General features: G+C 43.4%; 1 protein-coding gene and 1 pseudogene across 3 annotated transcripts; one reads left to right on the plus strand and one right to left on the minus strand.

Moving 5' to 3' along the window:
• Positions 1-21,479: 21,479 nt before the first annotated feature.
• Positions 21,480-21,604, plus strand: LOC136327474 (small nucleolar RNA SNORA36 family; annotated as a pseudogene).
• Positions 21,605-38,253: 16,649 nt separating this feature from the next.
• TRAF5 (TNF receptor associated factor 5) lies at positions 38,254-89,031 on the minus strand. Of its 3 annotated transcripts, none has more exons than XM_066261427.1 (11): positions 88,927-89,031; positions 63,206-63,424; positions 62,166-62,223; positions 59,791-59,892; positions 51,121-51,285; positions 50,386-50,463; positions 49,996-50,070; positions 48,745-48,837; positions 44,813-44,953; positions 42,462-42,630; positions 38,254-41,288 (listed from the first exon to the last, which is right to left on the minus strand). In XM_066261427.1, exons 2-11 carry the CDS (start codon positions 63,421-63,423, stop codon positions 40,711-40,713), a joined length of 1,677 nt encoding a protein of 558 aa, XP_066117524.1. In that variant the 5' UTR covers position 63,424; positions 88,927-89,031; the 3' UTR covers positions 38,254-40,710. The 3 variants fall into 3 exon arrangements, with proteins under 3 accessions (XP_066117524.1, XP_066117525.1, XP_066117526.1); XM_066261428.1 differs by lacking the exon at positions 88,927-89,031 and adding an exon at positions 67,395-67,417; XM_066261429.1 differs by lacking the exons at positions 62,166-62,223; positions 88,927-89,031.
• Between the last annotated feature and the right edge of the window lie 19,815 nt (positions 89,032-108,846).

The raw sequence follows: 108,846 nt of genomic DNA on the forward strand, positions 1-108,846 counted from the left end.
CTTCTCTGAATTACTCTGGAAAGCTTCCTGGAGAAGGTGGGATTTCCCAGTGGCACTTTTGGTCAAAATGACCCCAGTGTATGTGATCACAAAATGAGTCCAGATTGCTATAATCCAGCGGTTCTCAACCTGTGGGTCGCGACCCCTGTGTTTTGGTCGAACGACCCCCGCCGAGGTTGCAACCCACAGGTTGAGAACTGCTGCTATAATCCCTTATTTGGCCATGTTGGGTTTTATTTTTTGGCTCATTGTGGGCCTAGAGCAAGACACTTCTCCCTTAGCATTTTGACCTTCCTAGAAACAGGTTCTCTGTGGAGAGTGGGGTGATGAGACCCTAGAATTACTATACTTTTCCCTATGTTCAGACCTAGACCTACTCTAGTAAGGACAGGTAGTCATAAATGCTTACACTAATTCTTTTTGGGATTCAGAATGTGACACAGAAACCAAAGACCAGGAACATTTCCCCAAGGGAAGCCACAGAATGTTACAGAATCCAGTCAATTCCAAATTCCATTAGGGTCCAGAGATAAGGGTGGGTGTGTGGTTCACCCTTTTTGGTGAAATGCTAATTTTGTCTGGACATAAGGGCTGGGTGGTGTGCGGAGGCCATGGTGCAGGGGCTCAGGCCCTTAACAATTTCTGCTCTTTGAAGCAGGCTTTATCAGGGAACCCAGAGCAGGGGATTAGGTGACAGCTTGCATGTGTCTCATTTAAGCAAATGATTTTGAAGACTCTGTACTTTTGAAAGGAATAGTTCTTGGCCTGACAAAATGATTCCCCATGAAGTTCTTAAAGGGTAAGTATTGAAAATATTATTTAGTTTACAAAGAACTAAAGTATACATAAGCTTTTGGGGGACATATTTCTTGCCTGATGACATGTACACTTCCAAGCAGATTCCTAGAATTATTCTAGAACTAGAACAAACCTCCAAAGCTCAGCCTGGCCCTGACTCCTGCCTCCAGGCAAAACTGACCTAAATTTTATTGTCATCCACTGTGTATAGAGCTACATGTCAGGACTCATAAGCATACTGAAGATTTATTATAATTTGCAAAACTGAAAGGCTTACCCATTGGGGGTAAGAATTTAGAGCAATGGCATTAGAATAATGCATGATAAGCACCAAAAGGCACTAGTGACCCCCAGGGCCAGCTTCATGGATGTGACCTGTGTGGTCACACAGGGTCCCACACTCAGAAAGGTCCGGACCTTGATTTAATGCTATGCAGTTACCATCTTGAAATTCTCAACTGTTTAACAAAGAGCTCCAAATTTAATTTGCAGCTATGTAGCTGGTTATGATGGCACCCATAATTGGGAAGTCCAGGGTTGTTACTGACCAAAGAAGTTTGTTCATACGATGAAGTGTGCTTTCTCCCCCCACCCTCCCCTGTCCTCTTCCTTCTCCTCTCCTTTCCTCTTCTTTTCCTCCCCATTTCCCCTTCTCTTTCTTCTTTTCTCTCTCCTTTTCATTCCCTCCACACCCCTCTCCTCCCCTCCCTGTCTCTCCATCTCTTAGCTCTGTCTCCCTCTGTCTTCTGTGTTGCATCCACCGGGTACGAGAACAAATGTCAGAGACTTTCAGGAATTTAGATGTTACTTTATTGGCCAGTTTAACCTGCGCAAGGGCGAACTCCCAAGATGTCCGGAGACACCGTACTCACAAGGAGCTGCAAACGAGAGTCACGCCTGGCACTTACAGCTAGGTCCTTATATATCCTAAGTGAGCAAGCATTATACAGAAGCAGATGTGGCAGTTAGCTATTCACTAGGGAGGTCGCACGCAGCATAGCAACAGCGGCCGGCATAGCAACAGGGGCCGGCATAGCAACAGGGGCCAGGTTTAGTTTAGTGGCAAATTTCAAACATAAACTTCTTTGTTCTCAGCCTCACAGGGGCCCTATCAGTACTCCCTATTCTTGCTCCTTCAATAGTTACACTCTGGCAGCCACAGCAGGGCCCTATCAGCACCTCCCTATTCCTGCTTCAAAATGTTACACTCTGGCAGCCATAGCACACCTCCCCGAATCTAACATCCCCCCATCTCTTTTGGGCATAAATCAAACCCTTGATTCTTTATTAGTGGGGAGAATGGTATAAGGTTGGGACAGAACTATTAACTTTACTACATCTACCCTCTCCTTTACGAATGCAAGGAGCTTATTAAGGATTATTGGTCTAAAGGTAAGAGCCAATAATAATAATAAGAGGGGTCCAGCAATTGCGGATATGAGGGTAGTTAACCAAGGAGAAGTCTTGAACATAGAGGCATACCAGCTAGGGCTGTCTTCTTCTAGGTTCCTATTCTTTAATCTGTTTGCAAGTATCTTGATATTCTCTCTAATTACTCTAGAGTGGTTAGCGTAAAAACAACATTCTTCTCTTAAAACAGCACACAGTCCTCCTTGCTCAAGGAGGAGGAGGTCTAGCCCTCTCCTATTCTGAAGGGCTACCTCGGCTTGGTAGTCTATTTGCTTCTCGAGGTATATTACCTGGTTTTGGAGAAGCGCAATATCTTTGGAGAATGTCTTGGATAGCTGTCCGAGAGTAAGTTTCCCTTGAATGAAGGATGCTGTCCCTACTGCTGCTGACCCTACAATTCCTATGGTAGCTATGATAGGGATAAGGAGTGGAGCTCATTTTGCCTGCCTCGGGGGAGCAACAAGGAATTCGGGGTTTCCCCTATACAGATATACCTGTGGAATAATATAAGCACTTACACAAAGTTCAGGATGAGTGGGGACTATACACTTGAAGATACCTTGAGTGCACACAAACCATAGTCCTTCAGGTGCCTTCATTACTTTTGGGCCCTCTAGGGTGGCAGGTAGGGTTTCTTGGTTAAGGCAATAGTCACTGTAATTGGAATTACCTAAGGTGAAATTTGCCAGGAGGTAGCAAGTTCCTTTCCCAGGTGTTATTCTGTGCTATAACTGTGCTATCTGCTGTCCTGATTAAAACCTATTCCTGCAACTCTAGTCCCTTACTGGGTAAACAATAAAAAGTCATCAGTCCTAAGTGGAGGAGAAGGTGAGCTTTAGAGGCTCTCTAGGGGTCTGCTTGACTTGCCATCTCCGAGATCCTTCGTCGGGTGGTTGGGCCGGCTTCACGTGGGAGAGGTGGATCCAGTAGGGCTTTTCAGCTACCTTAATAGCTGTGGGTGTACTCAGGATCACCTGGAACGGTCCATTCCACCGTGGCTCAAGGTTGCCTCGTCGGTGGTTGAGAATCCACACCTACTGTCCAGGCTCTGGTGGCTCCGGTAGTCAGGAGCTGTGTCTCGCATTCGATTGGGCTGATCTCTGGAGGGCCTGCACCTCGCTTCTGATGTGCTGAAGGGCCTGCAAGGACTTGAGGAAATTATGATTAGAAATCTCTAGTTCCCCTCTGGTCAATCGAGGTACAAGGGGCACAGGTTGCCCAAATAAGATTTCACAAGGGGTCCATTTATTGAGATAGGGGGTACATCTGGTTCTAAAAAGGGCGAAAGGGAGGAGCTCAACCTAGTTTTCGCTGGTCTCCCCTCTCAGTTTAATTATAGTCTCCTTTAGAGTCTTGTTCATTTTTTCTACCTGTCCCAAACTTTGGGGCCTATAAATGCAATGCAATTTCCAATTGATACCTAGCTTAGTAGCTAGTTCTTGAGATATCCTAGAGATGAATGCAGGTCCATTATCTGATCCTAGGGCTAGGGGAATGCCATATCTAGGTATGATTTCCCTTAATAAGACTTTGCAAACTATGGAAGCAGCCTCTCCTCGCATGGGGAATGCTTCCACATATCCTGAGAGGGTGTCTACTAATACTAATAGATACTTATAACCTGACTTCCTAGGGGTTATCTCTGTGAAATCTACTTCCTACAGTTCTCCCGGAGCTTTCCCTCAATACCTCACAAAGGGGGGTAGCTTCTTATTCTGCGCATTTACTCTGGCACAGATGCTGCACCTCGAGACAATGGAGTGGACAATATCCCTGATGTGGGGCCCTACATAATACTTCCTGATAAGTTGTTCTAGCTTGTTTTGTCCTAGATGAGTACTAGTATGAATATCTCCTACTATTTCTCTTACTATTCCCTGGGGTAAATAGAGCCGGGAGTCAGGAAGCTCTATCTATCCCTGATGATTTTTCTTCCCTTTCAACTGCGTTCCTTCCGGCTTTTCTTCTGGGGAATATCTAGGATCCAGAGGTAGCGTTGGCTTAGGCAGCAATGGCAGAAGGCTTTCCTATGGTCCAGTGACTGCTTCTTTTGCAGCTGAGTCTGTTAGGTTGTTACCTTTTATAATAGGAGAATTCCCCTTCTGGTGTCCTTTGCAGTGGATAATGGTAACTTTGGTAGGTAGCCAAATGGCGTCTAGGAGGGCAAGAATTTCACTGCGGTTCCTAATGTCCTTCCCCCCTGCTGTCAGGAGGCCTCTCTCCTTATATATGATTCTGTGAACATGGGCGGTGGCAAATGCATAACGGCTGTCAGTATAGATGTTGGCAACTTTTCCCTCCGCTATCTGTAAGGCCCTGGTTAGTCCTATTAGCTCTGCCCTCTGTGCAGATGTCCCTGCGGGCAAGGTTTTCTGCCATAGGACCTTATCTCCCGTAGTCACGGCTGTCCCTGCATACTGTTGTCCATCCTTGACAAAACTACTCCCATCAGTAACGAGAGTCAGGTCTGCCTTTTTGTAGGCCTGATCCCTTAAGTCTGGGCAGGAGCCAGTCACCGTGTCAAAGATTTGCTTGCAACTGTGGACCAAAGTGGAGTCCGGTATTGGCAACAGGGTCGCTGGGTTCAGGGCGGTTGTTTTGAGGAACTGAACAGACGGAGGGTTCAACAACTGAGCCTGATATTGTGTCAGCCTCGCATTGGATAGCCACCTGTCAGGAGGTGCTCGTAGCACTTGCTCTACATAATGTTCTCCAATTACTTGGATGTCCTGTCCCAAAGTTAACTTACTAGCCTCCTTGACTAGTATTGAGGTGGAAGCAAGTGCCCTCAGACATGTTGGCCATCCCGAGGCTTCAGGGTCAAGTTTCTTGGACAGATAGGCAATGGACCTCTTCCACGGCCCGAGCTCCTGACTCAGTACCCCCCAGAGCTACCCCTCCCTTTTCTGCTATAAATAGCTGAAAGGGTTTGGCCATATCCGGCAGGGCCAACGCTGGGGCAGTCACTAGGTCCTCCTTAAGCACTTGGAATGCTTGCTTTTCCTTATCTGTCCATGTGAATTGCTCTTCCTTTCCCCTGGTTAGTTCATGTAGGAGTCTAGCTAGTTCTGCAAAGCCCAATATCCACAGTCGGCAGTATTCTACTGCACCCAGGAATTCTCGTACCTGCCTCTTGCTGGTAGGTTTGGGGATCTGCAAGACCATCTGGATTCGCTGGCTGGACAATGTCCTTTGCCTTCCCTGCAAGTTATACCCCAAATAACTTACAGTTTGCGTCACAATCTGGGCCTTCTTGGCGGAGACTCAATACCCCATTCGTCCGAGATCTTGTAGCAGGTCCGAGGTAGTTTCCTCACACTCTCCTTCGTCCTTGGCAGCTATGAGGATGTCATCCACATACTGGAGCAGTACAATTGATGGATGGGAGGAGCGGAAAGCCTGCAGATCTTTGCTGAGGGCCTCCTTGGATAGTGGCAAGTAAGTTTTCTTCCGCCTCCTTGTCCCTCATAGGACTCTCCTCCCGTCGGAAGGTAATGGTGGCCTGAAGTTTCTGCAATAAATCGTTTCCAAGTAGTGGGTAAGGGCAGTCTGGAATGACTAGGAAGGAGTGGGTAATGGTGCCTCAGCCTAAGTTAGTAATTCTTGCGGTAGCCCATGGATAGGCTTTTGCTTTGCCCATTGCCCCTACTATTTTGGTAGTTGCCTTCTGAATTTGCCCCTGTGGTTGCTTTAGGACTGAGTAGGTGGCTCCCGTGTCAACTAGGAAGTCTATTGGCTTTCCTTCGACTGTTAAGGTGACCATGGGCTCCTGGGAGCTGACGGGAATGGAGCCCTGGCCCCGTCAGTCTAAGGTTTGGAGCAAGACCTCTGGGCCCTGTCTTGGCCCTTGGCTGTCGGCCTTCAACCTTGGACACTCTCTTTTCCAGTGCCCTTTCTCCTTACAATAGGCATGTTGATCTTTGGCTATTCGCCATCCCTGGCCCTATTGCTGTCCCCCTTTCCCTTTGGGAGGAGGAGGTTTCTGGGCAGCAATTAGGATTTTGGCAACTTCCTTTGCCCTGCCAACCTCCAGATTATCCCTATTAACATACACCTTCTGGGCTATCTCTAATAGCTTCTTCTATTTTCTCCTTCAAATTCCTCTATTTTCTGAAGCTTTTTCCTAATATCTGAAGCGGCCTGAGTCACAAAGGCTATATTTACTAGTCTCCTGTTTTCTTCTGCCGCAGGATCTAGAAGGGTATATACTCTATAAGCCTCCATGAGTCTTTCTAGAAAGGCTGCTGGGGATTCCTCTCTTCCCTGGATGACTTCACTTACCTTGCTAAAGTTGGTTGGCTTTCTAGCTGCTGCCTTGAGCCCCCTCAGCAGAGCCCGGCGATAATGGAGGAGCGCGTCCCTTCCCCCAGTGGTATTAGGGTCCCAGGTAGGAGGTTGAGAGGGGAGAACATCTTCTATTTCCCTTCTTCCCTCCCGAGTTTCCCTTTCTTCTCCTAATACCGCCTTAGCAGCTTCTCTCATTATTCTATTCCTTTCTTCAGAAGTGAAGAGGGTTTGTAAAATCTGCTGACAATCATCCCATGTGGGCTGATGGATCCTAAAAATGGTCTCAAGGAGAGATATTAGTCCCTGAGGTTTCTCGAAAAATGGGGGATTCTGATGTTTCCAATTGTATAAATCACTAGTGGAAAAAGGCACATAGATGAGGCGAGGAGGTGCCCGTGGGCCAGCATCTGGTGCCGGTGGCGCCTCCTGGAGGAGGAGGCAAAATGGCTGCACCTCCCGGGGAAGGAGGCAAAATGGCTGCGCCTCCCGGGGAAGGAGGCAAAATGGCTGCGCCTCCCGGGGAAGGAGGCAAAATGGCTGCGCCTCCCGGGGAAGGAGGCAAAATGGCTGCACCTCCCGGAGGAGGAGACAAAATGGCTGTATCTACCCACACATCCATATACAGGTATTGGTCTGGGTGGGGAGCCCTATAGACCATGGCTCTGACAGCAAACAAAGTTGGAAGGTCAAAAGTGCCCTCTGTGGACCATCCCACGTTAAATGTAGGCCATTCCAGCAGGCTCAAGGTCCGGAGGAAACCTGGACTCGGCTGCGGACCTCCGTACCCCTGAGCCCTCTTCTGGAAATCATAAAACTTCTTCAACAGGCACTCGAGCAGGGATCCCAGCACAGACTCCTGTTGTCCCATCCTAGATGACTCAGGAATAATGAGAAAGGGTAGGATACAGGCAACACACACTATTAACACAGGGAACACACTTGTCTCTCTCACAAGCAACTCAGTCATTTGAGTTCAGACAAAACACAGCATAGCACAGCGCAAAAAAAATTCCTAATGTGACTGGTCACTCCTAAAGTTAACAAATCCAAATAGCCAAATTTCAGAGAGTGGTGTCCCGCTTCTGAAAGCCCTGGGTAGGTTACCAGCAGCGTCCCACCTACTACCTCAGGATTATGTGCTCCGGAGCCCAAAAACCAAACCAAATGAGGATCCTCAGTGAATACTTACTCAGCTCAAGCTGTCCTTCCGGTCTCCAACCCAAAACTCCACCAAGGGAGAATCCCGGGCAAGCCCCCCAAAATGTTGCATCCACCGGGTATGAGAACAAACGTCGGAGACTTTCAGGAGTTTAGATGTTACTTTATTGGCCAGTTTAACCTGCGCAAGGGCGAACTCCCAAGATGTCCGGAGACACCGTACTCACAAGGAGCTGCAAACGAGAGTCACGCCTGGCACTTACAGCTAGGTCCTTATATATCCTAAGTGAGCAAGCATTATACAGAAGCAGATGTGGCAGTTAGCTATTCACTAGGGAGGTCACACGCAGCATAGCAACAGGGGCTGGCATAGCAACAGGGGCCGGGTTTAGCTTAGTGGCAAATTTCAAACATAAACTTCTTTGTTCTCAGCCTCACAGGGGCCCATCGGTACTCCCTATTCCTGCTCCTTCAATAGTTACACTCTGGCAGCCACAGCAGGGCCCTATCAGCACCTCCCTGTTCTTGCTCCAAAATGTTACACTCTGGCAGCCATAGCACGCCTCCCTGAATCTAACATTCTGGTACCATCACACTCGCTCTCTGTAAACAAGAAAGATGGTTGCTGGTGCTCCAGGCTGACAGGTCCCCGTTTAGGATTCCCAATATCCACATAGCAAGGCCTTGGGGCAGAGCCTGGCTGTCTGTTCACCAAACCAGCTTGCTCCTTCTCCTCGGATCAGATGGAATTCTAAGCCTCCCTGCTTCAGGAGGGGTCATGTGAGTGAGTTTGGCCAATGGAATGTGTGAAAGGCTCCACTTTGGGCTTGGCCCATAAAAACTTCTCAAAATCAATCTAATGTAACCCCTCCATTGTGCAATAAGCAGGGCTAGAGCTAGGTTTTATGGGACTTAAATATATGCAATACGGAGGGCCCGCTAAGCAAAAGAATACAAAATTAGGTACTACATATATGAATATTTACTTAGAATAATAACAGAAATCACAAATTACAAATTTTATAATTTGACAAATAGCACAAATACTACAAAATTCAGAAAAATAACATTCTAGTTTTATTAACTGCTTCACATATCTCTACATTATTACTATTATTATTATTACTTCCTTTAGGGGAGGGGAGTATAATTTCATTGTCACTTCATGGGATAACTTGGTAATATCTTTTGTGTATGCAGAGACTTTAAAGATTATTCAGTCTTTTCTTTTTCATGGTTGATCTTGTTTTTTGGGTTTTTTTAAATGAAAGAATGTAAATAAACAAATGTGTTTATGCCCTACATAAAAAAGGGATTCAGATAAATTGTATTTCATATGATTCCCATAAACAAGCAAACAAGCATGGTGCCTTTATACCTGTGCCTGCCACATTATCAAGCATATCAAGTTAGTGGACAGAGTCCTTGGTAGATACTAATGAAAACAAATCCTCTGCAAATAATTTTACCTATCTAATGATTGGACATTTCCCATGATCTACTCTCTAGCTTCATCTATTTCAAACCTTGTTTCTCTTCTAATACTCAACTTCCAGTACAGGACACATTCATATTGTAGGAAGCCCTCAGGCCCTGCACCTTGGTGGTACAAAGGTGTAAGACCATGTAAGCACAGTCCTAAGGGCCTGCCTGGGCCTTGGCCAGGCCCCGAAGCTTAAGCATATCAGCTTCCTGGTACCTCAGTCTTTGCTGATGAGGAAACAGAGAAAAAAGTTTGGTAGGGACAAATCAGCATGGGGACTCAGGTCTCTGGATCACAGCCCACAGCTTTTTCTACTAGAACATATTTTAAAAGTCTCTTTTTAGATTTTCTTCACTAAAACTATCTCTTGCTAATCATATGGAAACTAGACTCATTGGGGTGATCATTTTGTAAGTTATACAAATGTCAAATCATTATGTTGTACACCTGAAACTAATATAATATTGTATGTCAAATGTAATTAGAAAAGAAAAATACTATATCGTGGTTTTCTGAAATTTTTTACATGATTCAGTAAATTTAACTTTTATCCTGGAAAACATGCTATTTTAACCTACACATTAAAAAAAAGGTTTGAAATAACTTTAATGTCTTATGCCTACATTTTATTTTGCTCTTTTGAAGAAGTTGTGGTTATCCCATAATTATGAATATTTGTTTTTCTGGAAAAAAAGAAAATAGCCTATTCATAAATTAAAATGTCTTTATTTCTTTAGTAAAACGCACACACCCCAACACACACCTGAGTCGTCTGCTAGGACATTTCAGAAAGAAAGTCACTATTTCAAAGAACTTTCTTGATACATAAATATAAGGTCTACCGGAAAGTTCTGTTCGTTTTTGGAATAAAACAAAAAATACAAATTTTTATTACCGTCAATAAACTTTATTAAATAATATAATTGCCATTATTATTAATGATTTCTTGCCAGCATGAGGGCAATTTGTATATCCCATTTTTGAAAAATGTTTTATCTTTTGATGCGAAAAATTGAACCAGTGCTTGTTTGATATCTTCTTCATTTTGGAATTATTTGCCCTTCAAAACATTTTGTAAGGACAAAAACAAGTGATAGTCCGAGGGTGCTAAGTCCAGGGAATATGGTGGATGCGACACACATGCTTCTGTGGCATTTCTTCCTTGTTGAAATTCGTAAAAATTACAGTGGCGTAAATGAACTTTATCAGTAGCCATGGGTACACTATCGCTTCACACATAAGACTAACATGAATCAACTTTGTTTTAGTTAATTTGCTACGTCAGTATGTATACATTAAGTGATAAAAATAGAGAGGCACACATGCGCCAAATAAACGTGCTTACGTGTCGAAACTTGACAGAACTTTCCAGTAGACCTTTATACTAAAATCCCAAGACAATATAGGTGAGGAAATGACATATAGTTATCTGCTAATCTCTCTATAATAAAAGATAAAGACTTAATTTAAGTACAATCCTATTATAAGTTTGTTTTGAGTTAATATTGCTGGGAAAGAATCCTTTAAGGAATGGCATTCAGTAACAACACTACATAATGGCAATACAGATAAAATCTTAAACTCTGCACAGAATGGTATACGAGATTATTTTAAGGTGTTTTGCCTGAATAACCTAACAACACCTCTACTTCCAAGTTGAAAAAATAAACCTAGTCTTGCCTTCCCTCATTTACTTCTAATCAGACCTTCTCTTGAAGACATCAATTACATGGTTAGATTACATACACATTCACCCATAAAGCCAGATGAGCAAAAAGTCCGCAATGAGGCAACATTTAAGGCTGACCTGGGGAACTGCTTCCTCCTTCCTTATTTTATATAACAATGTGATCATCTCTGGCGATGAGAACTTTTGGTTGGAAACTTATAACCAGGACACCTAGATTAACAAGAGTAAAAGAACACTACATCATGCTCCAAAACAAATATTGAGATTATGAAAACTGATCATTCTTTTTTTTAAAAAAATAAATTTTTATTAATGTTAATGGGATGACATTAATAAATCAGGGTACATATATTCAAAGAAAACATGTCTAGGTTATCTTGTCATTAAATTATGTTGCATACCCCTCGCCCAGAGTCAGATTGTCCTCCGTCACCCTCTATCTAGTTTTCTCTGTGCCCCTCCACCTCCCTCTAACTCTCTCCCTCCCTCCCTCCTGCGTCCTCCCTCCCCCCACCCCTGGTAACCACCACACTCTTGTCCATGTCTCTTAGTCTCGTTTTTATGTTCCACCAATGTATGGAATCATGTAGTTCTTGTTTTTTCTGATTTACTTATTTCACTCCTTATAATGTTATCAAGATCCCACCATTTTGCTGTAAATGATCTGATGTCATCATTTCTTATGGCTGAGTAGTATTCCATAGTGTATATGTGCCACATCTTCTTTATCCAGTTTTCTATTGAAGGGCTTTTTGGTTGTTTCCATGTCTTGGCCACTGTGAACAGTGCTGCAATGAACATGGGGCTACATGTGTCTTTACGTATCAATGTTTCTGAGGTTTTGGGGTATATACCCAGTAGAGGGATTGCTGGGTCATAAGGTAGTTCTATTTGCAGTTTTTTGAGGAACCACCATACTTTCCTCCATAATGGTTGTACTACTTTACAGTCCCACCAACAGTGGATGAGAGTTCCCTTTTCTCCGCAGCCTCTCCAACATTTGCTATTACCCGTCTTGTTGATAATAGCTAATCTAACAGGGGTGAGGTGGTATCTCATTGTAGTTTTGATTTGCATTTCTCTTATAACTAATGAAGCTGAGCATCTTTTCATATATCTGTTGGCCATTTGTATTTCTTCCTGGGAGAAGTGTCTGTTCATGTCCTCTTCCCATTTTTTTATTGGATTGTTTGTTTATTTGTTGTTGAGTTTTATGAGTTCTTTGTAAATTTTGGATATTAGGCCTTTATCTGAGCTGTTGTTTGAAAATATCATTTCCCATTTAGTTGGCTGTCTGTTTATTTTGATATCAGTTTCTCTTGCTGAGCAAAAACTTTTTATTCTGATATAGTCCCATTCATTTATCTTTGCTTTCACTTCTCTTGCCATTGGAGTCAGGTTCATAAAATGTTCTTTAAAACCCAGGTCCATGAGTTTAGTACCTATGTCTTCTTCTATGTACTTTATTGTTTCAGGTCTTATATTTAGGTCTTTGATCCATTTTGAATTAATTTTAGTACACGGGGACAGGCTGTAGTCGAGTTTCATTCTTTTGCATGTGGCTTTCCAGTTTTCCCAACACCATTTGTTGAAGAGGCTTTCTTTTCTCCATTGTGTGTTGTTGGCCCCTTTATCAAAGATTATTTGACCATATATATGTGGTTTTATTTCTGGGCTTTCTATTCTGTTCCATTGGTCTGAGTGTCTATTTTTCTGTCAATACCATGCTGTTTTGATTATCGTGGCCCTATAATATAGTTTAAAGTCAGGTATTGTAATGCCCCCAGCTTCATTCTTTTTCCTTAGGATTGCTTTGGCTATTCGGGGTTTTTTATAGAAAACTGATCATTCTTGTTGAAAGAAGGGGACATTACTAAACATAGAAACAAAACTTGGAGGCCCTGGCCAGTTGGCTCAGTGGTAAACATCGGCCCGGCGTTCGATTCCTGGCCAGGGCACACAGGAGAAGCACCCATCTGCTTCTCCACCCTTCCCTCTCTCCTTCCTCTCTCTCTCTTCCCCTCCCGCAGCCAAGGCTCCATTGGAGCAAAGTTGGCCAGGCACTGAGGATGACTCCATGGCTTCTGCCTCAGGTGCTAGAATGGCTCCAGTTGCAATGGAGCAATGCCCCAGATGGGCAGAGCATCACCCCCTGGTGGGCATGCAGGGTGGATCCCGGTCGGGCACATGTGGGAGTCTCTCTGCCTCCCCGCTTCTCACTTCAGAAAAAAGACCAAAAAAAAACAAACAAACCCCCAAAACAACCAAAAAACCTTGAGAAAAATACCAAAATAAGTACATGGTTATCCATGTACCTTTTTCTCACCATCTGTAAGTCTTCTGCTTTGTAAAGGACTTTGGTATAAGTATTTTAGCTGCAGTTATTAGTCATAACATTCATGAGAGCAGACTCTGTCTCCTCCTTTCCTACCAAACATGTTAATAAGGATAAGCATCTTAACATGGCCACAACTGGCCTGTACTCTCAGGTGTTGGATGTAGACCTTCATAAATAAAATCTGATTTCCTGACTCTTTATTGTGTGTACAGAGGATGCGAAGATCATTCCCAGGAGTCTCATGTGTGAAAGATATCCCATTCCCCGAGCTTTTTGAAGTTTCTGTAGGCTTCACTGTGCTGGGCTCTGCATCTTCATTTGGCCACCTTAAACCAAAGGTTGAGTTTTGGAAATCAAGAAGTTTAGCCTGGGTTTAGACCCTCTGCAGACAAAAAATAAAATTGATTAGAATTCACAACTTGCTATCTTCTATACTTAAAAATTTCTTGATATTTAAAGTATAAGACAGAAACTTTGGATAACATTGTGTTAAAATGAGAGCACATTAAACTTTGAAAAATAAGTTAAATTAACACAAATTTTACTTCCAACTCACCACATACAGACATTAAAATTTTAATAATACTATTAATCATTAAAGTTTATCAGCAGATTAAATAAATTTTTTATATACAGTGGTTTTACTTCAGCAGCTCCATTTCCCAAGGCCTTAAAAATGGGAGTAAAATAAAGTATGCCTACGAAAACCTCAATTTCAAATGATAACAATTAGGTTACTCTGTAGGGGGAAAACCACAAAGAGGGACTTAAAAAGAATGAGTAGAAATTGATGGCAATGGAAATAACAGTAAATTTCCTGGATTTGTAAATCTCGGATATTTATTTTGAACGTTAGGATGCTCAGCAACTTTCCACCTTAAATTATTTCAAGTCAATCAACTTAATATCAGTTTTGCATCAATTTTGAGAGGAGTGAAGCTTATTAGTGAGTTTCTAATTCCACAACAGTAAAATGCAGTGCCAACGACCCTGTGAAATTTTAGAGTTTCTGCCTAATAAAACTTACTCATCCTTCAAGGTTCCAGTGAAATCCCACTATCTCCTTTGGGGAGGTCTGCATCATCTACTAATCTGAAAGATTAATCATTGTGCTGGGAACCCACATGGTTTGGACCCTTATGGCAGTATTTCTTTTCTAGAAGTCTCTTCTTTCTTAAAGCCCATAAAAAATGTGGACAAATACCAAAAGAAAATTAATCACCAATACTGATATAAAATATTCATCATGTTTGAATATCATGTTTAGCAACTGAAAATAATTTCTAAGCACCTGATTTACAAGAGCTGCTAGTACCCTAACTCAGTGTATTGTAACTGCTGCCAGAAATTTCGAGCTGGTCTACAAATGAATTAACCTAACCACCCTTATGTTGTATGAAGATTATAGTCAAATTTGCTTATGCTCAGGGTAAGTTCTGCCTTAGCAGGCCCCAAAATAATTTTCCTATTTTCACCAGTCTGCAAGGGTAAAAAGGTTGAAAACCACTGATGACTATTCCAACACAAGACAGAAGACAAGATAAAAAGCAACTTGATTACTTTGATATTTATTTTAAGAATCACTGGATATTTTTTATATTTAACAGATTCTTTTTTAAGGACTTGCAACTTTGTACTTTAATTATAATAAATAACTAATAATATTACATGAAATATGTTAATATGTATCTTTTAAATAAAATTTGAAAGTAGACAATTTACTGTGTGTCATTTCTCCCAGGATACAGCATGAATACCATTTTTTTGATGTTTTGAAGCATGTGAGTCTGCTCTACCAATATTGATAGATATTTAAGAGATGACAAAAATTAATCTAAATTTTAAGGAATATTTACATTGTATGTAACCAACAAACACAATTATATTTTTTTTTCTTTAACATATTGGACATTGTAACTGTTGTGATCTTGATAAACCAGTAAAAACTTAACCAAAACTAAAAGTATCATAAAATAAACTTCTTAAACAGGAAGTTCATGATACCTTAGAATGGTGATAGCATGTGGTTGTTTCCTCTTTTTTTTCTTCTCTTGCTTTTTCTTGATGTTTCTTTTTTTGTCCTAAAAACAAACAAACAAACAAATAAAAGCCCTAACATATAAATGATTGCTTCAATATGATGGAGATACACAGACTTTCTTTATTTAATTTTTTTAAATTTTTAAGTAGTGATTATATCCACGTGGTTTGAAATTTAAAAGATAAAAAGTTCCCTTTTCCACTCTGGTCAATCAGCCACTTAATTCTTCCCAAAGGCACCAAAGGCAACAAATATTACAGATTTCTTATGTATCTTTCCAAAAATATTTATATGCATTTACAGGCCAATAAGTATACAGTATATGTCCTTTCCTCCATCACCAGAATTTCCATAAATAATAACATATTTTACACACCATTTTGTGTGCATACAACACAGAAGCCATTCCTAATCAGTAAGCAAAGGATTCTTAATGTTTTTTACAACTGCAATGTATTCCATTATAAGGATATTCCAGGGTTCCGAAGACTACTCACTTCTGACATCGATTGCAAATTCAGGGGTTCCCAGAAATAATGTGTGACAATATACATATTGTCAAGCAGGGAAGCTCACCCAAGCCTTGGTATCATCAGCATTTTTATTAGGGCTCCGTCACATAAGCATGACTGACTGTTCATATGGCTGATCTCAATCTCCACCCACCCTGAGGTCCAGCTGATAATGACTGATCCCAAAGTCCCCATGCTAAATCACATTGTTAGATTATCCAGTATGACCAGACTTCTCCTCAATCACATGAGCCAAGGCCTCCAAGAAAACAAAGACATTATTTAGGTATAGAGAGTCTAAGGATTTAGAGATTATTTCCCAGACGTCAAGGGCAAGAGCTAGACTTCTCTTTTGGGCAAAGTTAAATTCTTTACTATAATGTATTTATATATTTTATTGTTGCTTGATATTGGGGTTCTTTCCATTTTTTTATTGTTCTGACCAACACTGCCATGAACGTTCTTGTACAGGTATACTGATGTGAAAGTGCATGAGTTTCTCCAGAGAATATATCTAGGACTGGGACTGCTAGCTTTTGGGGATCGTGCTAACATACGTATTTGATATGATTTTATAGAACATCAGTCACTGGATTTAGAACACCTCACTTCCCCATTCCAGTATGATGTTATATTAACTAATTATATCTGCAAGGATTCTATTTCCAAATAAGGTTACATTCTGAGGTTCTGGGTGAACATGAATTTGGAGGAGAATATTATTCAACTCACAGCAGCATGAATACATTTATAATTCTTATATCTTCCTGATTTATAACGACCTTTTTATCATAATAAAATTTCTTCATTGTCATTAGTAATATTTCTCAAAATTTAATTTTCTTGTTTTATTAGCTTCATAAAATTAAAAGGCATTATTCTATATCCTTTCATATTCTGGCAGAGAATATTATATATAATATGGGACTTACTTATTTCCTGAAAAACCTTAGAAGACCTAAGTGGAAAATCTGCCTATTAATTTACTTTTGAATAACATTTGCAATGTTTTCCAAAGAGTAGTCTATTTAAGTTAAAACAAACAAACAAAAAACAGAACTAAGGGGAATACGGGGGAGGGAGTGCATTCAGGGCAACACTAGAATCTATGTAAACACAATAAATTAAAATCAATAAAAATAACAACAACAACAACAACAAACAGAACAAAGACGTTTTGAGTCAGTCTTGGCAGTTTAGAGCCAGTCTAGCATAATGTACTGTTTCCCAACAGGAGTTCTATTTAGGTTTCGGGTGGATCAATTCTTTATTGTTCAGGACCATCCCTCACACTTTAGGACATTTAACATTCTGGGTCCCTATCCACTAAATGCCAGTATTTATGAAAACCGGATACACACCCTCTATGCATTTCCAAATGCCCCTTGGAGGGGAGGGGGGGGTTATTTGAAGACTAATAACATAGTAATTGGGAAGGTAAACTACAGAGCAAAACATCTGGGGTTTGAATACAAGCTCTGAGACTACTAAAAAAACAAACAAAAACGCAGTTAAATTACTTGACTCCTCTGTATCTCAGTTGCCTGGTCTGTAAAATCAGAATAGCAATGGTATGGGACCCGACCTACTGAATAGAGCGCCATCCTTTCCCAGTGTCCTGAGGTCACTGGCCCAACCCCTGGTCAGGGTACAGACAAAAAGCAACCACTAAATGCACGACTAAATGGAACAATTAAGTAGAACAATAAGTTCATGCTTCTCTTTCTCCTATTCTGCCCCCAAATCAATGGAAAAATAAATAAACAAACAAACAAACAAATACATTGAGAGACATATTTCATTGTTGTAATTAGATTAGTTGATGCATGTAAAGTTCTTAGAACATGTCTGGTGCATAGTAAGTTTTGATAAATACCAGCAAATATTATTCCATAAATTTGTCATTTCAACAAGCTTTTCTAAGACAGGATAATGGTTTTGTAATACTAACATTTTCCCTCTATTTGTCCATCTTTTCCTTATCTGTCCTCACATACTCCTTTTAAGCAGCTATGAATTCACTGCTTTAGAAAGAGACAAACCAGGGTAGTAAACAGAAAAAAAGAAATCTTCTTGAACTTGATTTCTAAAAATATAAGCCATTAGAGCACTAGAAGTCTTCTCTGTGTAGGTAAAGCATTTGGGAGAAAGCCGGAAAGAACAGGAATGGGTCTCTTCACCACCCCACAACCTGACCCCAAGTTGCAATAAGAATAGAAATTTCCTCAACTGAGGAGGAGGAGGATATAGTGAGGAAGTAAAAAGAGTAGAGGCACTAACAAATCCTAAAAAGAAGGGCCCTGTATTCTGATATATAGAACACCACAGAAGCAGTAGAATCCCACAGAAACATATAGACTCTAAGGTGGGGAACAGCGTCTATACTCAGCCTTGGGATGGTACCAATGACTGGCCGAGGAGGGGGTGCTGGCCAGGCCTTAAATAGCCTTGCTCTTATGCCATGCCCTTACATGTGACATGGAAGTGATGGAGAGAGATCCACTATATCTGAAGGGACAGGAATAAAGATATCTCAGTGGCAAATTGTGTGGATCAATGACTGAGAACCAGACAGAATGATGGACATCTCAGAATATACCTGCATGAACAGGTAACACTGAGAACTAGCTGAGTATCTTCCCCTCACCCAGGCCTTGGAAACATGAAGACCACCCCCTCCTCCTCACCCCTCTACCACTTCATCCCTGAAACTGGACTCAGAATTGGGAAGTAAGTTTGTATCTGTCTGCACAGTTTTCTTAGTATTTCTTAAAAGAAAAAGGACACTATTACGTTAGCTCCATGCTAACCCCCTCTCTTATATATATTTTATCAGAATTCCCTGTATGTTTTGTCTTCCTTAATAAGGAACAGAATCCTATAGTAACCAAATCTTATATTATTCACAATTACCTACCTTTTTTTCTTTTCTCTTTTTATTCTTTTTCTGTCCTCTCTTTCTCTTATTTTTTCCCTTGGTAAAATCTGAAAGAATTAGATTTTAAAAGAATTAGCAGTGGTTTAGTTTATAGCAGGCAGGCAAGAACATGCCCAGAGAAAAGAAACTCCACGATCGAAAGGGTGGGAAATCTTTTTTATGATGAAGTTACATTAACTTTCTGTCAACAACAAAAACAAAGGTCAGAGCTAGAAACTCTAAGGAAAAAACTGTACAAGAAAGTCATGGTTCAAATAGAATACAATACTAAGTGAGACTTGGCAAGGTTTTTTTTTTTTTTTTTTTTTTTTTACAGAGGCAGAGATAGACAGGGACAGACAGACAGGAATGGAGAGAGATGAGAAGCATCAATCATCAGTTTCTCGTTGCGCGTTGCGACTTCTTAGTTGTTCATTGATTGCTTTCTCACATGTGCCTTGACCGTGGGCCTTCAGCAGACCGAGTAACCCCCTGCTGGAGCCAGCGACCTTGGGTCCAAGCTGGTGAGCTCTTTGCTCAAGCCAGATGAGTCTGCGCTCAAGCTGGCGACCTCGGGGTCTCGAACCTGGGTCCTTCCGCATCCCAGTCCGACGCTCTATTCACTGCGCCACCACCTGGTCAGGCGAGACTTGGCAAGGTTTTAAGCAACTGAAAGAATATAAATGATGTGACTAGAAACATTCTCCTTTGAGAGTCCCAGTAACCATGATATTAGATCCATGAAAGGGAAATATAATCCTAGCACATTACTTGGCACTGCAATCACAACATTTATACAGTGATAATAATTTAAATGCTGGTTATTTGTTTTGAACCTTTACAGTGAATCTATGAGAAAAAATTGAGTGAGGTAGTTTTGGTTGTAGATCAGACTGTAAATGTGAACTACTGAAAACATTAAAAAATACAGTGAGGAGAAAAGATGGAGGAAAGGGTACGGGTGCCTATATAAAGGAGAATAAAATAACTGGCTAAAGTTGATGGAACAAAAAGTAGAATGATAAGTATAGTATTTATTGATGCCAAATTAACTAATGGAAAAACTAATTATAATACAACTAGCATACACTGAGAGGAAAGGGTAGGTAAGACAAAGGAGTAGTTTAAAGTGAACTAATCAGTAAACATTCCCTGGAGTTGAATGTGGAGAACATTTGCTATAATCTGACTGCCCAGGATCTGGTCCTCTGTCCTGTGTCTGGTGAATCTTCTTCTGCATGCCTCCCACCATCAGTTCTGAAAAGGCCAATACTTGCTTTCCCAGCTTCCTATGCAGCTGGGACATGGACATGCGATCTGGGCTGTCAATCACTGCCTAGGAGTTCATGACACAAAGAAGCAGAGATAATGAAGAACCCATTTTGTGTCAGTGGCAGAAACACCCAGTGTCTAGTGGCTGCAGTGGCAGTGATGACAATGGTGGCAGGTGGTGTCCATGGCAATGCAAGCCGAGGCATCCAAGTTTAATAGTGCCCTCACCTGACTGAGCTCTGTGGCAGGACTTTGCCTGTGGTTCTAGCTGCAAAATTTGACTTTGTTCCGATCCATATTCAGAGTTTAGATCCCTGCACTTCTTGGCAATTCTGTGGGTTATTCAATATCCTTTCAAAATATTCTTTCCCCTTTTAAAATTTTATTTATTGATTTGAGAGTGAGAGAGAAAGGACATAGATCTGTTTCTGTATGTGCCCTGACAGGGATCGAACCAGCAACCTCTGTGTTTCCAGATGACAGTCTAACCAACCAAGCCATCTGGCCAGGGCATCCCTCTTCATTTAAATCATCCAGAGTCAGTTACCTTTGCTTACAACCAAGACTCTTATTAGCTCACTGATAAATCAAGAAATAGAAGTGTAACCATACTACTTGAGAAAGAATCAGAAACCCAAATGTCAACAGTGGTTAGTGAGGATCTGTAATTGCTTCAGTTTGTAATAAACCTTACTGAATGTCACTCCCCTGGTGCTCTCCTTAACACATGCATACCAAATCATGGCACTGATTTGCCTTGTAATGGACTATTTATTTGTCTTTATTGATCAATATAATAAAAGTTCCTTGGCTGATGGGATCATGGCATGTTTGCCATTATGACTGGCGAAGAGTGAATATTTTCTTTTTTTTCCTTTTATTTTATTTTATTTTTTTATAAATTTTTATTAATTTTAATGGGGTGACATCAATAAATCAGGGTACATATGTTCAAAGAAACATGTCAGGTATCTTGTCATTCAATTATGTTGCTTACCCATCACCCTAAGTCAGATTGTCCTCCATCACCTTCTATCTAGTTTCTTTGTGCCCCCACCCCCACCCCGTAACCTCCACACTCTTGTCCATGTTTCTCAGTCTCGTTTTTGTGTCCCACCAATGTATGGAATCATGCAGTTCTTGTTTTTTTCTGATTTACTTATTTCACTCCGTATAATGTTATCAAGGTCCAACCATTTTGTTGTAAATGATCCAATGTCATCATTTCTTATGGCTGAGTAGTATTCCATAGTGTATATGTGCCACATCTTCTTTATCCAGTCATCTATGAAGGGCTTTTTGGTTGTTTCCATGTCTTGGCCACTGTGAACAATGCTGCAATGAACATGGGGCTGCATGTGTCTTTACGTATCAATGTTTCTGAGTTTTTAGGGTATATACCCAGTAGAGGGATTGCTGGGTCATAAGGTAGTTCTATTTGCAGTTTTTTGAGGAACCACCATACTTTCTTCCATATGGTTGTACTACTTTACATTCCCACCAACAGTGAATGAGGGTTCCTTTTTCTCCACAGCCTCTCCAACATTTGCTATTACCTGTCTTGTTAATAATAGCTAATCTCAGTTCAGGGCAGCTTCCCTGTTCTGTTAATTAAACTTTGGGACATTGATACACAGGCTTGGGGAGATGATTGGATAGAAAGCATTGCTTTATTCATTTACTTCCCAGCCTACAAAAAAAAAACAAAAAAAGCAAAAGCTAATCTAACAGGTGTGAGGTGGTATCTCATTGCAGTTTTGATTTGCATTTCTCTAATAACTAATGAAGATGAGCATCTTTTCATATCTCTGTTGGCCATTTGTATTTCTTTCTGGGAGAAGTGTCTGTTCATGTCCTCTTCCCATTTTTTTATTGGATTATTTATTTGTTTGTTTGTTGTTAAGTTCTATGAGTTCTTTGTATATTTTGGACATTAGGCTCTTATCTGAGCTGTTGTTTGAAAATATCATTTCCCATTTAGTTGGCTGTCTTTTTATTTTGTTGTCAGTTTCTCTTGCTGAGCAAAAACTTCTTAGTCTGATGTAGTCCCATTCATTTATCTTTGCCTTCACTTCTCTTGCCTTTGGAGTCAAATTCATAAAATGCTCTTTAAAACCAAGATCCATGAGTTTAGTACCTATGTCTTCTTCTATGTACTTTATTGTTTCAGCTCTTATATTTAGGTCTTTGATCCCTTTTGAATTAATTTTAGTACAAGGGGACAAACTGTAGTCCAGTTTCATTCTTTTGCATGTGGCTTTCCAGTTTTCCCAGGACCATAGAGTGAATATTTTCAACAAACATTTGTTGAATAAACAGAAATTATGAAAGAATTGTAACAACTTTTTTCTAAATATTTTAACTTATAAACAAAAGAAACTTAGCAGGGTGATGAACGTACCCTCAGTACTTGAATTCGTCTGGCTTCCAGAAGATGACGATGATGAAGAGGGAAACACACGATCGTCTGAAGAATGAGATGCTGCTGACCTACGCTGGGATCGGTGGTGTTTTTGGTTTTGCTCTTTTTTTTTCCTTTTGTTTGTGTTTACCTTGGATTGATACAAAATATGACACAATTATTCTCTCAAATACTAGCAACAAATGAGAGAGGAACAAAATAATTGATAAACTTTGAGTATTTGAAATTACTCAGAGGTTTTTAAAGCAAGAAAAAACTCCTACCTTTGTTTCTTCTGATCCCGGCATCTTCAGGGCTTGTGTGTGTGGACTTCTTACCCATGTCTATAAAACCTGCCTGCCATGTCTGGGAAATCAAAATATAGATGGATAATTAGATAATTTAAAAAGCAAAATGATGTATTTTAGAACAACAAAGATGAAAGGCACATATTAAATTCTGAATGGAATGAGGGTCAGGTATTAGTTATTCACAAAACAGTTGTGTGTTTCTATTAAATGATAACCATTCATACATCTAATTTGAGTGTCTGTCATCAAAACAAAAATCAGCCTGACCTGTGGTGGCGCAGTGGATAAAGCGTCGACCTGGAATGCTGAGGTTGCCAGTTCAAAACCCTGGGCTTGCCCGGTCAAGGCACATATGGGAGTTGAAGCTTCCTGCTCCTCCCCCCCTTCTCTCTCTCTCTCTCAATCTCTCTCTCTCTCTCCTCTAAAATGAATAAATAAATAAATAAATAATTTTTTAAAAACCCCAAAAATCAGATCTGTATTTCCATAACTTTGATAAAAATCTCATACAGATTTGATCAAAATAAGAACGCTGTTTTAGTTAAAGTTGGCTTTATAGCCTAAAAGAACAAGAATTTAGTGTAGATGTGGTGATGCTCTTGGATTACATACATCAAACTGGTTTCCTTCATTGATGGAGGGAAACACCAATTGCTATAGAATGAACTGTATCCCTGCAAAATTCATTTGCTATTGAGGCTGTAAGCTCCAATATGACTGTCTTTACAGACATTGTCTTTAGCAGGTAATTTAAGTTAAATAAAGTCATAAGGGTGCAGCCTTAATCTCATAGAACTGGTGGCCTTCTAAGAAGAAAGAGATATCCCTCCACCACACACACACACACACACACACACACACACACACACACACACACATGCATGCACCACACACTGGAAAGGCCATGTGAGAATGCACCAAGAAGGCGGCTACCTACAAACCAGGAAGAGTTCTCACCAGAAACCAAACACTGCTGGAACCTTGGTCTTGGGACTTTCCAGCCTCCACGCTATGAGAAAATAAATTCCTGTTGTTTAAAAGTCATGCAGTCTATGGCATTGTGGCATTATGGCTGCCCAAGCAGACTAATAGACCAGTCAAGAACAGCTGTGATTGTAGCTCCTCTTCAGAGCTGACATCATTCCCATCTCCTTCTTGGGCTCCATTTCTTTTCTCCCACCTTTAAAGCTAGGCCATATTAGGGCTCAGTCCTGAATCTTTTGCTTGTTCCTATCTATCCCTAATCCATTGGTTCCTAAACTTTAGTACATGTAAGAAACTCAAAGCTTTTAAAAGCCTATGCTCCTCATCCAGAGATCTTCATTAGAAGAACTGGAGGGAAGACCTTTAGCAATTCAAGAAGTCTTGTCACCACACTTTGAGAAACACTGGTCTCTTAGCAAGCTCATGTAGCCATACAATGTTAATGAACATTTACTCCTCAATCCCTTTTATTTATCCAGATCTCTAATCCCTCATCTCTAATAAGCCTTTTCCTTGAGACATCTATTATCACCCTGTACTTTAAAACCAAGCTCTTTTTGAAGACTCAGCCATTTCTGTAGGTAAAACCAGTTTTCTCCTAGTACAAGCATTCTTACACCTAATTTATTTACTAAAGACCCCCATCCAGTACCGGAAATGTAGTGGTAAACAAAACAGACAAAATTTCTGCATTCACAGAGCTTACATTCTAGTTTTGGGAGAAGAAAAGAAACAAAATAATTTCTAAGGATAATTGTTATGAAGAAAACAAACAAGGGACATAACTGATAATGCCCTGGTGGATAGGAATGTCTGCTTCTAGTAAGGTGGCCCTTGACCTGAGACTTGAAAGGTGAGGAGCATCCAGTCATGTGAAAGAAAATAACTTGTAGAAAAGAACTTTTGATCAGATGGAAGATAAGTTCAAAGGCCCTGAAGCAGGAACAAGTTTAGCATTTTTTAATATTCAGAACGATGGTAGGAAAAATCTCAAGCATAATAGTCAAAGCGGAGTGCTATGAAATGAGATAACAGGTAAGGAAGGACCAGGTGATGTAAAAGTACAAAACCAGCTTTATGTTAAGGAGTTGGGATTTCATCCTAAGTACAATGAAAAGCAAGGGAAAGGTTTTAAGCAGGGAGTGTCAAGATCTGACTTGTGATAAAGCACTATCATAGGACCTTTTAAAAACAGAAATCAAAACAAAAAATCATTACCAAAACTGATGTCAAGGAGCTTATCCCCTGCTCTCCTAAAGGAGTTTCACAGTTGCAGGTCTTACATTCAAGCCTATAATCCATTTTGAGTTCACTTTTGTGAGTAGTGTTAAGATAGTGGTCCAGTTTCACTCTGCATGTGTCTGTCCAGTTTTCCCAATACCATTTACTGAAGAAGTGATTCTTTCCCCACTGTGTTCTTGATACCTTTGTCAAGGATTAGTTGACCATGTATGCATGAGTTTATTTCTGGGCACTTTATTCTGTTTCATTGACCTATGTGTCTTTTTTTTTTTAATGTCTAGAGCAACTTTTAATCACAATTTGTCTTGTCACAATTTGGTTACTACTTGAAATCTAGCAGGCAGAGGCCAGAGATGTAGCTAAATATCCTAAAAATCACAGGAAAGGTCTTCACAACAAAGAATAATCTAGCTCCAAATGACAAGTGATGAGACTGAGAAACTCAGTCCCAGTCCAAACCACCCAAATCTCTTAGCTGAAATACTATAACAGCCAACTAACTGGGTTTTCTTCTCTTACTTTTTTTTTTTTTGTATTTTTCTGAAGCTGGAAACGGGGAGAGACAGTCAGACAGACTCCCACATGCGCCTGACCGGGATCCACCCGGCACGCCCACCAGGGGCGATGCTCTGCCCCTCCGGGGCATCGCTCTGCCGCGACCAGAGCCACTCTAGCGCCTGGGTCAGAGGCCAAGAGCCATCCCCAGCGCCTGGGCCATCTTTGCTCCAATGGAGCCTTGGCTGTGGGAGGGGAAGAGAGAGACAGAGAGGAAGGGGGGAGGGAAGCAAATGGGCACTTCTCCTATGTGCCCTGGCCGGGAATCGAACCTGGGTCCCCCGCATGCCAGGCCAACGCTCTACCGCTGAGCCAACCAGCCAGGGCCCCTTCTCTTACTTTTAACCTTTATACAATCTCTTCCCCACAAAACACAGCTATATGATCTTTTCAAACACAAATTTTAATTGAATTATATACTTGACATACAATATTATATTGAGGGTGGGGGACATTCAGCATACAGTCTTTCGCCATTAAGTATGATGTTAGCTCTAGGTTTTATAGATGCCTTTTATCAGAGTCCTTTCTATCTTAGTTTATTGGGTTATTCATTTGTTTATTTTTGGAAAACCGATATGAAGATAGCTACATACTTTATGTAATTTATGTACACATTCTATCTGTTTATGCCCTATAAATATGCAAAAAATTTTAGAAAAGCACAGAGAGGTAGTGAATGCCATCTCTTGTGGAGACTACCAAGATCGTGCCAAATGCTACCACTCCTTATTCTTACCATCTCTCAGCCATTTCAGCAATGTAGTCTCTTGGTGAGGATGAGGACGGGGTGCCAAATAGCAGGAGTAAACAGTCTTGCTCAGGAAGCCCAAGTCAGGCCAAGTCAGCTGATCAGGAGCTCCAGCCACTGAGTCCTCTCATGAAGCAAGTCACACCACCAGGGCTCTGGATCACAGATAGTGGTCATTTCTACCGCTATTAAAGAACCAGTGGCTTCTAGATGGATGAGACTGTTTGGGGCTCAAAATATATTCTTTTATATTGGTTGATTTTTTTCCTCTTTTTAAGAACACAGATGAACCTGTTGGGTTCATGATGCTGAGTTAATAAAATCATAGATGTTGCATTTTGCCAGAGGCTTTTTTGTTTCGTTTTGCACCTGTTGATAGGGACATGTAGTTTTTATTGTGTAGTCTGTTAACATGGTGAGTTATACTAATTGATTTTCAAATGTTGAACCAGCTTTGAATTCCTGGCATAAATGACACTCAGTCACAAAGTTTTTTTTTTTACACATTGTTGGAGTCAATTTGCTAATTTTTTTTTTTGAGGATTTTTTGCATCTTTGTTCATGAGGGACATTGATTTGCTTTGCTTTTTCGTATTTTTTAAATCTGATTTTGGTATCAGGTAACGTTGGCTTCATAAAATGAGTTGGGAGGTTTTCCTTCCTCCTCTATTTTCTGGAAGAGCTTGTGTAGAATGACTATTATTTTGTCCTCAATTGTTTGATAAATTCACCAATGAAACTACATGGCACTGGAGAGTTTTCCTTTTTTTTGTTATGAAACTATTCTACTTATCTGAATCTTCTTGCGTGAATTTTGGTCTTTTTGAAAGTGGTCCACTTCATTTGAGATATTAAATTTACAAAGTATAGAGTTATTTGTAGAATTCCCTTATTATGCTTTTTAATGTGCATCATCATTGGTGAAGCTATCTCCTCTTACAGCATGTATGTTACAGAAATGACCTAGTACAATTAAACATAGGATAAAGTAGAGAAAGGATGTAACTGCAGTTGTACAAACCTCAAACCTTGTTATCACTGACTCCCTCGTCTTTCAATTCCATATCCAGTCATATACCAATTCCTTTTGATTTATCCTTGCCAATATTTCTTACAATTTGCCATTCCCAATACTGCTTGGCACAGCCCTTTAATATCTCCTAAACTATCTACCTAAACAATTCCACCTATCACCTAATGAGTCCTATCGCTCTTCTCCAGATCCTTCACATTGCTGCCAGCTTTACTTTCTTAAACTTCCAGTGATTCCACACTGACCACAAATAAAGGCTACCTCCGGCTTAGTTGTGCCTTTTGAATTACAGTTCATTTTGCTTCTCTCAATCTAAATCAGGAGTTTTTAACATGTAGGCTTTGGAGGGGAAGGGTGAGTCATCAACTTCCTAAAAATTGAGTATAAAATGCTGTATAAACGTAAGTTTTATTTCCATAACAAGGTCTATAGCCATTATCAGATGTTCAAACTGCTAAGAGAGGCCTTAAACTTAATCTGGTCTCAATAATGTATCAAGAACATACTATAAGATCTCTCCAATAGTCCCCACTTCAGTACAGAGTAATCGCTTCTTTCTTTGAACATAGATTCACAAAATTTTAATGATCTCACCTAACCGTAACATTTTACAGATGAGGAAACAAGTCTAGCACTTAACTATTTTGTCCAGTCACTCCTGCAGAATTTATTTTTTGTGCAATGGAGTTAGTGCTTATCTGCTATTTTCTTGGTCATATATATATATATATATATATATATATATATATGTCATATTTCTCCTTGAGGTCAGGAATTAAACCTCAAAATTCTTTGAAACTTCAATTATCTTTACTGTCTTACACAAACTGCTCAAAGTTTGTCGAGAACAGTGATAATGTCAGTCATAGTGATGCAGGGAAAAAGGCTGATTACTGAGTATTGGATTAGAAGCACATTTTTTTTCTCTCTTTTTTAAGAAGGAGTAAATTCATTGTGGGGATGCAAAATATTACTAAACTAAGAGTTCAAATATCTAATAAAATGGAGCACTCAAGGGACTATGTGGAGCTCTGGGAAAGTTCTTAGACAAAGGCCAGATTTCCAGAAACAGAGGAGTTCTAGACAGCATCCAGAAAAAATTCCCAATTCCTCAAAAGAAGCACTAAAAGGGGGAAGCCCAGGTGTGTCAGGAAGAGAAAGGGGGAAACAGCACCACCTTTAGAATAAATTCCACAGTGGATTAAAATCTCAACTCCATCACACCCAAGCTGGAACCTCACACAAATTCTCTAAGTTTTCTGTGCCTCAGTGTTCTCGCTGGTGTCTACCTACAGAGTGATGATCCGATGATCACATAAAACAACGCGTGTAACACGCTTAGGTCAGTGTCTCACTCTTAGGTATTCTTTCCTAATTGTTTCTATTATTTAATAAGAAGAGGGGTTTCGGGGGAAGGGGCATTGCCCCGAGATGAGTGGTCCTTGGGAGAGATTTTCATTAAAAGAGGGGACATTCTGATGCAGCCACCAGAGGTTGCTCCCAAAAGGAGATGGGGGGAGAAGTGGCAGTGGGAACATTTCCACGGGGCGTGTATGCAGAAGAGCCGGGGGGTTGGGGGGTCAGTCCAGAAATGCACCTTCTCGAGTACAGCGGGACCTTAAATAACGTGGTTTTGTTCAGCCTGCTTTGGTTGATGAGATGCCCTAGGAACTCTGTTTATTATATCAATTACCCAATGACACTAGTTTTGCTTCAAGTCGCAGAAACTATTAATATATAGTCAGGACATTGAGGCTTTACTGTATATATGAGGAGCCAGTGATCACTAATAGTTAAGAAACGTTTATCAGAAAGGGCTCGTCTTCTGGGGAGACCCCGAGCGCTGAGCGCCGCCGGATTTGGGAATTCGTAGCCGAGTGTCCTGGAGAGACCCAGAGGCCAGGAGGGACTTGGGAGAAGAGGAGAAAGAAAATGCCGGCGCGGCTACTTTCTAACCACAGCTCCGATTGAGACCGTCACTTACTGGAAACTGCAGAGGAAACCTTACTGGGAAGGTTCGAGTTCCCGCCCGGAGGGTGCTGAGGGACCAGGAGGGGGGCGGACCTCCCAGGAGCCCGACCGCCCCCACGTGAGATACTGCGCCCGGCGGAGGGTAGGGGCCTCCGGGCATGCACTCGCGTCATTGGCCGGAAATGCTCCGCCCACGACACAGATGGGGGCGGGGCCCACGTGGCCTTTCTGGCCCTGCGGCCTCAGCTTAAGGATGTGGGCGCGGTTTTATGTCTGGGGTTTGACTCTTCGTAGACAGTTTCCACCTGCAACGTGTAGAACTCAAGTCGGGAGGTCAAGTTCTGGAGCCGGTTGTCAGCAAATGGCAGCGTTTTCTCGGAATTTGGGAATCCATTCAAATTTTGTAATAGGTTGTCGGCATATGGGAAAGGATTCTGGGATCTTTTTTTTTGGTAGATTAATTTGCCCAGGTTGATATTGGTAGGTGCAATGTTGACTTCACACCCAGTAATGTGGTTATTTCTCCATGAATTCATCTTCTCTTGTTACTCATGTGAATTCTTGCAGATTTTATTGTTGTGCACATTTCTTGTTTTAGTTTACTCTTTGTAATGGACCCTAGGATAATTTGGTTTTTGGTATGTTTGTAACCAGGAATAGATACCTGATATTAGTCTGACTAGCCATAAAATAGAGTTAAATAAGAATGTACTAACAAAGTAGATTTATAAAAAGGATGCCTGTAAAATGTTAAATCCAGTTGGTTGCTCTTAAAATCATAACTCAATATTACTGGTTTAGTAATCAAAGTTATGTATTCTGTAACAAATAAAAGTAATCAATCTTGTACTTTCAGCTCTGGCCACGCTTCATTACAGTTAAAAGGCCTGCTCCCCTCTAACAAGGGTTAAGTTAACATCCCAGCAGGAAAATACTGCTTTGCCATTCTGATTCTTGCTCAAGGCCAAAAAGACTACCTTACTATGGGACTGGCTTGTACTGGGGCAGCACCTGTGTGTGTGTGTGTGGGGGGGGGGTGTCTATGGAAAGCTGCAGGTGCTTTCCCACAGGGTGGCAGATTGCAAATTGCAACTGCCTACTGGGGAGGGGCCAGTTTGCTATTCTTTGCTGGAGAAGGTGTCCCCCCCCCCCCCCAGCCTGGCCTGTTTTGCTGGAGAATGCAGAGAGGAGATGGATGGAGAGAGGGAGGGAGGCAGGGAGGGAGAGAGAGACAGACAGACAGACAGACACACCCCGGGGAGGGTGAGTCTGGAGAATGAGTCTGGTTCCATTGTGGAACCTGAGACCTAGTAAGGGCTTGGAAGCCCTGATTTGGGCCCAGCCTGTTTGGGGAGTGTTGTTTTACTTGTGGGGACCTCTGAGTCCAGGTGAGTCAGGAGGGAGAAAAGGAAGCAGTCTTCCCTACCTGCTTGCTCATCCACCGTTACGAAACTTTAATAAACTGAATAGCCCACCATCTTGTGGCTCCAGAGTTCTTTTACTATCTGCCCGAATCCAATGTGAACTTGCACGTGCATAGCCACAGTGGCAGCCACTGGCCTTGTAAGGCCAGTGTACAATAAGTTACTTGCTAGCTTCAACTCTTTCAACAACCGAGGGAAGGAACAGGCTGCAACTTTCAGACATGCCAGCTCAAGAAGACATGTGGCCTTCAATCTGTTGTCTGAACACTCTGAACTAGCTTGCACTAACCCTACTGCCCCCTTCAGCAAAGAACTCTCAACCCCCTTCTTTTGATTCCTTTGTTCTATTTCCCCCCCCTCCTTCTCCCTCCTTATAAAATCCCTGCCTGCACCAGAAGAGGATGATGGGTTTTTGAGGGCAGGAGTGCCCCCATCTTCTCAGGTGGCTGGCCCTTGAATAAAACTCTTTCCTTTGTATGAGCACCTCTGCTGTGTAATTGGTTTTCACTGCAATAGGCAGACAGACCTGAGGGTCATTTTTCTGGTTTCATGTTGATCTATCTTGTTACTCTGCTGAACCTTTGTATTCTTATAATTCTTCCGGGATTTGTAAGTAAGAACTCATCTGTAAATAACAATTTTGGCTTTCCCCAAGAATCCAGTGCAACACTGTATAGTAGCCTCAGGGCTAGTTCTTCCCAGAAGTTATTTGGAGTGTATCTTAGCTTTGGTTCATGATGTTTTCTGGCAGTTTCTGCTGGATAACCTTTTCTAAAAATGAAAGGCAGGCCCTGGCTAGTTTGCTCAGTGGTAGAGCATTGGCCCGGCCTGTGGATGTCCCAGGTTCCATTCCCGGCCAGGGCACACAGGAGAAGTGCCCATCTGCTTCTCCACCCTTTCCTCTCTCTTTCCTCTCTCTCTCTCTCTCTCTCTCCCTCCCGCTCCCTCCCTCCCTCTCTCTTTCTCTTCTTCTCCTGCAGCCAAGGCTCCATTGGAGCAAAGTTGGCCCCAGCACTGAGGATGGCTCCATGGCCTCCACCTTAGGCGCTAGAATGGCTCCCGTTGCAATGGAGCAACACCCTAGATGGGCAGTGCATCGCCCCCTGGTGGGCATCCTGGGTGGATCCAGTCAGGCGCATGCAGAAGTCTGTCTGACTACCTCCCTGCTTCTAACTTCAGAAAAATACCAAAAAAAAAAAAAAAAAAAGAAAGGCATTTTGTTCTTTTCCTAGTTTGACAAGTTGTCTTACAGTTTTTGAAAATCAGAAGAATGTATTGAGTATTACCAAATACATTCAGTATCAGTCTGATAGATTAGAAATGATCATACAGCTTCTCTCCATCACCCCACAATAATAGATTTTCTAATGTTGATTTATCTTTATAATCCTGCTATGTATTCTTCCAATACATTGCTGGATGCAATTTGCTGTGTATTTAAAATAGGATTTTTGTGCCTGTGTTCATAAATGAATTGACTTATGGTTTTCTTTAGCTGTCTAGAGAACTTGTCAAGTTTTGATAATCAGTTTATGCTAGGTCTCAAAATGGATCAGACATATGAACTTCTTTTTATATGATCTGAAATAAACATAGCGTGTGACTAACCCGTTTCTTTGGCTTTGAAGAACTCACCTTTAAAGTCATCTAGGTGTGGTGCCTTTGAATTTCAAGGGATAAATATTTTTTCCTAGAAAAGTACCCATTTCATTTGCATTTTCAAACTGATTGGTATAAAATTGTCCATGGTATTATTGACATTTTTTATCTTATATTGTTCTTATTCATTTTTATGTATTCTTTTTTAAAATTGATTTTTAGAGAGAGGAAAGCCAAAAAGAGGGGGAGAAGTGGAAGCATCATTTTACAGGAGTTGCTTCCTATATGTGCCTTGACCAGGCAAGCCCAGGGTTTTGAACCAGCGACCTCAGCATTCCAGGTCAACCCTTTATCTGCTGTGCCACCTGAGGTCAGACATTTTTATGTCTTCTAATGGAGCAATTTCTTTTTCTTGAACAGATTTATTGAACCAACTTTTGATTCGATTGATAACCTCTACCTTAGAAATTTTTCTTTAATTTATACCTTTATCAATATCTGTTGTTTCTCTGGGTTTATTTGTACTTTTTGTAGATTCTTGAGTTGAAAACTTATTTTCTTTAAAATGTTTAATATATTACAAACATATAAAGTTACAGAGGATAATCTAATGAATACCGACAACCTAACTTCATCACATTTTAACATTTTCCCATACTTGCTTCAGATTTAAATCTTACCTATTCAGTTAGAGCCTCTCATGAATGCTGCTGCCGTCTCTTTCTCCCTTTCTCTTCCCCAAAGTTAATTCCTTCCCTGAACGTAGTTTCTGTCATTCCCATGAAAGCTTTTATATATTCTACATATATATGTAGCTATGTAAGTAACATACAGTATCATTTTGTGTATTTTTATACCTAATGTAAATAATATTATTCTGCAACTTGCGTTTCTCACCCAAAATTATATTTGTGAAAGTTATCTGTTGATTCATGAGTTCTAGATCTTTTTTTTTTTTTGTATTTTTCTGAAGTTGGAAACGGGGAGAGACAGTCAGACAGACTCCTGCATGCGCCCGACCGGGATCCACCCGGCACGCCCACCAGGGGCGACGCTCTGCCCACCAGGGGGCGATGCTCTGCCCCTCCGGGGCGTCGCTCTGCCGCGACCAGAGCCACTCCAGCGCCTGGGGCAGAGGCCAAGGAGCCATCCCCAGCGCCCGGGCCATCTTTGCTCCAATGGAGCCTTGGCTGCGGAAGGGGAAGAGAGAGAGACAGAGAGGAAGGAGGGGGGGTGGAGAAGCAAATGGGCGCTTCTCCTATGTGCCCTGGCTGGGAATCGAACCCGGGTCCCCCGCATGCCAGGCCGACGCTCTACCACTGAGCCAACCGGCCAGGGCCGAGTTCTAGATTTTTTCACTATAATTTCTCTATAGTATTCTAGTGTATGACTATAAAGCTCTTGATCCATTCTCCTGTTGCTAGTAATTTAACAATTTCTGATTGTTAGCATTCCAACATGAGTTAATAGCATTCTTGTACATATCATATTGGGTACAGGCAAGAAATTTTAGGTATATGTCTACAAATGGAATTGCGAGGGTTAAGGTTTTCACAACTCAACATTACTTGATACTGCAAAATTATTCTCTAGTGCTTGTACCAGTTTACCTTCTACCAGCATCCATGCCACACCTTGTTGATTTGTTTGTTTGTTTTTATTATAAACAATGCTGGTAGTAAACTCTCTTCTTTGTGTCTTCTGGTACACATATGTAAGAGTATCTGTCAATATATACCTAGGAATGGAATTGTCAGCTGCTTTATTTTAGGTATGTATTTAAAAAGCATATACATGTACCTTCATACATATTAGATGTATTTTCTCTTTTAATAGTAATTGCATGTTTGGATTTCTAAATTGCTTTTTTTATGTGTATCTCATGCTTCCTGTTGTTTTATTGTCTTTGGTTTGATAGTTTCTTTTTTTGCAGGTTTTTTTTTCTCTAGTGGTTTGAAAGTTATGCATTCAAGTTTTATTCTAGTGGTTACTTATTATATTTTAACTCACTTACATTTATATTTTTATATAAACATGTAGAGTAATTCAGTACCCATATGGGGCCTTCTTATATGGTGGTTAAGCATGGAGCCTCTAAAGCCAGACTGTATGGATTCAAATTCTGGCTTTACCACTTATTAGCTATGTAACCTAGAGCTTATTATATAACTTCATCTGTTAAATGGGGATAAAATAGCATATAACTCATAATATTATTGTGATTATTCATACATTCATATATAATTGGTGTGTAAACTTCTTAGAATCTCTATGTGCCTAGCACATAGCACCTAGATTTCTCTAATGACCAGTGTTTTTTTATCTATGATATAAGCATAAAACCTGCCTAACAAATTTGTTATATTCAATGCATTATTGTATATATGCAGTCCAGTTTAATACACCAAGCACTAGCTGAATGGTTCAGAGGATAGAGCATCATCTGGTACGCCCAGGTCATGGGTTCAATCTCTGGTCAGGGCACATATAAGAAGCAACCAATGAGTGTACAACTAAACGGAACAATGAGTTAATGCTTCTCTCCCTCTCTCCCTCTCCCTCTCTTGTTCTCTCTTTCAAATCAATAGAAATTCTTTAAAAATAAATAAATCCCATTATCCTGTAAAAAAATACATTGAACTCCTTCTATGTACTTGAATGAGATGTGATTTTTGGCTTTAAGGAGTTTATGATCTAAGGCAGCAAACATGTCAACACAATTACAAGTGATGTGACCTTAATACGTTTCCCATATTCTCTCTGTTCCCTTCTTATCTGTGCTCCATCCAGAGCAATTTTTTAGAACACATTAATCAGGTCATGCCAAAATCATGTCAGCTTTCACTATACTTCACATAAACTGCAAACTCCTCACCATGACTTCAGCACCAGATTCTGGGCCCTGCCTTCTTCCCTAACTTCATCAAATGACACTCTCCTCTCTCCAAATGAACTCGCAACACACTGGCCTCTGCGCAGTTCCTAAACCAATTCTTTTACAGTCACTCCCTACTTAGCGACCAGGACACATTCTGAGAAATGCGTCATTCGGCAATGTCATCGCTGTGTGATCATAGAGCGCACTCACAGATTGGGATGGGAGAGCCTACTGCACACCGGTAGGCTGCCTGGTAGAGCCTATCAGTACAGACTACAAACCTGTACTGTGTGTTACTGCACAAAACAAGACGAGTTTAAATCAAGCACAAGAAAAATGATACAGTCAAGATGCAGAAAACACAAGTTGTATGAGGCTGCTGCTGGTACAACAGCATATTGTTTTATAGCAAACTTCTGTAAGAAGAAAGAATGCATTTTCAAACAAAGGTGAAAGTATAGTATAATAACTACATAAAGCAGCATAAGTCATTATTACCATTATCAAGCATTATGCACTGTACGTAATTCTATGTGCTACACTTTTATACGGCTAGCAGTGTGGTAGGTTTGTGTACACCAGCATCACCACAAACACACAAGTAATGCGTTGTGCTACCACTTTATGACATCACAACATAACAGGAATTTTTCTGCTCCATTCTTCCCTTGTCATTATATGTGGTCTGTGGCTGACCGAAATGTCACTATGTGGCACTTCACTGTATCCTCAGCGCCCTCTGCCCAAAAGGCTCGCCCCACCTCCTCTTCCCATGGCTGACTCAGGTCTCAGTTAGGTTCTTAGTTATGAACAACAGAATCGGCTCTGCCTGGGAAAGGACTTTATTTACAGAACCCACAGAGTCTCCAGGAAGACCAGAGGCCAGATGTGGGTGCAGCAGAGCCAGTTCTCTCATGACAATCCACTGCCGCCACCACTATGTGACCCCAAAGCTGTGACTACCTCAAACAGCGCACGGGAAGCAGGCCTAGGTACCAGCTCTGCGTCTGGTACCCCCACCACGGAGCCGGAGCTCGGCATTTCCTTCTTTCGTCTTGCAAATCTCTCTGGCAAAAAAAAAAGTTGAATCTTTCCAACTTCATCTTTCAAGTTGAAGTTTTATATGGTTATGCCTGTTTAGAGGAATATATCTATTCTCACCACCAACGTCCTGCTATTCTTTCACTGAACTCTGTTATTTTCTTCTTTGTTCAAGTGCCTGATAAGTCCTAGAGCTGGAGTTTAGTCTCTACATGGAGTTTCCTTCAAACAAGTGTAATTCAAACAGCCAAGAATACTTTTTAAATGTACTTTAGTCTTTAACGGTCTCTTGGGAGGAAAAAAGCATCAGAGGGGCTGCGAGTCCCAATTCCCAACAGTTCCCATTGGTTCACACTCCCTTTTCTCCCTCCTTTAATTCTCCTCACTCTTTGTGTGGATTGGTGTAGCTTTTCCTTCATAAATTTTGCTCCTAGGGCTCTCCCTTGGAATGTCTTCTGCCTGTTCTCTTATTCTGCATCACAGACATTCAGAAATGGCCCAAGGGATCCGTTTCCAGAGGAGACTGGGAGCATATACACATCGATCATTCTGGGTCACCACTTGTGGCTGATCTTCAAATTATACATTTTATGAGGACAGGTACCATATCTGTGCTGTTTGCACCTAACACAAAATCTGACAAATACATAGTCAATTAACGCTTGTTTTCTGGGGGAAAAAAAAATAGAAAAGTCTACCAATTACAGTAAAGATAAGGAAATACACAGCACAAAGCAGGGACTCAGCCTAGTGAAGGGTAGGCTGGGGTGTGCAGCAATCAGTGCTGCTTTGGGAAGGCTTCCTGGAGGAGGTGAGGCCAAAGCAGAATCTTAAAGGGCAAGAATTCATCTGACAAAGAAGATGAGGGCAGAGAAGAGTGTTCCACGTAGAGGTGTGGCACACACACAGACAAGTGGCAATCGGTGTGCTATTGCTGTTGCTAAGTGAGAAGTCGCAGAATTGTCAGGAGGTGAGGCTGGGGGGCCAGAGGGGACATGCAAAGCCTGTTCACCACACCAGTGAGCCTGGGCTTTGTTCTACAGGTGATGGGGTGCGGAATCCTTCTCAGACTTTCACTTAGAGAGATTACTGCGTAGCAGTGCCAGGTTGGATTTGAGAGGTAAAATAAAAAAATACAATAATTGCATAGCAAAAAATGCAGGCTGCAATAGGATAGCCGCAAGCAGGAGGCGTAAGTAGTTAGTAATGATTTTAAAGTTATATGTAGGTCATATTGACAGAACTGGGTGGGTGATTAGATGGGGACTAGAATAGTGTCCGAACTTCTCGGCCAAGGATAATGGTGGAGTAGAATGAACAGGAATCAGAGATTGGCACTGGTGGGGAGAGTGGGCAAGCTTCCGGCTCAGTTAGGAAGCTGACTCTAAAGTACCTGTAGAACTTCTAAGTGTAGATGGCCAGCAGCTACTGGGATATATGAGTCTGCAGCTTAAGCTAAGGCCCAGGTCAGAGATTCGGACTGAAAAGGGAGCAACACGTGGGTAGGTAAATGCAGTCGAGAGTCAGCTGTGGGGTGTACTGGAATAGCTGCTGTTCTCCGGGTGGCCTTTGGTCCTGAGGACATTTCTTTCCCTTCCCACCTCCCTTGTGCTTCTCTTACCTTTGGCCATTCCTTCTCCAAATGCTCTGCAGGCTCCTCTCACCCCCCCCCCCCCCCAAATGTGGTGGTCTCGGGTGACTTCCTCACCTGAGTCCCCTCCTGTGCATCTGTCAAAGTTTTATCTCCAGCCCAGAATTCTTACATAAGATTAAGACCCAGGTGTCCAATCACTTTCTAAGAGTAAAGAGGTAGTTGGCAATGTGGACTGATTGTTCACATAAAGGGTTGGTGGCTCTCTGTCCTGTTAACTTACATGCAAGGCTGGCACTGTGAACTGATCTTGGCTGTGACTATATCTTGGCTATGACTATATCTTGGCTGAAAACATCAAATTTGGAGACCAGGGCTGAGAGTTCAGATCTGTGAGTATGCATTAATATAGATATGTACCTACCTCCCACCCAGCTTTCTCAAGGTTAACGCCCCTTTTATGCTGAGTGTATCATCTTCTTCTCACCAGGAATCTATATCAAACCAAAATGGAAATAAAATTAAAACCTTATTCATATAGAATAATTTTATATTATAAATGAGGAAAATCGTTTACATGGATTTGCTTCTTTAAAACAAAAATGACAACTCTTATTTTGTAGGAAAGGAGTGCTATTGACATAGATGACCTCATTCTCTGTTTCAACGAGGAAGGGACTCTGAACTCACAAACAAACCATGCCATGACTTAAACTTTTTACACAGAGAAGTTGGTTAAAACACAAAAGCAGTATTTTGACAAATTCACTTTAAAATGTTTTCACATCATTTACTTAAAGCTAGTTACAACATGGTCTTCCACTCCCAAGGAATACAGGAGTGGTCTTGAACTTGATCGGAAACATGGAAAACAAGCACACAGAACCACCATGTGGTGTAGAGAAAGGCTTCCTGAGCTTGTCTGAGGTCACATGTTGACCGTCAGCCGTCCTGGAGTTCACCAGCAGCTACAGTGTATGTATTCTTGAGTATATTTCTACTATGAACTTATTTCTTTGAATTCCACCCTTTGGGGTGATTTCTGCGCTATATATCCTTAGCATCTTGAAAGAGCACAGAAGAGATTAAGAATGTTTCAGTCATCCCAGAAGCCGCCGCTATAAATCATGCTTCTTCTATACGGTTAACTGTTCAGAAGTTGTCAGGTGCATGGTCGTCACCTGAGTGAGCTGCACTAAGTAGCCCTCAGCCCACGGCACTTGTCCTTGCAAGGTCAAGGGAGCCAAGCCAAGTATAGTGCTCAGCTGTATAACAATGAGTTAGGGCTCAGGTTAACTGGGCATTTTTTGTTAACCTTGGGCTTATCAAGAGTCAGAAGGACTCATCTCGACTTGCATATACACCTCAGATGTATACAGATAGATTCAAAAGATTACTCAGGACTTTGACAAGAAAAATCACAAGTTTATATAAGTGCCCATTTATTTATTTATTTATTTATTTTTGTGACAGAGACAGAGAGAGGGATAGACAGGGACAGACAGACAGGAATGGAGAGAGATGAAAAGCATCAATTCCTCATTGCAGCACCTTAGTTGTTCATTGATTGCTTTCTCATATGTACCTTGACCAGGGGGCTACAGCAGACCAAGTGACCCCTTGCTCAAGCCAGCAACCTTGGGTCCAAGCTGGTGAGCTTTGCTCAAACCAGACGAACCCACACTCAAGCTGGCAACCTCGGGGTTTCAAACCTGGGTCCTCTGCATCCCAGTCCGACACTTTATCCACTGTGCCACCGCCTGGTCAGGCATAAGTAACCATTTTTAATACCAGTTTATGAATTCAAAATTTCTCTCAAAGAGAATAGAAGATACTGTTTTAAGCAATCAGTTTTGGATGGGAGTACTTCTGATCCCACAGGAAATTGTAATGGCGTCTTCCCTAGGTTTTAAATTCCTCTTATCCAATTATGACACTTTCTCCATCATATACTAAATTCTGTCCCTCCTCACATTAATTTACTATTACCAAAATACCTTTAAATTATTTGTATACATATACATATATACATTAAGTTGAATCTTATTAAACTCTTAGTATTTGACTGTTTTTAATATATGAAAACAGTTTTTTAACATGGTTGAACCTAATGAAATCTGAATTGTTCCAACTGGACATACTGTCTTTGTATGTACACCACCCATCTTGTGATCTGGAACAACCTACCCCAAACGATGGTTTTTGCAGGCTTATGGTCAAGTCTAGAATCAGCAGACCAAAGACCAAAGCATTTTCTTCCTTTCTTTTTTTTTCCTTTTTTTAAAATTTATTTTTATTTTTTATAGCAAGAAAGAGAAAGGAAAGGAGAGAGATGAGAAGCACCAACTTGCAGTTGTGGCACCTTAATTGTTCATTGATTGCTTCTCATATGTGCCTTGACCGGGGGACTCCAGCCGAGCCAGTGATCCCTTACTCAAGCCAGCGACCTTGGGCTTCAAGCCAGCAATCTTGGGCTTCAAGCCAGTGTCCTCTGGGCTCAAGTCAGTGACCATGGGATCATGTCAATGTGTCCATGTTCAAGCCAGTGAACTACGCATAAGCTGGTGAGCCTGTGCTCAAGCCAGTGACTTTGGGGTTTTGAACCTGGGTCCTCAGTGTCCCAGGCTGATGCTCTATGCACTGTGCCACCACCTGGTCAGGTACCAAAGCATGTTCAACTGGGAATTCTACATCTGTGTCCCAATAACATTTAACATAGAGTGCCTACTCTGAGACCCCATGCTAAGCACCAGTAAAAGAGATATGCCCCTGACCTTGTAAGAAACTTACCATCTTTCAAGAGATAGAAAGATATAAATAACAAAAAGATATCCTAAGTGTTTTAAGTTTTCAATTGGGACAGAGTAAAATGTAAAAAGAAAACAGAAGTTAGGAAGTACTTCAAACTGACTTCAAACTGGAGGGCAAAACGCCAAACACAAATGTGTACCAAGTTTAAATTCAGAAGGGTTCCTTCATGGTTCTGGACCCAAAAGGTCCTTTTATCACCCCAGCAAGAGGGACTAGAGATCCTCCAGGTCCGTTAAATCCACAGCCACTTTCAAGAACAGGGTGTCATCTTTAACGTAGGTGTTCTTGGCACTCTCCAAAGTGGAGTGGGGCACGAAGCGAGGACAGCCCGAGGCGATGTTCATCTCCCCGTCGGGTCTTTTAAAGCTGCTGCTGTTGGGGTCAGCCTTGAAGGTCTCCATGATGTGGTTCTTCTTGCCACTCTGGTCCAAAAGCATCAGGGTCACCCTCTGCCTGAATGGCCACTGCAACAGCGAGTCAAACTCCCCTCGCATCACCACGAAGTACAGCGACAGGTGCGTCCCCTTCCCGGACCCGTCCCCATTCAGGTATGCCCTAGCGCAGAGCCGGTAGCCACAGCGGCTGGTGTAGAAGGGCTGGCTGAAGATGGAGACCGTGTGTCCGTCCAGAGCCTCCCTCTTCTTCATCTTGTAGTCAGTCACCTTCCAGATGAGCTTTCCATTATAGCAGGCCCCTTCTAGCAGTTTAAATCGCTCCTCATTTTTATTCAGCTGTGCTTTATGAATATTAATGTGGGCATCGTGTTTGTTTGTCTCCCCTTCCAAAACAACTGCAATGAGAAAAAACAAAAAAACAAAAAACCGGTTGCTGTAGGCCTGAGTTGTCTTTAGAATTTGCCCAAAGTGGAATTTTGTTATCTGAAAACAATCAATAAAATTCTGACATCCTAAAGATGAAGTGAAATCAATATCCACCAATGGACCATTTGTAGTAATAACATCAATTCAGTGGATCTCATATCTTGGCAAGAGTGGCACCAGGAAAGCCCCAGTGTGTCCTCTTGAACTGACACCCACCCATGTGTAGAGAAGACACATTCAGCCAATGTGTGTTAGCATGGTGATACCACATTTTTCAAACTGGGATACTTTTAAATAGCCCGATCTTTTTCTGTGTTTCTGGACAGGCATGCTTTGTTTCACTGCACTTTGTTGTCTTTTGCAGGACATTGTGTTTCTCACCAATCGCAGGTTTGGGGCAACCCTGCCTTGAGCAAGTCTACTGGCGCCATTGACCTAGCAGCGTTTGTTCCCTTCCTGTCTTCCTGTCACAGTTGGGGAATTCTCGCCGTATTTCAAACATTTTCATTATATTTGTTATGGCGATTTCTGATCAGTGATCTTTGATGTTACTAGGGCAAGACCCTTCACCAGGAAAAAGATTACAAATCATTGAAGGCTCGGGCGATGGTTAGCATTTCTTAGGGATAAAGTATTCTTTCATTAAGGCACACAAGCTTTTTCAGAAAATTCTATGGCACACTTAAATAGACCACACAGTATAGTGTAAATATAACTTTTATCTGTACTGGAAACCAAAAAATTGGTGACTCACTTTCTTGCAATATTTGCTTTATTGTGGTGGTCTGCACCAAACCTATGACATCTCCGAGTTACGCCTCTACTGAAAACAATGTTCCCACCACATCTCTTTCTTAGCTTTCACATTAGTTTCCACTCTCAATTACAAACCATCGCTCCCTTGCTCTAGGAACTCCCTGGCCCTTTTCCACCCTTTGCTTCTTCTAGCCACCACTCATGGCTCTTCATACTTTTTGCCTGAGTGTCCAGAATACCATGCTGTTCTGTTTCACAAATACCAGATTTGACCATTGTTTATTTTGGACAGCTGTGACTCTCCGTTTGGCCAGGTGTTTGCTTGTTTCATGAACACATGCCGACAAACCAGTCACCAAAAGACAAGTGTAAAATATCAGACATACCTAATCTTTGGTCATTACTTTCTAGCAGGGTAATTTTCTGTTTCACTGTATCAATTGCGTCCACCAAAGGTCTCAGATCAAATTTACTTTGTTGCTGGTTTGCCATGTGTAATAACTGACGCACTTGAGCTTCTAGCCAGGCTGACTTGTCGATGTGACTGGCAAGAACCTTTCAGTACAAAATGGATATAAACATTTTAGTAATTCACTGAGATTACATTTTTCAACTCAAAACATTTCACATTTAATCAACTGATGAAATGAAAACTATACAGTCCAGAATAGAGAATTCAGAAAGGACTGCAGAAAGATTAACCACCTTTGTCTTCCTCCTCCTCTTTCCTACCCGGGTTCTGTTCCAAATCTCTGAACTTCTCTTCACCTGATTTTTACTCCTCCCTCAATTTCTCTCTATTTAGTTCTCTAGCCTTTATTTATTTGTTTGAGAGAGAGAGAGAGAGAGAGAGAGAGGGAGAGAGAGAAGCAGGCAGACGGACAGATACAGACAGGCAGGAAGGGAGAGAGATGAGAAGCATCAACCAGTAGTTGTGGCCCCTTACTTGTTCATTGATTGCTTCTCATATGTGCCTTGACCAGGGACTCTAACCGAGCCAGTGACCCCTTGTTCAAGCCAGCAACCTTAGGCTTAAGCCAGCGACCTCTGGGCTCAAGCCCATACCATGAGATGATGTTGATGATACCACATTCAAGCCAGCGACCCCGCGCTCAAGCTGGTGGGCCTGTACTCAAGCCAGCGACCTTGAGATTTTTAAACCTGGGAACTCAGCATCCCAGGTCGATGCTCTATCCACTGCACCACCACTGGTCAGGCTCTACCCTACTTTCAGATCTCTGTTCTCATGTCTCTCCTCTCATCACTGCCTTTTCTTCTTAGAAGCTGCTCTCCTGATTAACTTCTGATAGAAGGCAGAGAATGAGCTGGAAGTCAGTTCTCCGGCTCTTGCCGGAGCACTACAGGTGGTACACAAGTGCCCTGAGATTAGGCCCAAACTTCTGACTGTTCTCTTTAGATGAAAGAGATTAAATAAAAATTACAACCAGCCCTGGCCGGTTGGCTCAGCGGTAGAGCGTCGGCCTAGCGTGCGGAGGACCCGGGTTCGATTCCCGGCCAGGGCACACAGGAGAAGCGCCCATTTGCTTCTCCACCCCTCCGCCACACCTTCCTCTCTGTCTCTCTCTTCCCCTCCCGCAGCCAAGGCTCCATTGGAGCAAAGATGGCCCGGGCGCTGGGGATGGCTCTGTGGCCTCTGCCCCAGGCGCTAGAGTGGCTCTGGTCACAACATGGCGACGCCCAGGATGGGCAGAGCATCGCCCCCTGGTGGGCAGAGCGTGGCCCCATGGTGGGCGTGCTGGGTGGATCCCGGTCGGGCGCATGCAGGAGTCTGTCTGACTGTCTCTCCCTGTTTCCAGCTTCAGAAATATTAAAAAAAAAAAAAAAAAATTACAACCATATTTCTTCTCCACCCTCACCCTCACTGCCTTAACTCTGACTGCTCATGTGTTAGAAAAGATCAGAATTGAGATAGTAACATATAATGCATTTCCTTTTCTCTAGAGACACACACACACACACACACACACATGCACGCACACGCACACAGAGTGTGCTGACAAAGTATCCAAACTATATGGCCTGCATCTTTTTGGATCCAAATTTCAAAAATACCGCTCATACCACATGCCTTGAAATCTTTTTTTTACTATAAATTTGATAATCACAATCAAGACATTATCATTAGGAATTTGTTTATGGTTATTTCACACTCGTGATTTATAAATAATTTCTGCTATATTGGAGTGGTGTTTAAAGCATTTTCTCTTCAAGGGAATTAATAGTTTCACTTTGTTGATTACAGAGTACAGAACTATAGATGTTCTCAATGAATCTAAACTCAAGTAACTAATACTGGCCTAACATCAATTAAAACCCTAACTGCCATAAATTATATAAAAGTATTGTATCGATGTTAAATTTACTGACATTGCTAAATGTACTGGGGTTATGTAAAAGGAGATCTTTATTTTCATGAAATACATACTATAGGACGGGGGGAACAATGCAATAATATACACAGCTTATTCTCAAATGGTTTATAAAGAACAAAGGGAGAGAGAGAATGAGTGAATGACTGAATGATGATGCAAACAGGACAAAAAATTGACAATGACTGAGTCTGGGAGGAGAATACACAGGTGCTTTTTTTGCACTATCTTATTCTTTCAGCTTTTCTGTACATTTGAAGTTATTTCCATTTGAAAAGTTAAAAGAGAAACTCTCATTGCTGCTTGAAGGCTAAATCTTGGCTATGAATAGAAGGGTCATTTCTCACCTGGATATTTGAGAGGAAGCTTCCATTTTTGCCAAATAGCTGTGCAAACTGCTTGAACTCCTTTTCAAATTTCTTTACAGTTTCTGCTAGCTGCTGGATTTTACTTTCTTTCCGTTCTAGGCTCTTATGTAAGTCAGAGATCTAATAACAGGAATGTGAATGAGGTCATTTAAATGCATGCATACAAATTAAAATAAATGTAGTTCTAGGAAAATAATGCACATAAAAAGTGTTTCTAAGAAAACTGTAGTGTGTGTGTGTGTGTATTTTTCTAGGAAAGTATTTGCAGGTGCTTTGAAAAAAAAAACCTGACCCACAAATTTCTCATCAGCCCTTTCTATAACTAACTTGTTATGATGGTTCATCTAACGATAGTGACATCATTTGACTGAATTTGGTGAACTGGTTCTCTTCAATCACTCAGTATGCACTTATTAAACAACAACAGATCACCATACCACATTAGATGTTATGTGCATAGTACCAACAGTAATCGCTGAAATTTGTTGAATGTCTATCATACTATTATAATCATTAGCTCTTTTATCCTCAAAGAACCCTGTGAGCTCGGTGTAAATAGACCATACGTCCCATTTTACAGATGATGGAACAGAGGCAGAGAGTTTAAATAATCTACCCAGCACAGAGGTAGCCAGTGGTAGGCAGAACATGCTACTCTCTCAGAATTTGTAATCTATTGTTCTATTCGAAAGAAAAACCAAAAACCTAGGAGTGACCCTAGACAACTCCCCTCATCCTCACATCCACTTGTTCAGCAATACCTGCTAACTTTATTTAACTCCTAACACAGCAAAACAAACAAAACAACTCTCACATCCAATTCTCATTTCGTCTCGTCTTGTTTTAGCACTTGTTTCTGCCTCCATAACATCTTACCTGGATGGGCACAACAGCGGCTTAACTGGCCCTATGTTCTCCCTCACACATGTGCCAGGGGGGAGCTCTATGGGAGCTGGGACTGGCATGGCTCCCACAGGCCACTGTAATCCCAGCAACTGGCCTGGCACCTGGCAACAGCAGCTGCTTGATAAATATTTGTTGAATGAATGAGTGAATGAATGAACGCTCTTCTGGTCTTTAGTCTCGTTTTCTTCCAGTGCGTACTCCCTATGGTGTCTACAATAATATGAAGAGACAGATCTGGTCTTGTCACAAACCCTTCTTCCACTTACCTATTTCTAGGGGCCTTTTACAGGCCAGCCAAGGCTCTACAGGGTCTGCTCCTGGCTGTCTTGCCAGCCTCGTGCCCATTCATGTCCCATGTGTGCCCTGCCCAGCCCAACTATGCAACTTCTATTTCCTATCAGGCCTTACCCTCTCGGACGCCTCCTCCTCCATCTAGAAAGTACTGCTTTCCAAGCCTCCACTCAAGAGTACATCCTCTCAGAACTATTTCCTTACATGGACCACCCACCCAGGCCACCTCTCAAGTTCCACGACACCCTGACCATACTCTATCTAGTGCAGTGGTTTTCAACCTTTTTACACTTGGGGACCAATGAAAATAGGAGAATTATTTCAGGGACCGCTAAGGCAGAAGTCACCCTGAGCATAAGCGAATTCAGTTAAGATCACTGGGTCTGTAATCTTCATACAACATCAGGGTGGTTAACTCTTTTGCAGACTGGCGCAACATTTCTGGTGGACTGGCAGTTGAAAAACACTGCTTTAGTGTATAACTTACCCCCATTACTCTTACTGCTTTGTTCCCCATGGTTATTTAGGTTTTATTTTCTTCACTAAATTGCTGAGGCTATATCTCACTTATTTCTTCATCCTCTAAGCCTCACACAGTGCCTGGTACACAGCGGGCATCTGATACATGCTCTATGAATGAATGCACAAACAGTTACAACAACCACCTGATCTCTGACCCTGAATCCTCTATTAAGACCCCAAGAGATGACTTGCACCTACGCATTAGACATATCTCCCCGAACAAAAGCAAACTCAGGAGTCTCCTTACCCTCACAAATAACCTGCTCCTGAACATTACCATGTTCCTTGCCCTCTAAGCTTACAGCATCCCAGTCCAACCTCTGAATGTTTCCCAGCACCCTCTTTCCATCCCCACTGATGCAGCCTTGCTTGATTCTTCACCATCACCACCCCCTCCTCTAGTACCTTAACTCCACCTGATGTTGAAATGTTTACGTTTCAGGCACTATGCTAAGAACCTCAATACATGATCTCATTTAACCCTCACTCCAACCTCCTTTTAAAAATGAGGAAATTGGGGGAGAGAGAGGTCAAGTAGCATCCCCAAACTCATCTGATAGTGTGCAGCCAGTCATGGAAACTGAGGCACTCTGTCACTGACCCCTCGCTCATCAATTCCTGGGCTCTACTGCTGCATTGCTAGTTTATTGCTACACCCTTCTGCCTGGTTCCTCTGTCCTCTTTCTCTTCTCTCTTTCTACCCATCTTCCACGCTACTGCCATCTGTCCTGCTTTTTGAGACCAAACAATTAGCTGGCCAAGTATTCTTCCAATTTAAAAGCCTCCATTAGCTCCCTATTACTGCCAAACATTAGTTCAAACTTTTGGTCCTTAAATCCTTTCTGAAATAAGGCAGAATACCAATGAATAAGAAAATACTTGAATGCACAGTGTTCAAAAATATCTTGGCTTACATGAAAGGCCATTGCCATCTGGATCCAACAGACTAGTCTCTGGTCATACCCTGTGTCACACCTGGGTGTCCCACCACCCCAAAAACACATTTCCTTGAACCATCAACCTTTCTCCTGCCTCCCTGTCTTGGCACAAACTTTCCCCTTCTGGAATGTCCTCTGTCCAGAAGATTTAAACTGCCAGACCTTCTCTTCCTTCAAGATGTAGCTCAGATGTCCTTTCGTACCTCCCCTGGAGTAAACTGATGCAGCCACTGAACCCCGACACGGGTATTCTCATAGCATGTCCTAGGAGTCACCGCAACTTACATGTTTACATTTTCGTGAGTTCTTCAAGGATAGAAGCGTGCCTTCCTCAACTCAGTGTTCCTAGCAACTAACATTGTACCTGACAACTAGAAGGTGTTTGTTAAATGAATGGATGGGTGAATGAAGCAGTGACATAGAACAAACTTGGGCGGAAATAGTTACCAGACAACATGGCTTCTACCAAGGTTACGGTTTAATCAGTCTTTCTAACTTTCTCTAGGATCTCAACATAGAACTCACACACCTATACTTGAACCTGGAGTCAGACATCATAAAATGATGCGCAGGAGAAAATTCAGCTCCCTCTCTGCAGATGGGTGATGTTTTTCTTCCCTACGTGGCCTTGAAAAGTCTGATCCTCTCAGATGTTCTACCAAAATAATTAACTTTTATAATAATTACTCAATAAACTCAGCATTTGCACACATATTTTCATTTGATAACTGCAACTCAGTGAAATAAACCTGTGTGCAGGCATTTATCAGGTTGCAAAGCTTCTCAAAAGAAGGCACTAGGACTTACTAGAAAATATATTAAACTCACCGCGCCTAGAATAGATTGTCGACCGTCCTGTCATGGTAATATTGATTCAACTGCAAAACATCAGACACTTACTAGGTGCCAGGTGTTATTAACCAAACGGTGTGTGGAGAGGTTGCCAGCAGGCAGTATGGTATCTCATGGAGAATCAGGGCACAGCGGTTAGATAGAGATTGACTCCTGACACTCACAAGTTATAAACACATCAAAATTTGAGTTTTGTTACTTTGTCTGTTGAATGAGGATCTCAAAGACACCTGCCATTTCTAATATTCTATAATCCTATGACTCTGTCTAGCCACTTAGTCGAAAAACATCTACTTTCAGTCAACTTAACATCCAAACGGAGAATATAAAAATACCAAGAATTGCAAATGCCAGCCATCCTGCTGCCTCACTTTATATTTGAACCCTTGACTGTTTATTTACCTGTTCTTCTAATTGGATGTTCTTCTCTAAAACGAGAAGCATGTGGTCCCGCAGGGCCGAGTGCTCATGCTGCTGCAGGTTCCCCCGTTTACCCTTCAGCACGGAGAGAAGCACAAGTCAGGTTGTCGAAAGTCTCCCAGAACAAGGATGGTGGTGGGATTCTCCCCTGAAGCAGAACTTTAGCAACTTTGCTTACTTATCTCAGGGTGGGTTGTAGGAAAAGCGGCCCCTCCAAGTCTCCTTTCCAGCGTTAGAATTCTATAGTACCCATGAGACAGTTTCAAATTTAAAGAGACTGAGAACCAGGTCACTATCAAAGGTCTCAATGCTGATTTCTTTCCTTGCCCTGGGACAGGGTGGGCAAAAGTAGGTTTACAGGTGTTGGCATGGAAAATACAATAATTAATACATAATAATACAGAAATAAACTGTTTTGCGTACCCACAACTGCAAACCTACTTTTGCCCCACCCTATATATGACTGTGGGAAAATGTAGCTATTCTCATCTTTCAGCTGTGACCATACAAACCCTATCTCCTGGGAGAGCTATCTCCAGATTGGTGCCAAGCCCAGGTTAGTTCTCCCTACTACCGAGCACATTTCCAGTCTTCTATGATTGTCTTGCTATCACAGGTTGAAGGTGTGCAGCCTAACTGTAATTCCAGCCCATGCAAATCTGTTGCCCTCACAATCATTGCAAAGTGCCAATATTACTAATAAAAGCAAATCTTAGGGGTTCTGGGTGATCCACAGACTGTAAGCAAACAGTTGTCATCAATTTCCCCTCTATTGAGGGTTGGCCCCTTCTTGTCCAGAGAACAACATCCATCCCCAGCTCTGGTACTGACGTAAGTTCTAGAATACAACCTAATTGGAGGTTTGGGTCTAACTTTAAGGAAGATTCCTTTCAGAACTGGAAAGCAATTATGTATTCCATGCCCCAGAAGGTAGACTCTACCCTTTTTATAGCAAAGACAAGTATGTATATGTGTATGTATATATATGTGTGTGTGTATATATATATATATATATATATGCACACACACACAAATATAAATATGTAAATATATGTTCTATTTCTCCTGTTGGTTCTGCTTCTCTGGAGTACCCGGACAAATACAATTGCCAGTTCTAGAGTTCTCATAAGCGAACGTCCTTTTGCATCCCAGCTGGAATCACAGAGTGCGAGGAACTCACCCAGTGAACTACGCAGTGGACTGCAAAGGCAGAAACAAAAAGGCACTCCATACCTTTACAGGACAGCCATACTGCTTAAAACGACAGTCTTGTTCCGCTTCAGGACACACAACAAGGTGCTCATCCATCTAGGAAATGGACAGGGTCAGGCTACAGAAATTCATCAGTGATTCCCCAACTTCCTGGTGTAACCCCAGGCGGGGAGCCCGGGGTGGCTTGGGGACAGAGCGGGAGCGGGCGAGGGAAAAGGTCGAGCTGAGGCGGTGGAGGGAACGTTGTGGGGAAGCTGGGACCCCGAGACAGGAAGGGGAGGCAGAGATGTGGCTAGCACGCATGTCATTTAAACCGTGGGCCTTTGCCCAGGCAATTGTATCAGACACACTATCATGATTACTAAAACTTTATCTTACATAAAATGTCCTGAGAGAATTATTTACAGTTACCTCAGTTCTGGGAATAATCTGCAGACACTTGTTGGGACAAGATACTGGGTACTCAGGACACAGGTTTTCCTCGTGATTCTGAAACAGAGGAAGTGTGAGGAAGCAAAGCTACCCTTGCTTCCAAGGGCTCCCTTCTGTGCACTCAGTGTTTACACATGGGTCTCTTTGGGAATCTATTTACGTGGCTTGCCATCTGCAGGAAGGGGCGGCCTGGTTCCAGAAAGGAGTACATATAGATGGCTGCCTTCTCAGAATAAATGAACTCAATTCCACTCAGTTTTCCAATTATTTGACTAGAAGGTCAGAGGGCAGACTGGAAGTCATCGGTATGGCTCCTTTGGCAAAGGGGGTCATCGTTACGGCTCCTTTGGCACAGAGGAAAGGTCCCCACGCTCTGGTCCCACGCCTACACCCTCCCTCTCCAGTTAGACCACGGCATCCAGAGGCCAGACAGGATCGTCACCTCCTGTGATCCAGGACTAGCATCATTCCTGGCACACTCACCCTCAGCAGGTGCTCAAACATTATTTTTGCCAATAATAAATGCATAGAGTCTTACCAGCAAGAAGGTTTGTTTTTTATATAGAACTTCTCTCACATAAAGTTATTCTTTAGATCTGTTTCTGTACAAAAACAAATCCTGAAAGGTACTTTTGGTAGCCCATCTGATTTGCTGTGATCCCTAACGCAGAATTTAACCCTATAATGGTGACAATTTTTTACTTATTTTTTTACCTGTAGATGGATGACTACCACATCCTTTTTGCAATAAAGGCATTTTTCCTCTCGAAACTGGCAGTCTGTGCTCAAGTGCTCCTTCAGATCCTTCCGAAGGACTGGCTGCTGACAGCTGTCATTAGAACACTGCACAACTTGAAATAAGCATTGTTGAAGGTGGTCCTGCAATAGAGCACAGGGCAGCGGGAAGGGAGGAGGCGGACCGGAGGCGGCGGGAAGGCCTCCTGCGATCGCTAGGGGGCGCTGCGAGGCAGGGAGGGGCGCCGCCTCCCACAGGCTCTGAGTGGAGGCCACCCTGCCTCTGCCCAAGGGGAGGACTGCTGCGCCCAGGCTGTGAAAGCCAGCCTTGCTGAGTGGAACTTAGGAAGACGGGGGAAGATGGGTGAAGAAGTAGGTGTAACATTTTAGATGATCTCAGAGTCTCAGGCTAATTTTTGAATATTTCCCTTAGGCTTGCCAACAGATCTTCAAGGATATTTTTTATTTCTTTTGTGCACTCTTCATCCCTACCCCCAGCACCAAGTACTGCCATGGAGATGGTAAAAGGCAGGAGAGAGGGGAAAGAAAACAAAGGGAAGGGATTAAAGGAAGAAAAGGGAGGAGAGGGAACGGGTCCAGAAGGGGTCCAATGAAGGAAGCAGAGGAAATAGGATCACATGTCCCAGAGAAGCTGGGGATGTCTGGTCTCCGAGGGTCAGGGAATGTTTTTAACTAGAATATAAGAGAACCATGACATAATTTGCATTCATTCCGGTTGTCGTCAAAATAGAGTTTTAGAAAAACAGGCATATATATATATATTTTTTTTTTTTTTTTTTTTTCTTTTTCTGAAGCTGGAAACGGGGAGAGACAGTCAGACAGACTCCCGCATGTGCCTGATCGGGATCCACCCGGCACGCCCACCAGGGGGCGATGCTCTGCCCCTCCGGGGCGTCATTCTGCCGCGACCAGAGCCACTCTAGCACCTGGGGCAGAGGCCAAGGAGCCATCCCCAGCGCCCGGGCCATCTTTGCTCCAATGGAGCCTTGGCTGCGGGAGGGGAAGAGAGAGACAGAGAGGAAGGAGGAAGGGGAGTGGAGAAGCAAATGGGCGCTTCTCCTATGTGCCCTGGCCGGGAATCGAACCCGGGTCCCCCACAGGCCAGGCCGACGCTCTACCGCTGAGCCAACCGGCCAGGGCCGAAAAACAGGCATATTTTAATGAAACATTTGAATGGCTGTCAGTTACTGTGATTTTCACAAGTTATCAAAATCATAATGAGCTTGTCTCCCTGAAAAATCCTTTAAAACAGGGTTGGCTAGAAGACTGGATAAAGAAGATGTGGCACATATACACTATGGAATACTACTCAGCCATAAGAAATGATGACATCGGATCATTTACAGCAAAATGGTGGGATCTTGATAACATTATACGAAGTGAAATAAGTAAATCAGAAAAAACCAGGAACTGCATTATTCCATACATAGGTGGGACATAAAAGTGAAACTAAGAGACATTGATAAGAGTGTGGTGGTTACGGGGGGAGGGGAGAAAGGGAGAGGGAAAGGGGGAGGGGGAGGGGCACAAAGAAAACTAGATAGAAGGTGACAGAGGACAATCTGACTTTGGGTGATGGGTATGCAACATAATTGAAAGACAAGATAACCTGGACTTGTTGATCTTTGAATATATGTAACCTGATTTATTGATGTCGCCCCATTAAAAAAATAAAATTATAATTTAAAAAAAAAAAAAAAAACAGGGTTGGCAAGGGACAGCCTTTGGGCCAACTTGGCCCGTTGTTTGCTTTTGTAAATAAAGTTTTATTGGAGAATAGCCACCTACTTATTTGTGCACATAGGGGCTCCTTTCCCCTCTAACATGGGAAAACTAAGCTGTTGTGACAGAAACTCTAGGGCCTGCAAAGCCTAAAATGTTTACCATCTGGCTCTTGACAGAAAGTTTGCTGACCCCTTTTCTGAAGGAAGAAAGAGCAAAGAGTTTTTCTATGGGAACTGAACAGTAGAGCTATTTTCCTTTGCATTGGCTAGGAAGACACACATGGTATTTGATAGATACGTGAATTCTAAACTGCCCTCTTGATGTTCCGCTTATCTGTCAGACCTCACCCTTACTGAACTAATGACCCTAAGACAGAGGAATTCCAAAAAAGCTGAGAAGCCGCCCCAAGGAGGGGCTCCGGACATACCAGGACTATTGATTCAACACCCACATGCTCGAAGCCCCCCAAGGAGGAGCATTCTGGACATACCAGGACTTTTGCCTCAGTATCCCCTCAGGCTCTCCCAAACACTATATTACTTGCCCCTAGTCTGTAACTGGTGCTCTTCTCCCCCAGAAGTGCCCGGCAGGGTTCCTTTCTTCCTTTCAATAAAGCCTGTTAGTCTGGTCTTTCGGACTCCCATGGATTCCAACATTTGGTGCCGAAAGCCGGGACAGGGTACTAACTGCCTGGACGATCCCTCTTTGCCATTCAAACTTACAACCAGGGAAGCAATGGGCAGCGGCAGCTCATCCCGGGCTTACTCCCTGATTCTGTTTGGACGTGTAATTGTGGGTTGATTGGCCGGCAGTCTAACCCTGTCCTGAACCCCTGCTGGACCAGAAAGGTAAGGAGTTTCTCCCTTCCCCTTCCCCGGTTGGCCTCTAAATTTCTCTCTAAAAACACCACTTTCTGGTCGGACGGTTTTCTCTGATATGCCTCACGTTTTGAGGGGTTTGACTCAGTCTCAGTGGACTGCACAGAAGACTAGGCGCCTAGCCAAACCTCTCCACTCTCTCGGACTTCTCGTCCTCGGAGCTCCCTGACAGGTGGTGACGACCTCTATCAGGGACAACTCCCCCACATGGAGATTCTCTCCTCTTGGGACAGTGACAAAAGGCAGGGACGCCCCCTCTTGCCCACCTGTCTCCACTCTGGGCTCTTCAGAGTCTAAGCCTTCTGACCAGACCCCTCTAGGATGTCTCATAAAATCCTCGCCAAATTCGGTCTCTCAGACCTCAAACCAAAGAAATTAATCTTCTCTAACACGGCATGGCCTCAGTACAGACTAGACAATGACTCCCATTGGCCTGAAAACAGGACATTCGATTATAATATCCTAAGAGATCTTGACAATTTCTGCCACCGGACGGGGAGGGCATCAGAAATTCCTTACGTGCAGGCTTTCTTCTCCTTTCTCTCCTGTCCTTAATTTCTGTACTTTCTGTTCCACACGCAGGCCGGCTTTGGCCAAAGAAACCTCACCTAAAACCTCTGCTCCTAATCTTTCCTTCTCCGCGGACTCTCAAACTCTCTCCTCCTGCCTGACTCCTGGGGCACCCCTCTCTTGAGACCCCTCTCTACTCCCTCAGCAAATCTTTTTTGCTGGAGTCTCTTCCCTCCAGAAAGCCTCTTTCCTTCACTGAATCCTGTTTTCTCATTCATCAGTCTCTCTTTCTCCTCCTCTGCTGGCCAGGGGCCTCTCTCTTCTCCACTGTGTTCTTTGTCCCCTCCCCCCTCCTTAGAAGCTGTGCCTGTCTCATCTCTGACCTCTCTTCCCTCCTTACAAACTGCAGTTCTGTCTCCTCTCCGACCCCTCCTCCTTCCTTACAAACTGTGACTGTGCCTCTTTCCTCCTTGCCCTCTCCTCTCTCTTCAGAGCTCTAAATCCTTTTGACTCCTCTGACCACGTGGCACCACCACCAATACTTGAACCCCCTCCTCCACTCCTGCAGATTCTGACTTTCCTTCTTTCCATCCAGCTGCTCACACTGTCCATCCGTCTTTCTCTCTTCCTCCCCTCTATGCTGGCAACTTCCTGCCATCTTGAAAAACTTAAAAAGCAGAATTATATTAAGCTATATGAGTAAGTAATCTGTCTTGTCTCTTTGTCTGTCAGAAAATATCTCTAGTATAATTTGAATTGAAACAAGTAAAGCGCGCTCATTTAAATTCCTTAATTCATAACTTTTATGTAAAGTCTTTGTTTAATGTGTAACTGTGTCTGTTTCTAAGGCCTTAAACCAGTAATAACCCACCTCATAAACCAGGTTTACTCATCCCCACGGACTCTCCCTGCAATAACCCCATCTTTCCTGTTCGAAAACCTTCAGGAGCTTATCACCTCATACAAGCCTTATACCTAATCAATGAGGCAGTAATTCCCCTCCATCCAGTAGTCCCTAAACTCTGTAAATTACTGTCACACATTCTCTCAAACACCACTCACTTCAGGGTTCTAGACCTCAAGAATGCCTTCTTTTACCATTCCTCTACACCCTGACTCTTACTTTCTGTTTGCCTTTACCCAGACACTAATGCAGCCCAGCAATTTACCTGGATTGTCTTACCCCAGGGGATCAGAAACAGCCCACACCTGTTTTGGCCGGCACTAGCTCAGGATTTAGCAGCATGCAATCTCAAAACTAGTACTCTCTTACAATATGTAGATGACCTACTCCTCTGCAGCCCCTCCCTGCCTGCCTCAAGGAGACACACTGCCACCCTTCTAACTTCCTCTCTATGAAGTGTTATCCTGTCTTCTCTGCTAAGGCTCAACTTTATTCTCAATCCCTAGTCTATCTAGGCATTACTTTAACCCCCACCACCTGAAGTCTCACCCTAGATCAAACTCAGACCCTCCAGTCTCCAACCACCTACCACAACAGATCAAATCTTTTCTTTCCTCGGTCTAATAGGCTTCTTTAAACACTGAATTCCCAATTTTGCTCTCTTAGTCAAGCCCCTCAGTGAGATCTTCTGAGCATGGCTTTTAAGGTCTATAATGACCAACGAAGTAACAGAAAAGGCAAATAAGGCCCAAAAGAAGTCAGGAAATACCAACTTTTGGCTCCAGTGCCCTAAGGGGTTTCATAGCATTCTATCAAGGCCCTGCTCCAGAGTGGAAAGGAAGGTCATTGAACTGAAGCCTGCCAGGCTTCCCGGCCCCACCGGTGACACACCTGTGCTGTGGAAAGAGGGACACGAGAAGGTAAGCTGCCCCCTTTCTCCATGGAGGGAGGGTTCAGTCTCTTCTAGCCCTGCTCCAGCTACCTGTGACCTGACCTTGCCCAGCGTGCTGGGAATTGCCACTGAAGGCCCAAGGACATTGTTCATGAGCCTAAGGTATTTCTTCCAAGTAGCAGATAAGCTGATCTCCTTTCTTGTAAACACAAGGGCCATCTACGATGCCTTGCTTGAATATTTAAGTTTTATTTATCCCTCAAAGATCTCTACTGTGGGTATTGACAGTCTGATTTTATTGCTTTATTTAATGTTTAGTATCTCCTTTGTTCCTCTTATCTCAATGCCCCATGCTTATTATAGGCTGGGACCTGCTGGTAATTCCAGCTAGAAGCAGTGGTCACTAGGACTTAAACTCTAACTGCAAAGTATAGAAATGTAACACCCTTTCCCTAAGTACTTGCAGGTTTTATAGGTCGCTCAGCAAACTGTTCAACCACTGTCCAAGAGGCACTTCCAGTATTACATCACCCAAGGACTGACTTTCACATGGACAGGTCAACACACCATGATCCTGACAACTCCCACTGCTGCTAAAATAGAAAAGCAGAATGCCTTACTCCAATCACAAACCTGAAGCTGGTTGGTCTACGTCTGGCAAATATATGAAAAAACTAAGGACTCTTTTAGTCAGGCTTTGGGAAAAGGGAAACTAGGATAAAAAGAAAGTCAACTTGATTGTCACTAGAGGTTAAAGATTTTTAAATCAAGAGTTCTGACTATAAAGGAATTGTATGGTTTTGATAATAAAAGGTATAAGGTATGGAAATACTTTTAAAGGAAAAGGAAAAGCAAGTTGTTATGAAGGCCAGTTATTTCTGGATAAGAAAGTACATGAAAGTTGAAGATTTATGTAAGTGGTAGAAGGTTTGTGCAGATTGTAGGAGATCTGTACCGAGAAAAAAGAATGTGTACAGTCAGAAAACTGGTTTTCAAAGAATGTTTAATCAGTCACCCTAGCTAACAATCCTCTACCCTCCCCACTTATTAGGACGACTCTTTCCTCCACCCTGACCATCTGGAGCTCAGAAACAGAGAAATAAAACCGACCCCTTGTCCTTCTATTCTCTATTCACCTCTCAACCTACCTCACCAAATCAGGAACTTTCTACTCGTGTGGGACCAACACCTATCTGCATCTTCATACTAATTAGACAAAAACCTGTACCCTAATCTATCTCACCCTAAATATCAACCTAATCCCACCCCATGAGCCTCTTCCAGTTCCTAATACACTATCCATCAATGTAAGGACCAAACAAGCTATACAGGTAATTTCTCTTCTTATTGCTTTAGACATCTCTACAAAAGTAGATCTAGGGACAAGGGGACTAGCCACACTGCCCTGTCTTATTCCTATTTGCTCTCTCTCTCTCTCAAGCCCAGCAAATTCGTAAACATGGAATCAGTGGTTTCACACAAACTGGGCATCTTACTATTGTCTTTCATTAGTTCACTCACTCTCCTATTTACTTTTCTAACTTTTAAACCCTGCCTCTTAATTTGTTTACTAGTTTCTTACAGAACTGCATGCAGACCTTCGCCAATCAGAAAACTGGAAAAATCTACCTAACCCTACACATCAATCCTGAAACCTGCCCTCATGAAACAGAAAAATCTGAAACCCTGTATCAGCAAACCTCCTAAATTCTATCTTTCAACCTCTATGGGTCCCCTAACCCTAAAGCTCTCCCATATTCCTGAAGAACTAGGAGAATAAATAGCAACACCTCTTAACGCTTCTCAGTCTTTTTCCCTTCACATAGTAAAAGGACAAGATCACTGGGTCTTCTTGGAGCCTATACACGGACATGAAACATTTCTTTTAACTCAAGCTAACTGCTCTCTCCAGGGCTGCCAGGAAAAAATATCTCTGACTTGGAAGAGATATTTTTCCATGGAAGAACTTTCACACACACACCCCCTATACAACCCTCCTTATCTCTGCATTGCTAATCTCCAAATACCTGCCTCTTTCTTTATTAAGTTCCTACAGGCCGGGATGAGAGAAATCTCTAGGATTACCTACAATCAAATGCTCCTACACTCCTATTCCCCAGTACCCCAAGGAGAACTTCATGAGGGAAATATCAAATAGGTAGGGATGACAGCAGGAAGAAGCCGCCCCTCAGCCCGAGAAGTTCCCTCCTGAATGTTCTCCAAACTCCCCCTTTCTTTTCAACCACACATATGCAGTCCTTCTAAAAACTTATACCAACAGGTTCCCTGTCTCCTAAAATCTCCATATGTCCTCCCATTTGAGAGGAACCAGACCAGCCTGTCTCATGAGGCTCAACCAGGAGACTATGTATCACCATGTCACTCTGTCCACTCAGCACTCGCAGCAAGCAACTGACAATTATTACCCCGCAAAATTTTTTTTACTTCCTCACTCAGGTTTTCAGAGACATCACATGGTTCAGACCTTACAGCATGGAAATTGATGACCTCCTTAACTGGATGAGGGACTTGGCTTGGCAAGGTTCCCTTCTCGAATTCTCTCCAGAAGAAGCAATAATTTTCCAATTTTTTCTCCTCTATCTCAACCCACATTTTATCCAAAGTTCATTGATGCTACTACCTTCAGCTCACCGAGACTCTGCTACCTGTGAGAGCTACACCTTACCATGCTGGGAGAGGAGGACAGGAGGTGAGGGGAAATACAAAAGAAAGAGGTGAAAAGAAACCAGCCACTCTTCTCTGAAAGCTGATGATCCGGTCACTAAAGCTGATAAATGGTCAATCTGAACCTCATCTCCTTTTCAGACTTAGTGACAACACAACAAAGTTGGAAACCAGGCCATGCTCTGGGAATCAACTATCAGAACAAGTGGCTAGGGACTGTGTAGGGAAACACAAAAAAGAACTTCCTTGTTTCACTAGGAAATCATTTACACATTTATAAGCTCGGCGCCTGAGGGGTTGGGAGGCAGGATAGAGAAAAGACTGGAGCACCTGAAATTTGTTCCAAATGTGTGGGTGGGAGTGGAAAAATCTCAGCAGCCTCCAAGCAATTCCCTGGAAGTTTGAGATGCCTGAATCCCGTTCGTTCCTAAGTGTGATCAAACCTGATGTGGGCCTGCCATGGCGGAGCCACACTTCCCGCCTCAAACTTGACAAGCTGCCCTGGCTGGGTTGAAGAGCCAAGCAGGACAGTTTCATCTGAGAGGAAGTTGATTCCCATTCACTTCCCCTACACCTAGTTTGTTTGCATCTCATCACAGTGCTTCCCCTTTCATCTCCATCCTAACTCTGTTCTGATCTGTTATCTGCCTTAGATCATAATAAACTCTAAGAGGCTGGGCCCCCAGCTGCTAGGAAACAGCCACCCCAGCATCTGCAGATGCTTTTGGGCAGTCATGCCCTGGCCCCTCCCTACGGACCCCAAATCCTTCACACTTCCCCCCAGATACAAGTCCTTCCTTAAGCATTCCTTTCGCCCAGCATATCTCATATCTTCACTTTTGGACCAATGCCCCTAATTCACAATTCAAGGTCTAGCAGAGACCCCCATGACTTCCAGACAGAACAAACTTCCCCCACACCTTGGCCCTTGGCATGCTGTGCTGTAGTATTTCTAGATAGGAATCACAAAAAGGTGTTCAATGCACATCACTGGAAACTGGCAAAGGCAAATATTGTTCATGAGTAATACCAACCTGGTATCGTCCCAGAATAATCTTGGCGTTACATCCAGGAGCATTTTTGCAATATACATATAAATTGAGGACTTCCCTTTTGCAGCAATTGTCTTTAAAAACCTAAAAGACAAACATACCAAAGTTTTGGAGCAATATCAATGAAGCTATTATTAATTTGGTCCTCACGTACATCTCAGAAGTTGGGTGGAAACTTCCAGACTGTGGTTGGAATGGAAATACCAGATTCACCACCATAAAAGAAAAAGCTGTCTCAGAGGCATACTTCTAGCAGGTCACTAAACACACAAGTCAGGTAATTCGATGTCCGGTGCAGTAGGCGGCAGCTAGGAGGATCTCATGGTGAACTTGACCCCACATGCTCAAAGCTCAGGAGGTGGGGCTTTGACTGAGGGTGATGCTTTCAGTTTTCTGTCCCAGCAAAAAGGTTTCTATTAGTCACCAACCAGAGTCACTGAAGCTGTGCTGACTTGGTATTTCAGCACAAATCAGGGGGTGGCAAACTTTTGTCATAAAGGGTCAGATAGGAGGTCCTGACCGCATGGCTTAGTGGATAGAGCATCATCCCAGTGTGCCAAGGTTGTGGGTTCAATACCCAGTCAGGGCACAGATGAGAAGCAACCAATGACTGTACAATGAAATGGAACAACTAAGTGGAACAATGTGTTGATGCTTCCCTCTTTCTCTTTCCGCTACCTTCTTCTTTATCTCTCTCTCAAATCACTGGAAAAAAAAAGTGTTGGGTAGTAGATATTTTCAGTTTTGTGGGCCACACTGCAATGATCTCTGTTGCAACTATTCAACTATGCCGTGCACAATACTTAAATGAATGGACATGGCTGTGTTTCAGTAAGATGTTATTCATGAACACTGGAATGTAATTTTCACATGTCCCAAACCATTATTCTTATTTTTATTTAATTTTTTTATTTTGAAATAGTTTAAGATTCATAAGAAGTTGCAAAAATAGTACAGAGATCTGTGTGCCCTTCTTTTGATTTTTTTCCCAATGATTTAAAAATATAAAAGCCAGTCTTAGCTCACAGGCCATACAAAACAGGTGGCAGGTTGGATCTGTCCCAACAACTCACACTGTGCAGTATGCCCAGTCCTGGCCTAGTGGGTGAGGCAGACACAACACCACTCCGCCCTCTGCTAGGCTCCCAGAATGCATCCGAAAGCACAGAGAAGGAGTGCGTATCAGACAGGTGTTCAGGGAGCTTCCCAGTGGAGGTGATGCTACAATGTTCTGTATCAGAATTTTAAAAGAAGAAAACTGACCTTAAAAGAATATTTTAATGGAGAAAATCTTCATGACCATGGCTTAGGTAAGTGTTTCTGAGACACAACGCTAAAAGGACAAGTGACCAAAACAAACAAAATATAAAGAAGACTATGTCAAAATGAAAAATGTGCTCCAAAGGAAGCCATCAAGAAAGTGAAAAGACAACCCACAAAATAAGAAAAATATTTGTAAATCACATATATGATAAGAGACTTGTATCCAGAATATATAAAGAACTCCTAGAACTCAACAATAAAGGACTATTAAGTGAGACACTTGAATCCATGTTAGTACAATAAATTAAAATTAAATAATTAAATAATAAAAAATAAACAATAAAAGACAAATAATCCACAGGAAAAAATGGACAAGGGAATTGAATAGACATTTTTACAAAGAACACATACAAATGGCCAAGCACATGAACAGACACTCAACATTGTTAATCATTAGGGAAACATAAATCAAAACCATAAGATACCTCTTCATACCCATGAGGAAGGCTATGATAAAAAAGATGGACGATAACAAATTCTGGCAAGGATCAGGACAAATTTGATTGCTGGCGGGGATATAAAAGGGTGTGTGACTCCTTTGGGCAATAGGCAGACAGTTCTACAGAATGTTAAACATAGAGTTACCATATGGCCCAGCAATCCCACTCCTAGGAATGTACACAAGAAACATGTACTTTTTAAAAGTAAATTTTATGACATATGAATTATATCTCAGTAGGGCTATTAGATGTAACAATATCAAAAGCAGTTTTAGAGATTAACCAGAGGAGAAAGTGAATTCCAGGAAACAGGATGTTTCATTTCTCCAAGTGACTCAATGCAGCTGGAGCCAGTATAGGAAGCAGGTGAGGAAGACGCAGGAGAAGAAATATGGGGAGTCAATCATGTCCCAAACAAGCCCCTGTCAGACAATGATAGGAGTGGGGTCTGACCTGACCCCTCAGCAGAGGAATGGGCTCAGAAAAAGGTCCCCCCACCCCCGCCACTCTCCTGCTCCAACCTCGTTGTCCAATCAGGACACTGGCTTCTCCATCACCTAGAGAGCTGCTAAACCAAAGCAGTGATTTTCTCACCTCCTGAGATTTGATAACCTCCTTATCTACAGGGCAGAGTGGCACTGCATTTAATTCTCTGGAAAGAAAAATAAAAATAGAGCCAGAATTAAGAGTTGACCTCAACTCTTCCAAGAGCAGCCCCAGCACTCCAGCCATGCTCGACACCGCCCCCCCCCGAAGTTCCCCTGAGCAGGCCAGGCCCTGTCTTTACTCATGCTATTCCCCCCTCCCAGAAAGCCCCTCGGCACCCCAGTTCCAGCATCTCTCCAGTCTGCCTGACAAACTCCCATCCATCCCCCAGACACGAGTCAAATACTCCCGACAGAGTGAAATGCCCTCTGCCGGTGGTTCCCTCGGCAGTCCTTTGCTTATCACACTGTACCGCAACCTGTCTGCTTCACTAGGCTGGAACATTCTAGAAGGCAGAGACTGGGTCCTGTTCTGCACTGGACCTCTAGCTCTTCAGCTCTGGACACTAGAGCTTAGTGTAGAAAGTGCCTGAATGAACGAACCCATGACCCATGAATGAATGAGACTGTGCTGTGATAACCCCCTCTCTAAGCTCGGCAGGGTTCTACGTCCTGACTTGCTGCTATGTTAGCCCCCAGTGCCTGCTTCGGTGTCTCCCTTGGTCTCCTCCCACAACATGGTATGACCGGGTTCGACAGCCACCCAGGGGAAAACAGTACCCAGGACAGCGAGGTCCTTTTGGATGCGACATCACTTCTACCTCAAAGCCAGAAAAGGTCAGGGTGGCCAGAGCCAAGGCCCTGGGGCGACATGGGTGCCCCAACACAGACTGTGCTTCTACGTTTGCCCTCACATGTAAAACAAAAGGTGAAAATCGGAGAGTGGCAAAAAATGAAGATTGATCCTCAGGGTCTCACAAGGGCCTGGGAGAGCCCTCTCTCATATTCGTGCTTCTGTGGCCAATCACAGCAATTCCAAAATCACGATTACAGTTCAGTGGCCGCAGCTGATGGGTTAGATCCCACGATTGCGCCCCTGCCCCCATCTGGTGCTAGTCTACTGTGTCCAGAAGCAACCTGCCCACTCACCGCAGGGACAGGATGCAATGCTGGCAGAAACGGTGCCCGCAACCTGTCTGGTGAGGGTTGTGAAGCACTGAGTGACAGAAGGCACATCTGTATCGCTCTTCTAATTGCTCCACAAACTGGTACTCTGTGTTGGGCTCAAAGTCCAAGGAAATGGAGTTGCCGGAGTTCTGGCGGATAAAACCGCAGGGGATGCCTCCTTGCTCCTCAGGGTAAGCCATTCTGGGGGGTCAGGAGAACAGAAGGAAAGTTAAGCGTGCACATAGCCCAACAACTACAGGCATCAGTACTTTAACTATTGAACGTCACCCACACGGTCACTCTGTTATGACCTTGTAACAACAGTGACAACCTCCTGCCCCCGCAGATGGGAGACATCTGGGTGCTCAGGTCGGAGGCTAGACCAGATGTAGTCTAGCACAATTCTAAGAGACGTCAGCCCTTTGTCTATCAACCTTTCTAAAGGATACTCAATTATTCTGCAAGTTGGGCCACATGCTTGGACAAAATCTAGCCAGATGCTAACTACATTTTAAGCAAAACTCCTGTTATGAATTTTCTTTCACTCAGTGGAGAGAACTGAAACAGATGTTTTGTTAACATTTTTCAAAAGCAAGAACCATGCACACCAGTGTATTTCTTGCTGTATACAGTAAGTCCTTACTTAACTTCATTGAAAGGTGCTTAGAACCTGCCACAAAACAATGCATAACAAAACTAGTTTTACCTTAGACCAATTGATATAAGCAAGAGTTAAGTTCTTCCAGCATCTCATCAGCATTAGAACAAAATGACCTTGAACAAAAGTTGTTTGAAAACCTGCTATACTAGATAAAGCACCACCACCCACTCACATCATTTCTCACCTGAACTCACTAAGAACCCACTAATTGCTTTCCCTCCACGCCCTTCTCCATACAATAGTCAGGGTAATATTTTAAAAATGCAAGTGTGATTGATTATTATATCCGCTCATTGTTCAAGGGTTTTCCAGGGCTCCTAGGGAAAAGCCATAATAGTGAGCAGGCTACAAGAGTGCACCCTCCCCACCCAATGGCTTCCTGAACTTCCTCGCTTGCTTTCTGCGTTCCAGCCAGAGGCTGGCTTTCTTTTAGTTCTTCCAATATACCATTTTGTCTCCTGCCACCACAGGGCCTTTGCACAAGCTGTTGCTTCTGCCTAGAGTACTCCCCCAATCCCTTTACAGTACCCTTCACTTAGTTAACTCACATTCATGCTTCAACTTTCATTTCAAGCTTCATGGTCTCAAGCAAGCTTCCCCACCCCGCCCTACTCTCCCCCCCCACCCCCCCAGCCCCTCAGCCCCAGTCTAACAGTAGGAGGCTTGTTCACCAGTCTGGAGAACATGCATGGCCTCAGGGGGAGGGAGGTTTCACTGCATAATCCTTTTGATTTTTTAAAACATGAATAAATTACCTATTCAAAATTAATAAACATATAAAAACAAAAAATAAGCATCTACTGTTATACCTGTCATCAAAGCAGGTTCTTTTCCTTTATAGCAAGACTTGATTTGAAATTAGACATTTTGTGCATGTGATTATTTGATTTATATCTGTGTTCCTCAATGACACACACAGAGCATCTGGTCATGATCCTGTTGCGTCTCCACTCAGCCCTGAGCCAGGCATGGAAAACAACTCAGCTATTTGTTGAACCGATGTTATTAAATGGCCTATTTCAAAAACCCTCAACAAAGCAGCTGTAATCACTGTTGACCTTTACATAGTGATTCTTAACCATTTTTTGAGAAAGAACTTCCTCCTGCCTTCAAAGTTTGATGAGAACTCTAGACCTTCTCCCTGTACACTTGCCAACAGCTGGACCTTTAGGGACCCTCTGAACCCACCGGTGTTCCCCAGGTTAACAACAGCCTTGCCTCCCCAGCAGGAAATCTGTTACTTCTGGCACAGCGCCAGGAGCAGTGCCTGAGGACGTGTCTGGCAAATGGCTAACAGATGGGAAGCCATCTGGGGTGGTCCCTGGGGGTCTTATACTTCCACATGGCCGGGGTACAGGAAGGCCTGGCCTCAAGATTGCTTGCTTTGGCTTGCCTGGGATCCCTCCTGATTCTCTTGGAGCTGATGAGGTCAACTGGGCCGGGGAAGAACTGCACAGCCTGATCACGTGGGGGCCCCATTCAACCCTCATCTCTGCTCAGGTCAGCATCCGGCCTCTCACTGCTGGAGGGGGTCTGAGTCTGGGGGCGTGGCCTGGGTGAAGGGAACGGAGGAAGCAACGGGCCTCTTTCAGCAAGCAAAGCTTTCTCTCTCTGGAGGAGTACAGCAGACTAGAGAATATATATGTGTGTGTGTGTGTGTGTGTGTGTGTGTGTGTGTGTGTGTGTGTGTGTGTGTGTGTGTGTGTGTGTGTGTGTGTGTGTGTTTTTATCCTGAGATTTGAGACTAAAGCCTCACCTTTTCTTCTCTGCATGTGTTTCCTGCAGAACTTCAAGGATGGTAGCTGATCTGTAACAGATGTGGTTGCTCCCCTTTCTAACATGGTTTACTCTTGAGATTTAACAGGTTTTAATTACAAAGAGCAAATAAGTGTGGCACTTGAGTTACATGCACAACCCTAATAACCAAGGGAAGTTGACAATTCACATCCTATGCCTCTCTGGGATTCTCTCTTGAGTCTGGGTTTGCATCTGTGTTACACAGCATCTAAATTAGGACTCAGAGCCTGACCAGGCAGTGGCGCAGTGGATAGAGCGGTGGACTGGGATGCAGAGGACCCAGGTTCGAGACCCCCGAGGTTGCCAGCTTGAGCGCGGGCTCATCTGGTTTGAGCAAAAGCTCACCAGCTGGGACCCAAGGTTGCTGGCTCGAGCAAGGGGTTACTTGGTCTGCTGTAGCTCCCTGGTCAAGGGACATATGAGAAAGCAATCAATGAACTAAAGTGCTACAACGAAAAACTGATGATTGATGCTTCTCATCTCTCTCCGTTCCTGTCTGTCTGTCCCTATCTATCCCTCTATCTGACTCTCTGTCTCTGTAAAAAATAAATACATACATACATAAAATAAATTTGGACTCAGAGATGTACCCTAAAACAACAGGCTGGTTCAGCCCCCTGAACAACGCAGTAGTAGGTACAAAACTCAGGTTAGGTTTCCCTCTGATACATTTTATCCTCTTTCCTAGCACAAGTATTTAAATGCATTTATCTGTGTGTCTGTCCATGTTTCTCTACAACAGCAGTTCTCAGAATTTTTAGTCTCAAGACTTCTCTTCAGACTCTTAATAACTGAGGACCCAAAGAACCGGAATAGCAGCTCAATAGTAAAGAAGTAGAATCATATTGGAGGGTTGACACTACCCTACTCCAAGACTTTCTATAAAGCTACAATAATCAAGACAGTGTGGCATTGTAGATCAATGGAACAGACTAGAGAGCCCAGAAATAGACCCACATGAATGCAGTCAGCTGATCTCTAACAAAGGACAAAAGCAATACAACAAGCAGCGATAGCCCTTTCCCAAATGTGAATTCCCCCAAAATGAATCTAGACACAGATTCTACACCCTTTACAAAAATTAACTAAAAATGGCTCATAGACCTAAATGTAAAATGCAAAACACAAAACTATTAAATGCCTAGAAAATAACACAGCAGAAAAAAACAGATAAACTCGGTTTGGCAATGACTTTTTAGATACAACACCAAAGGCACAATCCACGAAAGCAAGAATTTATAAGCTGGACTTCATCAAAATTAAATTTTTCTGCTCTGTGAAAGATACCATCAAGAGAATGAGAAGATATGCCGGAGATTGGGAGAAAATATTTGCAAAAGATATATCTGATAAGGGAATGTTATCCAAAGTATACCTCACAAAAGAAGATATACAGGTGGCAAATAAGATCATGAAAAGGTGCTCAAGGAAATGCAAATTAAAACAATGAGGTACCCCTATACACTATTAGAATGGCCAAAATCCAGAACACTGATGAAGTCGGATAGCAACAGGGACTCATATATCGCTGGTAGGAATGTAGCACTTTGGAAGAGAGTTTGGCAGTTTCCTACAAAACGAAATATACTCTAACCATCTGATCCATCAATCACACTCCTTGGTATTTACCCAAGAGAGCTGGAAACTTATGTTCACATCAAACTCTGCACACAGATACTTATAGGAGCTTTATTTATAATTTCCAAAATTTACAAGTAATCAAGACATCCTCCAGCAGGTGAATGGATAAAGTGTAGTCCATCCAGACAGTATGAGTCCAACTAAATAAAACTCTGAAAAGGGCAAAACTATGGAGGCGGTAGGAAGAGCAGTGGTTTTCAGCAGTGGTGAGGATGGAGGGAGGAGAGAAGTAAGAGGATCACTGAGGATTTTTAGGCAGTGAAACTACTCTATATGATACTATAATGGTAAACACATGTCATTATGCGTTTCTGCAAACCCTTAGAAAAGTGCTTTTCAACCTTTTTCATCTAATGGCACATGTGAACTCATTACTAAAATTCTGCAACACACCAAAAATTATATATTTGCTGATCTGACAAAAAAAGGTATAATTTTGATTCATTCACACTGGAAGGCTATGGTTGTGTTGGATGTTTGTCATTTTGTTTTATTTCAAAATCTAGGGAGAAGAAGTCAGTGCTCCTGATTAAATAATCAGATACTGCATGTTTTAAAATTTTTCTTTTAAAAATTCTCATGGCACACTGGTTGAAAATTGCTACCACAGAATGTAAGAGTGAGCCCTTACATAAATGATGGACTGTGAGTGATAATGATGTGTCCAGAGAAGGGAAGCAGAATATGCTACCTCAAAATATGCTGCATTAGTATATTGATTATTTTGAACTTCAGGCACTTGAAAAATAACAAATGCAGGAAGCAGCTTTCTCTGAACACCTTATCAATCTGAAAAGGAACTTAGTTATCACAAATCCTCTTTCTGGAAGTTTCATCAACCAAGGAAGACTGACTCATCACAGAAGAAGAAACTAGAAGTTGACACCCAGACAAACTTTGTTAGAAACACTCATCTCCCATCTATTCTTCCAAGAGCCCATTCATCTTTCCTAAATAATCATTTTCTTTCCCCTAAATGGCCCACCCACACATACACTCTTTCCTTATTAAAATGGTATTGCAGCCTGAGTTCTAAGCCACATTGGAGAGTTCCTATTTGTTGTCTGGGTATCTCCCATGTATATATGAGGTATATATGTTAATAAACTTCTGTTTGCTTTTTTCTTCTTAATCTGTCTTTTATACCAGGGGGTCTCAGTTAAGAACTCAGAAGGGTAGGGGGGAAATTATTTTCCTCCCTTCCACAAGGCAGGTTAGCAAGTGTAACAAACACGTGGCTGTGGTAGGGATGTTGATCGTGGGGGAGGCTGTGCGTGTGGGGGCAGGAGCTGTGTGGGAAATCTCTGTACCTTTCATTCAGTTTTGCTGTGAACCTAAAACTGCTCTAAAATAAAGTCTCTTTTTAAAACTGAGAACCCCAAAGAGTTTTTATGTGGGTTCCATCACTATTTATCAAATTGAACATTTCAAATTGAGAATTTAAAAATATTTTCATTCCCTTTAAGATGATAATGAGCCAGTACCATGTTAACATAAATAAAATATTTTATGACAAATAGCCATTTTCCAAAACAACAAAAACTAGTGAGTAGAATGGCATTGTTTCAGGTTTTTGCACATCTCTGGGCTTAATAGAACAAAGCAGAATTATCATACGTACTCCTGCATTCAGGCTGTTGCCCTATCGTGGCGCTTCTGGAAAACACCACTGTATACTCATGAAAGGAGAGTAAAAACGGCAAACAGCAGCTCAGTATTATTAAGAAGATAGCTTTGCCCGTGCAGGTCCCCTGACAGGGTCACAGGGAGCTCCAGGAAGTGGTATAGTGGTAAATGTTTAACAATCTGCTACTGGGGGAAAGCTCCAGTTTGCAAAATTTGCCGATTTCTGTGCCAGAACATACCTAAACTAAGAGCCCACTAGCTGCTTTCCTGGGAGGAGCCGCTCCAGCACCCCCAGGGCCCCTGAAGCACACTTTCGGAACCACTACTCTATCTATTGGGCTGCGGTAAGCCTGGGTCTTGTCAGTCTTTGCGCTGACAGGGCCCAGCATGTGTGACCCCCCACCGACAGACTCCTGCTTCCGTAAGGGAGCAGCAGAGGCCCGAGGACCGGCTGCGCGTCCCCCCCTCCCTCCCACTGCGTGCCTTGCCTGGCTCTAGCCCGCATGCCTGAGTCGGCCACCGACCTTGTCCGTGCCCTAATCTGTTGCCTTGTTCAGTATCTGTTTTTATGAAACTGAGTTTTTCTCATCAGACCCTTAAAACAAGCACTTTTGTTCTGCTATATAATATGGACTTTGGGAGTTTCAGGGTGGTGTTCTTTTATGTACACCAAACTGTGCGGGGTCTGTCTCCCTTCTTTGAAATCCCTCAGGCTCAGGACCCGACTCCAAAAATGGAATTAGTTCACTGTGCTCACTGACCTGAGAGAGTCCCAATAATAGCACTATAAAGGCTGACATTTTCTTGCCTAACAAATACATTTCTCTAATTAATTCAACATTTGAAGCTGGTACACTGCCATTCCCAGGCAGTTATTTAGTGGAAATGAATAAGGTTCCATTTTATTAAAATCTTTTTCCTTTGGGTATAACAGCTTATGTAACAGGAACAGCGAGAGTTCAGGTTTTGCAAATAAGAAAACAAAGTCATCATAATTACTCAAAGAGCTCCTATATCTCTTTACTGCAGTTAATACCACCTATTCCTGCCATTATTGGCATGTACAATGTGGTCCCCAGCTGAAGAGTTATTGACTCAAACCAAAACCAGCAAGAGTAAATCATATCTCATCTGCTCCCTAAGAACTCTTTTTTGAGTTTTTTTAAATGTCATTTATATCTTCATAAACTGATGTATTTTTCCCCCTAAGAATTTTCTAAGAACTTCAAAGGAAACCTGTGGATATCATGGTTTAAATCTTTACTTAAATATTTCTTCTGATTCATGTTTTGGGGGAACACATAATAAAGAGTCTAACATTCTGAAGCTGCATGAGTTTGGCTTTTGGTTACAATAAAAAGGACACATATCTTAGCAGAATTCAATCTTGGATTTAAAATAGAAAGGTAGATCCTTGGCGGTGCGTCCAAACTACTTCCACAGCGCCCGCCCCCCAACATCTTGTGTAGATTAATGAAGGTCTGGAAAACTCATGAATGTGTTTACATACTACATAATACTTCATAAGATATAATCCCATGAACAAGGCTCCAGGGTTTTCAAGTTCTGATTCCTGGGGGTTCTGGGAACTCAGATCCTAGGGCGGAAAGGACACAGGGCCAGAGACCTGGGTCCAATCACTGCTCTCTCAGCAGCTATGAAACTTTGGGCATGATACCCCCACAGTATATACATATCCTATGTTAGGTTCCAAGACTACAGAGACCTATGATATCTTACCTGTCCTTGAGTGTCTCCAATTTGAAAAGGAACAGAAGAAGGATACATTACAATACCCCAGTGACAGGTACCATGAAGAAAAAATTGACTGCCGGAACCCAGATGAGGCATAGCGAACACTTTCTGAGGTGTCTGCTGATTTCAAAGAAAACATCTCAGCTCGTCTTGAAGAAGGCAGAGGCATTTTCTAGATGAGGTTGATAAAAGACTTTCCCAGAGTGTGTCCTGAACGCTCTGGGACGGTTAATAATTCACGGAGGCTGAGGTGGAATTACGGGAACACGCCAGTCATCTGCAGGTCTGCTCTCAGATCTACTCTGCCCTTCCTCTCGCTGGCCTGCATCTCCAGGTGCGGGGAGGGTTGACCCCATGAACTGCTTCCTGGGCTCCCTGGCTTTTAGCGGGGCTCGGCCAATGAGAGGCACTGTCAGGAGACTGAGGGGTGGGAGAAAGGGAGAAGCCAGCGCACCTCTCCCCATCCCATGGTGTTGGTGCAGCACCTGAGCAGTGACTGGGTCTCCTCCACAGCTTTAGTCACCGCCAGATGGCCCCTCTCTGTGGACTAGTTCCGGCCAGGCAGCCAGGATGGTGCCCAGCTACAAAGCTCTGAAAACACCGTCTCCTCCCATTGTTCTTGTAGCTCCGGGGGCAGTGGGCAGCTTCCTGCCAGGGCCCGTCTTGGAGTTGCCTCCCTTGGAGTCTCCTGTTTGGCTTCCCAGCTTTGCCTTCCCCTGCGTAGCTGTTTCCTGTGCAAACTCTGTCGAAAAGACCTTTAAGGGTCCTTGTGAGGGGTAGGTGTGCAGAGACAAGGGAGGAGCACGGTGGGAAGAGTCCTGAATGCATGCCACAGTCAGGAAGTCCAAGTTTCACCCCATGGTTTTGCCCTGTTTGGGGATGATAAACAGAGAGGACCACGCAGGGAGTTTAGGGGAAGAGACGCCACACTAGACCACAGGAGGACAATGACGGTGGCCTGCTCCAAGGCAGCGGCCAAGGGAAGTCATGTGTGTGAGACATCACTGAGGTAAATGCATAGACTTAGAAATGGCTTTGATGGAAGGGCTGAAGGAAGGGGCAGTGGAGGGTGACTTCCAGGTTCCAGTCCGGAAGACTGGGTCAATCATGACACCAGGGAGGGGATGAGGGAGAGGAGCAGAGGAAGCTGAGATTGTGGGGAGGAGACATGGCCACACGGGGTGCCTTAGGGACAGTCTAGGGGAGCAGGGATGAGTCAGACCAGCTGATATCAAACATCTCTTCTAGAATAAATTACATACTTCCTAGGAATGGCCACATTTCCTTTGTGGTATCAGTGATTATTATAAAACTGCCTAAGGCATTACATTTACATTTTTCTCCACTCTACCAATCATTTGGTGGTTGTTTTGGTGATGGCATTTGACATAATCGGGACAGGAAAATAAGATCTGGAGAGATAAGACATCCGAGAGTGACAGCAATGGAGAAAGTCCCTGAAGCCAGTACTGACTGACGCCTGCCAGCTTTTGCTTCCCACTCACACCAGCTGGTTTTAGCACAGCTCTTGTGTGACTCCCTATTTGGGATTTAATTGGTGCCACTTCCCCAAAGTAATCCCCATTCAGCCTGGTGGGACCCACCGGAGACCCACTGAAGGAGGCTGGGCTTAAATTAAAGGAGAGGTTATGGTTGGCAATAAGGCAGAATTAAAATGTCAAATCCCAAGATGCAGCGACCCAAGGAGACTCTGGCATCCGTGTCCTGGGCAGTACTGGAAAAGGTACAGCCCCACTCTGGAAGAGACGCTTACTTGCCAGGAGGAAGGGCAGTGCCCTCCCTCCAGGTTGCTGCTGACCCTTTAATTCTGAGGTCCTGCTCTTCCAGGGAGAACACTCATGACCAGGAAAGAAGAAGGGGAAAGAGGCACGGTGGGGGTGGCAGAAGAAGAAAGAAAGCACTTTAGTACATCCTCACAGCACAGGGGAGAACTGAGATGGGTTACTAAGGCCTTGTCTGTGCCGGCCCCAACAGTCTGTCCTCTGAGGGAGAAAGCCTTCAGACAACAGCTGGGCCTCTGCTCCAACCCTGGAACCTCTCTTCCTCGCCGCTGCTCCCAGAGCTTAACACAACCACAACACAACACTGCGAAAACCCCTGGGAGAAACTGGCTTTATTTTCCTGAGCCTTTAACCATGCAGGTTAGACAAAGAGGAGGGCCTCGGAGAAACACAGATGTAACGAGGCTATTATCCATCAGGCCAGGGGCCACACAGGAACCGAGTGACATCACAGCAGCCAGCCAACATGTGACAACAGCCCATCCACCCACTGTCCTGTGCACAGAACAGCTGGTTTCGGTATCTCCAAGGCAGAAGCCAGCTGTGTTCTCTTCTCTTTTCCCTAAACTTTCACAGAAGAGAATTTTCTTGGACACAGGACAAAGAATGGTGTGGATGTGACCTTAATTCCTTTGAAGAGAAGTGTGATTTCTCTCCAAGTTGTCAGGAAACCTCTGGTTCCTCATTTTAGTGAGAGCGCAGCCAAGCGCGGCTGGCGAAGGGGAGGGGCTCAGGGCTGACGGGCTTCCCCACTTCCCTCCCGGGCCCTGCGGCTGCCGGGGCCCTAACTCACGTCACATTGTAGGGAAGCCTTCAATGGAACTCCTCTCTTGCTCAGAACCATCCAGAGTACCCCTGGCTCCAAGTAAGGTTGCTGGAGACCTTTTAGATTTGTTCTCAGAACTTAGACCAAGAGAAAAAATAAAAATAAAACACTACTGATCTTCCCACAAAGGAAGGTCTTCCTCTTTAGGCAGCTTTGACTCCAGAACTCTCAGCCCCCACGCTCAGCTCCAACTCAGTCACAGTCCCCACTGCCTTCCAGGGACAGCTCAGTGAGCTCCTTGGGGTGGGGGGACTGTCCTCATTAGTCCCCAGCACCTCAGGGACAGCCCTCTACCTGACACAGGGCACTCATCAGTGTTTGGTAAATATAATTTACAAGAAGGGAGATTTAGAATTAACATGAGGCTTCAGTGGAAAGGGGCTGTTGGAAGCAGGGCCATGAAAACATCCTGGGACGGATCTGAATGAGGCAGACAGAGGCAATGGGGGTGACACAAAAAGATGTGAATGAAACCTAAGGGCTGAAACTGGATATGGGTCAGGATTACAATCACTGTGTCTGTGTCTGGGCTCAGCGCCACCTAATTTACATGCACCGTCTCATTTTCATCCTGACAGCAACCATGTGACTTATATATCATATTATAAATATTACCATCCCCGTTTTTCAAGGGAGGAAAGTTGGAGAGGTCCGATGGCAGGAAGCAGTGAGGGCCTCTAAAGGTCTGCCAGGAGCCGTGTGGTACAGTAGTTACCACCGTGGACTCTGGAGTAGACCTGCCTGCACTCAAATCCGGGTCTATTGCTGAATAGCCATGTGAGCTCGGACTCACTCTCTATGCTTCTCAGTTTCTTCGTCAGTAAAATGGTGATAATGATCGCAGCAGTTACCTATCAGAATTTTTGAAGATTAAATAAGTTAATACTATACATCAAGGGTCGGCCAGCCCACCACTTCCTTCTGTAAATGAGAACCCAGCCATGCTCATTCGTCTGTATATCGCCCATGGTTGTTTTTGCACTATCGTGGCGGAGTGCAGTGGTTGTGCCATGGACCATATGGCCCATGAAGCCTCAACTATTCCTTATCTGGTCCTCTGCAGAAGAAGAGTGCTGGCCCCCCACGCATATATAGCTGATAGTGGTGGATCACAGTAAGTGCTATGAAGGGAGTTACAATGAAAGCATTTGGCCCAGAGCCCTTCCATAAGCATCCTCCACTCTGAGGATAACCTGGCTGCCTGGCAGGTCAGGCACTGTGTTAGGCTCTAGGGGCCGGGGAGGGACAGGGCGGAGTGGTCCAAGGCTGTCCCTATGGAGCTCACAACCTAATGGAGGAGACCAAAGAACAACAAACGAAGGAGGTAGTTATAGGCTGTGGTAAGTTCTCTGAAGAAAATAACCAGGATGTTGAGACATAGAGAGAGGGCAACCACTGTAAATTGGAAGGCCTCATGGAGGAGGTGATGCTTGAACAGCTATCAGAAGGATGAGAAGGAGCAAGGGCGAGGCTTGGCAGGAAGGGCATTTCAGGCAGGGTAACGATGGATCGGTCCTAGGAAAGGGCTTGCCTCATTGGAGAAACACAAAGGCCAGTGTTGCCAAGTAAAAGGCAGGGCAGGAGCCAGAGAAAAGGGGCCTGGGGCCCACGGGGCAGGATGGAGCTTGGGCTCATTCTCAGAGCAGAGAAGTGGGAAGCAGCGCGCTGTTGTACGGAGCCAATGGCACTGGCTGCTTTGGAATCTAAAAAAACTTCTGGATACCAAAAGGAGAGTGCGCTATTGCGAGCCCGGGCAGTGGGCAGAGCAGTTAGGAGGCGGATGCCATCCTGGTGGCGATGCTGCAGTAGTCAGGGAGAGATGTCACAGGCCTAGATTGTGGTGTTGGTGGGGACACAGAGCGACTCGGGGGAATTTAGAATACATTTTCACAGTAGAATCAAGAGGACTCAGTGACTGAATATGAGGCTTAAAGGTGGGGAGGAACTGAGAAACACTAACCCCTTTTCCTGATGACTCACCTTCAAGTGACTTTGCTTTTTCAGTATCCCCATGTTCCTGCCCCCATCCCCTTGTCGGGGCCCAGAAGTCAAAGTGATGATTGTATGAGGTCTGATCAGAGAGCAGAGTCCTGCGAGCCTCCCACCCCTACTGCCCCACTGTCCCCTCCCCTACAGTCGGGTCTCCTGTTAAGGCTCAGGCCACAACTCTCTCAGGGGTGGGTACAGCACATTGCTGACTTACCTTCTCCTGTGTGCATACGCTGCACACCTTCCCACGGGTTTCTGGGTACTGTCCCTCCCAACACAAGGGCTGCTCATCCTCTTCGGGGACCCTGAACTGAGCTCACTGCTCTTCCTCTACTTAGAACTGCCGCTCTGTTGCTGTTTTTCTCATTTCTTCATTCCACCCTGCCAATGCATTTTTCTTGCTTCGCTCAATGCATTATTTTGAGTTCATGGTTATACTGGACCATCTCCCACTGAACATTTATTCCTTTGGTTACTCACTAAGTCCTTTGCTGCGAACCCACCTCTCACAGACACTGGTGGGGAAACAGGAGCACAACACAGCGGGCCGGATTCAGCACCACCCTCAGCCGAGCAGCACCCCCACTGGCCACTTCCTCCCGTCCCCTGCAGACCTGTGTCCCTCATCACAACCCATGTACCTGCCTGCCGCCTTCCCTCCCCTCCCAAGTTTATCTGTACCTGCCTGGGACCAAGCTGGGGCGCCCGAATCCTCTAGGTGTTGGGGCTTGTGTGTGAGGCTTTGCAAAGTTTGGAAAAGCATATGATAACTCAATGATCTTAACTAATCACATCACCAGACTTGCCAGTTGGTCTCCTCTAAATTGTTGCTCTCCTGCCCTTTGTGTGGCATTTGGGGCTTCTTCTTGAAACTCCCTGATCCTCTGACCCAGGGACACTGTACTTTTTGGTTCTCCTCCCAGCCCTGACCACACCCCCGAGAGGTTCTGTGTGGGGCTCCGCTGAGGCTGGGTCAGCATTCTGCCCTCCACTCCTGCCCCAACGCCCGCCCTTCTCAGGTGAAAGGCTTCCCCACCCCCCTGGCCGGACTATTTCTGAATGCAAAGGCGGGTGTCCCCACTCCACCAACACCATCACAGACAGGCTCAGATCCCCTCGCCCTCTCCTTTCTTGGACACCCAGTGCTCTCACACAGACGGGCAGACAGAGTGCACACTCTCTGAAGGTGATGGAGATTTCAGTGGCCTCACAAGCAGAGGGATTAGGAGCTTGGAGTCTTAGCCAACAGGCCACTGTTTGGATTTAGCTTAGAATTCTGAAACATTTCTAAGGCAGACTGGGCAGGGCCTTTGCCTGGCCCACTCTCCATGGCCTTAGGGTGCTCTGAGGGAAAGGGAAAGCCCTGAGGCCCCCTCGACAAGCTACACAACAGACCTGTCAAGGAGGGTTCAGAAATCTTGGCTTGACTTTTTGGTGACTTTCGGCTTCCAAAGACCAACATCATTCTAGCTGTGCCTCTTTTTCCCACAAACAATCGTGCACAGCTACATTTGTGTGTGTGTGTGTGTGTGTGTGTGTGTGTGTGTGTCAGAGACAGAGAGGGACAGATAGATAGGGACAGGCAAACAGGAAGGGAGAGAAATGAAAGGCATCAATTCTCTGTGCAGCACCTTAGTTGTTCACTGATTGCTTTCTCTATGTGCCTTGACAGGGGGGTGGGGGAGCTATAGCATTGCAAGTAACCCCATGCTCAAGCCAGCAACCACGGGTTTCAAGCCAGAGACCATGAGGTCATGTCTATTATCCCACACTCAAGCCAGCGACCCAGCACTCAAGCTGGTGAGCCCATGCTAAAGCCAGCGACCACGGGGTTTCAAACCTGGGTTGCTGCATCCTAGTCTGATGCTCTATCCACTGCACCACAACCTGGTCAGGCCACAGCTACCTTTGAATTAGGATCACACTCCAAAGGGGCACGGACATATGACATACTGCCTACTTCCGACTGCCCCAGAGCTGGGGAAGCGCATGGCTGCCGCATGAGTTGATGGTCCATGGAAGGCGCCAGGGCAATCCCCTTCTGCACAGTGGCAACGCCAGCAGCCAGAGTGATTCTTCCAAACACAAAGTCAAACGTGTCATTCCTCTGCTTCTCTGGCCCCATGCCATTCAGGGTAAATGCCAGTGTCCTTAGAGCCACATGTGATCTGGCCTCAGTCCGGTCTGCCCCACCCCCGTCCCGTCTGCCCCGCCCCCCACGTCCTCATTCCCTGGCACGTTCCCCTTTCACGCACTCCAGCCACACCAGCCTTGCTTTTTCTTGATTAGCAGTAGAGCCTTCCTTCCGCTTGCTGTTCCCCTGCTGGGAATGCTCTGCTCCCTGACGCCTGGATGGCTCATTCCCTCACTTCAGGCATCCGCTCAAATGTTATTTGGCAAGTGTGACCTTCACTGACCCACGTGAGAATGCCTCATCCCCGGCAGCCCCGTCGCTTGCTGCGTTTTTCTCCAAAACACTTCATACCACCAGCATCTTGTATGTTTCCTCCTTTGCTGCCTGTCTTCCCTGCCTGAACACAAGCCGCGTGAGGGCAGGATGTTTCTTGTTTACTGAGGTGCCCATACGTAGAATGTTGCACCCGACAGGCGCTCAGTCAGCCCAGCGGGCAGGCTAGATGGCAGCCTGACGGTGTCCTGCAGCAAGCAGGACCGCCTCTCTCCCACTGCGCATGCTTCCCCGGCCCAAACTCTTCATCTCAGCTCTGAAAAGTCCTGCAATTCTACCAGTTACAGGGAGAGAGGGCCCCACTGGTAATGATGGCTGCCTAGGGGAGGGCAGTCCGTGGCCGGAGGGGGAGGGCTAGGGGCTGGAAGAGGGGGGCTTGAGCAGGGTCCCTGCTCCTGTGAACCAGTCCCTGATTGGAGCCACAGTAAGGAGCCTGGTACTTGGGAAGGAGGGGAAATGCAGAGGACTCTGAATAGCAGACATGCCAACGATTCAGTGCCCTAAGCACCTATGGGGTCCTTACCTAGGTGCCTGTAAAGCCAGCAGCAAGGGCCGCCAACACAGCAGCCTTGTCCATGCAGGTTCTCATTGGATTCGGACAGTCGGTAAAGAAACAATGGAGCCAAGAACTGGTGGGCCATTATTTTTAATTCTAGCTTGCACCCAGCGGGCAAGTAAAAACACACACTGGGCTCCAAAACCCACTCAAATTCAGTGCTCACAAAGCTACTGACTTATCCGAGTTTCCTAGAATCAAAGGTTTCTAGCTCACCAGACTTATTCACCTGTTTCCCATCTCCTTCCTTCTCCAGCATCAAACTGCACAAACTGGCCTCTCACTCAATACTCCGCCATCTTGGCTGCTTCTCCTGGCCTCTTCCATGTGGCCTTTCTCTGCTCTCTGCTCTGCTCTCTCCTCTAATGATAATCTCAGGAACCAAGAGCGCAAGCTCCAGTTCTGCCCCTATTTTATAGTGTAGAAATCCAAACCTTTAATCCAATATACAAAATAGGGAAGTCTCTAATACAAAGTCACTTTCTGAGGCATGATAGGATTGTACCATCCACATCAAAAAGGGTGGGAAAGGCTTAGTCCTAAAACCAAGCCCCAGGCTACAAGGATCCTGCCTGCCCACAGCCCGCCCCCAACACACATTAATATCACCTGGCCAACGGCCTCCACATGGGCAGCGCCATCCTTTTTTATTTATGTATTTATTTATTTATTTTCATTTTTCCGAAGCTGCAAATGGGGAGGCAGTCAGACAGACTCCCACATGCGCCCGACCGGGATCCACCCGGCATGCCCACCAGGGGGCAATGCTCTGTTGCATCCAGAGCCACTCCAGCGCCTGAGGCAGAGGCCACAGAGCCATCCCCAGTGCCCGGGCCATCCCCGCTCCAATGGAGCCTCGCTGCGGGAGGGGAAGAGAGAGACAGAAAGGAAGGAGAGGGGGAGGGGTGGAGAGGCAAATGGGCGCCTCTCCTGTGTGCCCTGGCCGGGAATCGAACCTGGGACTCCTGCACACCAGGCCAACGCTCCACCGCTGAGCCAACTGGCCAGGGCCGGCAGCGCCATCTTTAACAAAGTGAGCATAATATCAATATATTTTATCTGCCCAACAGTGCCTTACAGGGCTCTGGAGATTTCAAACCGCATTTGCTGGGTCCATTTCTGGAGACGTCATGGTGTCTATTGGTCAGAGAGGGTGGGGCCAGGTTTCCCTGTCAGCTCACTCTCTTGTTTTTAAGATCTATTTTAAATGTTTATCATTTCCACACACCTTGACCACTCCCTCCAGTCTTACTGGCAAACTTCACTTCCTACTACACAGAAAAGAAATAGAAGCCTTCAGACCAGAAATACCTCCACTTCCTGCCACCAGACCTCCAGGTCTACCAGCACAGGGCCCCTGCTCCGCCCTTTCCTCCCAGAGCCATGGCAGAGGTCACCTTTGAATTAGGCCAGACTGTCCAGCTGCCCTGGACTCTTGCCTCCTCAGGAGTCTTTTGATGTCAGTCTCTCTCCCCACCGCTCCGGCAGGCTCTCCCTGCCTGCTGGCTCCTTCCACCAGCGCTCAAACAACCTCGCCTAAGATGAAAGCAGCACCAAAAATTCTCACTCCTATGCTTCTCGAGCTTTTCTCCCTCTCACAGCCAAACTTCTTGACTCATCCTCACACGGACACAGTGGAGTGACCGCCTCCACCAACTTCTCTTCAATTCAGTCCTCAGCCTGCTCCAGCCTGGCTTACACCCACCAAGCCCCCAAACTTCTCTCCCTGAAGCCCCAGGGACTTCTGGGTCACTAATGCCAATGGTAGATTTCAGTCTTCATCTTACCTGGCCTCTATGCCTCATCTGACATTGCTGACTCCCCCTTACCCGGAAAACACACACTTTAACATACCCTTTCCCTGGAGCCACACTGCCCTGCCATGAAAGACCATGCATGACTAACCATGGCCGGTTGTCTCACTCCACACACACTACTGCCTACCTAGTGTCTCCCTCTGACTCCAAAGCCAACGCATCCCAAATGGAACCCATCTGACCTCTCCTGAGTTGTTCTCTCTCCAGAGCTCGCTCTCGAAGACTTATTCTTTATGGTGCTCTTGTCACCAGACAACAGGCATCATTCCTGGCGATGCTTTCTCTCTCCACCCCCACATCCAGTTGGTCAGAGCTCCCCTGAATGTACGTCATGGACACCCCCTCAAAAAAAACCACAACCCCTTATTCAAGCCACCATCCCCTCTCCCTGAGCCACAACAACTTTCTGAAACTGGTCTCTCCTCCTATGGTTGATCTCACCTCATTTCCCCACCAACTGGTCTCCCCTCCCCCACTTGCTTCTCCCAAGCATTCTCCACAGCCTGATTTAGCTTTTGAAATGCCAAGCTGTTGTCACTCAGAGGGCCTCCCACTGTGCTCACAGTTCCAGATCCCGACCTGCCCACATCTGCGGCAAGGTTTGTGAGCTCTCCCCCTCCCCGCCCCTACTCTCCAGCCTCTCTGGTCTTCTTGCCGTTCCTCATATAGGTGCAGAAACTTCCCTCCTTAACAGCCTTTGCCTTAAGGCTGGTTGCCCTTTGCTCAAATTGCTGTCTCTTCTGCAAACTTCCTCTCCTCTGTCTCTCCACTCCCTAAGTCCAGCTGTAGCCTCATGTGTTCCTCATTCTCCCATCCTCATCACATGCCCTTTGTCACCCTGTACTTGTCCTTCATAGTACTTATGATTATAGTTTATTTTTTATGTAACGGTGTGTTCAAAATTATCCTGCACCAGTAAACAGAGGGGGACGGGACTCCCTTCTTCAAGGTGCTAGCGCAGAGCAAGTACTTCAATATTTCCGTGAATGAACAGCCGCCTACGATGAGCCAGACACGGTGGTTGGGAGCTTGACGTGGGTGGTTCCACTCATTCTGCACAGCAACTCAATGAGGTATGGGCACTAATTTAATTATTCCCGTTCACACATGATGGATCAGGTCCCAAAGCCCAGGGGAATGTATAATGCGTTCACGGTAACAGAGCTGGTAAGTACTGAGTAAGGATTCAGTCTCAGGCTTGTTGCCCTTCAAAGCCACTACATGGCACTGGCCTCTGCATTCCCCATGTGCACACTCGCACACAGCCTTAGACTTCGTGGGTGCTCACCCAAGATGGCGGACACTATCATTTCAGTTGGTCCTCACGGTCATCCTTGAAGTCCACAAACAAGAATGAACAATTCCTCTTTTCTAAATGAGGGAGGAAAATGGAATTTAAGGGGTTCAAAGTGTCATCTCACAGTAGGTAACCATGATGAGCTGCAACCCATGTATTCTGGCTACTTCTCTGGGGTGATTTCTCTACCACATGACCACAGGGAGGCTCTGACAGGTGGGATTATGCAGGGAAGCTATGCACGAAAGAGTTAACCTAGCAGGCCTGACGCTAGATGATCCTCACAGATGTCTGCTTACAAGGATGGTCCTTGGCTGATGTCTGAGCAGGTGGATTAGGGGCAGGTTCTCGTAACCCCCTGGTCAGCAAACTGCGGCTCACGAGCCACATGCAGCTCTTTGGCCCCTTGAGTGTGGCTCTTCCGCAAAATACCACGTGCGGGCGCTACCTCCATAAGGAATGTACCTACCTATATAGTTGAAGTTTAAAATATTTGGCTCTCAAAAGAAATTTCAATCGTTGTACTGTTGATATTTGGCTCTGTTGACTAATGAGTTTACCAACCACTGCTCTAAACGATAGGGGGGCTCACTGTACCTAAACTGTTTGCAACCAGTGCCCTTTATGCTGAGAATTTGTTTTTCTTCTGAAAGTCAGAAATTTTGGTATCTGCTAGGCAATTTTTTTGAGCTACCACTCCTCAATAAAAACCCTGGGCACTGACTAATGAGCTTCCCTGGATGATATTTTCACACTTGTTGTCACAATCCAGTGCTGTAGGAATGAAACATATCCTATGTGATGTCACTGGAGGAGACTCTGGGAAGTCTCCACCTGGCTTCCTCTCGACTTTGCCTCCTGTGCTAACTTTGCCTTGAATATTTTCACTGTAAGAAATCACTCTGTATCCATATGCTGAATCCTACAAGTGCTCCCAGCAAACCATCAATCCTGCACATGGTCTTGGGGACCCCCAACACAGAAACTTTCTTAAGACATGAATTTTGAAGTTTTATTTTTTTAAAAGAGTAAAACAGGGATGAATTTGTAGATTAAAGCAGGAGGCGTTCTAGGCTGAAGAAATGATGTAGAGAAAGTTCAGAATAGACAAGTCAGGTGTAGATGGCCCTACAGCCCTTTAATCTGACCTAAACAGAGTTGATGCTGAGAAAACTGAGCATTACAGGTATGACATAGAAGAGAGGGAGCCAGAGAGTCACACTGACCCAGCATCAGTGAAGTGACCACTTGAAGTCAGACATATAGAGCTGTGAGTATCAAGGAAGGACGGAAAGACTTCAGGGTCCGGCTGTTCACAGCTCATATGTGGCACTGCCCAATTCTAAGAGAGGCCTGGGGAGTGCAGTTGAGAGGCTGAAGCAACATTCCAAATTACTGGTTTTTCAAATAAACCACCTCAACATAAGGAGACCAATCCGCTTCAAAAATAATCTACTTTGCACTTATTAAGGGCAATTACTGACTCCTTCCTTTATCCCTTTGAAATGCCTTTGGCCACAGTCTAATGTTCACTCCTCTCCCTCCTGCCACCCCTCTTCGCCACTCAGGCAGGCTTCCTGAAGTAACCCCACACATCAATCACTTCATCTACAGCTACTTGGCACAGATGCCTTCACTTTATGTCATTTAGCCTTTAGCCTGGAGAAGCATGGTAGGTTTTCTTAGGTTGCATCATAGGCCTCTTCTTCCGACTCCTATGTCACAAAGGCAGAAGAGCGACTTTCATGATCTGCTTGGCACACTCCACGCACCTGCCCCAGTCCTCCAGCGCCGAGGGCCCCACTAGCAGAAGGCTCAGAGCACGGCCTGTTGTTCCAAGCCATTCCCTTTAGTAAGGAGGAAAGGACAGGGCTCTGGCTAGCAGTCTCACTCCCTACCCGGCTCTGACTTCAGAGTAGGATCCCACTGAAGTAACTAACTGCTCTGCTCCTGGTGAACAAGCCAGGGCCTGTATTTTGCATCCTAAGTGCACTTTATTTCTTCTGCTAGGTCTTTGTGTTTTCTCCCTGCGAATGCTAGTCTTCCTCCAAGGCTGCACCTGCTAAGCCCACAAGTCCTTCAAAAGACTAGAATCTAGCCTGACTGGTGGTAGCACAGTGGCTAGAATATCAATCTGGCATGCTGAGGTCCCAGGTTCAAAACCACAAGGCTGCAGACTTGAGCTCAGGCTCACCAGCTTGAGCACAGGGTTGCCGGTTTGAGGCTTCAGCGTGGGGTCATAGATATGATCCCAAGGTTGCTGGCTTGAGCAAGGGGTCACTGGCTCAGCTGAGGCCTCCATCAAGGTACATATGAGAAACAATCAATGAACAACTAAAGTGACGCAACTATGAGTTGATGCTTCTCATATCTCTCCTTTCCTTCTTGTCTGTCGGCCCGTCTCCTCCTAAAAACAAAAAAAAACAACAAAAAAAAAGACTAGAATCCTGCCCCTGAGGCTGAGCCTCCATGTCTGATGCTGCCTGCCCTCCTTTGTCCTCTGTCTGCTGAGGGCTTGTCCCAGCATCTCCACACCATGTCCTGCCCCATCCCAGCTCACCTAGCCTGGCCCCTGCGGTCTGCCTCCTTTAGACTGCAAGGTAGCAACAATAAGCCAGTTAAATGATGGTCTACCCTGGCAGGGAGCAGTTCTCTTGCTTGTCTGTTTTTAATTTAAATTGTAATGCCTTTAGGCTAGACACACATTTATGTACCTTCTCAGAGGCCCCACAACTCCGTATTGCCATCAAACACAGGGAAGAAGAAAACCAGCTGTATTGAATAATCTCCAGACACTAGCTCCGTATATGTATTGGCTCATTTAGCCCTTCCAGCAGCCCCAAGTGGGTGACATTGCTATCTCTGTTTACCAGCGGTAACCAGAAGCTCAGATCACAAAACTACAACCAGCAAGTCCTATATCTAAAATCAAACCCAAGCCTGCCAGATTCCAAAGTCCACACTATTTCCATGATGTCTGGTGAAGGCAGTAGGTCTTGATCAGGCTGTGCATTAAGGAGGACCCTCTGCAGCACTGTGGGAGAGAATTTAGAAGGGCAGGAAGGAGAGTGAATGCACAGTTAAGGTAGCAAAGGGAAGAGGCTGGGCGACGTGAACTTGGGTAGCAGCCCTGGGGACGGACTGGCTGGCCGAGGAAAGATGAGGGTGACTGAGGGCAAGCACTGATCTCTACATGGGCTAGGGAGAACAGAGGAAGAGGTGGTTTGGGACAAGGGGTCCTGAACCTTCAGCAGGAAGATTTTGTGTATCACATATCAAAGTAACCACGAAGAAGCTGGGGAGAGATTTGACTTTGGGAGCATAAGGGAGGTCAAGGAAGAGGAGCATAGGGAATAGCAAGCCAGCTGAGGACCCAGCCCCACATGGGCACTTGCAGGGTGGGAGGAAGACAAGAAGCTCAAAGTCAAGGAAGGGAACGTCAGTGGGGACGGAGTGGCACCCTCCATGGAGACGGGTAGCAGCTGCAGAACAGACTGGCGACAGAGGATTACTATAGTCCCTATAAGCCCTCAAAGGGAGAGCCGAGCAGCGCAGCAGGTGCACGTGCTGAGGAGGAGGAGGGCACAGGGGCAAGTGCTGGCTGCTCTTCTAGAAGCAGGTCAGTGAAGGCAGAGAACAGGGGCTGGCAAAATCTGGGGCCTTACTGTTTAACAGAGACGGAGCACGTGTGGGGGAAGGAGTCAGTGTTCAGAGGGTTAACGGAGGGAACTGTCAGGTCTCTGAGGGAGGAGAGCGCTGAATCGCGAGTGTAGGTGGAGAAAGTGTGCTCCTCCTGGGTGGTCAGGACAGCATGAGAAGAAGGAGCTCTGGGGGACACTCAGGGATGCTCTGAATCGGTTAGAGTGCAAGCTGATGGTGCACATGACAAAACCAGGGCCTGGGGTCTGCAGAAAGCAAGTAAGATGGGTTCCCTCCCCACAAACACCCCAGGGGGGGGGGGCGCCCACTGGCTATCACTTAACACTGAGGCCAAAAGGGGGGTGGGGGAGGTAGCAGAGGGTAAAGGGAGGATAAAAGGTGATGAAAGGTGGACACACAGTGCAATATATAGATGATGTATTAGAGAATTGTACACCTGAAAATGATATAATTTTATTAACCAATGTTACCCCAATAAATTCAATAAATTACAAAACAGTGGCGCACAGACCCTGCACGCACATCCAGGTGTTCCTGCTCTTGCCACAAGGCCATCTAACACCACCTGCCTCCAGGTAACAGTATGCAGTGTGCTCACCACTGGCACTGCAATTGAACTTTGAGATTTTTTTTGTCCGGAGTGATGAATATTTTCACTTCTATTTCTTCCCTGGTCCTCCAGCCACTTCCTCACAAGACGGGGCTTGCTGGGGGCCATATGAGTCAACTGCTGTCTGATCCTCCAAATAAATCTGTCCTCTGAGCAAAGCGACAGACTCACTGGGGTCCCACCTCTGCAGGAGGCCTCAGCAGCCTGGGGATGGCTTCTGCCCTGTGGTATGCTCCCCTCTACCCCAGACACACACACACACACACACACACACACACACACACACCTGCTACACTCTCCTGGGGTAAGAGCTCCTGCACCAGAGAAACCGCAGAAAAAGTTACCACCTGGGCAGGAACAGCTCCTCAGAGAGGAGCCCCCTGGTCTGTCAGTTCTTAAAGAACCAGTGAGTGACAAAGATGCCAAACAGCCTCTGACGGATGCCTTTCTGGTACCCTCACCCTCTTCCTTCCCAGAATGCCATCTTTCTCCAGCCTAAATACTATGAGAAAAGCACAGGAATGGGAATCAGCAGACTTGGGCTGGGATCCTGGCCAGACCCTGCATGCTATGACACCTTTCAAGTCACTGCTGAACCCCAGCTTGCACCCGGGTAAAGCGAAAGAAACAGCGTGTGCATCTCTCTTTTCTCAGGAAGGCAGTGAGGAGTTCAGGTGAGATAGGCTATTTTTAAATTGCCCAGTGCTATTCTGATCTCTGAGATCTAAGCAGATCCTGTTGGCAGCTCAGCCTCCCTCCACAGATCCCCACCCATACATGTTCCCAGCCAGCAGTCCCTGGCAGCTCAGAGCCCACCGTAGACACATCTCAAATTAATTCAGTGCAACCTTGGTTTAAATCTACTCTGTGCCAGATGCCAGAATACAAATAGGAACAGACTCAGAACTTGCCCTCAGTGCGCTCAGCTGGGTAGAGCCAACAGAGTAGGTGTCTGTTCAAATGATGGCCAAGGCATCTGCAGGAGGATCTGCCCATGTTGTAGGAACAAACTGCATAGGCATGTGATCCCCTGGGATTGAGCAGAGATGGGCAGATTTAGCTCTGAGAAACCAGAGTAATGGGCCTGGAAGAAGAATCAGACACATGGCAGGGCCAGGCCTGGCCCAGCAGTGGAGCCTGAAGGCTTCTTACACTCTCCACGCTGCACCCTCCCCAACAGGAGGGTGTGGGAACAGTCTTGCTTTGGCCTGACTCACAAGGATATCATGGAAGACAAAACGAGATCAAAGTGACAAGAGCAATGAAAAAGGAAAAAGCTTTACAAACAAGAAATTACCATTTTTTTCTTCAGGGTCCTCCCCAGTAAAGCTGAGAAAGTCACCGAAGGTCTGTCCACATGCTGATGAGCCTTGCCCATGGCTAGCCTAACAGGATTGACTCCATTCCAGCTCCCTCTCTCTGCAAGTCATCTCCACTGGAATATCCGAGTGGCTACAGTTATCCTTCTAGTGGATGCGACCCATCTCCTTTCCATATTCTTCCCACTGCCCTGCTACCCACAGCCAAGACACTCAGATGGTGCAGCAGGACTTCCAGAAGCTGGTTCAGACAGGAGACTTTCTCCTGCCTAGGCCCCAGACCCAGGAAGGGGCTTCCAGGATCCAAGAGCCAAACCATTCTATAGAGTTCAAAACAAAGTAACAAAAACAAAAAGCCTTAGAGAGGCTAGACATTTTCTGCTTGCATCTCACAGTCATCTTTCCTGCAGCAATTCCTGTCTCTTGTGTTCAAATTAGAATAGACTTGGGGGTGAGGGGTAATATGGTAAGATGTTCACCCAAACCGTTAACTGTGCTAACACCCCTGTCTCTGGCCGTGTGTGTGAGGCACAGCAGGCGGCTGCACTTTGGATTTGAAAAGTACTACCCAATCTTTCCCTGATGAAAATTATTTCACACACACCCCGACTGTTCTATTCCCAGGAGTACTTCAACCCATTTCTTTTCATGTTCTGTCTTCCACAACCCTTTTCAAAGGCAAATATCTCTGAAGGAAGGAATCATATTCCACTGGCCCTAGTCCAGTTCCCATACACACCTGTGCCCAAATATTTACTGAATTAAATCGGTTACTAGATGCCTGTCCTCACAGGACACGGGTCAGAGCCCAGGGCTGTGGAGGTGGGGTGTGCAGGGGCAGCCTGCGCAGAAAGCCATGCCCCATTTCACCCACCGCAGGCCGGCCTACAGCAGGCGTGCCTGCACAGCCAGAGAACTGAGTTCTGATGAAAGTAAATCTGAAATAGCCAAATATGGAAACTCTGCAGGAGGGGGCAGAACCAGCTGAGAAAGTCGGCAGCGGCGGCAGCGGGGTTAGCAGTCAGGATCGTGGCTCCAGAACTGTACTCACTGAACATTCTTAGAATTGCCAAAACCCTGCACAGAGGTAATGAGAAGGAGGCAATGTGGTGTGGAGAATCCAGATGGCCTCCAGTCTCTGTGTGTCCTCTGGGGGCACTCATTTCACCTCTGAGGCTTGGATTCCTCCAAGACCCTTCTGAGCTCACCGTGTGTGTGTGTGTGTGTGTGTGTGTGTGTGTGTGTGTGTTTGCGTTTCTAAATGAGCATGCTCAACCGAACAGTTCGAAGAGGTTTCTATTGATTCCAATATTAAAGTTTCATTCTGGCGTGCTCTAGTTGTAAAGTCTTGCAAAAGTGGAAAGGGATACCTAAGGGGATGGAGGGGGATCCAGGAGGTGGGTTGCGGGTGTGCGGGACACACCTGAAAGTCCGGGCCTGTGCACCTCAACTTAAACCTGGCCCACCCAGTCCGCAGCCGCGCTCTGGAGCAGCTCCCCAGCCCAGGACCCCAGCCTCTGTCCTCGCCACACCCCTCCTCTGCTAAGCAAGCCCACTCCGAGCGCCGAAGTCCAGCTGCCCGCCACACCGCGCCCGCTGGCCCGCATCGGTGGCCACTGCCCCGCCGGCCTTCCCTCCCCGCCCCGGCCCGGCCGCCGCCTTGCGCCCTCCGCCCGCGCCCTCCCCGCGCCAGTCAGGGACTCGCCCGAGGCCCCAGGACCCGGCGCGGAGGGCGCGGGGAGGCGGCTGCGGGGGTCACGCCGCATCGGCGCTTTCGGTTTCAGTGTATATGGGACGAGCCGAAAGCGCTCCAGTGTCCCCTCACTCCAGCCCTACAGCGAGGGGGCTTCAACCCCGGCAGGCGACCTGCAGGGACTCACGTGTGGCCGGCGTGAGGGGCTCCTCCTGCACGGGTCCGCAGGCTCTGGGCTACGCCGGGCAGCGGCTGGTCAAGCAGAAGCGGGGGCCAGGCTCTCAGCCCGGGAGCCCAGCGCGAGCCCCGCCTGCCGAGGGGAAGGGGCGGTCCCGTGGCGGGGGCGGGGCCGGGGGCGGGGCCGGGGGAGCGGCCCCAGTGAGGGGCGCAGGACTCGGGGACCTGCGGCCGCTCTGGGCAGGAGGTGCTGGGCAGGAGGTCCAAAGATCTATCTACTCCGGCATTTAGAACTTTAACCCACTCTCGCTAGAATCATCAATGTCTACGAATTAAAAACCATCTCCGATTTCTCTCAAATGGGTTTGAACTGTATACATCTTACCCTTCTACCAGGGATAACCAGGCTTAGCCCATCCATTCACATTTTGACTCTTTAGCCAAGGTCTGAGGTCTGGCTCGAATCGTCCTTCCTCACCTTCCTTCACAGTAGTGCAAATACTACTGCACACAATACTACAAATACTACACCTGCACAGTTAGTACATAATTGCCAGCCCTCCCCAAACATCTCTTTCCAGTCCAGACAACCTTGTGAAGTAGATCTGGGCATCCTGTTTTACAGATGAGCTCTCTGAGGCGCAGAGAAGTGACAGGAAGTGATGTGCTGAAAGCCAGAGCTCCGCAAGCACTGCAGCTACAACTTGAATGCAGGTCTCCCCACTCCTAAATATAGCGCCCTTTCTCACGCTCCTTCTCCCCATGAGCATATGTTCTGAGTGATGCTTGTATTCTATATAAATCTCCTTTGCGAAAAATGGGTGGAGCATAAAGCGTATGGGCTTCGGATGGCAATAGACCAGAATTTCAATTCTAGCTTCTTCAGTTTCAGTTTAGCAGCCTGGGAAAGTTACTTAACTGCTCTGAGCATCAGTTACTCATTGGTGAAAGGAGAGAATAATGATATAGTCAACTCAGATATGCATAGGAGCCAGACAGGAAAAAGGAGGAATCTAGAGTTGTAGTGAGGGGAAAGGGAGGAACATTGGGGCACTAAAGAACGCTTGCGGGGTCTCAGGGAGCAGGCAGGCTCTCAGGCAGGTTCAGTGCCTTACCTGCTCTCTTATTTTTCAACAAGAGCAAGAGATTCAGATTGAAACCTTTTGGTTGGTGAGCCGGATTAACCACTCCCTGAGGAAATGGGGCCTGTGGGTATTGCTTTGGGACTCTAGACCCACCTCACTATTTTGTGAGAACTAAATGAGATGACTTTCCTGTACTCCTGACACAGAGCAGGTGTTCTGTGAACCTCAGTATCATTCCCTGTTCCCCACACAGTATACTTTTTCTTATGGTTACCTACTTCCTCCTCCCTTCTCATTACCCACCCCCACCCCAGCACACTGTAAGGCAGTATGTGTTGTAAAGGTGTATCTCTTTTTGCTGGCTGGAAACAGGAATGCTTAGTATGCCTATATGCAGGGATGATCAGGTCCCTTGGTACTGGCTCTGACTGTGATTCACTTGTCTCCCTTCACCCCTCTTCGTCATAGACTGAAAAATGCAGTCAATTTGTTTCAATCTTTAAATGTGATGAAATCAGAATCTGGGATAGATAATGAATCACAGTGGTGTCAAGTACGGGCCACATGATTCCAGGGCTAGGAGCCTAAGTGGAAAGGTAGAGGAATTATAGATGGCTGTCAGTTGGAAGTCAAGAACACTTTCCCAGGTTCCCTTGTAAATGGCAGAATCCTAGGCAGGGTGTCTGGAAGAATAGAGAAGACAAACCCTGGGGCCCAGTCCGGTCCAATTAGGTGACATGATTCCTTTCCTCAAGGATTTTGCAGACAGATGGGAAGAATAAGACATAAATGTACATATAATGCAAACTTTAAATACTTGCAGTTATAGCTATGATTTATTGTCTTATCACACACCAAGTAGTGTGCTCAGTGCATTATTCATGTTAACACATTAAATCATCAGCTCTATTTTAAAGATGAGAAAACTCATCTCTAGAACCATTTGCCCCAAACTGCCAAATTCTTAGTTTGGAAGAAGTGGGATTTAAAACTGGGAAGTCTGATTCTGGCTCTTAAGCACTATGCCCTGCTGTCCCTCAAAGAAATGGTTGGTGTGAATTCAAACCAAATGAGTTTAAAGAGACTTTTTTTTTTTTTAGCGAGAAAGAGAGTGAGAGAGGGACAGACAAACAAGAATGGAGAAAGATGAGAAGCATCAACTTGTTGCAGCACTGTAGTTGTTCATTGATTGCTTTCTCATACATGCCTTGACCAGATGACTCCAGCTGAGCCAGTGACCCCTTGCTCAAGCCAGCGACTTTGGGCTCAATCCAGCGACCTTGGGCTCAAGCCAGTGACCTTGGGCTTTAAGCCAGCAACCATGGGGTTACATCTATGATCCCATGCTCAAGCCAGAGGCCCCATGCTCAAGCTGGTAAGCCCATGCTCAAGCCAGATGAGCCTGAGCCCAAGCCAGTAGTAACCTTGGGGTTTCAAGCGTGGGTCTTCAGCGTCCCAGGCCTATGCTCTATCCACTGTGCCACCGCCTGGTCAGGCAGGAGACAAATTTTAGCAGTTTTAGTGTTCTCAAAATATTTGCAATAAACAGAATCCAGTCTTGAAACTAAATTCATCAACAAAAATGAGGGTAGGATTGAACTATACACTACATTTTTACATGAAAAAAAAGGGCTAAATTTTTTTTTCTTCTAAACACCCTAAGATTACCTTGATTTCAGAAAGACATAGCTTGTACCTATTTGGCTGGATAAATTGAAAGGGGTAAGAGATTGCAGCCCTGGCTGTCAAAGAGACGGTGCTAATGGAGAGAGCAGGGTGCCACCTACTGGAATAGTAGGTGGAGACATTATCTTCCTCAGGCGGCCCTACCCTGACAGGCCCATCAATGTAGTGGGTTAGGTAAAGCAAAGTGAAAGGTCCTATCTTCCATCATTTAAAAAATCAGTGAGATCAGAGGAGAAAAAATCCTCTCCTTGGGCCTTAGCTTGCACCTCTAACTTTCATTGCAAGTTACAGTGGAAAGTCTTTGCTCGTAATGGAAAATGTGATAGAGCAGAAGCCACTCTCAGGCAAAAAGCAAAACCTCAGGGGTCTGAGCACATAGACTGCTCACTTGCTCACTGAGTAGTTCCTGCATTGAGCAATAAACAAATGACTGTCTGGATTTTTTGTATTTAATTTCTTGATCCAGTGATACGCAGTCCCTTAGTTTTTCATCAGATCAACTTGATTGCAGCTCTGCCTGTCAGGGTGCTGATCACACCGCAAGAAGAGAGGCAGGGAGTGCTGGGGGCTGTGGTTCTGCCAGGACCGATGTAATTTTTTTTTTTAAAAAAAGGCTCATTTTTAAAGACTCTTTTCCCGAAGATACATCTTAACATACCACAGTTTATTCATCCATTCACCTACTGGAAGACATCTTGGTTGCTTCCATGCTTTGGCAATTTTAAACAAAGCTGCTATAACATCCATATGCAGTTTTTTGGGGTTTGGTTTTATCTTTTTATTTCTGTTTTTTGTTTTGTTTTGTTTTAAGTGAGAGGAGGGGAAATAGTGAGACAGGCTCCTGCCTGTGCCCTGACTGGGATCCACCTGGCAACCCCCTTCTGGGACCAATGCTCGAATCAATCAAGCTATCCTCAGTGCCTGGGCTGACACTGGAACCAATCCAGCCACTGGCTGTGGGAAGGGAAGAGGGAGAAAAGGGGGAGAGGGAGGAAAGAGAAGCAGATAGTTGCTTCTCATGTGTGCCCTGACCAGGAATCGAACCCAAGATGCCCATACGCCAAGCTGACACGCTATCCACTGAGCCACCAGCCAGGGCCCATGTGCAGGTTTGATGTGGTCATATATCCTCTGTGCATGTGCACCCACAGTTGCCCTTTTAGCTTAGGAGTTCAAAAAAGACTGTGTTTTTTGTTCTACCTGCCTCACTCTGTTCTGATCTATAATGCATAGGCTCAGCACCCATTCAAAAAAAATCAGACTTAGGCTATACCTGAGACAATATATTCTGTATTTGTTCCTGCTCAATATATATGCACTCACCCCTCCCATTCTCTGTTCATGGTTTGATTATCTGTTAGTCAGCCTTTTTGTTGGACAAATGAGATTTTTATTGTTTTAAAATTAGACCTGCTGTCTTCATTTACACTACTTGGCTAAATGTGGAGTCTGTCCATTTTGACAGTTCCTTTTTTTCTTTTTTTTTTCTTTTTTTTTTGTATTTTTCTGAAGCTGGAAACGGGGAGAGACAGTCAGACAGACTCCCGCATGCGCCCGACCGGGATCCACCCGGCACGCCCACCAGGGGCAATGCTCTGCCCACCAGGGGGCGATGCTCTGCCCCTCCGGGGCATCGCTCTGCCACGACCAGAGCCACTCTAGTGCCTGGGACAGAGGCCAAGGAGCCATCCCCAGCGCCCGGGCCATCTTTGCTCCAATGGAGCCTTGGCTGCGGGAAGGGAGAGACAGAGAGGAAGGAGGGGGGGGGGGAGAAGCAAATGGGCGTTTCTCCTATGTGCCCTGGCCGGGAATCGAACCCAGGTCCCCCGCATGCCAGGCCGAGGCTCTACCGCTGAGCCAACCGGCCAGGGCCGACAGTTCCTTTATTAAGATTCACACATGCAATTCCCATCAGTGCTCAGAATACATTTTAACATATTAATTCTGCATAGCCACTAAAAGGCATTAAAATATTAAAGTTATTGTTTAGCCTTGGGAACCATGAAGTAAGATTTGATGGGCACAATTTGATTTTGTTAGACTTTGTAATAGGTTGGTAACACAAAAGACCATTTATTCAGTGTTTCTTCTTTTTGAAAATGGTGCCTACTCTATATAGATTTTAAACAATGATCTTATCACTCTGGTTAGCCATGGCCTCCATTTTACAGAAAACAGGACAGAAGACAAGGCATAAGCTCAGGAAAGGCATAGTCTGGAAAAAACCCCACAAATAAAATTCAAATGTCCTTGACTCCAACACAGCTCAGTACTCCCCACCCTTGTCCCTCTATCCTGGGAATTCCCACGGGGCCTTCTATGGGCACACTGAGGGCTTCTCACGTGACACACCATCAGGGACTGCTGCATCCAGTGCACATACCTTTGTTTCATTCTTTTTTTTTTCTTTTAAAACAGCTTTACTGTTCTACTTTCAAGACCACAAAATTCACCCAATCAATGAATATTAGTAAATGTGCAGTTATGCAACCCTAAGCGCAATGACATGTTAGAACGAATCTGTCCCTCCTTGCATCCTTCTGCAGTCAACCCCCACTCCCAGCCCCGGGCTCAGGCAAGAGGGGATCTGCTTTCTGTTTCTATGGTTTTGCATTTTCCGAAAATTGTATATATTATAAATACGTAAATATGTAGTATTTTGTGTCAATTAGCATAATGTTTTTGAGGTTCATTCACTTTGTTACACATATCAGTACTTTCTTCCTTTTTAGGGCTGCATAGTATACCATCGTGTGGTTACACACGTTTTATCCATTCACCAGCTAATAGGATCTGGATTGTTTCCAGTTTTGGACTAAGATGAATGATGTTGTTATGAACATTTGAGTACAAATTCTTTGTGTGGACATACATTATTTCTCTTTAGGTAGATACCTAGGTATTAAATTACTGGGTCTTATTATACACGTACATTTAATCTGTTAGAAATTGTCAGTTTTCCAAAGTGGCTGTATCTCTGTATCATATTACATTTCTACCAGCCTTATGAGAGGGTTCCAGTTTCTTCCAAACCCTGGCAACAGTTGGTATTGTCAGTCTTTTAATATTAGTCACTCTAGTGGGTGTTATCTGTACTTACTTCATTGTGGTTTTACTTTGCATTTCCCTTATGACTAATGATGTGACATCTTTCCGTGCATTCATTTGCCATTTGCATATCTTCTTTGGCAAATGTCTATTCAAATCTTCTGCTATTTGAATTTTTTTGTCCTCTTATTATTGACTTGTAAGAGTTCTTGAGTTTTAAGTTTATTATATATTCTAGATACAAATTGTGTATCAGATGTACGTTTTGCAAATATTTTCCCCTAGTCAATGATGTGCCTTTTTATTTTTTTAGTTGCATCTTTTGAAAATATTTTTAAATAAAATCCAATTTATCAATTTTTTTAAATCTATTATAGGTCAGTCATGCTTTTTTTTTTATTTATTCATTTTTTTTATTCTTTATTTATTTATTCATTTTAGAGAGGAGAGAGAGAGAGACAGAGAGGAGAGAGAGATAGGGGAGAGGAGCTGGAAGCATCAACTCCCATATGTGCCTTGACCAGGCAAGCCCAGGGTTTCGAACCGGCGACCTCAGCATTTCCAGGTCGACGCTTTATCCACTGCGCCACCACAGGTCAGGCGCTTTTTTTTTTTTTTAAAGGAAAGACACTTTAGTCACCCAGAAAACTCCAAGGAATTGAGGAGCCCTATGTCAGAAACTGGGGTCAAAACCCAAAATTTGAACTAAGGATGGTCCTAGTGTTCTGATTGGCTAGGAAGTTACAAAGATTTCATGAGTACTGTGACAAGAACTGAGGAATGGGAGAGGGCAGCGACCACTATACTGTATATATATTGTCTATTATCTCACACAATATGGTAATTGTATGTTTATTTTTTTTTTGAAGAACCATTATATTATTTTCCATGGTGATGTCCTACCAGCAATGCAAGAGATTTTTTTAAATGGGATTTTACCTGGAGGGGGTGGTGGTTACAACTGCTTTTCCCAAAACACTCTATATTCACAATGCCATTAAATTCACTAGCCTTTTTGCTTGTGTATTGACTATATTTAGTGTACATTTTACCACTTATTTTTATTTAAAATGGTTAAATTAGTAATTTATCAGTAATTTGAAGGGTACAGTGAAAGTTAAACCTGCTGTTAATGTTCCCTCTGTCCCTTCCTCTATTAAACTGCTACACTATCACTCTCTCTTCTTACCTCCTTTCGGAATCTCACCTTTTGAGTTACTGATTAAGTAACTAATCTATTCACCCGTACATTTACCTATTCATAACACATTTATGGAGAACCTATGGGCCTGACCTGTGGTGGTACAGTGGGTAAAGCGCTGACCTGGAACGCTGAGGTTGCTGGTTCCAAACCCTGGGTTTCAATGCACATATAGGAAGCAACTATGAATTGATGCCCCCACACACACACACACAGAGACATTTTTTCTCTCTCTCTCTCTTTCTCTCTAAAATGAATAAATTAAAAAAGAGAGAGCACCTATGGTAAGCATCAAATCTTAATTAAGGTGAGGGCAGGGGTTTCCAGAATATGACAGTAAAAGTAACCAGAATAACGAGGAGCATTTCCTGCAATGTCAAGTGGTGGGTAATGGGACTTAGCCTAAAGCTCTGGGCTTAGGAAACTGGGACTCAGAGGATGTGGGAAGGCGGCTAAAAAGAGGGCAAAGGTCACTGAAGAAAAAATTCTCTATATAACAATTTTTACCCTACAGCTAGTGCTGATTGAATCTTTGTGATAAATACCAGTGTATCCAATTTGACTTTTTTTTCAATAAAAATAAATTTATTATTAATTTTAATAGGGTGACATTGATAAATCAGGGTACATATGTTCAGAGAAAACATCTCCAGGTCATTTTGACATTTGATTATGTTGCATACCCATCACCCAAAGTCAAATTGTCCTCCATCACCTTTATCTGGTTTTCTTGTGCTCCTCCCCTCCTCACCTCGCCCCCCCCCCCCAGCCCCGTAACCCTCTTGTCAGTGTCTCTGAGTCTCATTTTTATGTCCCATCTATGTATGGATTTATATAGTTCTTAGTTTTTTCTGATTTACTTATTTCACTCAGTATAATGTTATCAAGGTCCATCCATGTTGTAAATGATCCGATGTCATCATTTCTTATAACTGAGTAGTATTCCATAGTATATATATATACCAAAGCTTTTTAATCAACTCATCCACTGACGGACACTTGGGCTGTTTCCAGATCTTGGCTATTATGAACAATGCTGCCATAAACATGGGGGTGTATTTCTCCTTTTGAAACAGTGCTATGGTGTTCTTGGGGTATATTCCTAAAAGCTTGATCAAAAGGCAGTTCGATTTTTAATTTTTTAGGAATCTCCATACTGTTTTCCACAGTGGCTGCACCAGTCAGCATTCCCACCAGCAGTACAGAAGGGCTCCCTTTTCTCCACATCCTCGCCAGAACTTACTCTGTGTTGTTTTGTTGATGAGCGCTATTCTGACTGGTGTGAGGTGATATCTCATTGTGGTTTTAATTTGCATTTCTCTAATGATTAGTGATGTTGAGCATTTCTTCATATGCCAATTGGCCATCTGTATGTCCTCTTTGGAGAAGTCTTTATTCATTTCTTTTGCCCATTTTTGATTGATTGTTTGTCTTCCTGGTGTTGAGTTTTACAAATTCTTTATAAATTTTGGTTATTAATCCTTTATCAGACGTATTATCGAATATGTACTCCCATTGTGTAGTTTATCTTTTTATTCTGTTCTTATTGTCTTTAGCTGTGCAAAAACTTTTTAGTTTGATATAGTCCCAATTGTTTATCCTGTCTTTTATTTCACTTGCCCTTGGAAATAAATCGGCAAATATATTGCTGCAATAGATGTCAGAGAGCTTACTGCCTATGTTTTCTTCTAAGATGTTTATGGTTTTACGGCTTACATTTAAGTCTTTTATCCACTTTGAGTTTATTTTTGTGAATGGGGTAAGTTGGTGGTCTAGTTTCATTCTTTTGCAGGTAGATGTCCAATTTTCCCAACACCATTTGTTAAAGAGGCTGTCTTTACTCCATTGTATGCTCTTACCTCCTTTGTCAAATATCAGTCGTCCTTAAAGGTATGGGTTTATTTCTGGGTTCTCAGTTCTGTTCCATTGATCTATATGCCTGTTCTTATGCCAGTACCAGGCTGTTTTGAGTACAATGGCCTTGTAGTATAACTTGATATCAGGAACTGTGATACTTCTCACTTTATTCTTCCTTTTCAAGATTGCTGAGGCTATTCGTGTTCTTTTTGGTTCCATATAAATTTTTGGAATATGTGTTCTATATCTTTGAAGTATGTCATTGGTATTTTATTTGGTATTGCATTGAATTTATAAATTGGTTTGGGTAATATAGACATTTTAATGATGTTTATTCTTCCTAACCATGAGCACGGTATATGCTTCCACTTGTTTGGTTCTTTCTTGATTTCTTTTATCAATGTTTTATAATTTTCCGAGTACAAGTCTTTAATCTCCTTGGTTAAATTTAGTCAGAGGTACTTTATTTTTTTGGTTGCAATAGTGAAGGGGATTGTTTTCTTAATATCTCTTTCTGACAGTTCATTGTTGGTGTATAAAAATGCCTCTGACTTCTGAGTATTAATTTTATATCCTGCCACCTTGCTGAATTCATTTATCAGGTCCAGTAGTTTTTTGACTGAGACTTTAGGGTTTTCTATATACAATATCATATCATGTGCAGATAATGATAGTTTTACTTCTTCTTTTCCAATTTGGATGCCTTTTATTTCTTCTTGTTTGATTGTTGTGGCTAGGACTTCCAGAACTATGTTGAATAAGAGTGATGTGAGGGGGCACCCCTGCCTTTTTCCTGATCTTAAGGGGATTGCTTTTAATTTTCGCTCATTGAGTATGATGTTGGCTGTGGGTTTGTCATAGATGGCCTTTATCATGTTGAGGTATGTTCTCTGTATTCCCACTTTGCTGAGAGTTTTGATCATGAATGGGTGCTAGATTTTATCAAATGCTTTTCTGCATCTATTGAAATTATCATGTGGTTTTTCTCCTTCCTTTTGTTTATATGATGAATCACATTGATTGTTTTGTGAATATTGTACCACCCTTGCCTCCCCAGAATAAATCCCACTTGATCATGATGTATGATTTTTTCATGTATTGTGGGATCCGGTTTGCTAATATTTTGTTGAGGATTTTAGCATCTAAATTCATCAGAGATATTGGCCTATAATTTTATTTCTATGTGTTGTCTTTGCCTGGTTTTGGAGTCAGAATTATGCTCATCTCATAAAAGGAGCCTGAAAGTCTTCCTTCTTCTTGAATTTTTTGAAATAGCTTGAGAAGGATAGGAGTTAGTTCTTCTTTGAATATTTGGTAGAATTCACTTGTGAAGTCATCAGGTCCCGGACTTTTCTTTTTTGGGAGTTTTTTGATAACTGTTTCAATCTCATTTGGTGTAATTGGTCTGTTTAGGTTTTCTGATTCTTCCAGATTAATTTTTGGAAGATTATATGTTTCAAGGAATTTGTCTATTTCATCTAGGTTGTCTAATTTTTGTCATACAGTTCTTTATAGTATTTTCTTACAATATTTTGTATTTCTGTTGTGTCAGTTGTTATTTCTCCACTCTTATTTCTAATCTTATTTATTTGAGTCTTCTCTCTTTTTTTTCTTGGTGAGTCTGGTTAAAGGTTCATCGATCTTGTTTACCTTTTCAAAGAACCAGCTCCTGACTTCATTCATCCTCTGTATTGTTTCTTTAGCCTCTATGTCATTTATTTCCACTCTGATCTTTATTATTTCCTTCCTTCTACTAGCTCTGGGATTTATTTGCTGTTTTTTTTATAGTTCTTTTAGATGCAGTGTCAAGTTGTTTATTTGAGCTTTTTCTAGCTTCTTGAGGTATGCCTGTAATGCTATGAACTTCCCTCTCAGGACTGCTTTTGCTGTGTCCCATAAATTTTGAGTTGATGTATGCTCGTTATCATTCATTTCTAGGAATTTTTTTTTATTTCTTCTTTGATCTTATTGTTTACCCATTTGTTATTTAATAACATGGTATTTCGTTTCCATGTGTTTGAGTATTTTTCAGTTTTTCTGTTGTGGCTGATTTCTAGTTTTATGCCATTGTGATCAGAGAAAATGCTTGATATGATTTCAATCTTCTTAAATTTGTTGAGATCACTTTGTGCCCTAACATGTGGTCTATCCTAGAGAATGTACCATAAGCACTTGAAAAGAATGTATATTCTGCTGCTTTAAGGTGAAAGGTTCTGAAGATAGCTATTAAATCGAGTTGATCTAGTTTGTCCTTTAAGTCTGCTGTTTCTTTGTTAATTTTCTTTCTTGAGGATCTATCTAGTGATGTTAGTGGGGTATTGAAATCCCCTACAATTATAATATTGCTATTGATTTTGCCCTTTATATCCATCAAAGTCTGCTTTATATATTTAGGTGCTCCTATATTAGGTGCATAGATATTTATAATGGTTATATCTTCCTGTTGTTGCTCCCTGTATCATTATGTAGTGACCTTCTTTATCTCTCACTATAGTCTTTGTTTTAAAGTCCATTTTGTCTGATGTAAGTATTGCTACCCAGCTTTTTTTTCATTTCCATTTGCCTGAAATATTTTTTTTTTCCATTCTTTTACCTTCACTCTATGTGCATCTTTTGTTTTAAGGTGTGTCTCTTGTAGACAGCATATGTATGAGTCTTGTTTTCTTATCTAAGCAGCTACCCTATGTCTTTTGATTGGATCATTTAATCCATTTACATTTAAGGTTATTATTGATATGTAGTTGTTTATTGCCATTTTATTCTTTAAAGCTGTATTCCTCTTTTGCTATATTCTTTTTCCCCTTGATCTGTTTACAGCAGGCCCCTTAGCATTTCTTGCAGCATTGGTTTGGTTGTAGTGAATTCCTTAAGGTTTTTTTTTGTTTGTTTGGGAAGCTTTTTATTTCTCCTTCAATTTTAAACGATAGCCTTGCTGGATAAAGTAGTCTTGTATATGTGTATGTTTCTGGACTCTTTATTCTGTTTCAATGATATATATTTCCATCATTACACCAATATCACACAGCCTTCATTACTGCAGCTTCATAACTAGTATGGAAATCAGTTAGTATTAGTCACAGAATTTTCATGCTTGTTTTTGTAAATGAAGTTTTATTGACATATAACCATGCCTGTTCATATATGTATTTTCTATGATTGTTTTGAACTACTCTGGTAAAGATGAATATTTGCAACAGAGATTATGTGGATTGCAAAGACTAAAATGATTAATGTCTGGCCACTTATAGAAAAAGTTTGCTGGCTCCTGGTCTAAGTCCTTTGCATGGACATATAAATTTTAGAATTAGCTTGTCAGTGTATACAAAAGAATCCTGCTAAGATTTCTATAGGGATTGGGTTAAATCTATAACCATTTTAACAATATTAAGTCTTCCAATCTGTGAACATGGTATATGCCTTCATTTATTTAGGTTCACTTTAATTTGTCTCAGCAATATTTTATACATTTAACAGGTCTTTCACATTTTAATTAAATGTATTCCCAAATATTTTATTCTTTTAGATACTACTATGAATATAATTTTTTGGTTCTGCATTACTTTGAATATTTCTTGCCATTCCCTTCTGGCCTCAAGTATTTTTGTTGAGAAGTCGTATGTCATCCTTTTGGGGGCTCCTTTGTAGGTGATAACCTTTTTTCTCCAGCAGTTTTTAATATTTTCTCTTTATCACTTAGCTTTGGTATTTTAATTATGATGTGTCTTGGTGTAGATTTCTTTGGGTTTCTCTTTAATGGAGTTCTCTGTGCTTCTCGAACTTGTGAGACATTTTCCTGCATTAATTTCGGGAAATTTTCAGCTATAATATGGTTGAACAAGGTCTCTATCCCTTGTTCTTTCTCTTCTTCTTCAGGAACACCTATGATGCGGATGTTATTTCTCTTCATGTTGTCACAGAGCTCTCTTAGAATTTCCTCAGACTTTTTGAGTCTCTTTTCTTTTTTTCTGCTCTTCTTCCATGCCTTCATTTATCTTGTCCTCTAACTCACTGATTTGATTCTCAGCTTCATCCATCCTGCTTTTAATTCCTTCCATTGTGGTCTTCATTTTGGATATTGTATTTGTCATTTCTAACTGATTCTTTTTTATTATTTCAATGTCCTTTTTTATACTTGCTATGTCTTTATTTAGGTGTTTGTAATGACCATCTATTGTTGTTTAAGATCTTTGAGCATCCTAACAATTGTTATTTTTAACTCTGCATCTGGTAATTTGGTTATATCTGACTCATTCAGGTCCTTTTCTGGGGATTTCTCTTGATTTATTTGTCTTGCATTTCTCTGCCTTCCCATTTTGTCTGTGTATAAGAAGGGCATGGCCACTGGAGTACAATGGGTGTGGCCTCTGTGATCCCTAGGTGTGGTCTGTCTGCAGGCCTGCCATCCCCTCTGCCACTGCTGCCTAGGGCGTTCGGTAATGGGCATTGCCGGTGCCAGCCCGCTGGGGCTGTCACTGTGGTTTCTGCCTCTCCTTCACAGGAAGAACTGTAATCATGTGCCCGGGTCTACAAATATAGGTCATACTTTTGATGACATATTTTTTTATATTTTCTTCTGGAAGTTTGTTGTTTTAGTTCTTACATCTAGGCTTGTGATTCATTTCAAGTTAATTTTTGTGCATGGTATGAAGTAAGAATTTTTAAAAATACAGCTATCATGTCCTTTCTGCTATTAAATTACTCTGTCATATATGTGTTTGTTTCTGGACTCTTTATTCTGTTTCAATGCTATCAATATGTATATGTCCACCATTAAACCAATATCATACAGCCTTCATTACTGCAGCTTCATAACTAGTATGGAAATCAGTTAATGTAAGTCACAGAATTTTCATGCTTGTTTTTGTAAATAAAGTTTTATTGACATATAACCATGCCTGTTCATATATGTATTTTCTATGATTGTTCTGAACTACATTGGTAAAGATGAATTGGCAACAGAGATTATGTGGACTGCAAAGATTAAAACGATTAATGTCTGGCCACTTATAGAAAATGTTTGCTGGCCTGACCTGTGGTGGTACAGTGGATAAAGCGTCGACCTGGAAATGCTGAGGTCGCTGGTTCAAAACCCTGGGCTTGCCTGGTCAAGGCACATATGGGAGTTGATGCTTCCAGCTCCTCCCCCCTTCCCTCTCTCTCTGTCTCTCTCTCCTCTCTCTCCCTCTCTCCCTCTCTCCCTCCCCCCCCTCTGTCCTCTCTAAAAAAAATGAATAAATTAAAAAGAAAAAAAAAGAAAATGTTTTCTGGCTCCTGGTCTAAGTCCTTTGCATGGACATATAAATTTTGGAATTAGCTTGTCAGTGTAGACAAAACAGTCCTGCTAAGATTTCTATAAGGATTGGGTTAAATCTATAACCATTTTAACAATATTAAGTCTTCCAATCTGTGAACATGGTATATGCCTTCATTTATTTAGGTTCACTTTAATTTGTCTCAGCAATATTTTATACATTTAACAGGTCTTTCACATTTTAATTAAATGTATTCCCAAATATTTTATTCTTTTTGATACTACTGTGAATATAATTTTTAAAAAGTGATTGGAGGGGAGATAGAGAGACAGACTCCCTCATGTGCCCTGGTTGGGACCCATCTAACAATCCCCATCTGGGGCTGATGCTCAAATCAACTGAGCTATCCTCACTGCTCAGGGCCAATGCTTGGACCAATTGAGCCACTGGCTGTGAGAGAGATAAAGAAAGAGAAGGGGGAAAGTGAAGGAAAAAGAAGCAGATGGTTGCTTCTCATATGTGCCCTGACCCGGGAATCAAACCTGAGACATCCACATGCTGGGCATACACTCTATCCACTCAGTCAACTGGTCAGGGCCACATTTGTTTTCTTAATTCTATTTTCAAATCATTCATTGCTACCACATAAAAGTAAAATTGATTTTATATTGATTTTGTATTTTGTGACCTTCTTAAACTCACATTATTTCTAGTATTTTTTTATGTGCATGATCATGTCATCTAAAAATGAAGACAAGCCCTGGCTGGTTGGCTCAGCGGTAGAGCGTCAGCCTGGCGTGCGGGGGACCTGGGTTCGATTCCCAGCCAGGGCACATAGGAGAAGCGCCCATTTGCTTCTCCACTCCCCACCCCCTCCTTCCTCTCTGTCTCTCTCTTCCCCTCCCGCAGCCAAGGCTCCATTGGAGCAAAGATGGCCCGGGCGCTGGGGATGGCTCCTTGGCCTCTGCCCCAGGCGCTAGAGTGGCTCTGGTCTCTCGCGGCAGAGCGACGCCCCGGAGGGGCAGAGTATCGCCCCCTGGTGGGCGTGCCGGGTGGATCCCGGTCGGGCGCATGCGGGAGTCTGACTGTCTCTCCCCGTTTCCAGCTTCAGAAAAATACAAACAAACAAACAAACAAAAAAACCCCTAAAAATGAAGACAAATTTTGTTCTTCTTTTCCAATCTGTGTGTCTTCATTTTCTTTCCTTTGGCAATGGCTAGAGCCTCCAGTAAAATGCTGACTAGTAAGAGTGAAAGCAGACATCCTTATCTTGATTCCAGTCCTGGGGGAAAGCACTGTTAAGTGCAACATTATTGATGAGTTTCTTGTGGATGCCCTTTAGCAGGTTGAGTAAATTCCTAATAATTCTAGTTTTATCATTGGATTTTTTTCAAATGTCTTCTCTATCAATATGTCTATTGACATGATCATATGGCCTTTTCCCTTTAAGATGATGCATAACAATGGTTCTCAACTGGGAGTGTTGTCACTCCATGGGTTACATTTGGTAATGGCTGGAGACACGTCTGATCATCAAACTGAAGGTGGGAAAGAGGATGCTACTGGTATCTGCTATACATTGTCTTCTTAAAATGAAAAAAAATACTTTTTTTTTTCTTGAGAGAGAGAGAGGGTGTGTGTAGGGGGACAGACAGGAAAGAAAAGAGATGAGAAGCATCAACTCATAGTTGCAGTACCTTGGTTGTTCATTGATTGTTTTCTAATATGTGAACTTGACCAGAGGGCTCCAGCTGAGACAGTAATCCCTTGCTCAAGGCAGCTCCTTGGGCTTCAAGCCAGCAACTTTTGGGTTCAAGACAGTGACCTTGGGCTTCAAGCCAGTGACCTTTAAGATCAAGCCAGCAACCATGGGGTCATGTCTATGATCCCATGCAGGCAACTTCAGGGTTTTGAACCTGTGTCCTCAGCATCCCAGGCTGATGCTTTATCCACTATGCCACCACCTGGTCAGGCAACAAAGAATATCTTTTTTTTTTTTTAAATAAATAAATCTCTTCTTTTTTCTTTTTATTTATTTATTTTTTTTTAGAGAGTGAGAGAGAAAGAGAGAGAAAGGGTGGGGGGAGGAGAAGGAAGCATCAATTCTCATATGTACCTTGACCAGACAAGTGCAGGGTTTCGAACCGGCAACCTCAGCATTCTAGGTTGATGCTTTATACACTGTGCCACCACAGGTTAGGTCAACAAAGAATATCTTACTCAAAATGTCTATAGTGGTGAGGCTGAGAAACACCTGATATTGTGTAAATTCTTTTTAAATGTTAAATAAAATTTGCATTCCTGGGATAAACACCACTATGTTATGTTGTGCAGTCCTTTTTTTGGATGTTACTAGATTTTTATTTGCTAATATTTTAAGCATTTTTCCTTCTGTGCAACATATAGGTCTGAAATTTTCTTTTCTTGCTTTCATTTGGCTTTGAATCAGAGTAATAATGGTGTTACAGAATGAGTTGGGAAGTGTTCTTTCCTCTTGTATTTTCTGAAAGATTTTGTATAAGTTTGGTATTATTTCTTTAAGGTTTGAAAGAATTTTCACCAGTAAAGCTATTTGGGCCAAAGCTTTTCTGTGTGAAGATTTATGTTACGAATCAATTTATTTGATTCAAATTTTCTCTTTCTTTTTAGAATAGTTTTAGTAAGAATTTGTCCATTTTATATAAACATTTCAAAATTTGTTGGCACAAAATGCTTGTAATATTCTTTTACAAATTCTTTTAATTTTTGTAGCTTATGTAGTGATGACCCTCTTCCAGCCCAGATTTTTAATAATTTACACTTTTTCTTGATCTAACAAATTTTCTAACAAAATTTCAATACTATTAATCTTTTCAAGAAGAAAGTACTGATTCAGGGATTTATTTTTATCTTTTTCATTTATTTCTATTATAATCTTGGTTTCTCCTCTTCTGTTTACTTTGTTGGATTTACTCTTTCCTTTCTAGTTCTTAAATAAGTTTAGATGATTGATTTTAAATCTTTCTTTCAATCTATTATAAATGTTTAAAGCTATAAATTTCCTGCTAAGCATAGTTTTGCTGCATCCAATAATTTTTATATAATTTTCACTTATATTCAGTTCAAGATATTTTCTAATTTTTCTTGTAATTTATTTTTTGACCCATGGCCTATTTAGAAATGTGTTGTTTAACTTCCAAGTATTTGGGAATTTTTGAGATTTCAGTTGGCGATGTCTAATTCTTTTGTACTTAGAGAACATACTTCGGACTATTTGAATCCTTTTCTATTTATTAAAACTTGTTTCTGGCACCATTGGTCCATTTGGAAACATTTCACATGTACATGAAAAAATGTTTATTCTGCTGTTGGTGGTTGGAATGATCTAGAATTTTCAATTAGGTAAATGTAGTTGAATAGTGCTCAACTCTTCCATATTCTTATTCAATTTTTGTTTTCATATCTAACAACTGTTGAGAGATGAATATTGAAATCAGACTTTAATGGCAGATTTGCCTATTTCTTCTTACAGTTCTATCAGGAATCCTCTTGTGACAATCTTTACCTTTGATAATGTTCTTTGCTTTGAAATCTTTGTCCAATGTTAATATAGACACTCCAACTTTAACTATTAAGATGCTAAATATGATATTATTCAGCATATTAGTTTTCTATTGATGCTGACAAATTCTATTGATGCTAAACTTACATCAAACAACAGTCATTACTTCAGTTTCTGTTGTGTTCTGAAATCTGAGCACAGCACAGCTGAGTTCTCTGCTTCATGGTCTCTCACAGACAATCAAGGTGCTGGCTGGACTCAAGTCATCTTAAGGCCCAAATGTGGAAGGGTCTATTTCCAAGCACACATAGTGTTGGCAGGATTCAGTTCCTGGCAGGCTGCTCTTCTGAGGACCTGAGTTCTTTGCTGGTTATTGGTAGGGGGCTGGCTTCAGACCCTCGCTACATGGATCTCTCCACCAAGGCAGTTTGCTTCATCAGGTATGCAAGCAAAGAAAGCAACAGAAAATCTACCAAGAAGACAGAAGTCACAACCTCTTAATCCAATCAGATATCCTATCACCTTTGCTGTATTCTATTTGTCAGAAGCAAGTCACTACGTCCAGCCCACACTCAAGGGTGTGAATATCATGAAGCCAAGATCCTTGGGGGCTGCTCCCCAAATCCACCTCTAATTTGAGGTTATGAGATCCTTCTGAGTGTCGTTGTTTTCCTGCTCTTTTGCCTTTATGAAATTGGGAGGTTCCTTAACCTCCCAACTGTGAAGGTTATTTTTGTCCCCCCCCCCCCCCATAATTCTGTTTCCATCTGCTGATGGGCAAATCCCAGCCGCTTTCCAGCACTAAGATTATTATTATTGTTGTTGTTGTATTTCTTGTCATTTCAGTTAAGATTTTAGGTAGGGAAGAAAACTGAAGAACAGGGACAATTAACTTTCTCAGTGGAGTTGGAAGGGTCATATGGTTGAGGGAGAACTCTTGGATATATAAACCAGTGACGAGCCCCTCACCCATAGTGACTGTTCAGACTCCTTTGGACGGGGCACAGCAAAGCATGTGAACAAAATGGTCTTGGGAATAAAGGCTCCTTGAAGCCACATTCTGCTAAGTACGACTGTTCTGGGGAGTGAGCCAGATATACATGCACCTCAAGAGATGTCTTGTGCTGTGGTATTATTCAGGATAGTCATATTGGTAATTGTACCTTATCTGTTTAAATAAAATTCAATAACAGAGTAATTTAACCTTTCCTAAAACAATCCAGAAGAATATAAAGTATTTTGGGAGGTTAACCTTTATACTGCCTGCACTGTGAAGAGAGCTCCTAGCCCTCTCTACTTTCCAGTCCCAGCACCTGCTTCTTAGACCCTCTGCTCACCCAAGTCCCAGCTTTAGGATTCTAAAGTGTGTACCACATTGCAAAGACACACTCCTTTATCAACAGACAAGTTTGCTTTAAATCTGGTGATAATTTGCAAACATCTCAATCCAAAACTAACTTCTGGTCTTCATTGTTTTCAGGTATACAGGATTTGTGAGAAAAAAGGCAAATAAGATCACATGGCCTTTTAGACACACATCTAGACTCATTTCTTTTTACTCCCCCTCTTTTGTTGCTAAAATTTATTGCTGCAGAACATTCCTTCACTAATGTAGTTAAAGTTATGATAAAGATTTAAGTTGGGAGGAATTACATGTGACCTATTTTTCCTAAGAGAAAGCTGTTTAGGTATCCTCATAAATACTATCAGAAAATGAGGTGGTTTCTTGTAAACATTTTATATTATAGCGTGGTTCCTCAAATTTCACTTTTGCATTCTTTCTGTATTCAGTTACTGATACCTTCTTTTGAAGGATTATCTGTAACAGATATCTAAGTTAGAAAATTAATATACAGCCCTGGCTGGGTGGCTCAGTTGGTTAGAGCATCATCTCAATACGCCAGCGCTAAAGGTTTGCTCCCATCAAGGCACATATAGGAATCAACCAATGAATGCATAAATAGGTGGAACAACAAATTGATGTTTCTCTTTCCCATCCTCTCTCTAAAGTCAATAAATAAAAATTAAAAAAAAAACTAATACGCATTTCTTTTTCTTATGTTTCCTGTAATCAAGATGTAGTCATCATTCACTGTGGTAAAGATCCTGCTTTGGTTCTAAGATTATTCTTTTATTTGAGGAGTCCCTGATAAGTGATCAGAGGAAACCCCAGTGTTAAGTGATCTGCAGTTATTAACATTTCTGGGAAATATATGCCTTTGAGAGCAGAAAGAAACATTAAAATAATACAACACATTTA

Source organism: Saccopteryx bilineata, chromosome 2 (assembly GCF_036850765.1).
Source record: "Saccopteryx bilineata isolate mSacBil1 chromosome 2, mSacBil1_pri_phased_curated, whole genome shotgun sequence".
Taxonomy (NCBI): domain Eukaryota; kingdom Metazoa; phylum Chordata; class Mammalia; order Chiroptera; family Emballonuridae; genus Saccopteryx; species Saccopteryx bilineata.

What these genes read in the sequence shown, in the direction of transcription:
- TRAF5 (XM_066261427.1), bottom strand. Translation starts at nt 63,423, where the DNA reads ATGGCTTACCCTGAGGAGCAAGGAGGCATCCCCTGCGGTTTTATCCGC. An exon ending in AGGTTATCAAATCTCAGGAG is followed by an intron (nt 59,893 to 62,165) that starts GTGAGAAAATCA and finishes TTTGTCTTTTAG; the next exon opens with GTTTTTAAAGACAATTGCTG. An exon ending in TTATTCTGGGACGATACCAG is followed by an intron (nt 51,286 to 59,790) that starts GTTGGTATTACT and finishes GCTCTATTGCAG; the next exon opens with GACCACCTTCAACAATGCTT.